At 46.0% G+C, this 144,179-nt stretch overlaps 1 protein-coding gene across 6 annotated transcripts; it reads left to right on the top strand.

Moving 5' to 3' along the window:
• The first annotated feature begins 65,828 nt into the window (after window positions 1-65,828).
• LOC122934026 (gastrula zinc finger protein XlCGF57.1-like) lies at window positions 65,829-124,028 on the top strand. 6 transcript variants are annotated; one of them, XM_044289161.1, is made up of 4 exons: window positions 65,829-65,876; window positions 68,369-68,496; window positions 69,542-69,644; window positions 122,463-124,028. In XM_044289161.1, exons 1-4 carry the CDS (start codon window positions 65,852-65,854, stop codon window positions 123,722-123,724), a joined length of 1,518 nt encoding a protein of 505 aa, XP_044145096.1. In that variant the 5' UTR covers window positions 65,829-65,851; the 3' UTR covers window positions 123,725-124,028. The 6 variants fall into 6 exon arrangements, with proteins under 6 accessions (XP_044145096.1, XP_044145099.1, XP_044145098.1 ...); XM_044289164.1 differs by lacking the exons at window positions 65,829-65,876; window positions 68,369-68,496 and adding exons at window positions 66,224-66,838; window positions 69,218-69,348; XM_044289162.1 differs by lacking the exon at window positions 65,829-65,876 and adding an exon at window positions 68,235-68,287.
• Window positions 124,029-144,179: the final 20,151 nt, after the last annotated feature.

Genomic DNA, 144,179 nt, shown 5'->3' with positions numbered 1-144,179 from the left:
ATGAAGTGAACGGATCTACATTGGGATCGTATTTTGGGATCTCTTTGCAAATCCGTAACAGGAAGTTTATCCTTTCCATACTGGAATGGTTAAGATAAACTCCTTCCTGTTTCTCCGGACGTGTTGGAGGATTGGAAGAGGAGTTTGGCCATCTACTTTCCTCTTCCCAACTGTTGTCCTGTTCATGGGCACGGCCGCTACTACTAGTCTCCCCGGGCGTCGAGGTGAATCGTAGCGACCGGTCCACCATTGCGGATGTGTTATCCGCTGAAGACTTTGGCGCTGTTGCCGCCGTCTCCCCCTGTGCCGTTCCCGAAACGCAAACCTGTTTCGTGGGTAACATGCTGTTAGTACCAGGCCTAGACCAATTGGAGATTGCCCTCTGCAAATGCTCAATACTTTGCGCCTTTGCAGCCAGGTCCTCCCTCATTTGAACAATTAGGGCATCCGTAGATGCCGCACTGTTCCTGTACTGATTATTCTCAGTGTACAGCCGGAGCAGCTCTCTGTCCATGTCAGAGTAGAGACCCTCCTCATCCGAGAGTCTGGACTCTAGCACGCAGATCTCTCTGCCCCGTTCGACTGTACACTGGGTTTCTTCTTGTAACCGAGCCTCTAGTGTGTATATTCTTCTAACGTTGTCAACACAACAATTGCAGTGGAAGTCTGCCTTATCAGCAACCTCCCCTGCCTTTCCTGTGCTGGCGAGTGTGTTTGTGTGTTCTGCCTTCCAAATGGTATCCTCAAAGGTGTGAACCAATTTGGCTAACATTTGGAAGCGTTTTTTTGTTTTATTGAAGATACTCCTATTGATACAAACCCGGTCATGAGCGTAAGCTTGGTCCAGTAAGGCGGACCATAGCAGCTCAGCGGATTTGTATGTAGTAGGTATAATGGGATTAAAAGTGCTGTGTTTACTTAAGTGTTGCAGTGTGGAGAAGTCCATACTCAATTTTTGATGAGCGTCCATCTTCTCCTTGGGGCTGTACCTCTTTGTCCTCAGTAGCTGTTTGGAAGAAGTCCCTTTTCTCTCGGAACGCTTCTTCCCGACCAGCTGGACTTGTACGCTGCTCCAACGAAGGTGGATCTTCTCCAGTGACGTATCCTCTTCTCTCTTGCAATCACTCGAGCGATGTAGTAATCGTGTAAAGCAAAATATCAAAATATTAATTCACAGAACAATTATAGATTCTCTGCTAAAGATTTTTGATCTGCGCCTGGAGCTGTGAGGAAGAGTCGCGTTATCTGTCCGAATTATCAGGTCCTAGACGCTCAGACCGCTGACTACGTCTCTCCTAGACGTTCAGACCGCTGACCGCGTCTCTCTTGCTTGACAATTCACAGAATAACCGACCTCTAGCCTCAAAACCAAACACAGATTCAAAAATCTAAGCAGTGGGCCTGACTCGCCAATGTAAAGGGGGAATATTAATCACCAATATTATGCGAATATCGATAATTAATATTCCTAAATAGGAGGAGCCGTCTAGTGATGACTCCGCCTATTTATGCCTTTATATAATAAATACACAATATCTTCGCTATGCCTTACACGGATCACTATACTAGCTGCATGCGCCTTACTTACTACCGCTAACAAGTACACACTACACAAAGGGTACAAGTAACAGTATTTATTAACATCTGACACTACGCACACAATACAGTAACAATACAGCACTAGTCATACAATACTTAACTACACTACACGTTCCCAAATTCCACCCACACCTAACTATACAGTACACACATACAGGTATAATAGCCCACCCACCTGACTAATATTCTATCCCTAGGGGGCACGACGAGGGTTAACGGTGGTCGTGCTGGGGTAAAGCAGACCACAAACCAATGCAGGGGTGATAACCAAGGGAATGAGGGTATGGCAAGGGTTACCAGGGGAACCAAGGGAATGAGGGAGGGTTACCAGGGGAACTAAGGGAATGAGGGTATGGCAAGGGTTACCAGGGGGACCAAGGGAATGAGGGAGGGTTACCAGGGGAACCAAGGGAATGAGGGTATGGCAAGGGTTACCAGGGGGACCAAGGGAATGAGGGTATGGACCAGGGGAACCAAGGGAATGAGGGTATGGACCAGGGGAATGACCAGGGAGGGAATGAGGGTATGGCAGGGGTTAATAATGGGGGGTATGGAAGGGGTTATGAATTGGGGTATTGCGTTAGTGGGATAGTGGGGGGTTTATAGCGTTGGTGGGATAGTGGGGGGATTAATGGATACTTAGGGTCCTGCTCGTTGTCCAGGGGGGGCTCGTCAGTCTAGGGGTGGTCGGCTCCTTCTCTCTTCTTCAGGGGCGGCACGGCTCTTAACTAACTTTTAGTGCTGGGACCGCCGGCTATTTAAGTCCGGCGGCCCGCACTGCCGCACCGCCCACAAGGTGGCGCGCGAGCGCCACCGTTGGAGACACGAGGGCCGGCGCAGTGAGATGACGTCACTTGCGCCGGCCCGAGCGTCTCCAGAACGAGCGCATCGGGGCCGCGCGCGCGCGCCAACAGGCGGGAGAAGCCTCAGATCTCCCACCTGTGGCGCTCTGCATTCCGGCCAGCGAGATGCTAATTTCGCTGCCGGAATGCGCATAATAGAAGGAGGGGAGGTTTCTCCACTTCTTCTATCATGTGTAATTATCTCCAGCCGTGCTGGGGATAATTACAACAAAGGGCCCAGATTCTATTGAACCTGAGTCCTTTGTAGTCATCAGAATGACCGGACATTTCGGTCATTCTGATGTAAATAACCAGATTGCATTTGTGTGAATGCTTGGGCACATTCACACCGATGCATCTGGTTTCTGGCGTGGAGAGGGGAGGGGAGACACATCTTAAGGGGGATTATGTGAACGTGGGGCCATACATGTACATAGATATATATATACACATACACACCCCATATTATATATATCTATATACATATTCACATCAAGGTATATACGTAACGCACTAAGGGGGCACATATTTCCCCCAGGGACCACAATGAGCCCCTGGGGGGGTCACCATGGGCAGATGTGAGCAGATGCTGGGCACATCTGCACACATCTTCCCCTGACGTGGTGATACAAGTATGCATGTATACCATACATGCCTGCACGTGTTTGCAGGCATGCATGGACATACATGCATACGTCTCAACCCTTCCTCAACAGACATCACCAGACGCTGGGTTTCATTCCTGGTGACGCTCTGCCAGGCCTCTACTGCAACTGTCTTCAGTTCCTGCTTGTTCTTGGGGCATTTTCCTTCAGTTTTGTCTTCAGCAAGTGAAATGCATGCTCAATCGGATTCAGGTCAGGTGATTGACTTGGCCATTGCATAACATTCCACTTCTTTCCCTTAAAGGGCTTCTGTCACCCCCAAACCCCTTTTTTGGGGGGGGGGCTTGTTAAAATAGTTATTTATCGACTATTCCCTATATAGGGATCTTACCTTTGTCAGTGTCTTCTTTTCATTAAAAAACTATCTTTTAAAATATTCTAATCGCTTCACTACCAGCAAGTAGGGCATCTACTTGCTGGTAGCCGCCGCAAAAAAACGCCCCCTCCTCTTGTTGACGTCACCGAAAGAGAAGATGTCATTGGCGCAGGCGCACTGAGGGTGTGCTGAGGAGGCGAGCTGGAGGAGGAGATCGCTGCTGGCCCTGTCAATCAACAAGAGGAGGGGGCGTTTTTTTTGCAGCAGCTACCAGCAAGTAGATGCCCTACTTAGTGACGCAATTAGCATATTTTAAAATATCGGTTTTTTAATGAAAAGAAGACACTGACAAAGATCCCTATATAGGGAATAGTCGATAAATAACGATTTTAACAAGCCCCCCCCCCCCCCCCCCCCAAAAAAAAGGGTTTTGGGGGTGACAGAAGCCCTTTAAAAAAATTCTTTGGTTGCTTTTGCAGTATGCTTTGGGTCATTGTCCATCTACACTGTGAAGCGCCGTCCAATGAGTTCTGAAGCATTTGGCAGAATATGAGCAGATAATATTGCCCGAAACACTTCAGAATTCATCCTGCTGCTTTTGTCAGCAAGTCAGGGACAGGAAGAGAAAAAAAGAGTGTTAGTCGCTGGACCTTCAGGTAGAGGGTCCCGGAATAACTTAGCAGGGCGCCAAAGAGAAGGCAATAAAGAACAATATGCGAAAAATATAAATAAGAAAAAATTATACATATAAATAAGAAAAAAATTGATTATACAAATATATTTCTTAGTAAAACATAGGTGGGCAGGCTGCCAATGGTCTCAACCTAGCCTTAGAGAACTCGGGGTAGGAGATAGAGAAGGAGGATAGTGGTGCGTGAAACACGCTAAAAAAGACCAAAAGAGGAGGCGCCAAATTCCCTAGGAGATAATCAGATAGAGGCTATGAGGTGGATCATAGAGACCCGTTTAATGTAATCTATATAGACTTGTTTCCTTGTATCTCAAAGGATAGAGATATAGAGGAGCAATACTTACACATATAGAAAATTACGTGTTATAATCAGAATAGATTCATATAAAATCAAATATTGGTATAAAATCAAAGCCCAAATAATAATGACTCACTTCACCCAGGAGGGTAATGTGGGAAGCTCAAGACACCCACACCACACCTCCTGCGCCTGGGTCGTCTGTAGAGATGTCAGAAAAGGACAGCAAATACTCAACAGTGTATCTTGAACTTTTTATTTTATTCCAAAGCCAGAGTAGGGGAGAAGAGGAAGCTCAACGCGTTTCGGGGCCTACTAGTGGGTCCCCTTCATCAGGAGCAGATATAAATACAATAACAAAATGTGGTATTTAAATAGACATGAAAAAAACACCAAAAAGGCTTCTAGCGACGTTGCCTCTGGTTTCCGCGTGCGTTCCACGTTGGAACGCACCGGAAATGACACGCCGCAAGTTGTCGGCCCTTATAGTTACAATCGAAATTAATATACAAAGTTTAAATTGAAATCAATATACAGACAACTAACACAGGGATAAGTTTAAAACGACACTGAGCCGCTGCTCTATAACATCGCAGCGATCTTCAGATATCCAGTATGGCGATGTGCCACTCCCGGTGTGCTCCACAGTGGAATGCACCCCGGAACCTCCGGTATGTTCTACTGTGGAAGGCATATCCGAACCGGAAGCCACACATCGCGCACACCAGACGAGTAAACCATATATATCTTGTCATAAAATTCAAATATGTGAGGCATTTAGGAGGTGGGGTCAGGTGGCAGCAGACCCTGATCAGTATGGTCACCAGTGGCTTAGACCAGGCCTTAAGTACATGTGACCTCACCAGAGAACAATGAAAGGAATGTAATGTTCGATGGCCAGGTCACATCATCAGGTGCCGAGTCGTGTGATTGGGTGCTTGCTTCACCAGTCGTCACTTGGCATGCACCGGTGGAATGCAGGGGCCCAGAGTACATAGCTTGCTAAATTTTCAAAGTGCTGATTTTTATAAGTGCATTGGAGATACTCAGGAGGTAATCTGGAGGTGGATACAATCTAAACAAGTAAGATTTGTTTGTTTAAAATCTTCCCCCTCTTTACAATGGCAGACCTGGTTCTGTGCAGGAATTGTTGTGCTTTTATTTCAGGTTCCACTCTTCAGAGGTTTGGATACTGTCTGATCTGTAGACAGCTCTCTATAATGCAGCAGGAAATTTCCTTTTTGAAATATGAGATTTGTAAATTAACTGTTAAATAGAGTTGAGCGAACACCTGGATGTTCGGGTTCGAGAAGTTCGGCCGAACATCCCGGAAATGTTCGGGTTCGGGATCCGAACCCGATCCGAACTTCGTCCCGAACCCGAACCCCATTGAAGTCAATGGGGACCCGAACTTTTCGGCACTAAAACGGCTGTAAAACAGCCCAGGAAAGGGCTAGAGGGCTGCAAAAGGCAGCAACATGTAGGTAAATCCCCTGCAAACAAATGTGGATAGGGAAATTAATTAAAATAAAAATTAAATAAATAAAAATTAACCAAAATCAATTGGAGAGAGGTTCCATAGCAGAGAATCTGGCTTCCCGTCACCCACCACTGGAACAGTCCATTCTCAGATATTTAGGCCCCGGCACCCAGGCAGAGGAGAGAGGTCCCGTAACAGACAATCTGGCTTCATGTCAGCAGAGAATCAGTCTTCATGTCATAGCAGAGAATCAGGCTTCACGTCACCCACCACTGTAAGAGTCCATTTTCATAAATTTAGGCCCAGCACCCAGGCAGAGGAGAGAGGTCCCGTAACAGACAATCTGGCTTCATGTCAGCAGAGAATCAGTCTTCATATCATAGCAGAGAATCTGGCTTCCCGTTACCCACCACTGGAACAGTCCATTCTCAGATATTTAGGCCCCGGCACCCAGGCAGAGGAGAGAGGTCCCGTAACAGACAATCTGGCTTCATGTCAGCAGAGAATCAGTCTTCATATCATAGCAGAGAATCAGGCTTCACGTCAGCCACCACTGCAACAGTCCATTGTCATAAATTCAGGCCCAGCACCCAGGCAGAGGAGAGAGGTCCCGTAACAGACAATCTGGCTTCATGTCAGCAGAGAATCAGTCTGCATGTCATAGCAGAGAATGAGGCTTCACGTCACCCACCACTGCAACAGTCCATTTTCATAAATTTAGGCCCAGCACCCAGGCAGAGGAGAGAGGTCCCGTAACAGAGGATCTGGCTTCATGTCACCAGAGAATCAGTCTGCATGTCATAGCAGAGAATCAGGCTTCACGTCACCCACCACTGCAACAGTCCATTTTCATAAATTTAGGCCCAGCACCCAGGCAGAGGAGAGAGGTCCCGTAACAGAGGATCTGGCTTCATGTCACCAGAGAATCAGTCTGCATGTCATAGCAGAGAATCAGGCTTCACGTCAGCCACCACTGCAACAATCCATTGGCATATATTTAGGCCTAGCACACAGGCAGAGGAGAGAGGTCCCGTAACAGACAATCTGGCTTCATGTCAGCAGAGAATCAGTCTTCATATCATAGCAGAGAATCAGGCTTCACGTCAGCCACCAATGCAACAGTCCATTGTCAGATATTTAGGCCCAGCACCCAGGCAGAGGAGAGAGGTCCCGTAACAGAGGATCTGGCTTCATGTCAGCAGAGAATCAGTCTTCATGTCATAGCAGAGAATCAGGCTTCACGTCACCCACCACTGTAAGAGTCCATTTTCATAAATTTAGGCCCAGCACCCAGGCAGAGGAGAGAGGTCCCGTAACAGACGATCTGGCTTCATGTCAGCAGAGAATCAGTCTGCATGTCATAGCAGAGAATGAGGCTTCACGTCACCCACCACTGCAACAGTCCATTTTCATAAATTTAGGCCCAGCACCCAGGCAGAGGAGAGAGGTCCCGTAACAGAGGATCTGGCTTCATGTCACCAGAGAATCAGTCTGCATGTCATAGCAGAGAATCAGGCTTCACGTCACCCACCACTGCAACAGTCCATTTTCATAAATTTAGGCCCAGCACCCAGGCAGAGGAGAGAGGTCCCGTAACAGAGGATCTGGCTTCATGTCACCAGAGAATCAGTCTGCATGTCATAGCAGAGAATCAGGCTTCACGTCAGCCACCACTGCAACAATCCATTGGCATATATTTAGGCCTAGCACACAGGCAGAGGAGAGAGGTCCCGTAACAGACAATCTGGCTTCATGTCAGCAGAGAATCAGTCTTCATATCATAGCAGAGAATCAGGCTTCACGTCAGCCACCAATGCAACAGTCCATTGTCAGATATTTAGGCCCAGCACCCAGGCAGAGGAGAGAGGTCCCGTAACAGAGGATCTGGCTTCATGTCAGCAGAGAATCAGTCTTCATGTCATAGCAGAGAATCAGGCTTCACGTCACCCACCACTGTAAGAGTCCATTTTCATAAATTTAGGCCCAGCACCCAGGCAGAGGAGAGAGGTCCCGTAACAGACAATCTGGCTTCATGTCAGCAGAGAATTAGTCTGCATGTCATAGCAGAGAATCAGGCTTCACGTCAGCCACCACTGCAACAGTCCATTGTCATAAATTCAGGCCCAGCACCCAGGCAGAGGAGAGAGGTCCCGTAACAGACAATCTGGCTTCATGTCAGCAGAGAATCAGTCTGCATGTCATAGCAGAGAATGAGGCTTCACGTCACCCACCACTGCAACAGTCCATTTTCATAAATTTAGGCCCAGCACCCAGGCAGAGGAGAGAGGTCCCGTAACAGAGGATCTGGCTTCATGTCAGCAGAGAATCAGTCTGCATGTCATAGCAGAGAATCAGGCTTCACGTCAGCCACCACTGCAACAGTCCATTGTCATAAATTTAGGCCCAGCACCCAGGCAGAGGAGAGAGGTCCCGTAACAGACAATCTGGCTTCATGTCAGCAGAGAATTAGTCTGCATGTCATAGCAGAGAATCAGGCTTCACGTCAGCCACCACTGCAACAATCCATTGGCATATATTTAGGCCTAGCACACAGGCAGAGGAGAGAGGTCCCGTAACAGACAATCTGGCTTCATGTCAGCAGAGAATCAGTCTTCATATCATAGCAGAGAATCAGGCTTCACGTCAGCCACCAATGCAACAGTCCATTGTCAGATATTTAGGCCCAGCACCCAGGCAGAGGAGAGAGGTCCCGTAACAGACAATCTGGCTTCATGTCAGCAGAGAATCAGTCTGCATGTCATAGCAGAGAATGAGGCTTCACGTCACCCACCACTGCAACAGTCCATTTTCATAAATTTAGGCCCAGCACCCAGGCAGAGGAGAGAGGTCCCGCAACAGAGGATCTGGCTTCATGTCAGCAGAGAATCAGTCTGCATGTCATAGCAGAGAATCAGGCTTCACGTCAGCCACCACTGCAACAGTCCATTGTCATAAATTCAGGCCCAGCACCCAGGCAGAGGAGAGAGGTCCCGTAACAGACAATCTGGCTTCATGTCACCAGAGAATCAGTCTGCATGTCATAGCAGAGAATGAGGCTTCACGTCAGCCACCACTGCAACAATCCATTGGCATATATTTAGGCCTAGCACACAGGCAGAGGAGAGGTTCATTCAACTTTGGGTAGCCTTGCAATATAATGGTAAAATGAAAATAAAAATAGGATTGAATGAGGAAGTGCCCTGGAGTCCAATAATATATGGTTATGGGGAGGTAGTTAATGTCTAATCTGGACAAGGGACGGACAGGTCCTGTGGGATCCATGCCTGGTTCATTTTTATGAACGTCAGCTTGTCCACATTGGCTGTAGACAGGCGGCTGCGTTTGTCTGTAATGACGCCCCCTGCCGTGCTGAATACACGTTCAGACAAAACGCTGGCTGCCGGGCAGGCCAGCACCTCCAAGGCATAAAAGGCTAGCTCTGGCCACGTGGACAATTTAGAGACCCAGAAGTTGAATGGGGCCGAACCATCAGTCAGTACGTGGAGGGGTGTGCACACGTACTGTTCCACCATGTTAGTGAAATGTTGCCTCCTGCTAACACGTTGCGTATCAGGTGGTGGTGCAGTTAGCTGTGGCGTGTTGACAAAAGTTTTCCACATCTCTGCCATGCTAACCCTGCCCTCAGAGGAGCTGGCCGTGACACAGCTGCCTTGGCGACCTCTTGCTCCTCCTCTGCCTTGGCCTTGGGCTTCCACTTGTTCCCCTGTGACATTTGGGAATGCTCTCAGTAGCGCGTCTACCAACGTGCGCTTGTACTCGCGCATCTTCCTATCACGCTCCAGTGCAGGAAGTAAGGTGGGCACATTGTCTTTGTAGCGTGGATCCAGCAGGGTGGCAACCCAGTAGTCCGCACAGGTTAAAATGTGGGCAACTCTGCTGTCGTTGCGCAGGCACTGCAGCATGTAGTCGCTCATGTGTGCCAGGCTGCCCAGGGGTAAGGACAAGCTGTCCTCTGTGGGAGGCGTATCGTCATCGTCCTGCCTTTCCCCCCAGCCACGCACCAGTGATGGACCCGAGCTGCGTTGGGTGCCACCCCGCTGTGACCATGCTTCATCCTCATCCTCCTCCACCTCCTCCTCATCCTCGTCCTCCTCGTCCTCCAGTAGTGGGCCCTGGCTGGCCACATTTGTACCTGGCCTCTGCTGTTGCCAAAAACCTCCCTCTGAGTCACTTCGAAGAGACTGGCCTGAAAGTGCTAAAAATGACCCCTCTTCCTCCTCCTCCTCCTCCTCCTCCTGGGCCACCTCCTCTTCCATCATCGCCCTAAGTGTTTTCTCAAGGAGACATAGAAGTGGTATTGTAACGCTGATAACGGTGTCATCGCCACTGGCCATGTTGGTGGAGTACTCGAAACAGCGCAACAGGGCACACAGGTCTCGCATGGAGGCCCAGTCATTGGTGGTGAAGTGGTGCTGTTCTGTAGTGCGACTGACCCGTGCGTGCTGCAGCTGAAACTCCACTATGGCCTGCTGCTGCTCGCACAGTCTGTCCAGCATGTGCAAGGTGGAGTTCCACCTGGTGGGCACGTCGCATATGAGGCGGTGAGCGGGAAGGCCGAAGTTACGCTGTAGCGCAGACAGGCGAGCAGCGGCAGGATGTGAACGCCGGAAGCGCGAACAGACGGCCCGCACTTTATGCAGCAGCTCTGACATGTCGGGGTAGTTGTGAATGAACTTCTGCACCACCAAATTCAGCACATGCGCCAAGCAAGGGATGTGCATCAAATTGGCTAGTCCCAGAGCTGCAACGAGATTTCGCCCATTATCACACACCACCAGGCCGGGCTTGAGGCTCACCGGCAGCAACCACTCGTCGGTCTGTTGTTCAATACCCCGCCACAACTCCTGTGCGGTGTGGGGCCTGTCCCCCAAACATATGAGTTTCAGAATGGCCTGCTGACGTTTACCCCGGGCTGTGCTGAAGTTGGTGGTGAAGGTGTGTGGCTGACTGGATGAGCAGGTGGAAGAAGAGGAGGAGGAAGCCGAGAAGGAGGAGGTGGCAACAGGAGGCAAAGAATGTTGCCCTGCGATCCTTGGCGGCGGAAGGACGTGCGCCAAACAGCTCTCCGCCTGGGGCCCAGCTGCCACTACATTTACCCAGTGTGCAGTTAGGGAGATATAGCGTCCCTGGCCGTGCTTACTGGTCCACGTATCTGTGGTTAGGTGGACCTTGCTACAGATGGCGTTGCGCAGTGCACACTTGATTTTATCGGATACTTGGTTGTGCAGGGAAGGCACGGCTCTCTTGGAGAAGTAGTGCCGGCTGGGAACAACATACTGTGGGACAGCAAGCGACATGAGCTGTTTGAAGCTGTCTGTGTCCACCAGCCTAAATGACAGCATTTCATAGGCCAGTAGTTTAGAAATGCTGGCATTCAGGGCCAGGGATCGAGGGTGGCTAGGTGGGAATTTACGCTTTCTATCAAATGTTTGTGAGATGGAGAGCTGAACGCTGGCGTGTGACATGGTTGAGACGCTTGGTGACGGAGGTGGTGGTGGTGGTGTTGGTGGTACATCCCCTGTTTGCTGGGCGGCAGGTGCCAACGTTCCTCCAGAGGCGGAGGAAGAGGCCGAGGCGGCAGCAGCAGAATAGGCCGAGGCGGCAGCAGCAGAAGAGGTAGCAGGGGGAGCCTGAGTGACTTCCTTGGTTTTAAGGTGTTTACTCCACTGCAGTTCATGCTTTGCATGCAGGTGCCTGGTCATGCAGGTTGTGCTCAGGTTCAGAACGTTAATGCCTCGCTTCAGGCTCTGATGGCACAGCGTGCAAACCACTCGGGTCTTGTCGTCAGCACATTGTTTGAAGAAGTGCCATGCCAGGGAACTCCTTGAAGCTGCCTTTGGGGTGCTCGGTCCCAGATGGCGGCGGTCAGTAGCAGGCGGAGTCTCTTGGCGGCGGGTGTTCTGCTTTTGCCCACTGCTCCCTCTTTTGCTACGCTGTTGGCTCGGTCTCACCACTGCCTCTTCCTCCGAACTGTGAAAGTCAGTGGCACGACCTTCATTCCATGTGGGGTCTAGGACCTCATCGTCCCCTGCATCGTCTTCCACCCAGTCTTGATCCCTGACCTCCTGTTCAGTCTGCACACTGCAGAAAGACGCAGCAGTTGGCACCTGTGTTTCGTCATCATCAGAGACGTGCTGAGGTGGTATTCCCATGTCCTCATCATCAGGAAACATAAGTGGTTGTGCGTCAGTGCATTCTATGTCTTTCACCGCTGGGGAAGGGCTAGGTGGATGCCCTTGGGAAACCCTGCCAGCGGAGTCTTCAAACAGCATAAGAGACTGCTGCATAACTTGAGGCTGAGACAGTTTCCCTGGTATGCATGGGGGTGATGTGACAGACTGATGGGGTTGGTTTTCAGGCGCCATCTGTGCGCTTTCTGCAGAAGACTGGGTGGGAGATAATGTGAACGTGCTGGATCCACTGTCGGCCACCCAATTGACTAATGCCTGTACCTGCTCAGGCCTTACCATCCTTAGAACGGCATTGGGCCCCACCATATATCGCTGTAAATTCTGGCGGCTACTGGGACCTGAGGTAGTTGGTACACTAGGACGTGTGGATGTGGCAGAACGGCCACGTCCTCTCCCAGCACCAGAGGGTCCACTAACACCACCACGACCATGTCCACGTCCGCGTCCCTTACTAGATGTTTTTCTCATTGTTATGGTTCACCACAACAACAAATATATTATTTGGCCCAATGTATTGTATTCAAATTCAGCGGGATATAAATTTGAGGCCTAGTATTTAGGCGCTGGGTGACCGGTATGGATTTAGTGACAGAATTAGACTTGGAAATGCACAGAAGCGTGTGTGTGAAGTTATTCTGAATGACCCTATGTGCACCTTGAATATTATATACCCTTTTTGGGATAGATTTCAAATAGCTCTGATATAGCAGGAACCACTAAATTATGAAATTGCTAAATTGGGAATTGTATTTCAACCCAGAACAAAAAATGTGCTTTGACGGACACTAAATATCTTGCCCAGCAACAACAGTACAGCGGTAACGAGAGATTTAGCAGGATATAAATTTGAGGCCTAGTATTTAGGCGCTGGGTGACAGGTATGGGTTTAGTGACAGAATTAGACTTGGAAATAAACAGTAGCGGGTGTGTGTGAAGTTATTCTGAATGACCCAATGTGCACCTTGAATATTATATACCCTTTTAGGGATAGATTTCAAATAGCTCTGATATAGCAGAAACCACTAAATTATGAAATTGCTAAATTGGGAATTGTATTTCAACCCAGAACAAAAAATGTGCTTTGACGGACACTAAATATCTTGCCCAGCAACAACAGTACAGCGGTAACGAGAGATTTAGCAGGATATAAATTTGAGGCCTAGTATTTAGGCGCTGGGTGACAGGTATGGGTTTAGTGACAGAATTAGACTTGGAAATACACAGTAGCGGGTGTGTGTGAAGTTATTCTGAATGACCCAATGTGCACCTTGAATATTATATACCCTTTTAGAAATAGATTTCAAATAGCTCTGATATAGCAGAAACCACTAAATTATGAAATTGCTAAATTGGGAATTGTATTTCAACCCAGAACAAAAAATGTGCTTTGACGGACACTAAATATGTTGCCCAGCAACAACAGTACAGCGGTAACGAGAGATTTAGCAGGATATAAATTTGAGGCCTAGTATTTAGGCGCTGGGTGACAGGTATGGGTTTAGTGACAGAATTAGACTTGAAAATACACAGTAGCGGGTGTGTGTGAAGTTATTCTGAATGACCCAATGTGCACCTTGAATATTATATACCCTTTTAGGGATAGATTTCAAATAGCTCTGATATAGCAGAAACCACTAAATTATGAAATTGCTAAATTGGGAATTGTACTTCAACCCAGAACAAAAAATGTGCTTTGACGGACACTAAATATCTTTCCAAGCAACAACAGTACAGCGGTAACGAGAGATTTAGCAGGATATAAATTTGAGGCCTAGTATTTAGGCGCTGGGTGACAGGTATGGGTTTAGTGACAGAATTAGACTTGGAAATACACAGTAGCGGGTGTGTGTGAAGTTATTCTGAATGACCCAATGTGCACCTTGAATATTATATACCCTTTTAGGGATAGATTTCAAATAGCTCTGATATAGCAGAAACCACTAAATTATGAAATTGCTAAATTGGGAATTGTATTTCAACCCAGAACAAAAAATGTGCTTTGACGGACACTAAATATGTTGCCCAGCAACAACAGTACAGCGGTAACGAGAGATTTAGCAGGATATAAATTTGAGGCCTAGTATTTAGGCGCTGGGTGACAGGTATGGGTTTAGTGACAGAATTAGACTTGAAAATACACAGTAGCGGGTGTGTGTGAAGTTATTCTGAATGACCCAATGTGCACCTTGAATATTATATACCCTTTTAGGGATAGATTTCAAATAGCTCTGATATAGCAGAAACCACTAAATTATGAAATTGCTAAATTGGGAATTGTACTTCAACCCAGAACAAAAAATGTGCTTTGACGGACACTAAATATCTTTCCAAGCAACAACAGTACAGCGGTAACGAGAGATTTAGCAGGATATAAATTTGAGGCCTAGTATTTAGGCGCTGGGTGACAGGTATGGGTTTAGTGACAGAATTAGACTTGGAAATACACAGTAGCGGGTGTGTGTGAAGTTATTCTGAATGACCCAATGTGCACCTTGAATATTATATACCCTTTTAGGGATAGATTTCAAATAGCTCTGATATAGCAGAAACCACTAAATTATGAAATTGCTAAATTGGGAATTGTACTTCAACCCAGAACAAAAAATGTGCTTTGACGGACACTAAATAACTTTCCCAGCTACAACAGGACAGCGGTAACGAGAGATTTAGCGGGATATAAATTTGAGGCCTAGTATTTAGGCGCTGGGTGACAGGTATGGGTTTAGTGACAGAATTAGACTTGGAAATACACAGTAGCGGGTGTGTGTGAAGTTATTCTGAATGACCCTATGTGCACCTTCAATATGATCTACCCTTTTAGGGATAGATTTCAAATAGCTCTGATATAGCAGAAACCACTAAATTATGAAATTGCTAAATTGGGAATTGTATTTCAACCCAGAAGAAAAAATGTGCTTTGACGGACACTAAATAACTTTCCCAGCTACAACAGGACAGCGGTAACGAGAGATTTAGCAGGATATAAATTTGAGGCCTAGTATTTAGGCGCTGGGTGACAGGTATGGGTTTAGTGACAGAATTAGACTTGAAAATACACAGTAGCGGGTGTGTGTGAAGTTATTCTGAATGACCCAATGTGCACCTTGAATATTATATACCCTTTTAGGGATAGATTTCAAATAGCTCTGATATAGCAGAAACCACTAAATTATGAAATTGCTAAATTGGGAATTGTACTTCAACCCAGAACAAAAAATGTGCTTTGACGGACACTAAATATCTTTCCAAGCAACAACAGTACAGCGGTAACGAGAGATTTAGCAGGATATAAATTTGAGGCCTAGTATTTAGGCGCTGGGTGACAGGTATGGGTTTAGTGACAGAATTAGACTTGGAAATACACAGTAGCGGGTGTGTGTGAAGTTATTCTGAATGACCCAATGTGCACCTTGAATATTATATACCCTTTTAGGGATAGATTTCAAATAGCTCTGATATAGCAGAAACCACTAAATTATGAAATTGCTAAATTGGGAATTGTACTTCAACCCAGAACAAAAAATGTGCTTTGACGGACACTAAATAACTTTCCCAGCTACAACAGGACAGCGGTAACGAGAGATTTAGCGGGATATAAATTTGAGGCCTAGTATTTAGGCGCTGGGTGACAGGTATGGGTTTAGTGACAGAATTAGACTTGAAAATACACAGTAGCGGGTGTGTGTGAAGTTATTCTGAATGACCCAATGTGCACCTTGAATATTATATACCCTTTTAGGGATAGATTTCAAATAGCTCTGATATAGCAGAAACCACTAAATTATGAAATTGCTAAATTGGGAATTGTACTTCAACCCAGAACAAAAAATGTGCTTTGACGGACACTAAATAACTTTCCCAGCTACAACAGGACAGCGGTAACGAGAGATTTAGCAGGATATAAATTTGAGGCCTAGTATTTAGGCGCTGGGTGACAGGTATGGGTTTAGTGACAGAATTAGACTTGAAAATACACAGTAGCGGGTGTGTGTGAAGTTATTCTGAATGACCCAATGTGCACCTTGAATATTATATACCCTTTTAGGGATAGATTTCAAATAGCTCTGATATAGCAGAAACCACTAAATTATGAAATTGCTAAATTGGGAATTGTACTTCAACCCAGAACAAAAAATGTGCTTTGACGGACACTAAATAACTTTCCCAGCTACAACAGGACAGCGGTAACGAGAGATTTAGCGGGATATAAATTTGAGGCCTAGTATTTAGGCGCTGGGTGACCGGTATGGATTTAGTGACAGAATTAGACTGGGATATGGCCAAAAAATAACCACACTATTGCTGGTTAAATGCACTTGGTGACGGGCGCAGCTTGCCCCTGATGTAGTATATGGCCAAAAAATGAACAGACTATTGCTGGTTAAATGCACTTGGTGTCACAGCTTGACCAACCACACTACTGAGGGTTAAATGCACTTGGTGACGGGCGCAGCTTGCCCCTGATGTAGTATATGGCCAAAAAATAAACAGACTATTGCTGGTTAAATGCACTTGGTGTGACAGCTTCACCCTGATGTAGGCTTTAGCCAGAAAACAACCACACCATTGAGGGTTAAATGCACTTGGTGACAGGCGCAGCTTGCCCCTGATTTTGTATATGGCCAAAAAATGAACAGACTATTGCTGGTTAAATGCACTTGGTGTGACAGCTTCACCCTGATGTAGGCTTTAGCCAGAAAACAACCACACCATTGAGGGTTAAATGCACTTGGTGACAGGCGCAGCTTGCCCCTGATTTTGTATATGGCCAAAAAATGAACAGACTATTGCTGGTTAAATGCACTTGGTGTGACAGCTTCACCCTGATGTAGGCTTTAGCCAAAAAACAACCACACCATTGAGGGTTAAATGCACTTGGTGACAGGCGCAGCTTGCCCCTGATTTTGTATATGGCCAAAAAATGAACAGACTATTGCTGGTTAAATGCACTTGGTGTGACAGCTTCACCCTGATGTAGGCTTTAGCCAAAAAACAACCACACCATTGAGGGTTAAATGCACTTGGTTGCAGCTTTTGCTGGCGCACCACAAGACACAAAATGGCCGCCGATCACCCCAGAAAAATGTGACTGACAAACGGTCTGGGCAGCCTAAAAACAGTGAGCAATTGAGGATCAGCAGCTCAATGATCCACAGCTGCAGATCGATCAGTTAATCAAGTCCTTTGGAGGAGTTAATCTGCCTAATCTCGCCCTACTGTCGCAGCCGCAACCTCTCCCTACGCTAATCAGAGCAGAGTGACGGGCGGCGCTATGTGACTCCAGCTTAAATAGAGGCTGGGTCACATGGTGCTCTGGCCAATCACAGCCATGCCAATAGTAGGCATGGCTGTGATGGCCTCTTGGGGCAAGTAGTATGACGCTTGTTGATTGGCTGCTTTGCAGCCTTTCAAAAAGCGCCAAGAAAGCGCCACAAAAGCGCCAAGAAAGCGACGAACACCGAACCCGAACCCGGACTTTTACGAAAATGTCCGGGTTCGGGTCCGTGTCACGGACACCCCAAAATTCGGTACGAACCCGAACTATACAGTTCGAGTTCGCTCATCCCTACTGTTAAACAAACTTAGGCTGAGAACGTTGCAATGCCACTGCTACAGAGGCCCCCTAGAAATGGAAGATGGTTCTGGAAGACAGAGTTGTGGATAGAAGACATGTCTCCATAATTCATTTGCAGCACTTTCAGAGTGCAAAAGCAACATGGAGGATGGCTCAAGCACAGTGGGTGAGGAACAATTATCTCCCATGCCTAAAGTATGCAAGACTGCAGCCAAAGACAAAAAGGAGAAGGTGAGATCTGATAGTAAGCAGCTGTTGGTGGGCGATTCCATCATAAGGAGTGAAGTTTGAGGAGAATGGTGTTGTGAGATGTCTCCCTGGTGCTACCACTAGCAGGGATAGACGATGGATCCTTAATATTGTTAGGCAAGCAAAGCAGGAAAGGGAGGTGGATATTTTTGTCCATCTTGGGACAATTGATCTGGCTTGCAATGAGGTTTCAAAGGTGAAAGAAGCTTTTCACACACTTGGAAAGGATATACTGGAGGTTGCATCAATTGTTTCATTCTCTGCAGTTTTGCCTGTGCATAACCTTCAGCATGACAGGAAGATGCGCATTAAGGAATTCAATGTATGGCTTGGTGAATGGTGTCTGAACCAAGGGTTTGGCTTTGTGTCTCATGTTAGCTCTTGTTGGAATGGAAAAGAACTGTACAAGAAAGATGGTTTGCATCTTTCTCTCAAGGGAACGAATGTCCTCGGTGAACAGTTCTAAGTATTTGCTAAGGAGCATTTAAACTAGGAAATGGGGGCAAAAGAGTGATAATCCAGCAGTCCAACTGCCCCCCGGAACAATGCCAGAAGATGCCAGTAGCACAAAGGTTAAGAAGTGACGAGCTCAGATTCTTGTCTACAAATGCTCGCAGTTTAGGGAATAAGATCAATGAACTTGAGGCTATAATGGCATCTGAGAATATAGATGTAGTGGTTGTTACTGAGACGTAGTTTAATGGGAGTATTGACTGGGCTATACCAATACCAGGGTTCTCTCTATACAGGAAAGACAGAGAAGGCAAGAAGGGGGAGGGGTGGCCCTGTATGTGAAAGATAGCATAAAATCTAATATGATACAAGTTAGCGAGAACAATTTAGAGTCAGTTTGGGTTACCTTGCAGCTTGATAATCATAAGGTAACTTGTGTAGGTGTGATATATAGACCACCTAGCCAAGTCAAAGAATTAGACGATCTACTAGTTGAGGAAATAGCTAAAATGACATTGAAGGGGGAAGTTATCATTATGGGAGACTTCAATCTTCCTGATGTAAACTGGAAAACCAAAATAGCTAGTTCTGCCAGGAGTACAGATATTCTAAATTCCCTACTAGGATTATCTCTACAGCAAGTAGTTGAGGAGCCAACCCGGAAGGAGGCCATTTTAGATTTAGTATTCACAAATGGGAATTTGGTATCTGATATTACTGTAGGGCAAAGCTTGGGATCTAGTGATCACCAGTCAGTGTGGTTTACTATAAGTACAGTAACTGAGTCACACCACACAAAAACTAAAGTTTTAAATTTTAGAAAAACAGACTTTTCTAAAATTAGATTAGTGGTATACGAGTCCCTGTCAGATTGGAACAGTTTCATTGGAGTCCAGGAGAAATGGGACTACTTAAAAGTGGCACTATTGAAGGCAGCAGAAAATTGCATTAGGCTTGTCAGTAAAAGCAAAAAAAGGAAGAGACCACTGTGGTACTCAGCAGAAGTGGCCAAAATCATTAAAAACAAAAAGATAGCATTTAGGAATAAAAAAACAAAACAAAACGAGGATGACAGGCAAATTTATAAGATTAGGCAGAGAGAGGCCATACAAGTTATAAGAGCTTCTAAAGCACAGGCAGAAGAGAAATTAGCTTCATCAGGGAAAAAAGGCAATAAGGCATTCTTCAGATACATAAATGAAAAAGGAAACTAAAACAAGGAATTACAAAATTAAAAACAAAAGAAGGAAGGTATATGGAAGAAGATAAAGAACTAGCTGACTGCCTCAATGAATACTTCTGTTCAGTTTTTACAAAGGAAAATTAAGGAAAAGGGCCTCAGTTAGGAAAGAAGACTAATGAATCTTTTGATGCATGTGTCTTTACAGGAAGAGGTTCTAAGTCAGCTGTCTAAAATTAATACAAATAAGTCACAGGGGCCTGATGGGATACACTCAAACCTAATAAAAGTGCTCACTGGTGAACTAGCAAAACCATTAACAGATTTATTTAACCAATCACTTGCAACAGGAGTTGTCCCAGAATATTGGAAATTAGCAAATGTTGTGCCCATTCACAAGAAAGGTAGTAGGGAGGAACCGGGCAACTATAGGCCAGTAAGCCTGACATCAATAGTGGGGAAATTCATGGAAACCATACTTAAGGAGAGGATTGTGGAACATCTAAAATCCCATGGATTGAAAGATGAAAAAAAGCATGGGTTTACTTCAGGGAGTTCATGTCAAACTAATCTTATTGATTTTGTTGATTGGGTGACTAAAATAATAGATGGCGGAGGTGCAGTAGACATCGCTTATCTAGACGTTAGTAAGGCTTTTGATACTGTCCCACATAGAAGGCTTATCAATAAAGTGCAGTCTTTGGGCTTGGACTCCCATATTGTTGAATGGATTAGGCAGTGGTAGAGGGACCAACAACAGAGCGTTGTAGTCCATGGAGTATATTCAGACCATGGTCTTGTTACCAGTAAGGTACCTCAGGGATCTGTTCTGGGACCCATATTGTTTAATATCTTTATCAGCGAAATTGCAGGAAAAATCCTGAATGATCGTGATCGGCGATCACTTGAACGTTTGAAATCAAATCGAAGAAAAACAACAGTAGAACTCAGGGCTATGTTTAATAGTGAAAGTAAGAGCATTTCCACACGCACAATACGAAGGGAACTCAAGGGATTGGGACTGAACAGCTGTGTAGCCGTAAGAAAACCACTAATCAGTGAGGCAAACCAGAAAAAAAGGCTTCAATTTTCTAGGGAGCATAAAGATTGGATTCTGGAGCAGTGGAAGAAGGTCATGTGGTCTGATGAGTCCAGATTTACCCTGTTCCAGAGTAATGGGCGCATCAGGGTAAGAAGAGAGGCAGATGAAGTGATGCACCCATCATGCCTAGTGCCTACTGTACAAGCCTGTGGGGGCAGTGCTATGATCTGGGGTTGCTGCAGTTGGTCAGGTCTAGGTTCAGCAACAGTATGTGCTCCAAGAATGAGGTCAGCGACCACCTGAACATACTGAATGACCAGGTTATTCTATCAATGGATTTTTTCTTCCCTGATGGCACGGGCATATTCCAAGATGACAATGCCATGATTCATCGGGCTCAACTTGTGAAAGAGTGGTTCAGGGAGCATGAGGGGACCTACTAAAAGGAATGACAGAATGGAATGCCCATAGACTTTAACAGGAAAGTGGAATGCCCATAGAGAATAATGGAAATGTAATATTTGAATTAGAGACAAAACTATTTGACATATCTAACAATTATTTAGCAGGCTTACTCTCCAAGTGGGATTATTTAATGTTCAGATTAAGTGAAATTATCACTGTTTTCTGCAGAATGACGAAGGTGAATGACACAATGGAATGCCCATAGACTATAATGGGAAGTAAACTATGAGCTCATTTGCAGGTAAATCTGTGTTAAGTAGGACATTAACCTTTACCGCAAGTGTTCCCTGGATAGAGTAGCATATTGTAAAATGAAAATTACCTTGGATTATAACCGTTTTCTATAGAATGCAAAGGTGAGTGACATAATGGAATGCCCATAGACTATAATGGGAAGTAAAATGTGACTTGTTGCCTGAACCATTCAACATATCAAATAAATCTGTAGCAGGTTTACTCTTCAAATTCAGTGGGATTATTTAAAATTGAGATTAAGTGGGATTATCATTGGTTTCTATGATATGAGAAGGGGAATGACACAATGGAATGCCCATAGACTATAATTTGATTCATTCTCGTCTTGACTACTGCAACACATTACTAATCGGTCCTCCTCTCACTAAACTCTCCTCCATTCAGTCTGTTCTAAATGCTGCAGCCAGGCTCATCTATCCACCCAACCACTACACTGATGCTACCAGCCTGTGCCAGTCACTTCACTGGTTGCCCATCCACTACAGAATACAGTTCAAACTTCTCATCCACAATGCTCTCCACAGTGCTGCACCTCCATACATCTCCATCTACTACCCTACTCGTGCTCTCCGTTCGGTTAGCGACCTAAGATTAATAACCTCCATAATTCATTCCTCTCACTCCCGTCTTCAAGACTTTTCTCGAGCTGCACCTACTGTCTGGAATACTCTGCCCCGGAATACTAGGTCAATCCACAACTTCTCCACCTTCAAACGTGCCTTAAAAACACATCTTTTCAGGCAGGCTTATCAAGCTACCTAAACTGACTATTCCCCGACTAAACCTCCCCCCAGGATTCCTCTGGCCTAAACCCTATCCTCTAGTAGTCCCAAACCCGAAGCAGATCGGCCGGCACCACTCCTGTCAGTTCAATAATGGCTCAAATCCAACTTATCGCAATCAACTACCTTATGTGTCACCCCCAATTCCTCATAGATTGTAAGCTCTTGCGAGCAGGGCCCTGACTCCTAGTGTTTCAGTTGCATATTATCCAGTTATTTTTGTTTTGTATATGAACCCTATGAACTTGTAAAGGGTTGCGGAATATTGTATAAATACCTTTTATTATTATTTATCATTATTATAAAAACGTGACTTGGTGTCTGAAACATTCAACATATGAAATAAATCTGTAGCAGGCTAAGGCTACTTTCACTCTTGCGTTCGGAGCGGATCCGTCTGGTGTCTGCACAGACGGATCCGCTCCTATAATGCAAACGCTTGCATCCGTTCAGAACGGATCCGTTTGCATAACTGTTTATTTCAGATCTGATTTTTCACTTCGGAAAACTCAGATCCGACAGTATATTCTAAACACAAAGGCGTTCCCATGGTGATGGGGACGCTTCAAGTTAGAATATACTGAGAACTGTGTACATGACTGCCCCCTGCTGCCTGGCAGATGCTGCCAGGCAGCAGGGGGCAGACCCCCCCCTTCCTGTATTTAACTTATTGGTGGCCAGTGCGGATTCCAAGTATTGTGACCAGTGCGGCCTCCCCTCTCCCCCCCTTAATTAACCCCTTAGGGACACAGCCTTTTTACACCTTAGGACCAGGCCATTTTTTGCAAATCTGACCAGTGTCACTTTAAGTGCTCATAACTTTAAAACGCTTTGACTTATCCAGGCCGTTCTGAGATTGTTTTTTCGTCACATATTGTACTTCATGACACTGGTGAAATGAAGTCAAAAAAATATTTTTTTTTGCACCAAAAAATACCTAATTTAACAAATTTTTGGAAAAATTAGCAAATTTCAAAGTTTCAGTTTCTCTACTTCTGTAATACATAGTAATACCCCCAAAAATTGTGATGACTTTACATTCCCCATATGTCTACTTTATGTTTGAATTGTTTTGGGAATGATATTTTATTTTTTGGGGATGTTATAAGGCTTAGAAGTTTAGAAGCAAATCTTGAAATTTTTCAGCAATTTACAAAAACGACATTTTTAGGGACCAGTTCAGGTCTGAAGTCACTTTGCGAGGCTTACATAATAGAAACCACCCAAAAATGACCCCATCTAAGAAACTACACCCCTCAAGGTATTCAAAACTTTTTTTTTTTTACATACGTTGTTAACCCTTTAGGTGTTGCACAAGAGTTATTGGCAAATGGGGATGAAATTTGAGAATTTCTTTTTTTTGTCAAATTTTTTATTTTAACCCATTTTTTCCACTAACAAAGCAAGGGTTAACAGCCAAACAAGACTGTATCTTTATTACCCTGACTCTGCCGTTTACAGAAACACCCAATATGTGGCCGTAAACTACTGTACGGCCACACAGCGGGGCATAGAGTGAAAGGTGCGCCGTTTGGTTTTTGGAGGGCTGATTTTTATGGACTGGTTTATTTACACCATGTCCCATTTGAAGACCCCTGATGCACCCCTAGAGTAGAAACTCCCTAAAAGTGACCCCATCTAAGAAACTACACCCCTCAAGGTATTCAAAACTGATTTTACATTCGTCGTTAACCCTTTAGGTGTTGCGCAAGAGTTATTGGCAAATGGGGGTGAAATTTGCAAATTTCATTTTTTTGTCTAATTTTCCATTTTAACCCATTTTTTCCACTAACAAATCAAGGGTTAACAGCCAAACAAGACTGTATCTTTATTACCCTGACTCTGCCGTTTACAGAAACACCCAATATGTGGCCGTAAACTACTGTACGGCCACACAGCGGGGCATAGAGTGAAAGGTGCGCCGTTTGGTTTTTGGAGGGCTGATTTTTATGGACTGGTTTATTTACACCATGTCCCATTTGAAGACCCCTGATGCACCCCTAGAGTAGAAACTCCCTAAAAGTGACCCCATCTAAGAAACTACACCCCTCAAGGTATTCAAAACTGATTTTACATTCGTCGTTAACCCTTTAGGTGTTGCGCAAGAGTTATTGGCAAATGGGGATGAAATTGGAAAATTTCATTTTTTTGCCTTATTTTCCATTTTAACCCATGTTTTCTACTAACAAAGCAAGGGTTAACAGCCAAACAAGACTGTATCTTTATTACCCTGACTCTGCCGTTTACAGAAATACCCAATATGTGGCCGTACACTACTGTACGGCCACACAGCGGGGCGTAGAGTGAAAGGTGCGCCGTTTGGTTTTTGGAGGGCTGATTTTTATGGACCGGTTTATTTACACCGTGTCCTGTTTCAACCCCCCTGATGCACCCCTGGAGTCGAAACTCCCTAAAAGTGACCCCATTTTGGAAACTACGGGATAAGGTGGCATTTTTTGGGGGAGTATTTTTAGGGTAAATATAATTTTTGGTTGCTCTATATTACATTTTTGTGAGGTAAGGTTACCAAAAATTGAAATTCTGATATTTCATCTCCATTTGCCATTAACTGTTGAGGAACACCTAAAGGGTTAATAAAGTTTGTATAATCATTTTTGAATACCTTGAGGGGTGTAGTTTCTTAGATGGGGTCAATTTTAGGGAGTTTTTACTCTAGGGGGGCATCAGGGGGGCTTCAAAAGGGATATGGTGTCAATAAAAAAGGCCATCAAAATCGGCCTTCCAGAAACCATGTCGGTCCTTTCCTTTTGCAGCCTCCCTTTTACGGATACAGCAGTTTACGACCACAAATGTGGCGTTTCTGTAAACTGCAGTATCAGGGTAATAAATTTTAACTTTTGTTTGGTTGTTAACCCTTGTTTTCTTACCGGAAAAAACGGACTGAAATGGAAAAGTGCCAAAAATAGCGGTTTTGGCACCGTTTTTTTGTTTTTTTTTTAACCGTCTTAATCTGGGTAGTTAGGTCATGGGATATTGTTATAGAGGAGATTCTTACGGACGCGGCAATATCTAATAAGTCTACTTTTTTTTACAATTATTTAGGTTTTTGACTATATTATCTTTTTTGATACAACTTTTTTTTTTGGGTATCTCTAAAGTCTAAGTGTAATTTTTTTAATTTTCTTTTAGCCAATTATCTTATGTGGGGGCTCATTTTTTGCGGGATGAGCGGACGGTTTTATTGGCACTATTTTGGGGGCTATATGACTTTTTGATCGCTTGCTATGAAACTTTTTGTTATGTAAGGTGACAAAAAAAAAATTTTTTGCACCTATTTTTTTTTTTTTTTTTTTACTGTGTTAATCTGGGGGGTTGGGTCATGGGGTATTTTTATAGAGGAGATTCTTACGGACGTGGCGATACCTAATAAGTCAACTTTTTTTTTACAATAATTTAGGTTTTAGACTATATTATCCTTTTTGATACCCTAAAAAAAAATTTGTATCTCTAAAGTCTAAGAGTCATTTTCAATTTTTTTTTTTATCTGATTATCTTATGTGGGGGCTCATTTTTTGCGGGATGAGATGACGGTTGTATTGGCACTAATTTGGGGGCTATATGACTTTTTGATCGCTTGCTATTAAACTTTTTATTATGTAAGGTGACAAAAAAAAACTTTTTTTGCACCTTTTTTTTTTTTCTGGACCGTGTTAATCTGGGGGGTTAGGTCATGGGGCATTTTTATAGAGGAGATTATTACAGACGCGGCAATACCTATGTCTACTTTTAATAAATTATTTTAGTTTTTTTGGGTGTCTCAAGTCTGAGAACCATTTTTTTTTTTATCCCATGTCAGTCCTAAATTGGGATATAAATTTAGTACTCCATGGAAGTGTGATACTCCCTGAAGCAACCGTCAATGCAGAGGCCCGGATGATCGGGGCATGTGTCGCACTGAGTAGTCGTGTCCTTCCGTATCCCCCTCCTGCGACACACTCTGCACTTTTTTTGGGTTCGTCCCTTCTTTCCAGTATGGGGGACCACACCTGGAAAGTGTTGGCCAGGGACGATCCGGGCGCCTACAGTTCCCGAGGTACTCCGGCCTGCTCTTTCCCGGTCCGAAAAGATCAGGGCCTTGAGGACTGCCTCATAGAACTGGAGGAATGTCCCTGTGCTGCCAGCGCTTCGGGATAGTACAAAAGAGTTGTACATGGCAACCTGCACCAAGTAGACCGCAACTTTTTTGTACCATGCCCGGGTTTTGCGCATGGCGTTATATGGCTTGAGGACTTGATCCGAGAGATCAACTCCTCCCATATACCGATTGTAGGCGACGATACAATCGGGCTTGAGGACCGTTGCCGCGGTACCTCGCACAGGGACAGGGGTGATGCCGTTACCATGAATTGTGGACAGCATAAGGACATCCCTCTTGTCCTTATACCTGACCAGCAACAGGTTTCCAGTGGTAAGGGCACAGGTCTCACCCCTGGGGATGGGTACCTGGAGGGGGTGGGCAGGGAGGCCGCGTTGATTTTTCCGCACGGTCCCACAAGCGGACGTGGATCTGGCGGCAAGGGACTGGAACAAGGGGATACTGGTATAAAAGTTATCCACGTACAAGTGGTAACCCTTATCCAGCAGTGGGTACATAAGGTCCCACACGAGTTTCCCGGTAACACCCAGAGTGGGGGGACATTCTGGTGGTTGAATCCGGGAATCTCGCCCCTCGTACACACGAAATTTGTAAGTGTACCCTGAGGTACTCTCACAAATTTTGTATAGCTTCACGCCATACCTCGCCCGCTTGGAAGGCACATACTGGCGGAAAATGAGTCTCCCCTTGAACGCAATGAGAGACTCATCAACCACGACCTCCCTTCCAGGTACATAGGCCTCCATGAATTTGGCCCCAAAGTGATCGATGACCGGCCGTATCTTGTACAGACGGTCATGGGCAGGATCACCTCGGGGTGGACATGCTGCATTATCGGAATAATGCAGACATTTCCTGATGGCCTCAAACCGGGAGCGTGTCATAACCGTACTGTAAAGTGGGGTCTGATATAGGACGTCCCCACTCCAGTACAGCCTGGCACTGGGTTTCTTGACCAGGCCCATATGCAGCACGAGGCCCCAAAATGTCCTCATTTCGGCTGCACTGACCGGCGTCCAGCCACCGGGCCTGGCCAAAAAGGAGCCCGGGTGTTGAGCGACGAACTGTTGGGCGTACAGATTCGTCTGCTCCACCATCAGATTTACCAGTGAGTCACTGAAAAAATGACAAAAAAAGTCATATTCAGTGTAGCCCACTGTGGAAATCTGGATTCCTGATTGGCCTACAAAATCAGGAATCACGGGCTCGTATCGCTCTGGGTGCTCCGGTGGATTTAACTGGTGGGCCGGGAAACCAGTACGAGCCCCAGAGCTGCTCGTACTAGTGTGGGCCACAGGGTCCCTAACATGGCGGTCCCCTTGCTCCGCCTGGCGGCGTCTCCGCCGCCTTGGGGGCTCATCATCATCGCTAGATGATGAGGAGGATGCGGATGACAACAGGAATGTGGGGTCATCCTCATCCTCACTGGGACTCTCGGACTCGGAGGCAAGCTGGGCGTATGCCTCCTCGGCCGAGAACGTCCGGCGGGCCATAGGGGAGTGTGTGTCTGCGTGTATATGTGCGTGTGTGTAACTCTTTATTTGGTGTGCGTGTGTGAGGGGGCACGGGTGTTCACGAACTCACCCTAAAACTAACAGAAAAAAATAAATAAAACTAACTAAAAAAAGGGCAAAAAAGTGAGGAAAAAAAATTCAAAACTGCTGATCAACCGTCCGAAGTTGATCAGCGGTGGGGTGTGCGATGCGCTTACAGTGGCCGGACGCTAAGTGCCGGTCACAGTCAGCGAACTCAAAAAAAAAAAAAAAAGCACCCCAAAAAAGGTGGGGGGGGGGGGGGGCAAGTGGCGGGGGGGGGGGGGCAAGTGGCAGCACCCCGGGGGGGTCTAGGGTCACACAGCTGTGCTGTGGACCCCAGACACCCTAACTAGGGTGATGCAATAAAAAGTAAAAAAAAACTAACTTTCCCTTTTTTTTCCCTGCCTATCCCAAACTTTCCCTAGCTGTCCCTATGTACCTGATGGGGTGCTGGGGCACAGATCGGGTCCTGGGGGCACAGATCAGGGGTGCTGGCAGCGATGGTGGACACAAGCAGGCAGCTCCTCTCTCCTCCGGCGCTGGAACACAAAAGGAGGAGGAGAGGGGCGCCTGCCTCTTTTGAATCTGCCGCCGCACCGCCCCCTGACCAATCAGAAAGCGATCCTGAGTGGTGATGTCACCATCACCACTCAGGATCGCTGGATGGTGATTGGTGGAGTGAAATCACACCACCATCACCATCCTGTTCCGGGTTATCGGGTCTTCAGAGACCCGAATAACCCGGAAACGCAGAAAACCGCAGGTCTGAATTGACCTGCGGTTTTTTGCGATCGCATACATGGGGGGGTCACCGGACCCCCCGACGCATTTGCCCCAAGTGCCTGCTCAATGATTTGAGCAGGCACGGGGTTCCGATCGCCGCCGGCCGCGCGGCGGTGATTGAAAATGCACAGGGCGTACATGTACGCCCTGTGTCCTTAAGTACCAGGGCACAAGGGCGTACCTGTACGCCCTGTGTCCTTAAGGGGTTAAACACCCCCCCCCCCCCCATCATTGGTAGCAGCGGAGAGTACCGATCGGAGTCCCAGTTTAAATTGCTGGGGCTCCGATCGGTTACCATGGCAGCCAAGACGCTATTGCAGTCTTGGCTGCCATGGTTACTTGGCAATAAATACAAGAATTATACTTACCTGAAGAGCTGCGATGTCTGTGTCCGGCCGGGAGCTCCTCCTACTGGTAAGTGACAGGTCTGTGCGGTGCATTGCCTATAGCACAGACCTGTCACTTACCAGTAGGAGGAGCTCCCGGCCGGTCACAGACATCGCAGGTAAGTGTAATGCTTGTATTTATTGCTTTTTCCATCACTACTGTGGCTAGAAGTAAAATTTGCCTGCCTATTGAAGTCAATGGCGGTTCGCCCGGATCGCCCATTCGCGAACATTTGCAGAAATTCGCAAACGGAAAATTTTATGTTCGCGACATCTCTAGACCTCACCAGCAGGAAAACTCTGTATATAATACATAGAAAAGGTCCGTCTGGGGTATGGGAAATAGACAGTTCACTGTGAGCAGGCTAAACTCCATGTCTGAAGAGGACCTCACCAGCAGGAGAACTGATGGGGATCATGCTGATCCTTCCTTTGACAATAATGACGGTGAAATCACAGGTTACCGCCAAAGTCCTGCAATCTGAATGTATACTTTGATGGGAACAATTCACGGATAACTCTTGATAAATAGAAAATTTGAGCCGATACTTTATCTTTCTCGTACACAGAAAGGCAGGAATTTCTCAGTGATTAGAGGCTCATCTGCAGCATCATCTGAGCTCAGACCCTGTTCTCACAGGACTCGCGGTGAAGTGCGTCCATGATACGGATTCATGTTTTATAGTGATATTAAACAGTTATAAGGATTAAAAATAAAATACAGAGAAAAACCTTATTTTCTACCACTCATCTGTTCCACTTTATTGGGCAAAATAATTGTAATTGATCCCATAACACAAAGGGTTAAGAAGGTCTTTACGGAGTAAATTCACTTTGAATCAGATAAATCCCATCATAGTTCCGGACCTGACCACTAGGGGGCTGAGCGGTCCTGACCGGGCAAGGGAAATAGAGAACTCCTCTTTAAGGACCAGGTCCGTACCGTGCATGGAGTTTAGCCAAATCAGTGTGAGCTGGCTAAACACTAGCTCTGTTCCGGACCTGTCCACTAGGGGGCTAAGAGGTCCGTACCGTGCATGGAGTTTAGACAGCTCCTATACAGCTGGCTATTGCCTATACTTAGGAAGAACTAAGAATCGCCAGCAAATCCTGAGACTCCGCCCCCTGGATGACGAGACTCCGCCTCTTCCGATGACATCACACGTGCTAGGAGCGACTGTATTCTAGTCACTTAGTCACTGCCTGAGAGGTAAGTGTCCTGTGTGCTGGGCTGCGGGGCGTCCTCTCCGTGTTCTGTGCGGTCTCCTGTGGGGTCAGGATTAGGGACAGGTTTACAGTCAGGGAGGTTTTGTGGAGAACATTAGTTTCTAGAACAACTTGGGGGCGGGGCTACATCCTCTCAGAAGCCCATACATTCTAGGTGGGTACATGTTGTGTCCAGCAGGGCAGGTAGGTGTGTAGTCACCGCCATTGTCTGCCAGGATTACTGGGGCAGGGGGGGCATTAACCCCTTCACCGCCAGCTCTCTCGGCCAGGCACAGTCAGCCTCCGCCAGCACTCAGCCCACTAGGCACTAGGCTGCCCAGGGACTGACTGAGCTACAGGAGCAGCACCGGGGTCTATCTGAGTGTAATCTATATGTACAGCGCAGGTATATACATAGTCATCCTCCTGTGTATTATAGTATAGACTATGCTGGTATAACCTGGGTATATCTGAGTGTAATCTATATGTACAGCGCAGGTATATACATAGTCATCCTCCTGTGTATTATAGTATATACTATGCTGGTATAACCTGGGTCTATCTGAGTGTAATCTATATGTACAGTGCAGGTATATACATAGTCATCCTCCTGTGTATTATAGTATATACTATGCTGGTATAACCTGGGTCTATCTGAGTGTAATCTATATGTACAGCGCAGGTATATACATAGTCATCCTCCTGTGTATTATAGTATAGACTATGCTGGTATAACCTGGGTCTATCTGAGTGTAATCTATATGTACAGCGCAGGTATATACATAGTCATCTTCCTGTGTATTATAGTATATACTATGCTGGTATAACCTGGGTATATCTGAGTGTAATCTATATGTACAGCGCAGGTATATACATAGTCATCCTCCTGTGTATTATAGTATATACTATGCTGGTATAACCTGGGTCTATCTGAGTGTAATCTATATGTACAGCGCAGGTATATACATAGTCATCCTCCTGTGTATTATAGTATATACTATGCTGGTATAACCTGGGTCTATCTGAGTGTAATCTATATGTACAGCGCAGGTATATACATAGTCATCCTCCTGTGTATTATAGTATATACTGTGCTGGTATAACCTGGGTATATCTGAGTGTAATCTATATGTACAGCGCAGGTATATACATAGTCATCTTCCTGTGTATTATAGTATATACTGTGCTGGTATAACCTGGGTATATCTGAGTGTAATCTATATGTACAGCGCAGGTATATACATAGTCATCCTCCTGTGTATTATAGTATATACTGTGCTGGTATAACCTGGGTCTATCTGAGTGTAATCTATATGTACAGCGCAGGTATATACATAGTCATCCTCCTGTGTATTATAGTATAGACTATGCTGGTATAACTAGGTGATTTTCCTAGTCTATGACGGAAAGTCATGGTTTTATTAAAGACACGGAGGCTCCTATTGCTATCTCCTTCTTTACTGTCCACCAATAGCAGCAAAGAAAAAATTTACATCACATAACGTAACCATAGTAACATCACCCTCCCCTCACAGTCCATATAATAGACGGCTCCTCCTATCAATCCTCCTCTTTCTTTACGAGACTGACACCATGACCGGAACCACCGAACACGAAACCGGAGCCTGGAATCGGGAAACGACCAGCACGGAACCACCGGAACATCCCAACGAACACCAGCAACTCGGACCACTGGAACCTTTCTTCAACAAAAGCCAACATGGCTATAACCGGAACAGAGCAACGGAAGCCCGGAGCAAATCAACTTCCCCCTGAAAGTAATAAACAGGTTAAGCAATGGGCAGAAGAAAACATCGCAAGTCAAACGCGATTCCGCCAGAATAAAACATCTCAAGTCGACACAGCAGACATAGCATGCAAATCAGACTGAAAACCACAGAAAATACATCGCAAGGGAGGGAACCCCAGGGCGGGCAATACTCGCCTCCGTGTCTTTAATAAAACCATGACTTTCCGTCATAGACTAGGAAAATCACCTAGTTTTACAGCAAGACACGGAGGCTCCTATTGCTAAGTTTAAAGTTGAGCAATAACAGCAGAAAACAAATGTGGAGGCGGTCTAAAATAATACTCCCTGAATGTTGATGCCGAAGACCAGTCCGCCAGCCGTAGGATATCCTCCAACCGAGCCCCCGAAACAGCCAAAGCGGTAGCCGATGCGCCTCTAGCGGAATGAGCAGTAAATATGGAAGTATCAATTCCTGCTAACGACATAACCCACTTCATCCAGCGCGCCAAAGTAGGGCTGGACACAGGACCAAACGGGTGCCGAATGGACAAGAAAAGCTGAGGAACCGAAGACGACCGGTAAGCACGCGTCCGGGACTCATACTCCCTCAAACAAGCCACCGGGCAAAGAGCCGGCGAAGAAGGGAAAGACGGATAAGACACCGACCTAATGTTGGTCTTCGTACGTCTGGATACATTGAAGGCGACCCCCTCCGGAGTAAACGACCTGGCATCGTGATCAAGCGCCCGAACATCTGAGACCCGCTTGCAGGAAATAAGGCGTAAAAGAACCAATAACTTGGCCGACAACTGCCGTAACGTGAGATCCGGGTTACCAGGCCAGTTGGACAAAAAAGACAAGACTAAAGACACATCCCAAGTCGTGGTAAAGCGAGGCCGGGGAGGACGAGACATGCGGGAACCGCGAAGCCAACGACATACGGAAGGGTGCTGTCCCGCAGGGACACCATCAAAACCCTGATGCGAAGATGAAATAGCGGACCTGAACAAATTAATCGTCCGATAAGCCTTACCCGCTTCGAAAAGGGAGGTAGGAAAATCGAAAAGCTGAGTCACAGGGGCCGAAACAGGATCCAAGTCCCGTTCCACGCACCAACCAGACCAAGATCGCCAGGCTGCCCGATAAGATTTTCTGGTGCCGGGAGCCCATGCGTTGTCCAAAAGGCGTCTAGTTGCCTCCAAAATATCGCCGACTTCTCCAGGTGTCCTGAGATCCGGCACGCGACCAGTCGTAGAGATCTGTCTGACAGGAGCGGGTGGTGTAATCCTCGAGGGTCCTGGAGGAGATCCATCCGAATCGGGAGAAGAAAAGGCACATCTATCAGGAGACCCAGCAGCGACGGAAACCACGCCTGAGTCCCCCAGAAAGGGACCACCACCACCAATTCGGCCAGCTGACGACGAACATGTAACATCATCCTCGGGATCATAGCAAATGGCGGGAATGCATACATCAGCGGACCGGACCATGGTTGAAGGAAAGCGTCCACCGCCTCTGCTGCCGGATCCGGACGCCAGCTGAAAAATCGCGGAAGTTGGGTGTTGAGACGTGAGGCAAATAGGTCTATAGCAAAAGGACCCCAATTCCTGGATAACTCGGAAAAAATCTCCGGAGCCAGCATCCAATCGCTGCTGTCCGTAAGGTAGCGAGAGCCCCAATCCGCCCGACTGTTGTGGAGTCCCGGGAGATATTCCGCTTGAACCATGACCTCCCTGGAGAGACAAAAAGACCAGAAATCTTTTGCCAACCGAGCCAAGGTAGCCGAGCGCGTACCTCCCAACCGGTTGATGTATCGCACTGCAGACACATTGTCCATCCGTAGACGAATGCACACCCGAGCCATCCCGTTGGTGAAACTCCGAATGGCAAAGGAACCGGCAAGAAGTTCCAACGCGTTGATATGAAGTCACGCCTCCTCCGTGGACCACCGGCCGCCCGTGGAGATCCCGTTGCAGTGGGCACCCCAGCCGTGAAGACTGGCGTCCGACTCGACAGTGAAGTCGGGTTGTAAACCGAATATTGCCCTGCCGTTCCAGGCCTCCAGGTTGTCGATCCACCAAGTGATCTCTTCCCGAGATTCCGGGTCCAGGGTCAGAGTGTCTGCGAACGCAGCGCCAGAGCGGAGATGTGCTATTTTCAAGCGCTGAAGGGCCCTGTAGTGCAAAGGGGCTGGAAACACCGCTTGGATCAAAGAGGCGAGGAGTCCGATGATTCTGGCCAGATGGCGTAAGGACAACAGAGGCAGAGACAGGGCATGTCTGAGTTCCTTGCGTATGGAACGCAGCTTCGACATGGGTAAAGAGAGGGATTCCAACATCGAATCCACAGTGAAACCCCAAAACTCCATCCTCTGCGATGGTACTAAGCACGACTTCTCGTGGTTTACGAGAAAACCGAGACGGGCTAGAAGGTCCGTCGTCCAGCGGAGATGTATTAACAGAGTCTGGGCCGACTGATGCATGATAAGAATGTCGTCCAGGTATATGATGAGGCGGACCCCACGACTGCGGAGCCAGGCCACAACCGGACACATCAGCTTGCGTGAAACACCATGGCGCTGAGGAAAGGCCGAAAGGGAGGCACGAGAACCGCCAGATCTCTCCCTTCCACAGGAAACGCAGCAGGTCCCTGGAAGGGGCGGACACCGGGACTGTCAAGTAAGCGTCCTTGAGGTCCAGTTTCACAAACCAATCGCCCAGCATAAGGAGATCTCGGAGTAGATGGATGCCCTCCATCTTGAAGTGGCGATAGCGGACAATCGCATTCAGAGCCCGCAAATTGATAACCGGGCGCATCTGACCCCCTTTTTTCTGGACCAGAAAGATAGAGCTGATGACCCCTGTCGTGTGTGGTGGTGCCCTCTCGATCGCCCGCTTGTGGTAGAGGGAGGTGAGTTCTAGGTCTACCAGCGCGGCGTCGGGGCAAGACAGCAGGGAGGTGGGAGGGGATGGAATCTGGTCCGGCGAACCCACGAGTTCCATGTGGAAGCCTTCTATAGTGGACAAAACCCAAGGGTCGGATGTTATCGTCGCCCAAGCAGGGGAAAAACGACGGAGTCTGCCCCCTATGCAATGATCCAAAGAAACCCCCATCGGGGGAGGACTTACCGAAAGGACGTCGTGAAGACTGATTCCCTCTGTAAGATCTGCCACGCCATTGTCCACCTCTGGCAGGGAAGAAAGGGGATGGAAATCTCTGTTCCTGGAAGGCGGGGCGTTGATGAAAGGAGCCTCTGCCCGCGTTGCGGGGTTGAAAATTGGAACGGCCGGACAGACGGCTCCTAGCACTGCCGGCCCTGGTGGAGACCCGTCCCTGGAATACTCTCTTAATGGAAGATTGGGCCTTATCTAGGGCAGTGAATGCTCCCACGAACAGACTCAAATCCTTAATAAAGGAGTCGCCAAAAAGATGACCCTGAGCATCTGCGCCTGATTCAGTCAGGGCCAGGTTGGCCAGTTTCGGGTCTATTTTAAATAGAATCGCCTTTCTTCTCTCAATTGCTAGAGAGGAATTGGCGTTGCCAGCGATGCAGATCGCTCGTTGGATCCAGCCTCGCATTTCCTCAGGGTCAATAGGGGACCCATCTGACCTGGCATTCTCAGCCATCTCAAACAATTTGGCCAGAGGACCAAACACATCCAGGAGCTTGTCCTGACAGCTACGCAGAGCTGAGTCTAACCCCTTATGGGGATTCCAGCCGGACTTGGCGAGAAATTGTGTGACCTTAGGATCCACCACAGGGGTGTCACATACCTTATTAGGTACAATGGGCCTAGGGCATTCAGCCTTCATCTTATTGCGCGCCTCCTTGCTAAGGGGGCGGCGGACCCAGTGCTCCAGGTATTTGCCAACATGGTCTGTCGGCAGCCATTCCGCCGATCTGGGATGGTGGAGGGCGTTAGGGTCAAACATGGGCTCTCCCAAAGAGTCAAACAGGGAAGAAGCCGGAGCAACTGCAGCAGAGGAATCCTTCACTTGAGAAGTTGAAGGAGTGGGGCAGTGTGGGGCACCGGGACCCGACTGCGTTTCGTGCTCCGAATCAGCACTAGCCTCAGCAAAAGCCTCCTCATCTGACCCGATCTCAGCGTCAGAATCGCTTACTTGTTGCGCTCTAGCGCATTTCCAAGGCCGCGCCCGTTCTGCCTGGTGCGGAAAGGCTCTCTTACGCGATCTATGCGCGTGTTCAAGGGTGGCCGGAGGCGCACCAGTCAATTGTTCCTGTGGTACAGGAATATTCACAGTTGGAGGTAGCCGGGCAGTGGGGGCCGCAGGCTGCGCAGACCCTGAAACCGGGTGGCTAGCCAGTGCTTGTGCAATAGTCTGCGACAGCACAGAGGTCATAGAGTCCATTGCAGCAGTGATTGCGGCCGAGACAGAGCGCTGCAGCGCTACTGCCTGGGTGTCAACTTCATTAAGGGCATCCCTCCCATGGGATAAAGGTGCAGAGGCCTCAGTGGCTGGATCCGATAGAGGCATGATGGGCAAGATAAAGCTAGCCCTATATAAGTAACTGAAGGGGAGACAGGCTAAACTGAGCCAAAGTAGGGATAAAGGACTAGTCTGACAGACCGGGGAGAAGCTAAATCGCAGGGCAAGCAGCGCAGGGAAGAAAACAGGGTTAGTCACCCAATGTAGCGGAGCGCCGGAGCAAGCGACTGGATCGCAGGACGGATGCGGAGAAACAGGAAGTGCCGCTGAGGTCACGCGAGACCCGGCAGGAATACAGCAGAAGAAAACTAAAATGGCCGCCGAAATCCCGCGAGAACAAGCGGGAGACGGCCAAAGGAGTACCAAGATGGCCGCCGGGATCTCGCGAGATCACGCGGCCATAGGAAGAGACAGAGGAGAGCGCGGGAAGCGCCGCGCCGATGTGGGTAAGACGGAACCTGCAATAGAATACTATAATGGCGCACAATGAAACCGCATAAAAGCGGAACCTATGGGGAGGGAAAACGGACCCAAAATGTTAGGAAAGTAAAAACAGCAACCGCAATGGGAGCAGGGAACTAGTCCCAAGCCATGAGCAGCATGATAAATGCTGACAGAAGCCAGTAATATAAGCAAGTGACAAATAAAAGGCAATATAAAGCAATCTAAAGCAATATAAATACAATGCAAACTTCAGACACAGGAGCTGCCAAAATGAGTACTTATCTTGGTGGCAGCAGCAAAGAAAGAGGAGGATTGATAGGAGGAGCCGTCTGTTATATGGACTGTGAGGGGAGGGTGATGTTACTATGGTTACGTTATGTACATTTTTTCTTTGCTGCTATTGGTGGACAGTAAAGAAGGAGATAGCAATAGGAGCCTCCGTGTCTTGCTGTAAAACCTGGGTCTATCTGAGTGTAATCTATACAGGGTACTATATAGTCATCTCCTGTGTATTATAGTATAGACATGCTGGGTATAACCTGGGCTATTGGTGTAATCTATATGTACAGTGCAGGTATATACATAGTCATCCTCCTGTGTATTATAGTATATACTGTGCTGGTATAACCTGGGTCTATCTGAGTGTAATCTATATGTACAGCGCAGGTATATACACTACGTGCAGAATTATTAGGCAAATGAGTATTTTGACCACATCATCCTCTTTATGCATGTTGTCTTACTCCAAGCTGTATAGGCTCGAAAGCCTACTACCAATTAAGCATATTAGGTGATGTGCATCTCTGTAATGAGAAGGGGTGTGGTCTAATGACATCAACACCCTATATCAGGTGTGCATAATTATTAGGCAACTTCCTTTCCTTTGGCAAAATGGGTCAAAAGAAGGACTTGACAGGCTCAGAAAAGTCAAAAATAGTGAGATATCTTGCAGAGGGATGCAGCACTCTTAAAATTGCAAAGCTTCTGAAGCGTGATCATTGAACAATCAAGCGTTTCATTCAAAATAGTCAACAGGGTCGCAAGAAGCGTGTGGAAAAACCAAGGCGCAAAATAACTGCCCATGAACTGAGAAAAGTCAAGCGTGCAGCTGCCAAGGTGCCACTTGCCACCAGTTTGGCCATATTTCAGAGCTGCAACATCACTGGCGTGCCCAAAAGCACAAGGTGTGCAATACTCAGAGACATGGCCAAGGTAAGAAAGGCTGAAAGACGACCACCACTGAACAAGACACACAAGCTGAAACGTCAAGACTGGGCCAAGAAATATCTCAAGACTGATTTTTCTAAGGTTTTATGGACTGATAAAATGAGAGTGAGTCTTGATGGGCCAGATGGCTGGATTGGTAAAGGGCAGAGAGCTCCAGTCCGACTCAGATGCCAGCAAGGTGGAGGTGGAGTACTGGTTTGGGCTGGTATCATCAAAGATGAGCTTGTGGGGCCTTTTTGGGTCGAGGATGGAGTCAAGCTCAACTCCCAGTCCTACTGCCAGTTTCTGGAAGACACCTTCTTCAAGCAGTGGTACAGGAAGAAGTCTGCAAGGTAAGAAAAACATGATTTTCATGCAGGACAATGCTCCATCACACGCGTCCAAGTACTCCACAACGTGGCTGGCAAGAAAGGGTATAAAAGAAGAAAATCTAATGACATGGCCTCCTTGTTCACCTGATCTGAACCCCATTGAGAACCTGTGGTCCATCATCAAATGTGAGATTTAAAAGGAGGGAAAACAGTACACCTCTCTGAACAGTGTCTGGGAGGCTGTGGTTTCTGCTGCACGCAATGTTGATGGTGAACAGATCAAAACACTGACAGAATCCATGGATGGCAGGCTTTTGAGTGTCCTTGCAAAGAAAGGTGGCTATATTGGTCACTGATTTGTTTTTGTTTTGTTTTTGAATGTCAGAAATGTATATTTGTGAATGTTGAGATGTTATATTGGTTTCACTGGTAAAAATAAATAATTGAAATGGGTATATATTTGTTTTTTGTTAAGTTGCCTAATAATTATGTACAGTAATAGTCACCTGCACACACAGATATCCCCCTAAAATAGCTAAAACTAAAAACTACTTCCAAAAATATTCAGCTTTGATATTAATGAGTTTTTTGGGTTCATTGAGAACATGGTTGTTGTTCAATAATAAAATTAATCCTCAAAAATACAACTTGCCTAATAATTCTGCACTCCCTGTACATAGTCATCCTCTTGTGTATTATAGTATAGACTATGCTGGTATAACCTGGGTCTATCTGAGTGTAATCTATATGTACAGCGCAGGTATATACATAGTCATCCTCCTGTGTATTATAGTATATACTATGCTGGTATAACCTGGGTCTATCTGAGTGTAATCAGGTGATTTTCCTATTTCATGACGTAAAGTCATGATTTTATTAAAGACCCGGAGGCTCATATTGCTATTCTCCTTCTTTACTCTGACCAATAGCAGCAAAGAACAAATAAAAATATTGAAACATGTCATCAGCCCCTCCCCATAGTCCCTCTATAACAGGCCACATCGCCTGCAAAACCTCCTCTTTCTTTGTAAATCCAAACCGAACAGTCCAACTGAACCGCCAACCAGGAACCGGAACAGCCTGGGAACAAAAGCGCCATCCATCCGGAAGCCAACAGGAACAACCTTGAAGAAACCTCCTGAAGCTGTCCACGTCACATGACCGGCTGGAACCAAACTGCCGACCCTCCGAACCAGGACGTAGACCAAAGGACACCACGGAACTGACCGATCTCAACCTGAAAAAAGGCGAAAACAGAACCATGATAGAAGCAAATTGGTGCATCGTATTCACAAACAATTGGTTGCGACAAACCTATTCAGGAAACAACTCGGAGAGTTAAAGCAATATGCAATGACACACAATCAAAATCATTCCAATTTTAAACCCACATAGGGAGGGAAAACATAGGGTGGGCAATACTCGCCTCCGTGTCTTTAATAAAATAATGACTTTACGTCATGAAATAGGAAAATCACCTGATTTTATTACAAGACCCGGAGGCTCATATTGCAAGTTCAAAGTTAAGATAAATTCTCAATAATTGACGAAAAAACGTGAGGACCTGGACGGAAGGAAAATTCCCTGAACGTGGAGACTCTGGACCAGTCCGCCAGTTTCAAAATGTCCTCCAGTCTGGCGCCAGAAACCGCCAAAGAGGTAGCAGACGCCCCCCCTAGCAGAATGCGCCGAAAAAACAGAAGTATCTACGCCCGCAAGTTCCATGATCCACTTCATCCACCTAGCCAACGTGGGAGTGGTCACTGGGGCAAAAGGACGAATGGTCGAAAGGAAAAGATGCGGGAACTCACGCGACTGATGCGGAGAAGTGCGAGCCTCATACTCCCTGAGGCAGGCCACTGGGCAAAGTGAAGGTGAAGCCGGGAAAGCAGGATAAGCAACCGAACGGATGTGGGTCTTAGTCCTCCTCGAGATGTCAAAAGAGACCCCCTCCGGGGTGTACGAGCGTGCATCATAGTCCAAAGCCCGAACGTCTGAAACCCACTTGCAGGAAATCAGACAAAAGAGAGTGACGAGCTTCGCCGACAGTTGCCGAAGGGAAAGGTCCGTATTCTGAGGCCAAGAAGATAAAAAGGAAAGGATACAAGACACATCCCAAGTGGCAGAAAATCTAGGCCTAGGGGGACGAGACATCCGAGAACCGCGCAGGAGACGACATACTAAAGGATGTTGTCCCGCAGGGGTACCATCAAACCCTTGGTGAGAGGCCGAAATAGCCGATCTGAACAGCCTGATTGTGCGGTAAGCCTTGCCCTGGTCAAATAAAGAAGAAAGGAAATGCAAGATCTCCGTCACAGGTGCCGATACGGGATCCAAGTCCCTAGCCACGCACCAGCAAGCCCAAGATCCCCAGGCTGATCTGTAAGATCTTCTGGTGCCAGGGGCCCACGCATTTTCCAAAAGGACTCTAGCTGTTCCCGAAACTCCTGGGACCTCCCAGGGTCCCCTGAAATCCGACATGCCAGCAGGCGCAGGGATCCGTCTAGGAGAAAAGGATGTAGTTGGTGATTCGGTCCTCGGAGGAGAGTCTGAGACGTCGGGAGCAGGTACGGAATCTCTATCATCATCTCCAGAATGTGGGGAAACCATGACTGGGAGTTCCAAAATGGGACCAGCAGCACCAGATCCGCTGAATAACGTCGCACCTGAATCAGGGTCCTGGGGATCAGCTGAAATGGAGGAAACGCGTAAAGCAGATCTCTGGAACAATCCTGCAGAAATGCGTCCACCGCTTCGGCTTCCGGGTCCGGGCGCCAACTGTAAAAACGTTGTAGTTGCGAGTTGAGACGGGAAGCAAAAAGGTTGATGCAGCAAGGACCCCAAATTGACATTAAAGAACGGAACACCGTGCGGATCTAACTGCCAGTCGCTGGAATCGGAAAGATACCGAGAGCTCCAATCCGCATGAATGTTCTGGACGCCAGGGAGATATTCCGCCAAAACAATCAACTCCTTGTCTAGACAGTAGTCCCAGAAATCCTTCGCCAAACGAGACAAGATGGTGGAGCGGGTTCCGCCCATGCCGTTGATGTACCTCACCGCTGACACGTTGTCCATGCGAAGTTGGATGCAGGATCTGGCCGTGTCTCTCGTGAAGCTCTTGATCGCAAACGATCCAGCCAACAGTTCCAGCGCATTGATATGGAATCCTGCCTCGGCCTCTGACCAACCGCCTCCGGTCGTGATCCCCTCGCAGTGAGCTCCCCAGCCCGACAGGCTGGGATCCGAATCCACCACGAAATCCGGACGATGGCCGAAGATCGCCTTGCCGTTCCAAGCTCGCAGATTGTGGATCCACCAGGATAGTTCCTCCTTGGTCTCCTCGTCCAGCGAGATCCAATCCGCATAGGAAGCTCCTGCCCGAAGGTGGGAGATCTTCAGGCGCTGTAGAGCCCGGTAGTGAAGCGGGGCTGGGAAAACCGCCTGGATAGATGAGGCCAGCAGACCTATGATCCTGGCTAGATGGCGTAGAGGGATCTGGGAAGACGACCTGGCTTTGCACAACTCCTTCTGTATGGACCGAACCTTGGCCGGAGGTAGGCTGAGCGTCCCTGCCGTGGCATCCACCAGAAACCCCAAGAACTCCATCACGTGAGACGGGGTGAGGCAAGATTTCTCCTGATTGAGGAGGAAACCCAGATCCGACAGAAGATCCATGGTCCAGCGAAGATGATCCAGTAATACTGACCGATTCTGGGCCATGATCAGAATGTCGATGAGACGAACTCCACGACTGCGTAGCCACGCCATAGCCGGACGCATCAGCTTGGTGAAACACCAGGGAGCTGAAGATAGGCCGAATGGGAGGCACGTGAACCGCCAAATCCTGTCCTGCCAAGAGAAACAGAGAAGGTTCCTGGACGCGTCCTCTACTGGGACAGTAAGATAAGAGTCCTTCAAGTCCAGCTTGACCATCCAATCGCCCATCTGTAGGAGGTCCCGAAGGAGATGGATGCCCTCCATTTTGGAATGGCGGTATCTGACAAACGCGTTGAGGGCGCGTAAATTGATAACAGGCCGAAGTTGGCCCCCCTTTTTTGCCACTAGAAAAATATTGCTGATTATCAGGCCGGGGGACATCGGAGCCGGTTCTATGGCTCCTTTGCAGACAAGATCCGATAGTTCGGAGTTGACCAGTATGCGGTTTTCCGCTGAGAGTATTGCCGGGTGCGGAGGTGGGATGGATAGTGGGGAGGACGTCAGCTCGATATGGAAACCCCTGACCGTGGACAGGACCCATTGGTCTGAGGTGATGCGGGACCAAGCTGGAGAAAAAAGACATAGCCTGCCCCCTACACAAGCCTTTAAAGAATGGAAATGAGTTGGTATACTCACCGTATGGACGTCTAGAAGACGGTATTCCTCGATATCCTCTTGGACGCCAGGAGTTTCCTCGTGAAGGGAAGAACGACGACTGTTCACGTCTGTGCTCCTGGAAGAAAGACCTCTGGGAGAAGGAGCCTCGGCCCGAACCACAGGACTGAAACTGGGCACGGCCGGACAGGCGGCCCCTGAAACTGCCGGGCCCTGGTAGAGACCCTACCGTGAAAAACTCTCTTCATAGAGGTTTGGGCCTTGTCTAGGGCCGTGAAAGCCCCCACAAACCTCCCTAGGTCCTTAATGAAATGTTCTCCAAATAAGAGGCCCTGGGCCTCCTTGCCAGCCTCCGTAAGGGCTAGATTTGACAATTTCGGCTCAATTTTGAAAAGGATGGCCTTTCGCCTCTCTATAGCCAAGGACGTATTCACGTTCCCTGCTACGCAAATAGCCCTCTGAACCCATTCGCGTAATTCTAGCGGATCAACCTGCTTGTTCTCAGCTTTAGCTACCTCCGCCAGGTCAAATAGCTTAGCTAGCGGGCCAAATATGTCCAGGAGTTTATCCTGGCAGGACCTTAGCGCCGACTCCAGACCCCTACGCGGGTTCCAACCGGATTTGGCGAGGAACTGCGTCATTTTGGGGTCGACCGCCGGAGTCTCGCATACCCTGTTAGGCATGACGGGTCTGGGGCATTCCGCCCTAAGCTTATTGCGAGCCTCTTTGGAAAGAGGACATCACACTCTAGCCTCCAAATATTTGGAGACGTGCTCCAACGGTAACCACTCGGCCGAGCGGGGGTGGTGGAGCGAATCTGGGTCGAACAATGGTTCCCCAGAGGGGTCCGTCAAAGATGCAGGCATACCTTCTGCAGCAGATCTAAGGGAGCTACACCCGGGTAGGGGGTTATCATCCATGACCCCCGATGGGTCCTCCTCTGCCTCCTCAAAGGCGTCATCAATAGCCTCCTCCTCGGATCCGATTTCAGAGTCGGAATCCAATTCCTGCAGTGCTCTAGCACTTTTCCAGTTGCGCGTGCGTTCTGCCCGACGCGTACAGGCTCTCTTGCGCGAACCAGGCGCTCCAACATTGGTGGAAACATCATCACCTTTATTTCTCTTTCTGGAGGCAGATGGCCCTGGCCCGGTGGGTGAGGACACCATGACGGGCTGCGGGGTTTGGGAGGTAGCGGGATGGGCAGCAAGGGCCTGGGCAATCGTTTGGGAAATGACCAAAGTCATAGAGCCCATGGCAGCAGCAATGGCGCTAGACAGTGACGCCTGCAAATCAAAAGCTTGATCACAAGGTGTCAGAGCATGACCATCCTCCCCCGAAGGGGTTAATTCAACTAGAGGAACAGCCTCCTCTGCAGGACCCTGGCCACTATGTGCAGTGTTAGGCATGTTTAATTTTCGATTAATATATATAATCCTATAACTGCGACTTATATAATATTAAATCCTGGGTGCAGCAACTATGCTGGGGCTACTGTACTGGTGATGGGGATTTGCCCCAGGCCAGTAGGAAGAAAAACGCTGAAGAACCTGTAAAGAAAAAAGCCCCAGAGACGGACCGAGGCTGCCGGAGATCCGATCTGCACAGATCACACTGCGGAAGCGCCCGAGATCTCGAGCGCTCCTGCAAGAATGAGCGGAAAGCGGAAGCAAGCCGCTCTGAGGTGAGTAGCGCGGGAAACGAGGCGCTGAAAAAGGAGGGGGAGGGAAGAGAACCCCACAGAGGAACAGGCGCAGCAGGGGACAGAAACGTCCCACAGGCAAAAGAGGGGAAGCGCCGAATTAACCCCCCAATGACCTCCACAAACAAGGGAGAGAAAAAACTTCCCTAAAAATCGGGGTGACACAAAAAATGTATATATATAAATCAAAGAGCCCCCCCAAGGAAGGGGGGGATAACACAGATAAAACTAAAAACGAACAAATAAAATAATATATATATATATATATTAGGGCTGCAACGATTAATCGATGTAATCGATTATATTCGATAACTGGATTCGTTGTCGACGAATCCAGTTATCGAATAATCGCCGATTCGTTGCTATTCGGGCGGTCGCTGCATCTTTATTTTACCTTTTTACAATGATGCTCCCGCTCCTGTAACAGCCAGGCAGAGCGGACGGCGGCGTAACGTCACTCACTCACGTGACACGCCTGCTCCGCCTCCTTCATTCATGAAGTGGGCGGAGCAGGCGCGTCACGTGATTGAGTGACGTTACGCCGCCGTCCGCTCTGCCTGGCTGTTACAGGAGCGGGAGCGTCATTGTAAAAAGGTAAAATAAAGATGCAAGCATCGGGGCCGGGGCTGTTAGGGGGAAGGGGGAGGGGGGATCTGTCTATGGCACTGCTATGGGAAGGGGGGGTCTGTGTATAGCACTGCTATGGGGAGGATCTGTCTATGGCACTGCTATGGGGAGGGGGGTCTGTGCACTGTTATGAGGAAAGGGATCTGTGCACTGTTATGCCCATAACAGTGCACATATCCCCCTCTCCATAACTACGCCGTCCACAGATCCCCCTCTCCATAACTACGCCGTCCACAGACCCCCCTCTCCATAACTACGCCGTCCACAGATCCCCCATAATAGTGTCGTCCACAGATCCCCCATAATAGTGTCGTCCACAGATCCCCCATAATAGTGTCGTCCACAGATCCCCCATAATAGTGTCGTCCACAGATCCCCCATAATAGTGTCGTCCACAGATCCCCCATAATAGTGTCGTCCACAGATCCCCCATAATAGTGTCGTCCACAGATCCCCCATAATAGTGTCGTCCACAGATCCCCCATAATAGTGTCGTCCACAGATCCCCCATAATAGTGTCGTCCACAGATCCCCCATAATAGTGTCGTCCACAGATCCCCCATAATAGTGTCGTCCACAGATCCCCCATAAGTGTCGTCCACAGATCCCCCATAAGTGTCGTCCACAGATCCCCCATAAGTGTCGTCCACAGATCCCCCATAAGTGTCGTCCACAGATCCCCCATAAGTGTCGTCCACAGATCCCCCATAAGTGTCGTCCACAGATCCCCCATAAGTTGTCGTCCACAGATCCCCCATAAGTGTCGTCCACAGATCCCCCATAAGGTGTCCACAGATCCCCATAAGTGTCGTCCACAGATCCCCCATAAGTGTCGTCACCAGATCCCCCATAAGTGTCGTCCACAGATCCCCCATAAGTGTCGTCCACAGATCCCCCATAAGTGTCGTCCACAGAATCCCCCATAAGTGTCGTCCACAGATCCCCCATAAGTGTCGTCCACAGATCCCCCATAAGTGTCGTCCACAGATCCCCCATAAGTGTCGTCCACAGATCCCCCATAAGTGTCGTCCACAGATCCCCCATAAGTGTCGTCCACAGATCCCCCATAAGTGTCGTCCACAGATCCCCCATAAGTGTCGTCCACAGATCCCCCATAAGTGTCGTCCACAGATCCCCCATAAGTGTCGTCCACAGATCCCCCATAAGTGTCGTCCACAGATCCCCCATAAGTGTCGTCCACAGATCCCCCATAAGTGTCGTCCACAGATCCCCCATAAGTGTCGTCCACAGATCCCCCATAAGTGTCGTCCACAGATCCCCCATAAGTGTCGTCCACAGATCCCCCATAAGTGTCGTCCACAGATCCCCCATAAGTGTCGTCCACAGATCCCCCATAAGTGTCGTCCACAGATCCCCCATAAGTGTCGTCCACAGATCCCCCATAAGTGTCGTCCACAGATCCCCCATAAGTGTCGTCCACAGATCCCCCATAAGTGTCGTCCACAGATCCCCCATAAGTGTCGTCCACAGATCCCCCATAAGTGTCGTCCACAGATCCCCCATAAGTGTCGTCCACAGATCCCCCATAAGTGTCGTCCACAGATCCCCCATAAGTGTCGTCCACAGATCCCCCATAAGTGTCGTCCACAGATCCCCCATAAGTGTCGTCCACAGATCCCCCATAAGTGTCGTCCACAGATCCCCCATAAGTGTCGTCCACAGATCCCCCATAAGTGTCGTCCACAGATCCCCCATAAGTGTCGTCCACAGATCCCCCATAAGTGTCGTCCACAGATCCCCCATAAGTGTCGTCCACAGATCCCCCATAAGTGTCGTCCACAGATCCCCCATAAGTGTCGTCCACAGATCCCCCATAAGTGTCGTCCACAGATCCCCCATAAGTGTCGTCCACAGATCCCCCATAAGTGTCGTCCACAGATCCCCCATAAGTGTCGTCCACAGATCCCCCATAAGTGTCGTCCACAGATCCCCCATAAGTGTCGTCCACAGATCCCCCATAAGTGTCGTCCACAGATCCCCCATAAGTGTCGTCCACAGATCCCCCATAAGTGTCGTCCACAGATCCCCCATAAGTGTCGTCCACAGATCCCCCATAAGTGTCGTCCACAGATCCCCCATAAGTGTCGTCCACAGATCCCCCATAAGTGTCGTCCACAGATCCCCCATAAGTGTCGTCCACAGATCCCCCATAAGTGTCGTCCACAGATCCCCCATAAGTGTCGTCCACAGATCCCCCATAAGTGTCGTCCACAGATCCCCCATAAGTGTCGTCCACAGATCCCCCATAAGTGTCGTCCACAGATCCCCCATAAGTGTCGTCCACAGATCCCCCATAAGTGTCGTCCACAGATCCCCCATAAGTGTCGTCCACAGATCCCCCATAAGTGTCGTCCACAGATCCCCCATAAGTGTCGTCCACAGATCCCCCATAAGTGTCGTCCACAGATCCCCCATAAGTGTCGTCCACAGATCCCCCATAAGTGTCGTCCACAGATCCCCCATAAGTGTCGTCCACAGATCCCCCATAAGTGTCGTCCACAGATCCCCCATAAGTGTCGTCCACAGATCCCCCATAAGTGTCGTCCACAGATCCCCCATAAGTGTCGTCCACAGATCCCCCATAAGTGTCGTCCACAGATCCCCCATAAGTGTCGTCCACAGATCCCCCATAAGTGTCGTCCACAGATCCCCCATAAGTGTCGTCCACAGATCCCCCATAAGTGTCGTCCACAGATCCCCCATAAGTGTCGTCCACAGATCCCCCATAAGTGTCGTCCACAGATCCCCCATAAGTGTCGTCCACAGATCCCCCATAAGTGTCGTCCACAGATCCCCATAAGTGCTCGTCCACAGATCCCCCATAAGTGTCGTCCACAGATCCCCCATAAGTGTCGTCCACAGATCCCCCATAAGTGTCGTCCACAGATCCCCCATAAGTGTCGTCCACAGATCCCCCATAAGTGTCGTCCACAGATCCCCCATAAGTGTCGTCCACAGATCCCCCATAAGTGTCGTCCACAGATCCCCCATAAGTGTCGTCCACAGATCCCCCATAAGTGTCGTCCACAGATCCCCCATAAGTGTCGTCCACAGATCCCCCATAAGTGTCGTCCACAGATCCCCATAAGTGTCGTCCACAGATCCCCCATAAGTGTCGTCCACAGATCCCCCATAAGTGTCGTCCACAGATCCCCCATAAGTGTCGTCCACAGATCCCCCATAAGTGTCGTCCACAGATCCCCCATAAGTGTCGTCCACAGATCCCCCATAAGTGTCGTCCACAGATCCCCCATAAGTGTCGTCCACAGATCCCCCATAAGTGTCGTCCACAGATCCCCCATAAGTGTCGTCCACAGATCCCCCATAAGTGTCGTCCACAGATCCCCCATAAGTGTCGTCCACAGATCCCCCATAAGTGTCGTCCACAGATCCCCCATAAGTGTCGTCCACAGATCCCCCATAAGTGTCGTCCACAGATCCCCCATAAGTGTCGTCCACAGATCCCCCATAAGTGTCGTCCACAGATCCCCCATAAGTGTCGTCCACAGATCCCCCATAAGTGTCGTCCACAGATCCCCCATAAGTGTCGTCCACAGATCCCCCATAAGTGTCGTCCACAGATCCCCCATAAGTGTCGTCCACAGATCCCCCATAAGTGTCGTCCACAGATCCCCCATAAGTGTCGTCCACAGATCCCCCATAAGTGTCGTCCACAGATCCCCCATAAGTGTCGTCCACAGATCCCCCATAAGTGTCGTCCACAGATCCCCCATAAGTGTCGTCCACAGATCCCCCATAAGTGTCGTCCACAGATCCCCCATAAGTGTCGTCCACAGATCCCCCATAAGTGTCGTCCACAGATCCCCCATAAGTGTCGTCCACAGATCCCCCATAAGTGTCGTCCACAGATCCCCCATAAGTGTCGTCCACAGATCCCCCATAATAGTGTCGTCCACAATTTGTTTTAATATGGCCTTTGAACATAATTTTTCAAGTAAGATCATATAAACCTCTCTGTTTTGTAATTTTGTCGTTTTTTCCGATTAATCGATTAATCGTAGTAATTAATCGGCAACTAATCGATTATTCAAATAATCATTAGCTGCAGCCCTAATATATATATATACACACAAATATATCCAATATGTGCAAAAAGACAGAGCAATAAATTTGAATACTTATCTCTGCGGTCAGCAGCAAAGAAAGAGGAGGTTTTGCAGGCGACGTGGCCTGTTATAGAGGGACTATGGGGAGGGGCTGATGACATGTTTCAATATTTTTATTTGTTCTTTGCTGCTATTGGTCAGAGTAAAGAAGGAGAATAGCAATATGAGCCTCCGGGTCTTGTAATAAAATCTATATGTACAGCGCAGGTATATACATAGTCATCCTCCTGTGTATTATAGTATATACTATGCTGGTATAACCTGGGTCTATCTGAGGGTAATCTATATGTACAGTGCAGGTATATACATAGTCATCCTCCTGTGTATTATAGTATATACTGTGCTGGTATAACCTGGGTCTATCTGAGTGTAATCTATATGTACAGCGCAGGTATATACATAGTCATCCTCCTGTGTATTATAGTATATACTATGCTGGTATAACCTGGGTCTATCTGAGTGTAATCTATATGTACAGTGCAGGTATATACATAGTCATCCTCCTGTGTATTATACTATATACTATGCTGGTATAACCTGGGTCTATCTGAGTGTAATCTATATGTACAGCGCAGGTATATACATAGTCATCCTCCTGTGTATTATAGTATAGACTATGCTGGTATAACCTGGGTCTATCTGAGTGTAATCTATATGTACAATGCAGGTATATACATAGTCATCCTCCTGTGTATTATAGTATAGACTATGCTGGTATAACCTGGGTCTATCTGAGTGTAATCTATATGTACAGCGCAAGTATATACATAGTCATCTCCTGTGTATTATAGCATAGACTATGCTGGTATAACCTGGGTCTATCTGAGTGTAATCTATATGTACAGCGCAGGTATATACATAGTCATCCTCCTGTGTATTATAGTATATACTATGCTGGTATAACCTGGGTATCCCCGGTATATAATTATATTTGTGGTCAAGGCTCCGGGGGGAGTGTGGGAACGAAGGAGGAGACACCGGACGTGGTGGGACCTAACTGGCTGGTGGTGTGCCTTTAGCCATGTGACTCGGGTAGCCAAAAAAGGGGGCTAACCCGGGGAGTCTGAGTTGAGGGTGAGACTGGAGATGAGGGAGGGTCGGGTGGGGCACTGCACGAGCCGCGATGCCGACACCTGGGAGGAGAGCGTGGGGCCGGCTAAATACCCTACGCCCCTCCCACAAATGCAGGCTGGGAATCCAGCCTGCCATACTTGTGGTCAAGGCTCCGGGGGGAGTGTGGGAACGAAGGAGGAGACACCGGACGTGGTGGGACCTAACTGGCTGGTGGTGTGCCTTTAGCCATGTGACGCGGGTAGCCAAAAAAGGGGGCAAAACATGGATTTAGGCTGTTTATTGAAATGAGAATTTATAAGACCAAACTGGAGAAAGCTTTGGCGATCTCGACCCGTGGATGTGGGATGTAACGGGAGAAACATGTGGATTGCCATCGTCCCATCTTTCGTATGACGTGAGCGGGAACGCCATGTTTGGAAGCTGCGGATGCGGCCCCTATCCGGAAAGAGTGGCCGGAGATGGAGGCACCATGGAACCCCAGACCTGAAACTATGGAGCGAATGTGCTTGATGAATTGCGCGGATGTCATTGGAAGCACGGGAAAAGGCAGTAGGGGGCTGTCGGGAGTTCTCTCGTGGAGAATGGAGAGTAGCTGATTGAATACCGACACTGGGCACCAAGGATTGGACGAATTGAAATACTCGATCTGGACCGGTGGACCGACTTGGGAGGTTTTGGAGGAAAGTAGAGAGAGGGTGAAGTGGTCTGAACTACGGCTTAGCTGGCTGATTGCTGGCCCTGGGTTCTGGGCTGAGGTGCAGCAGAATTCCCCAGGCCTGAGGAACCCATAGAAGCTGAGATAGAGGGCAGCTTTGAGGATCAGACTTCGGAAAGGGCCAAAAGGACTGCCATCTAGGGCGCCAGAAATTTTTTGGAATAAGTCCCCTGTGACTGGTTGTCTGGAGGGAGTGGGAGGAGAAGAGAGCTTCTGGATGCCTCTCAAGGCCGCCTTGACCGCCTGGGAGGAAAAGAAAGAGGTATGACTGGGGTGACTAATCATGTGGTGGTGCTGGATGCCTGCTAGGTAAAGTCTGATGGTGTTGTGGGACAATCGGAGCTCTTTGTGGCAGTATGCCAGGAAGGCCAGGATGAAAGAGACTCTGTCCCTGTCCCCCCTGGGATGAAGGTGTGCGAACCGCCTGAAGGTGTTCCACCCCGTGAGATAGTTGCGGGCTGAATTGACCGAGAGGGACCTGCGGATGAGACCGTGGGCCGCGGAAATGTATTCCTCTAATCCATGATCAGGGCTTCGAACCCTGGTGGGTTGATCCCGACTCTCTGTGCTCCCGGCATGACCTGAAAAAACAAATTGAAATTTAAACGGGACAGAGCATCGGCTGCAGTATTTTTCTTTCCCTCTATGTGTCTGCAGGTGACATGAAAATTGTACTGGAGAGACAGCCAGGTGAGCTTACGGACCAGACGCATGACCTTCGGTGAACTGGACCTACCCCTGGCGAGGATGTCGACGACTGCCTGGTTGTCGGTCATGAAACGCACCGGCCTATTGCTCCATGACTGCCCCCAGATGAGAGCGGCTGCGACTATGGGGTAGACCTCGAGTAGGGGCGAGGACCTGGCAGCCTCCTGGTCCGAAGAGACCTGCGTGGGCCAAGGGCCCGCAAACCATTGGTCCCCGCAGATGGCCCCGAAACCGAGAGAAGCCGCAGCATCAGAGAAAACCAAGGGGGAGGCATCGTCCCACTGAGGAACGAAGAGGGAGATGCCATTCCAGCTGGACAAGAATAGGGACCACATGGCCAGATCTGCCAACGCATCGCGTCCGAGGTAAATGAGGGCATGCTGATCAGAGGCTGTTGGGAGGAGTCTGAGCAGGCCGGCGGTGAATGATCTGCCCTGTGGCATGATCCTGGCGGCAAAGTTGAAGGACCCCAACAGAGACTGGAGTTCCAACTTTGACACCGTGCGGGTACCCACAAGCCTGGCCACCGAGTCCTTTAGCCTGCTTAGTTTGTCCAGGGGAAGGCTGGCCTCCATTTTGACTGTGTCCAGGGTGATACCCAGGAAGGTGATTACCCTGGAGGGGCCTTCCACCTTCGCTGGGGCCACCGGAACTTTCAGGCGATCGAACAGGCTGAGGAGGCTGACCAGCCTGTCCGGGGCATGCTCAGGCTGCTCAATGAGCAAGAAGTCGTCCAGATAGTGGATGACCCTCGGGCAGTGGACGTGATTGACCAGGACCCAGTGGAGAGCTTGGGCGAACTGGTCAAAGAGCCAAGGACTGCTCTTTGACCCGAACGTCAAGCGGGTGGCAAAATAATACTTCGCCCTCCATTTGATGCCGTAGAACTTCCACAGGTGGGGCAGGATAGGCAGTAACTTGAAGGCATCGGAGATGTCCGCTTTTGACAACCAAGCTCCTGCCCCGACCTGTAAGATGAGCTCCACGGCCTCGTCCAGTGAAGAGTACTGCATGGAGAATTCGTCCGACGGGACCAGGGAATTTAGGCTGGGGATGCTGGACGCATGAGGAGCGGACAGGTCGTAGATCAATCTCTTTTTATTAGATGATTTTTTGGTCACCAAACCTATGGGGCTGACTCGGTACACCGGGAAAGGGGACTCAGCGAATGGACCGATCATGAAGCCCTTCTGTAACTCCGCCTCCAGCAGTTCATCCACCGCTCCGGGATCCGCAAGAGAAGAGAGAAGGTTGGGGCACTCATGAGTGGACTGTGGAAGGGTGACTAGCCCTGTGTGGAACCCCTCCGTGAAACCCTGTTTGAGGAACAGGACAAAACTGGGGTCATGATGTTGCTGGAGGAGGGAGAGTAACAGGTCGGTGTTGACCCCGCCTAGTCACGGGCGTTTGGCCGTGCGTTGGGAACAAGAGGACTGAGGGTGGGCCCTAAAACAAATGGAGCAGATGTGCAAGGCTTTGCACTTATCGAAACTGCAGAAACCCAGGTTGAAATTGTTACAGATTTGATTCTTCCCTAGGAAGGTGATGGGACGACCTAGTTTGTCCGTGGCGGGGTTGGGTTTCTGCGCTCCGGAGCTGAACAAAGGCCTGGCCGGGGATGGGTTAGGGACATGGGGGCACCAGTCAGACGAATGGAGAACTGACTGGCAACCGGCACAAGCAGGGGATTTCAGCCCGGCGAAATGCCTGCAAAAGATCTCCATGTCCAAGACCGCCCAGTTGGTGACATGCTGGTGCTGGAGGAACGCTGCTGCCGCTTTGGCGGAGAAGGACCGGTGGTATTCATAAAAAGCGGAACCGCCATATTTGTATCCCAACTCAGTGACCTTGTACATGTATATGTCCAGTTCCTCCCTGCGGTGGGGATGAATGGAACACACGATGTCCCGGTACAGGCTGAAGGTCAGCATAAACTCAGGGATGGTTAGCTTCTTGTTTAGGCGGACGTCCTTGGACCTCAGTACCACTGACACATCACCGCAGGCGATTGTCCGGTTTTCGACCGTGTCATGTGTGGAGATCAGGATGGCGGCCAAATTGATGTCCTTCCCTGCCAGGATATCCCGCCTGATGTTTTCTGGAATGAAGAAAGCGGGGGCGATGTCGGGCGAAGCAAGGCTCGTACCTGGGGTGTTGGCGTAGGAGGTTGACGGAACAGCTTCGGGCTCAGCGGGAGGAGGAGGTGTGGCAATCGTGTTCTCGACGGCCTGGAGCCTTGAGTCGATGTGCGATATGGAAGATGCCAGGTTGTTGATGGTTGCATGGAGTTGGGTTAAGGAGAGCTGAATCGTTGACATGGAGACCAGGTCTTCAGTGGCTCCGGGTGGTTCGGAAGCCCTGGGTGACTGGGGAAAGAGCAGGCGATACAATTCCGCCTTTCGCGCTGATGCCGAGTGGCGGATCCCTTTCCTTTTGAGCTCGGCGACCAGCCTGGGGACGGTCCAGTGTCTGTAGGACGCGCGGCTGGCTGCCTCGGAGACCGCTGATTCAGGAATGGACATTGAGTCCTCAATGTCCGAAACGTGGGACATGGTCTCGGGGAGAGGGCACGCCGTTTGGGTCGGACCCTTGGGCCCAGCGGAATTTGGGGTGGAAAAGGGGAACCTGGGAATGAGCAAGAAAGAACCCGGGAAGGTCCGCAGGGAGGGTGAGACTTGCACCTCGTAACCTGGGATTGGTGAGCGAGGAGGAAATTTAACAGGTACCTGCGTGGAGAGGTATACCAACAAAATTTCTGAAAATGGAACTTACGCGGATGACGATCAGGAAAAGAACGAGACCTGAATGGGGGAAGAAAGAAATGACAACCTGAGCGGGTCAGGAATTACACGAGAGTGATGGAACGTGCCGGCTGATCGGACTGAAGACCCCATGGTGTGCCAGGAGATGGGTTGCTGGAGAAGAAGAAGACGGTGCCATGGCCGAGTGGCCCTTGTGAAGCCGTGATGGCAAGATAAAAACGAGAATGAAGGTAAGTGAAAGATGAAACATGAAAAACAAAAAGGCCTTCGTGCGTGAGGAAAAGAAGAAGCAAGAGCTGGCTGACAGGTGACTGGAAGGAGTTGGGTCCTGTGAAACAAACCGAAGGCCGAGATGCCCCTGGTGATGAGGCCTCAAACGTACGCCAAAGTGGACTCCTACCAGAGCGACGGCCAGTGAGGCGACATGACCCGCGCATGGCAGCAACGGAGAGCCACACGGGACCCGCGTGTGAGAGGTGAAGAGCCTGATCGTGCTATGTATACCTGAGGCAGGAAAGGCGGCGTGGCAGGATGGTGAGAGACAAGTTGAAACGTGGGTGTGACAAAGACAGGTGAAGGCCCTAACGGGGATGGCCATGGAAGTGAGTGAGTGTGGGAGTGTCAGGCAACCGGCCCTGAAAATCCGTGCGTGATGGGAAGGAGACAAGAACGGGGCCTGACAGGGCAGGTGGACATGAAAACCTGAACGTGCCAGGTGAACAGGACATGAAGAGTGACGGAAAACGACAAGAACCTGAACGTATCAGGTGACAGGACATGAAGTGAAACCGAACGTGACAGGAGACAGGACATGAAGCGAACCTGAACGTATCAGGTGGCCGGACATGAAGGGTGACCTGGACAGGAAGGGAGCCTGGATTCAAGGTGACTGGACAAGAGGAAAACCTGAACAAGTCAGGTGACAGCACACAAAATGAACCTGAACGTATCAGGTGACGGGACATGAAGACGAGCCTGAACGTATCAGGTGACGAAATGAGGAGAACCTGACATGATGGGTGACCAGACACGAAAAGAACCTGAACGTATCAGGTGACTAAAACACGAAACGAACGTATCAGGTGACTAAAACACGAAACGAACCTGAACGTATCAGGTGACCAGACACGAAACGAACCTGAACGTATCAGGTGACCAGACACGAAACGAACCTGAACGTATCAGGTGACAAGACAGGAACGAACCTGAACGTATCAGGTGACAAGACAGGAACGAACCTGAACGTATCAGGTGATAAGACAAGAAAACGGACCTGAACGTATCAGGTGACAGGACGTGAAGAGTGAAAAGGACATGACGAGAACTTACTCAGGTGACAGGACACGAAAGAGAAACATATCAGGGGACGGACACGGATATTTTACACGCCCCGGCGCGGAGCCCGGCTGCAACCCCCACAAGGCCGGAGGGCGTCACTTAGTGGAATGCATCCGGGCTCCCAGTGGGGTGCTCCCGGGCGTCGGAACGCGCAGTCAGCCCCCCGAGAGGAAAGGCGCGGCAGGGGTTAAAATATGGCAGAGACGGTGCGCCTCCTGACGAACGGCTCAGGGGCGCCCAGTGGTCCGAATGTCTGTGCCGGACAGAGTTCATATCTGCTGACATTCCCCGGCGCTGCAGGGTCTGCCAATCTGGGAAGTTTATTCCTGATGCACACATACACAGGGCAATTATGTGCCACAGACCCACAATGGACACCCAGACTGCCCTGCCACGTGTTCCCAAGACCGGACCCCCACGCCCGGGCGGGGGGAGTGATGACAGGGACCGGTCCCGAGAAGCGGCGCAGGAGCGGGCGGGAGATGGGCGGAGAAGGAGGCGTGTCGTTCCGGCCGGTTTGGAATGTGAGGCAGCGGGTGGTCATGCGCGATGCGGGCGGCAGTAAGCGGCGGATCCCTCAGGCCCGGAGGAATGCGTGGAGGCGCGCGGCAGACTGCGGCCGCGCAAACACCCGACCTGTAAAGGAACCGAGGCACGGAGCCTACTTACCAACGCCGCAGAGGAGATGGACGAAGCCGGGAGACGCGGTCGCCGCTACACGCAGGAGCTGGGAGCCGGAACCGGAAGTCGCACAGGTAAGACGTCACACTGCACGAGCCGCGATGCCGACACCTGGGAGGAGAGCGTGGGGCCGGCTAAATACCCTACGCCCCTCCCACAAATGCAGGCTGGGAATCCAGCCTGCCATACATGTACAGTTGGTTGTACATCTTCTGTATATACATGGAGGACATAATCAAAGCTTTTGTGGAAACCCAAACTGTCCTGTATTTCGCTCGCGCTCTGGTTTTCCGTGTGTAATCCACAGCTGATTCCATATGGTTTTCCATGTGGAGGAACCCAGCCTGAGTGTAATACAGACATGTCCTATTCCTGTCCGTTTTAGGCATTGTTACAATTAATCCCCAAAAATAAACGTATGGCACCTAACTGGGTCTGGGTACCGCATTCAGTTTTTTTATCACGCCCGTGCAAAACACATTGCACCCCCGCGATGAAAACAAAACAACAGAACGCAATCGCAGTCAAAACTGACTGCAATTGCATACCTACTCGTGCGGGTTTGCCGCAATGCACCCAGGACGCATCCGGAGCCAAAACGTGACGCCCGTGTGAAAGAGGCCTTAGAGTACTTTTTGCCGGATCCGTTTTGCCAAAACACTTGGGGCCCGGATCCCACATTCCGGCAAGTGTTCAGGATTTTTGGCCGGAGAGAAAACTGCAGCATGCTGCGGTATTTTCTCCGGCCAAAAAAGGTAAGAGGGACTGAACTGATGCATCCTGGACGGATTGGTCTCCATTCAGAACGCATTAGGATAAAACTTATCAGTTTTTTCCGCTATTGAGCCCCTAGAACGGAACTCACAACGGGAAAAGAAAATCGCTAGTGTGAAAGTACCCTAAGCATGTCAGCTTTTGGTGTGGGTTTTTCCCGTTCCCCAGAGGCAGTTATAGGTGTTGTCGGCCGTTTATATTGATAACCGGTTGTCAGGATCGGTCATCAGTATCTGATCGGCGGGATCTGATACCCGGCAGCCCCGACTATCAGCTGTTGGAAGAGGAGATGATGCTCCAGTGTGAGCGCCGCTTCCTCGTCAGTACACCGCACGTTGTCTCCTGTGGAGCGGCGGCATAGTGTAATTACTGCTACAAGTATGTATTGTAGTATCGGGCATGCTGTAGTATTGAAGTATTATGTGCCACTGTCCCTGGTACAATGTCCTCCTTTATGGGGTTGTGGAAGTGACCGCCCGACGTGTGACGGAGAATTACTAAAAGCTCATTCCCTTTGCTGGTTCTGTACAACGCTGCAGATTTACCGCACAGAAATCCGCAAAGTAAATCTGCAGCTGACCAGTCACGTGTGAACCCCGCCTTACACTGCACTGCAGCCGTTCTCTATGTGCTATATGGCGGAATTATTTCTGTACTGTGCGATGGACGCAGCTGAAGGTTTCTTATTCATTAGTTTCTTATCATAATTTGTATTTTTTTGTGTTTTAATGAATTATGAGAACTTTTCCCAGTGATAAAATAAATGGCACTGAGCGGAAATCAGCTGAACGCGGTATGACCACAGAAATGACTGGCACACAGATGGGCATCGAAGTGGGCATGAGTGTGAAGGGTTAAATGATTTTGGGCCACTGACCAGCATACATGTTCGTATATATTGCTGCATTGCTAATAAAAATGATATTTTAACCCCTTCTCGATCAGCGGCGTACATGTACTTCGCAGCGTGACATAACGTGCCATACAGCTACGTCCCGGTGATCAGTGGCACGAACCCAGCTGACAGCTGAGACGCTGCTGTATACTCCAGTATCTGTGAGTACTCCGATGCTGGTGTATTAACCCCCTCTATGCCTCGGTCAACGCTGACAGCGTCCTGTTTCGGGTTTGCGGATTTCTCGCTGCGGTGACGGGGACCCGATGGCTGTAAAGGCAGCCTGATGTCTTACACAGGCCTCAGAGCCTGCCGGCACAGAAGACTATGAGACCCAGCCTAGGGGATCAGACCCCCAAAAGTTAAAGTCCCACAGTGGGACAAAAATAAAAAGTAAAAAATAATTGTTTTCAGGATAAAAAAAAATTATTGTTTCGAGTAAAAAAAAAAAAAAAGCCAAAAAGCAGAAAATCCCCTTCCTCATGAGAAAGACAGACATATAAAATTGTAAAAATTTGATTTATTTTTTTAGAAAAACAGACATATTAGGTATCACCTTGTCTGTAACAACCGGCTCTATAAAAAAAAAAAATCACATTATCCACCCCGTCAGGTGAACGCCTTAAAAATAAAATAAATAAAAACTGTGCCAAAACAACAATTTTTTTGGTCATCTTGCCACAAAAAGTGTAATACTGAATTATCAAAAAATCATATATACCTAAAAATGGTATCAATGAAAACTTAAACTCTTCCTGCAAAAAATGAGACCCTGCACAAGACGATTGCCAGAAAAATACGAAAATATGGCTTTTAGAAATTGAAGACACTGAAACGTGATTTTTTTCCAAAATGATTTATTATGTAAAACTGAAAATAAAACAAAAGTAGACTATTTGGTATCGTCATTTCCCTACAATGTTTTATTTAGAAAGTATGACATGATCTTTTCTGTCAGGTGAACATCGTAAAAAAAAGTTAAAACTGTGCCAGAACATCCATTTTTTTGGTTTCCTTGCCTCACACACAAAAAGTATAATCTAGAGCTATCAGAAGTCATATTACCCCAAAATAATACCAATAAAGCTTTCACCTTATTTAGTAGTTTCACAGGGAATATGTAGAGCCATTTGCTGTCAGCTAGCAGAGGAAGGCGGCTCCACAGGGGGTCCTGCTTCAAAACAGACCACGTGTTTACAGTTCACATCCTAAAGGTCCATTCACACGTCCGCTAAATGGGTCCGCATCCGTTCCGCAATTTCAATAGGGCCGGAATGTGCTGTCCGCATCCGCACTTCCGTTCCACAAAAAAATAGAACATGTCCTATTCTTGTCCGCAATTGCGAGTGCCGGCGATGTGCGGTCCACAAAATGCAGAACGCACATTGCTGGTGTCCATGTTTTGCGGATGCGCAAAACACAGACGGACGTATGAATGGACCATTACTCATCCTACAGGAAACCCCCCTGTGGGGGGCTGAGCTAATAACATAGATCACTCAAATCCATCAATCATCATGGAATTGGGAGTTCATCATTATGAATTGACCGTCCATCACAGAAATAAACCGGTTACATATCTGGGACCGAGACAAACATTCTCCTGGCCGTAGTTCTCTTGTGGGATTCAAGGAAGGGGAGATACGGAGAACTCCTAGTAGGAACCAAATAACGCTGTCATGTTTGGTCTCAAATTGTACTCAGAACTGTCGGGTATTTATTTCATATAAGATATGAAATCATAAAAATATGATTTCATATTTTTATGAACAATAAAAAAATAAAAAATGAAAAATTTAATTGGCGGACATATAAACGCCAGTTCTTTTATTGATGAGATCTAAAGTTAATTTGTGCAGCTAATGAAACAGGGTGCAATTAATTATACAAAATATAATTTATTATAAATACAAGCAGTACAAATGGCATACAAATTAATACAAAGATAATATCAAAATTGACCATAAGATGGTGCTCCACCGTTTACAGGCTGACTTAAGTACAATACAATACTACTTTTTCCTTTTATCAAATTATTACCGATTAATATACTGGTAATCAAAATATTATAATGTAACAACAACAAAAAACTATAGAAATGAATCTGTGGAAAATCCCTTATGCTCAATCAGAGAATATGGCAGTAAGAGACACCTTATAAATACGCCCGTTGACCTAACTACGGATAATAAAATCCGATCAGAGATTCCACTCTGATAGCAACATTACAGAAATTCTAATGATGTGCATGTTCATTAAAATTTCCCATAAAATTATTGTTTTAACACTATTGACCCACTAATAATGGGGTCTCAACTATATGCCAATTGGAGCGATTTATAATTACTGCAAGTAAAATAGATTATACATTATTTATCCCTTGCTTTGGGATAAAGAGCTTTTAGAAGGGACCCAGCTTTCCAAGATTCAGATCTATCCCGTCCTGTGGTATGTTCCTGACGTGTGAAGTGATGCTGATGAATGAATTCCCAAGTGTTCTCCCTGAAGAAGTTCCAAGTGATGTTTGGCTCAAGTGATTTTTTTTAAGTGATCTTTTTTTTTTAATTTTTTTTTTTTCTCTCCCAAAAACTGGATCAGATATCCTTATCTATGCCCATCCCCTCTTGGATTAGGGATTTCCAATTAGATAAGGTGGGCGTGACGTATGGTAATCATGGGTATGATGTCATTTTATTGCCATTCTTGCGAAACTTCCGCCCATCTACCACTTGATGGCACTGTTGTATCATATAGCAATTTTAAGAATTAACATATATATCTGGCTTTATTACACCTCTTAACCTTTGGTCTCTCCCAACTTAAATGAATTAGGAGGTATTCTTTCTGACACTTTAGGATCACTTTCCCAGACATCATGGATCCATTTTGACAGTTAACAGACCTGTCTTATTTATGGTCAGATAAGAGAACCATAAACTTCTAGCTTTTGCCCTGGTTTGTATACACCTAATTGTCACAGCTATTTGAGTAATGATGTTTGAAATACCATCAGCTCCTCTGAATAGACCATTCTTTTAAGAACATACAACTTAGTTCTCTATATTCTCTCAGTGAGATACAATACAAAAAGATACATTATTAATTGGTTATAATACATTAATATTGCATAGTATATATGAATCATTAACAAGTTCAAACGCTAAATAAATGCACACAGGAATAAATATATATATATATATATATAATAGATATCTATTCCACACCAGATGTGTTTTATGGACGTCTCTTATCAGATCATGCAACACCCATTGTTCCTCAGACTGATATGTTTAGAGAAACCAGTGTTTTTAAGCAATAACCTCTCATGACCCCGGTAGTTAAGACAGTTCATGTGAGACCCATTACAATCTCTAAGATACCACATCTGTTGGCAATAACTTTTAAAACAATATACATTGTATGCCAGTGACCATTCCTTCTCTGGCTTATTCCAACAGAGAGTTTGGCCTCTTAAAGGTAATGTGAATCTCCATTTTGGTTCTAATATTGTTAGACCTTAATGTGCAGATATAAATATGCCTGACAGAACCCAGGCGGATCCGATGGTATCAGAACCATCTCCCTGTGACCTTCCGGTATGGAGCTATGAGCCATAATGGGTTTTGTGGATCTTTGGCTACTAGGACCAGGGAGGGAGGGGGATCCTCCCGGGGGAGTGAGGGGCGCGACCCACTAAGGATTAAACTGCCTGTGCAGGGCAGCGGCCATGGAATTTCTCTGAATGGGGTCACATCGTGTAATGTGTCTGGAGGGACCGTGGACAACCTGCTGATGTCACTGCTCCCGTGTGGCTATAGCATTCATCATCATAAGGGCTCATGCACACGACCGTATGTCTTTTGCGATCTGCAAAAAACGGATCCGCAAAAATAATCTGGGAAATAAACATTGAAGTTTGTTTTGCTGTTAACCCTTGCTGTGTTGGAGAAAAAAAATGGATTAACATAAATTATTTTCATTTTCTTTTAAACTGCTGTGGAACACCTCAAGGGTTAGCAAAGTTTGTAACATCAGTTTTGAATAATTTGAGGGGTTTAGTTTCTAAAATGGGGTCATTTATGGGTTTCTAAAATTTAAACCTCCTAACAAAAAATAAAATGACATGTACAAAATGATGCCAACATAAATTAGACATATGGGGAATGTTCACTGATAACTATTGTACGAATTTTGCAAATCTGACATATGTCACTTTATGTGGTAATAACTTTGGAACGCCTTTACTTATCCAAGTCATTCAGAGATTTTTTTTCTCGTGACACATTGTACTTCACGATAGTCATAAATTTGAGTCAATATATTTCACCTATATTTATGAAAAAATCCCAAATTTACTAAAAATTTTGAAAAATTCGCAATTTTCTAAATTTCTATTTCTCAGCTTTTAAATCAGAGAGTGATACCTCATAAAATATTTATTACTTAACATTCCCCATATGTCTACTTTATGTTGGCATCATTTAGGAAATGTCATTTTATTTTTTTAGGATGTTAGAAGGCTTAGAAATTTAGAAGCAATTCTTCAAATTTTTAAGAAAATTGCCTACATAGTGGATACCCCCATAAATGACTCCATTGTAGAAACTACACCCCCTCAAGTCACTTAAAACCGATTTTACAAACTTTGTTAACCCTTTAGGCGTTCCACAAGAATTAAAGGAAAATGGAGATCAAATTTTTAAATTTCACTTTTTTGGCAGATTTTCCATTTTAATCCAATTTTTTCTTTAACACATCGATGGTTAACAGCCAAACAAAACTCAATATTTATTACCCAGATTCTGCGGTTTACAGAAACCCTCCCTACGTGTGGTCATAAACTGCTGTATGGGCACATGGCAGGGCGCAGAAGAAAAGGAACTCCACATGGTTTTTAGATGCCATGTCCCATTTGAAGCCGCCCTGATGCACCCTTACAGTAGAAACTCCCAAGAAGTGACCCCATTTTGGAAACTAGGGGATAAGGTGCCAGTTGTATTGGTACTATTTTTGGGTACACATTATTTTTTTGATCATTTATTATAACACTTTATGGGGCAAGGTGACCAAAAAATTGGTTGTTTTAGCACAGTTTTTATTTATTTATTTTTACAGCGTTCACCTGAGGGGTTCAGTCAAGTGACATTTTTATAGATCAGATTGTTACGGACGTGGCAATACCTAATATGTATACTTTTACTTATTTATTTAAGTTTTACACAATAATAGCATTTGTGAAACAAAAAAATTGTTTTAATGTGTCTATGTTCTGAGAGCTATAGTTTTATTTTTTGAGAGATTTTCTTATGTAGGGGCTCATTTTTTGCGGAATGAGGTGACGGTTGTATGGGTACCATTTTGTGGGACATGCACCTTTTTGATCAATTGGTGTTGCACTTTTTGTGATGTAAGGTGACAAAAATGGCTTTTTTTTTTAATATTTATTTATTTTTATTTGTATGGTGTTTATCGGACTGGGTCTATCATGTGATATATTTATAGAGCCGACCGTCACGGACGCGGCGATACCTAATATGTCTATTTTATTAAATTTTTTCTATTTTTAACTTTTTTTTTTTTTTTTTTCACTGTTGATTTCTCCTGTAATAGGGGCTAACATAGTGCAGGGCTGATCGAGGTCTCTGAAAGACCTCACACAGCTCCTGCACTCTCCGGTGCCGGTGATCACATGACCGTCGGGCCGGAACAGGAAGCGCATAGCTATAATGAAGTACGAAAACAAGGTTATTACCACATAAAGTGAGATATGTCCGATTTGCAAAAGTAGGCCTGGGCAGGAAGGTGAAAACTGGCCTGGGGTAGAAAGGGTTAATATATGCAAATAAGCCTAGCAACAGGGGTGTTGCCCTTACACCTAGAGGCTCCTCCTTTCTGCACCTGCCACGCCCATTTCACTTTCATTGTCAGGGTCAGGTGTGATTACGTCTTCACTGCCTGGTCCTGTCGATCAAAGTGAAAAGGGCGTGGCAGGTGCAGAAAGGAGGAGCCTCTAGGTAAAAAGGCAACACCCCCGTTACTCCTGGAGGTTCATTTGCATATAATAAAACATAATTTTCTCAGCAATGCGGGCACATATCAACATGGGACTAACACAGATGCCTTCAGCTGCCAAGCGCACATGTACCAGGTCAGCCGGTGTCACAGGTACCAATCTGCTGACAGATGCCCTTTATTCTTGTGATTCCATCTGGTCGGACGAGGGCAGTCTGAGCTCTAGATCTATGAAGTGATCTACCACATTACAGTTTTAGGGACGATTTATGCGTTCGCATGTTGTGTCCGGATCCGTTCTGCAATTTTGCGGAAAGGGTGCAGAGCTATTCATTTTCAATGGAGCCGGAACGGATGCAGACAGCACACTATGTGCTGTCCGCATCTGCATTTCTAGATCCGCACTTCCAGCCCCGAAAAAAAAAATAGAACATGTCCTATTCTTGTCCGCAATTGTGGACAAGAAAATGCATTTTCTGTGACAGTGTTCTATGACAACGCTGCGGACCGCAACGTTGTGCGGTCCGCGAATTCACGGAACGCACATTACCAGTGTCCGTGTTTTGCGGATCCGCAATTTGTGGACCGCAAAACACATGCGGACGTGTGAATGGACCCTTATACTGGTATTACCACTGTGACCTGTAACTTACTATAGTGGTAATTGAAGGGTTAAATAAAGCAAGCCATATGCTATGTAGTGAGGAGTTTTATAAAGAAATGCTATTTGATCTGAACCAAGGACATCAGTCAAGTATGTTTGCAGTAGCCTATATAGGGAATTGTTTGTACTCAGCAACCGCGTATATGTAAACCACACCTGTTAATGATTGTTAGAATGAATGTCTATAAGACTGAGAGAACACAGATAAATTAGATTTATTTGTAGTGACACTAGAAGCGTGTATCTGTTGTGTCTCCTTGAAATATACTCTCCGGACGTCCGAAGGGAAAGCAGGGTGCAGAAGAAAGACCCTTTCAGTAATATGAAGGTGTGACAGGCTTTTGACCTGAAACATGGATGAACTGCCTTGATGCACTTTATTATCTCCTCCAGTGTTTCCTCTTCTTATCTCCAGTATTTGTATTTTACATGGGATTTTCTATGATTTTACATCGGTTCATCTTCTTTCCATTCAGGTTCCTACAATATAGGATTCGCTCAGCGTATATCTCCTATATAAGATCATTCTCCTGATTGACCCATCAAGGATGGATAGGGATGGGGACAAGATGGCAGAGAGTATAATAAATCTCACCCTAGAGATCCTCCTCCGGCATACTGGAGAGGTGAGAGATTCTGATGATGTCACATTACATCATCTTCTCTATGTTACTAACAGATGGACATGACTGGAGAGGTGAGGGAGTCTGGAGATGTATGGAGTGATATTTATTACTGCGTCTCTCCATAACCAGGAATACACAGCAGTGAAGAAGACCTCTAGTGAGCATTGTCAGGCCCCGGTATCTGAAGGACGGGGAGGAATCCTGAGCCCAATATCCAGGCCGACACCTCACATCCCGATACATGAGAAAGTCAACAGAGAGAAGATCCTAGAGCTCACCAACAAGATCCTTGAGCTGCTGACTGGAGAGGTGACATCGATGGGAATGCCGGGACATTATACAGTAACGCTATGAAGGGATTTGGGTGATGACGGTATCATTGTGTTGTCAGATTCCTATAAGGTGTCAGGATGTCGCCATCTATTTCTCCATGGAGGAGTCTGAGTATTTAGAAGGACACAAAGATCTGTACAAGAACATCATGATGGAGGATCACCAGCCACCAAGTAAAAGACATGACTAAATACACACATCCTCTCACTAGTTATATGTAAGAAATTAATTGTCACCGTATGTTTTTCCTGCAGTTAAAGAAGAGAGAACAACTCCCAGTCCTCTTCTTTTACAGGATGACAGATGTCCTAGTCCTCTTCTTCTACAAGATGGTTCAGAAGAACATCAAAGCATTCTATATGATGATCAGATAGATGGAAATAAGGTCTCATGAAAGGTTCCCTATGATCTGTAGAAGTGCTGTGAAGATCTTTTGTTCAGTCTTGTTTTGTAAACCAGTATTATATGTTTTATCCTTGTATAATGAGAAAGGTAGAGATGGCAGGATTACAGCTAACTATAGACCTTACATGTCGTCTGGATCTTCTCAGTTTTCTGGTCAGTAGAGACTGCTGGTTGGAATAAGAAAACAACTAGATGCATATATACAGGAGACCTGCATATATTTTTGGGTCAGACAATGAAACCTAGCAGATGTGGATCCACTGTGTCTCTTGAACAGATTTGACATGATTCTGCTCCAAAGTGTGTTATATAAGTGAGCCCCCCCCCCCTCCCTCCACTTTATCCTCTTTACAGGGACGTGGACTTTGTTGCAGGGGAACCACTAGGTTGCTGCACTTGAAGTAGTTTCTGTACAAGTGACTGGTGACCCACGGGGTCAGGAAAGGCAGAACACATGCAGTCCGATAAATGGTCCGTTGTCAGGGCAAGCAGCTCAGGATCAGAACGGAGGTCAGGCAAGGGTCAGGTCATATCAGACAGCAAAGGGTCCAATCTAGAAGTCGGGCAGAAGTCTGTACACAGAACAGGCAAGCAAGCTTTGCAGGAAACTAGCATACTAGAACCTACTGATCAGGCTCCTTTCCATGGCTTGTAGAGATCAGAGTGCGTGCATGCCGGCCCTATAAGAGCCAGAGATAGTGTGTGCACACATGACCTATGGGCAGAGAAGGTCATTATCGGCAGGAAGCAGGCCTCAGCTTGTGTGGGAGGACAGCGTTATTCCAGCAGCCGGGACCACTGGGAAGGGAGAGAGGGATGTCTGTGGGACTGGACCACTGGAGCCCTAAAGCTATGGAGCAGGTAAACCAGGCAGCAGACGTGCCCACCAGCAGGAAGGAGAGGAGCTATAGGCATGGACCACTGCCATAGCAGATAACTCTGCTGTCATTTCATCACTTATTGTCATTGTAATTAATGATCTTTTCTGGTCACATCAAACATTCCACACGACTTCTCCATCAGTCTGCTGACTTTTACAATTTCTGTTTCACAGCTTTTAAATCTGGGTAAAGATCTGACCAATATTAAGGCTGAAGATACATATGTGAGGGATGATGAGCAGATCATAGAGGACATTCCCAAAGATAACCACCCAGGTGAGTAGTAACCACTACATAAAGCAGAGAAGACTCACTGATTCTGCTCCTTCACTGGCTACTGATGACTCATTGTATAGTCAGGTAGTGGTGGCAGTTTGGGGGCCACATATTGTACTTTCCGACAGGTTTTCCTTTATTAGCACACCATTGTTACCGATACCAGGTGTCCCACAGTATTGATCAGAAGGTTGGGGGTTATCACCCATTCTTCTAACTTCTATGAACCCTCTTTCCGTAGTACTTAGAGGCTCTGCTGATACACGTTATTATCTCCTCCAGTGTTTCCTTTTCTTATCTCCAGTAATTGTATTTTACATGGGATTTTCTATGATTTTACATCAGTTCATCTTCTTTCCATTCAGGTTCATACAATATAGGATCCGCTCAGAGTATATATCTCCTATATAAGATCATTCTCCTGACTGACCCTTCAAGGATGGATAGGGATGTGAACAAGATGGCAGAGAGTATAATAAATCTCACCCTAGAGATCCTCCTCCGGCTTACTGGAGAGGTGAGAGATTCTGATGATGTCACGTTATATCATCTTCTCTATGTTTCTAACAGATGGACATGACTGGAGAGGTGAGGAACTCTGGAGATGTATGAGTGATATTTATTACTGCGTCTCTCCATAATCAGGAATACACAGTAGTGAAGAAGACCTCTAGTCAGCGCTGTCAGGCCCCAGTATCTGAAGGACGGGGAGGAATTCTGAGCCCAATATCCAGGCCGACACCTCACTTCCCGATACATGAGAAAGTCAACAGAGACAAGATCCTAGAACTTGCCAACAAGATTAATAAGCTGCTGACTGGAGAGGTGACATCGATGGGAATGCCGGGACATTATACAGTAATGCTATGAAGGGATCTGGGTGATGACTGTATTATTCTGTTGTCAGGTTCCTGTAAGGTGTCAGGATGTCGCCGTCTATTTCTCCATGGAGGAGTCTGAATATTTAGAAGGACACAAACATCTGTACAAGAACATCATGATGGAGGATCACCAGCCACCAAGTAAAAGACATGACTAAATACACACATCCTCTTACTAGTTATATGTAAGAAATTAATTGTCACCGTCTGTTTTTCCTGAAGTTAAAGAAGAAAGAACAACTCCCAGTCCTCTTCTTCTACAGGATGAGAGATGTCCTATTCCTCTTCTTCTACAGGATGGTTCAGAAGAACATCAAAGCATTTCATATGAGGATATAGATGGAAATAAGGTCTCATGAAAGGTTCCCTATGATCTGTAGAAGTGCTGTGAAGATCTTGTGTTCAGTCTTGTTTTATAAACCAGTATTATATGTTTTATCCTTGTATAATGAGAAAGGTAGAGATGGCAGGATTACAGCTAACTATCGACCTTGCATGTCGTCTGGATCTTCTCACAGTTTTCTGGTCAGTAGAGACCTCTGGTTGGAAAAAGGAACCAACTAGATGCATATATATAGAAGACCTGCAGATATTTTTGGTCAGACAATGAAACATGGCACATGTAGATCCACTGTGTCTCTTGAACAGATTTGACATGGTTCGGCTCAAAGTGTGTTATATAAGTGAGCCCCCCTATCCCTGCACTTTATCCCCTGTACAGGGACGTGGACTTTGTTGCAGGGGAACCACTAGGCTGCTGCACTTGAAGTAGTTTCTGTACAAGTGACTGGTGACCCACGGGGTCAGGAAAGGCAGAATACATGCAGTCCGATAAATGGTCTGTTGTCAGGACAAGCAGCTCAGGATCAGAACGGAGGTCAGGCAAGGGTCAGGTCAGACAGCAAAGGGTCCAATCTAGAAGTCAGGCAGAAGTCTGTACACAGAACAAGCTTTGCATGAAACTAGCAAACTAGAACCTATTGATCAGGCTCCTTTCCATGTCTTGTAGAGATTAGAGTGCGTGCATGCCGGCCCTATAAGAGCCAGAGATAGTGTGTGCACACAGAGAAGGTCATTATCGGCAGGAAGCAGGCCTCAGCTTGTGTGGGAGGACAGCGTTATTCCAGCAGCCGGGACCACTGGGAAGGGAGAGAGGGATGTCTGTGGGACTGGACCACCGGAGCCCTAAAGCTATGGAGCAGGTAAACCAGGCAGCAGGCGTGCCCACCAGCAGGAAGGAGAGGAGCTATAGGCATGGACCGCTGCCATAGCAGATAACTCCGCTGTCATTTCATCACTTTTTGTCATTGTAATTAATGATCTTTTCTGGTCACATCAAACATTCCACACGACTTCTCCATCAGTCTGCTGACTTTTGCAATTTCTGTTTCACAGCTTTTAAATCTGGATAAAGATCTGAACAATATTACATCTGAAGATACATATGTGAGGGGTGATGAGCAGATCATAGAGGACATTCCCAAAGATAACCACCCAGGTGAGTAGTAACCACTACATAAAGCAGAGAAGACTCACAGATTCTGCTACTGATGACTCATTGTATAGTCAGGTAGTGGTGGCAGTTTGGGGGTCACACATTGTACTTTCCGACAGGTTTTCCTTTATTAGCACACAATTGTTACCGATACCAGGTGTCCCACAGTATTGACCGGAAGGTTGGGGTTATCACCCATTCTTCTAACTTCTATGAACCCTCTTTCCGTAGTACTTAGAGGCTTTACTGACACTTCAGAATTTTTGGAAATAGGAAAAGCCTTATGGTAGAGCTGAAATAAAAAGAGCCACCAATGAACAGTAGCCGCTGCCTGTCTGACCATAAAGATCTCACAATGTTCTGCCCTAAAGAAGTAATCATAGGAGGAAAAATCCCCAGTGGTCAGTGACAGCTTGCCGGCCATTCTGCTCACCCCTTCCTGCTAAAGTCTTCAGTGCTATACCCCACTCTCCCCAGGGCTCTGACCAATCCCAGTATATGGGGCCCCAAAATATCTCATGGCAGCTGTTAAATGGTCCCTTGTTGACACCTCAGAGAACACAGTCACAGTCCTGGTCTGACAACATATAGGATTATTGTATGTGCAGAGAGGTTTTATAGGGGAGCAGTTCTCTATTTGCCTTACACCGTGTGTTATCGGGTTCTAGACACAAATTGTAAACCCGGTGGTGTCCTAGTATCACACCCAAACGGGGGGGGGGGGGTAATTGTGTAATCAATATTGGAGCCACCTATAGACTGTATCTAGTAGTTCAAAAAGTAATGCATTCTTTGAATGTTGGTTTCCATGAAAACTTCATTTTCACTGGAATAATACAATTTTCTTTTTATAACTGTTTCGATGCAAATACAGAGCGACCATTATTCAAAATCCATTAAAGGGAACCTGTCATCAGAAGTGGCCTATTTATTTATTGTATTTATGTTCTGCATTTATATAGCGCTACTATATTCAGCAGGGCTCTACAGACATTAGGATCACACTGTCCCCAATGGGACTTGCCATCTAAGTTCCCTATCAGTATGTCTTTTGGAGTGTGTTATTGACCTATTTACATGTCCCCACTGTACAAGCTGCCAGCTTTCAGAAACTGGTTTTGTTAAATTTTGACAATCAGGTTGTTTGTAGGAAAATAGCTCCGGTAGTCACTGGGGCGTACCGCTGGATAAGGCGAGACACAGCGTCATCTCTATCCTGCCCAACTTAGTCTCACAGAGCTCTGCTGGCTTCTTGATGTCAGCTCCTGGCAATGGGAAATATGGCACAGCAGAAGACATTATCAGGGATCTTGACATCCGCTGACTGTGGTCCCGGCATCTCCTAGGCAAACACAGTTAGTGCTTGAAGCCGGGGTGTATACATATCTGCATGCTTCACATGTCAGGATCCCTGTGCCGGAACGAGGTCTTCTGTGTCTGTGTGAGATTTCTCACTGCCAGGAGCTGACATCAGGAAGCCAGCGGAGGTCTGCAAGAGCAAACTGGGCAGGATAGAGGAGATGACTCCGTTACTCGCCTTATCCAGCGGTACGCCCCAGTAACTCCTGTTTGGTGACATCAGGTACATTTTAAAAGTGGCTTTTTCCTGCAAACAACCTGATTGGTTTTGTTGAATTTGGCAGCTGGTACAGTGGGGACATGTAAATAGCTCCATAGGCCACTTCTGGTAACAGGTTCCCTTTAATGGATTTTTAATAATGGCCGTCCCTTTATTTGCATAGAAACAGTTATAAACAATTTTCACTGGAATAATAAAAGTTAAGTTTTCATGCAAACCAACATTCAGAGGAGAATTGCTACTGGATGCAGTCTATAGGTGGCTGCAATATTCATTACACAATTTCCCTCTCCCTGATTGGGTGTGAATCCCAGGACTCCATCGGTGTAGGATTTATGTCTAGAACCCCGATAACACACGGTGTAAGGAAGAATGTGAATTACACAAATTACTTGAATGTGGACATGACAGCTTCACCAATCTCTGGACTCCAGGATTATGCAATTTAGTGATTTTTGTTCATTTTTTGGCCCCCTGTTTGGGTTTAATTTTTCTTTGTCTAGTGGAAGACCGCATCAGAGGACTGCATCTGGTATTCTAAGTTGATAATATGATGGTGATAACGGAGGTGGACATCGTTCTTGCTCCTCCCTCTGCTCTCCCTTTTCATGGGCATGGTGGGGGAGTGATAATCTGTCCTTTCTCTGCTGTCCCCTTTCCCCTATTGGGGTCACCATTTTATGTAGATAGCAGTGGACTGATGATGTCCTGAGATTTGGGGTGAGGATCCATGACACGCATTCTGTGCCCCGGATTCCTCTTCCCCTCACTGGGAGTGAGGGTCACTCTGACTCATCTCGGGGGTACCTCCTCTCCCAGGGGATATTCATCTGCCTTTATATCCCTTATAGATCACAATGGTTAGCGGCTCTTGTACCTTTGCTCCTCCTCACGCTCGCGTGTGTGTGGGGGGGGGGGGGGGAGGACACTTGACAGTGCCCCAAGTACTTTTTCCCCTCACCCATGACAGCACCCATGCGACTAGGTCCTTCCACCCAGGACAGGGAACCTGAAGAGAGAAAATGGTTCACACCCCCACCACACCTTAGTTCAGGTTTCCTGTCCTGAGGGATGTACCTAGGGACCTTTTGCTCTTAGCTTGGGTTCACACCCTAGGGCTGGGGAAGGTCCGGGTGTACGCACTGTGAAGGGGCCTATCCCATGTAGCGTTAGCCTCCTCAGGGAGCAGTTCATCAAGTCTGCCTGCCTCCTCACAGCCTCTAGTAGAGCTGTTGTGGCCATGTTCAAGGTACCAAACTGAGCAGAATGGAGGCTGAACGGAGGCAAACTGATGCATTCTAAACGGATCCTTATCCATTCAGAATGCATTGGGGCTAAACTGATCCGTTTTGGGCCACATGTGAGAGCCCTGAAACTGATCTATTGATCTTGATTCACTGAATAAACATGCATGCAAGTTTTCTCTAAGGATTTGCAAGGTCTGCACGTCGGTATATATCCTACACACCACTGATTACACTCAGGCTCATGGTAGTTCACAGGTCATCATAGGTTATCAAGTTAGTACATAGGTTAGTACACGGATATGTTACCAACATTCGTTGGTTTGTACGTTACCCTCCCCTGTGTTGGTACTGATGCCTGCTTGGTTGGTATATACGGACGTGCAGACCTTGCAAAACCTTAGAGAAAACTTGCATGCATGTTTATTCAGTAGATCAAGATCAATAGAACTTGTATAAGTTTTGATATAAAGGAGCGCTTGAAGAAACAACGTACAAGTGGGGACTTATCACTATAGGTACCACAGTGACCCCTAGAGGTGGAGACTCACTAGTAGTTTTATTTTTATTCTGATTATAGTTTTTAGTGATCTTACAAAATATATGTACAGTACAGACCAAAAGTTTGGGGCTTCAAGAGGTAGTCACCTGAAATGGTCTTCCAACAGTCTTGAAGGAGTTCCCAGAGATGCTTAGCACTTGTTGGCCCTTTTGCCTTTACTCTGCGGTCCAGCTCACCCCAAACCATCTCGATTGGGTTCAGGTCCGGTGACTGTGGAGGCCAGGTCATCTGGCGCAGCACCCCATCCCTCTCCTTCATGGTCAAATAGCCCTTACACAGCCTGGAGGTGTGTTTGGGGTCATTGTCCTGTTGAAAAAAACGGAATTAGACTTACCGGTAATTCAGTTTCCATGAAATCACCATGACGGCCACAAGGAGAGATTGACCCATGACCTCTGTGGGGGCAGCAAACAGAGAAGAGGTTAAATTGCCCCCTCCCACCACCGCACCTCAGTGTTCCAAAGATATCAAGTGCCAGAAGTGTCCTAGTATTTCCCAGTATTACACCATACCAGAAAAATACAGGTGAAAAAATTTCAACAAAAGAAGGGGAGGGAATGTATCATGGTGATTTCATGGAAACTGAATTACCGGTAAGTCTAATTCCGGTTTTCCCATATCATCACCATGACCTTTGCTGAAAGAGCAGGGGCCTCCCTGGATGATATATGCAGGGCCGCCTCCTGGTCTAGTATTCACACATTTGTGAAACATTACCGTTTGGACTTTTCTGGAACCTCTGGCCTCTCCTTTGGTCAGAAGGTTCTCCAAGCGGTTGCCCCCACCCATAAAAAATAATTTTATAACTCTCCTTGTGGCCGTCATGGTATGGTAGAGTGAGCTCTAATATTGGAAGGAGGATCCAGATTCTGATTCTTATAACATAAGGTAATAGTGTCCTTAATCCATCTTGCAATGGAGGATTTTGAGGCCCTGGATCCCTTATTCCTTCCAGCAAATTGGACAAGCAGATTGTCAGACTTCCTGAAGTCCCTAGTGGCTTCCAAGTATCTAATGACTGTACGCCTAACATCAAGGAAATGAAATTTCTCTTCCTCCTGATCCTTGGGATTGTTGAAGAAGGATGGAAGTAGGATCTCCGGGCCTCTGTTGCGGTCTGAGGCCACCTTTGGCAGGAAACCTGGGTCTAGTTTAAGCACAATCTTATCCTCAGTGATGGTAAGGTATGGTTCCCTAATGGAGAGAGCCTGAATCTCTCCCAGTCTCTTGGCAGAGGTAATTGCTATAAGAAAGGCAGTTTTGAATGAAAGCAACTTAATTGAACAATCCTCCAATGGCGCAAATGGGGAACACATAAGATTGTTGAGAACTAAATTTAAGTCCCAGGTTGGGCTGTGGGACCTAAGCGTGGGTCTCAGTCTACGGGCAGCTCTAATGAATCGTTTGATCCATCTATGGTCTGCCAGGTCGGAGTCAAAGAAGGCGCTCAATGCCGAAATTTGAACCTTTAAGGTGGATGGAGAGAGGCCCATGTCCAGGCCCCTTTGTAGAAATTCCAGAATTTTCTGGATATTGGGCCCCACAGAATTTGGATTCTCCTCGCCCGACCATGAGCAGAATCTCTTCCAGACCTTCAGGTATATCGCGGAAGTTACTTTTTTCCTAGAACATCTCAGGGTGGCTATAACCTGGTCTGACAGGCCCTGCGACTTTAAGAGGGAGACCTCAGGATCCAAGCTGTGAGCTTCAGGAACTCCGGATGAGGATGTAGCAAAGGACCCTGGTATAGGATGTCCCCCCTGAGTGGGAGTCTCACTGGTTCGAATATTGCTAGCTTTAATAGAGGAGCGAACCAACTTCTCTTTGGCAAGAACGGAGCGATCAATATTACCGTGGTTCTCCCCTCCTGAATCTTCTGAATGACCCTCGGGATGAGCTGCAATGGAGGGAATGCGTACCCTAGATCCCAGCACCATTTTAGGGAGAAGGCGTCTACTCTCCAGGGATGGTCCCCGGCATTTAGGGAGCAGAATGTTTGCACTTTCGTGTTTCTCCTTGATGCGAACAGGTCTATTGTAGGAAACCCCCATCTTTGGGTTAGCATATTGAAGACCTCTGGGTTCAGTGCCCACTCTGTATGATCTACCACCTGTCTGCTCAAAAAGTCCGCTTCTAGATTCTGGGATCCCTTCAGGTGCATTGCTGAGATGGACTTTAGTTCCTTTTCTGCAAAGGAGAAGATTTCCTCTGAGATACTCTGGAGTCTCCTTGATCGAGTACCCCCCGGGTGTTTCAAGTAGGAGACCACGGTCACGTTGTCCGATAGGACTTTCACGTGCTGATTTCTTATCAATTGCTTGGCGGCGAGAAGGGCTTCTCTTACCGCATACAGCTCCCTGAAATTTGAAGACTGGGCAGATATCAGACGCTTCCACGTTCCTTGGAAATAGGCTCTGTCGATTTTTGCTCCCCAACCGGATTGGCTGGCGTCCGTGAAGATGGTAATTGACGGTGATCTGATCCATGGGACTCCCTGGGACAGATTCTTCTCCTTCGTCCACCATTAGAGGGACCTCTTTACTAATCCTGGGATTGGGAGCTTGGAGTCCAGAGAACCCTTCTTCTTGTTCCAGTGGGACAATAGCCAGGTCTGAATCACACGGCAGTGAGCCTGTGCCCACTCGACAGAGGGTATACAGGAGGTTAGGAGGCCGAGTAGGCTCATTGCTTCCCTCACTGAGCATTTTTTCCGGCGTTGGAAGTGCCTCACCTTGTTTATCAGGGACTGGATTTTGCTCTGTGGAAGAAAAGTTGACTGAGTTACGGAGTCTAGAGTAACTCCCAGGAATCTCACCTTCTGAGACTTGGGTTCGTTCACTATCCAGCCTAGTTGAGATAGGCGGGACAGAAATACTTCCAGGTCCGACAGCAGGAGATCTTTTGAGTCCGCTATGACTAGGAGATCGTCCAGATATGGCACTATATTTAATCCCTCCTGTCTGAGTGGGGCTATCATCTCTATCACAAGTTTGGTGAAGAGCCTTGGAGCGGCTGAAATCCCGAAGGGTAGTGCTATAAACTGGAAATGACGAATCCGATTGGAAGGGTCTAGGATAGCAAATCTTAGAAACCTCTGGTGATCTGGGTGAATGGGGACGTGCAGCGTCTTTCAGGTCGACCGAGCACATAAATGCCCCTAGCTTTATCAACGGTACTAAGGATTTGAGAGACTCCATCTTGAACTTCCTGTAAAGAATAAACTTGTTCAGTTGTTTCAAGTTTATGATGGTCCGGAAGTCTCCTTCCTTTTTCCTTACTAAAAATAGGGTTGAATAGTACCCTTGACCCCTCTGAGATGCGGGGACCGGGATTACAGCACCCTTCTTCACCAAGTCCTGGACTCCTTGAAAGATATTTAGGTTGGAGAATCTGGTAGGCATTTTTGTGACGACGAATCTTGTAGGGGGAGAGAGGTGAACTCGATCCTAACTATAGGTACATAGACCTGGTTACAGACGTTGCCGCAATGTTGGTCTTGATGTTAAACATGGAGGCCTCCCAAGCTTTCCTTAAAAGGGCATCTGCCTTCCGCTCCATAGCATCCTACAATTGGGCAGCATCCTCAAACGGCAGGGCAGTTTATTTGTTAACCTTCGCCACCTGCACGTCAACTTTAGGGGTCCCGTCAAACAGCTTAGACTGAGAGGGGTCGAATAATAATCTTTTTTTTTTTTTTTTTTTTTTTTTTTTTTATTCTTTGGAAATCCCCAATCGTTTTTCTGGTTCTGACAATTCCTCCAGAAATGTGTCTAATGTGTTCGTTTATGGGGAAGACCTTGGATTTTTTTCACCTTGAGTCCCCCAAACATTTCGTCCTGAATGGAAACGGACCTAGGGGTCTCTTCAATCCCCATTGTTGCTCTGACTGCCTTTAGCAAGTCACTCATCTCCTCCGAGGAAAAATAAAACTTCCTATTATTTTCGTATATCTCCCCCTCAGAGAGAGATGGATCATCCTCCCACTGCGTGGAAGTAGAAGCTTTATCGCCTGCATCCTCGGATCCGGAGGAAATAATCCTGGAACGCGGACGCTTGCGAGAAGGCTCGTCCTGGGGATCAGACGGAGCAACTCTAGCGGCCCGGATTTCTTCCTGAACCACTGATCTGATATTTTCCATAAGGGACGATTGTTCCTGCTGGATCACATCAGAAATACATGCTTTACAAAGCTTCTTTCCATATTCGTCAGGCAGTTTCCTTGCGCAAGAGATGCAGCGAGGAGATTTTTTAAACTTTTTTTGCGCCTCTTTAGCCTGAAACAGATATGGAAATAGCGGTATCAGAAATAAGACTTGGCAAAAATACAGTGCCATAAGACAAGCGGACCCCCAGAGGGATACTTACAGGAGGCAGAGGGGGGGCATCAAGCTCCATAACAGTTTGTACCTCAGGACCTGACATTTTTGTGAAGTAAAATGCAGCTGCAGTACTCACAGACCTCAGATCAGCGTCCTATGGCTGCTCCCGCCTTTTATTCAAACTGCTCTGCTCCTGCGCTTACTTCCGGGTTGCGTCCGAACCCGGAAGTGACGTCACCGATGTCGGCGTGCGCACACGCCGGCCGCCACCAGCCCGACCCACAGGAGAGGAGGAGGAGGAAGATTGCGGCCCGGGAGCAGGCTCCAGACCAGCCGGGGCGAGTCCTCCCGATACGATACCCCCCAGCCCAGCATGAGCACGCGGCCGCCGGCGGACTGGGGGAGCTCCGACGAGCCTCAGGTAACCAGGAGGCCCCTGGAGACGAAGAAAAATAATAAAAACGAAATCCTATCTTCATCTCCCTGCCGGGCCGCAGGGAGACTCTTCTCTGACCCTGGCCACAGTGGGGACAGGAACACTGAGGTGCGGTGGTGGGAGGGGGCAATTTAACCTCTTCTCTGTTTCCTGCCCCCACAGAGGTCATGGGTCAATCTCTCCTTGTGGCCGTCATGGTGATGATATGGGAAATAAATGATGGTCCAACTAAACGCAAACCGGATGGAATAGCATGCCGCTGCAAGATGCTGTGGTAGCCATGCTGGTTCAGTATGCCTTCAGTTTTGAATAAATCCCCAACAGTGTCACCAGCAAAGCACCCCCACACCTCCTCCTCCATGCTTCACGGTGGGAACCAGGCATGTAGAGTCCATCCGTTCACCTTTTCTGTGTCGCACAAAGACACAGTGGTTGGAACCAAAGATCTCAAATTTGGACTCATCAGACCAAAAGCACAGATTTCCACTGGTCTAATGTCTATTCCTTGTGTTCTTTAGCCCAAACAAGTCTCTTCTGCTTGTTGCCTGTCCTTAGCAGTGGTTTCCTAGCAGATATTCTACCATGAAGGCCTGATTCACACAGTCTCCTCTTAACAGTTGTTCTAGAGATGTGTCTGCTGTTAGAACTCTGTATGGCATTGACCTGGTCTCTAATCTGAGCTGCTGTTAACCTGCGATTTCTGAGTCTGGTGACTCGGATGAACTTATCCTCCGCAGCAGACGTGACTCTTGGTCTTCCTTTCCTGCGGCGGTCCGCATGTGAGCCAGTTTCTTTGTAGCGCTTAATGGTTTTTGTGACTGCACTTGGGGACACTTTCAAAGTTTTCCCAATTTTTCGGACTGACTGACCTTCATTTCTTAAAGTAATGATGGCCACTCGTTTTTCTTTACTTAGCTGCTTTTTTCTTGCCATAATACAAATTCTAACAGTCTATTCCGTAGGACTATCAGCTGTGTATCCACCTGACCTCTCCACAACGCAACTGATGGTCCCAACCCCATTTATAAGGCAAGAAATCCCACTTATTTTTTTTTTGTAAATTCTTTATTTATGTTTTCATTTTCATTTTCATTTCCAAGTACCAAGGATCAGTGCAGTCATAAAACAGAGAATGAACTGATATCACAGAGTAAAATGAAATTGTAACAAATGACAACTGTTAAGCGAAGAGGCCGAGTACCCAATGGGTTACTACACCGGCATATGTGGAACAATATGAGCAATCTAGGTCACAGACAGACAAATGATGGAAATGAGAAAAAAGAAAAGAAAAAGAACAAAGGGGGGAAAAGATGAAGTAATTAAAGAAAGGGAAAAAAGGGGGGGGGAGGGGAAGAGGGAGCGGAAAGGCAGCAACAGACCTCACTCTCACGGCTGTGCTAGAAGCGTCCTGCATTCTGCTGAATCATAGAACTCCATCCAATGGCTCCAAGTTTTAGTAAACCTCTTCTCAGTGCGCCTTAATGTAGAGGTGAGATCTTCCATTCTCATGGTCTCCTGGATTTTGTTGATCCACATGGAAACAGAGGGAACAGTTGGTTGCCTCCAGAGAGACGGAATACAAGCTCTTGCAGCGTTCACCAGATGTCTAACCACAGACCTTTTGTAGGAGGAGAGAGGAATCTCGCACTGATGGAGTAGGAAGAACCCCGGTGTTTTAGGGAGAGTATATGTGGTGAATTTAGATGTAATTGACCAGACCGAGTCCCAAAAACCGGAGAGACAAGGACAGCTCCAGAATGTGTGTAGGATAGTGCCTCTCTCCGAGCCACAACGCCAACATAAAGGCGAGGTATGCGGAAAAATGGAGTGAAGTCTAGTAGGGACCCTATACCAACGGGACATCAGTTTGAAACCAGCCTCCTGAACATTGCTGGCAATAGATGTTTTGTGAACGCATGTGTACAGCCTTAGTCTCTGTTCCGATGAAAGTGTGGAATCTATATCCGCTTCCCATTGGGAGATAAAGTTAGGAGGGGGTTGATTGGCCGGATTGAGTAGTAGGTAGTACATTCGAGAAAGGGTGCGGCGCGACACACCTGATTGGTCACATAGAAACTCAAAGTCAGTTTTTTCACGGACATAGGACTCTGCCGGAAGGAGAGTAGCCATGAAGTGTTTAAGTTGACGAGACTACCAGGGGTTAATGGTAGGGATACCCGACATCTCCGAGACTTGTTGGGGGGAAAGCCACACATTCGAGGCGATCAAATGATGGGCCCTGAATTTGTTGCAGTTTACCAAAGTTCGAAAGGGACCTTGTTCCAACCCCGGGGGGAATTGTGGATTACCCAAAAGAGGGAACATAGGAGAGGGGGAAGGAGAGATATTGGGGTGATTCTGAATGGAGGAGAAGACCTTCAGTGAGGGACCTATGGTTGGGTGTAAACGAGCATCAAGCGGTATGTAGGTGTCTAACCATGGAGTAGCAGGCAAAGGAGTGGACAGAAAAGATTGTTCGACCGAGATCCATTGTTTATAGGCTTTGTGTCGACACCAGTCTACAATTCTGAGGAGGTGAGATGCTCTGTGGTATGAAATAAAGTCAGGTAGACCTAGTCCACCTTCCAGTTTAGGCCGAAAAAGTATCGACCTAGCAATCCTGGACGGTTTGCCAGCCCAAATAAATTGAGACAATATCTTCAAGAGATTGTGAAAAAAGAGTCTAGGAATATGGACCGGAAGGGCTTGAAAGAAGTAGAGGATTTTTGGTAATATGTTCATTTTAAAGATAGAAATCCTACCAAACCATGAAAACGTGCCTTTATGCCACCTATCTAGGTCAGACTTTATGGCCTGGAGAAGAGGCGGGTAGTTAACCTGGTAAAGGTCAGAGAGTGTGGGGGTCAAGAATATTCCAAGGTACTTTAGAGACGAGCGTGCCCATCTAAAGGGGAAGTTCTCGGCAATCGACGTGACCGTGGCAGACGGGAGATTAATGTTTAAGGCTTCAGATTTCTGATAATTAATCTTAAAGTTCGAAAGGTGGGCGTATATTTTGAGCTCCCTCATCAGGTTTGGGATGGTAACCCTCGGGTTGGTGAGGAAAAATAGAAGATCATCAGCGTAGGCTGCGACTTTATGTGAGGTCCCAAGTATCTGTAAACCAGCAATATCGGGGTTCCCCCTAATGTGACATAGAAGCGGTTCTAGGCATAGAACAAATATTAGAGGGGAAAGGGGGCAACCCTGTCTCGTTCCATTGCGGATGGACAGGGGCGAGGAAAATTGGCCATTCACTTTGACAACTGCCGTGGGGTTGGAGTAAAGATTAATAATTCTGGACATCATCTTCTCACCTAGTCCAATATGACGAAGGGTTGCAAACATGAATTTCCAATTAACCCTGTCAAAAGCCTTTTCGGCATCAGTTGACAGGAGTAATGACGGGGTCTTAGAAGTAACAGCCTGGTAAATCATGTTTATTGCTCTCGTCGTATTGTCCCGGGCCTCCCTCAAGGGTAAAAACCCAGTTTGGTCTAGATGGATTAATTTTTGGAGATGAGGCAGGAGGCGTGAAGCAAGTATTTTCGAGAACAGTTTGAGGTCCACATTAATGAGAGAGATGGGACGGTAGCTGTGGCATTGTGTCGGATCCTTCCCTTCCTTGGGGACGACTGTAATGTGTGCTCTAAGGGTATCATTAGGGAGAGAACGGGTCGTATCAAATGAGTTAAAGGCAGCTAAAAAATGAGTGGATAAAACGTCCCCAAATTGTTTATAGTAGGGTAGCGTGAGTCCATCTGGACCAGGAGCCTTCCCCGCTTGGGAATCTTTAATAGCAGCCTGTAACTCAGTCAATGATATGGGGGACTCTAGTGTCGAAATGGCCTCCGGGGGGAGAGAAGCAAGGCCCGCGGACTCTAGGTAAGTCCTCAATGAGGGCATTGTTTCATGGACGGTAGACTGATGGGAGTCCTCCAAGTTATACAATGTGTGATAGTAAGATCTAAATGCTTCAGTTATTTCCCGCGGAAGGGAGACCTTAGAGCCAGATGAAGTAGACACATGTGGAACGTAAGAGCAAAGCCTTGTTTTCCGCAGAGCCCGGGCCAGGGTTCTACCCGGTTTATTCCCATGTTCGTAATAGTGTCTACGGCATTTGACCAAGGTCGCTTTTGCTCTTGTGAGGCAAAGAGAACGAACCTGGTCTCGGAGTTGTGTGAGCTCGGCACCCAACTGCAAGTCCAGGGTCTGCTTGTGCTGCTGCTCTAATACGTGGATACGTGAAAGGAGGGAAGTTATTTTTGCTGCTCTTTCCTTTTTTAACTGGGAACCTAGTTTTATAAAGGAGCCTCGGATAAAGCATTTGTGGGCCTCCCAAATAGTAAGGGGATCACTCTCTGGAACCACGTTAGTCTCGAAATACTCAGCCAGGTCCTTCCTTATTTCAGAAGAGACCTGTAAGTCTTGTAGAAGCGAGTCATTTAATTGCCAATGCCAGGCCCTAGCTTGGTGGGATGAAAAAGAGAGCGATATGGAGATCAGAGCATGATCCGAAAAGGTTATTGGGTCGATCTCCGCCCTAGTGAGGAGGTCTAGCCTAGCGTGGTTCAGAAGGAAATAATCCAACCTGGAGTAGGAATTGTGAGGGTGAGAAAAAAAAGTATAGTCTCGAGATGTCGGGTACAAAATGCGCCATGGGTCTGTAAGTTGCTGTGAGAAGAGGAGCTCTTTAAGCTTGGAAGTGGTGGAGTGGGGATCAGAAACTTGACCCTTGGAGGAGTCCAGGCGAGGATCCAATACGATGTTAAGGTCACCTCCGAGAATCAAGAGGCCCTCGGTGAAATCCTCCAAGGCTCTAAGGGTCTTGGTCAGGAAACTAACCTGGCCTGTGTTAGGGGCATAAACGGACTCCAATGTAACTAAAGTACCAGCTAACTTTCCCTTTACAAACAGGTACCTACCAGCTCCATCAGTGCGAGAATCAATCAGGTCCCAGGAGATTGCGTTGGAGACAAGGATTGAGACTCCTTTCGTCTTAGAGTCAGGGTCCGAACTGTGGTAAACATGAGGGAAGCGTCTATCGAAGAGTCTTGGAGTAGAAGAGGAGCGGAAATGAGTTTCCTGGATAAACGCCACATGAGCTCTTTTTCTCCAAAGGAGACGCAGGAGAGAAGATCTCTTTTCCGGCAGGTTCAAACCCTGTACATTAAGGGAGACTAATAAAATATCAGACATATTGAATAACAAGTCCTACAGAGCACAATGAACACAATACTTTCGTGAGAGAGAAGTGAGCTGTCAAGGGAAAGGGAGGGAAAAGGGACTGGGGAAGGAAAAGATAAAAAGGAAAGAGAAGTGGAGAAAAAATGGACGGGTTCTTGCTATAAGCAGTAGCACCTGCTATACCAATAGTAACTGTGAGAGGCCTATCCAAACAGTACTAAGGAAAGGACCCACAGTGCCCTAGTTGGGGAAGTAGAACGGATGGCGCTTGGGGAAAAGATGAAACCTAATCATAAGGAGAACACCTAGTGACCAAAACATGAGGCGGAACATGTTGCACCTGGGAGACCCCTTCCTAAAATGTAGAGTGGCATGGACAGGGAAAAGGGGAGAGGACAGATGCAAAATATTACTCCTAAAAGACAGGTAAGAGGAAGGGAGCACAGGGGGGTAACATAGAGGCAAAACAAAAACCCAAGTCGCAAAACTGTAAACAACATCTGGAGATGAAGGGACGCGGAGTGGAAGTCGTCATAGTCCCTGACAGGAATCCAGGTGGGAAAGATTGGTGGAACGGCTCAGGAACAGAGACATGAAGAACTGCCTAGCGAAGACCCGCTCAACAATGCAGACAGAAAGTCTCAGTAGTAGGGATCAAAATGGAGGATCAGCGGGGAGACGGTGGAAGGCGCCGTGGAGGCTGGTAGCGGGGCCTGGAAAGGTGACCGCGGAATGAGCCGGAACGGCCAGGAGATATGCGCCTCGAGAGAGGAGATGCTGATCGTCTTGGGAAATCCGGACCTTGAGGCAAATCCTGTAAAAAGGAGGGTAATGTCCAATCTGGAACCGTGAATGGACGGATGTCAAGGAATCTGAATAAATCCTGAAGGTCAGCCGGAGAGCGGACTTGCATAGATTGACCGTCGGGATATCGGACAATGATGTGAAACGGGTGACCCCAACGGTATGATGCTCCTGCTTCTTTGATTGCTTCTAGCAGAGGTCTCACCATTCTCCGCATAGATAGGGTTAGGCGAGAAACATCAGGCAATACAGTAATCGGAATGTCTTTATAGAAAAGGTCCTTCTTTTCCCAGGCTTTGCGCAGGATACGCTCCTTTACAACGTAAAAGTGTACCCGGCAGATGACATCACGTGGCCTATCCACATCACGATTTCTGGGTCCGGCGGTTCTGTGAACCCTGTCAAGCTCGATTTGAGTTTGAGGAGGATCGTCCAGGATTGAATTGAAAATGTCGACCACGACAGAGTGTAGCTGATCGTTGGGGACCGATTCCGGGATGTTGCGGATCTTAAGGTTGTTTCGACGGCCCCTATTCTCCACGTCGTCAAGGTGTAACGAAAAGTCCTGCAATTGAGAGGTATGTGCAGACATGGCCGCAGAGTGAGAATGAACCACCGCGGCTGTAGCTGCATGTTCGTGTTCTAGCGAGGACAGACGGTCGTCCAATTGTTGAACCTCCGTGCGGACTGCCTGCAGGGCCTGGGCTTGCTTGGCCTCAATGCGAGACACTTGAACCTCCAGATCGGATTTCGTGGGTAATGCCCGCACCATCTCCCAAAGTTCTGCCAGCGTGCGGTCAATGGAGGAAGGGGGTGGGGGGAACCCCTGAGACTCCTCTGGATGCTGCGTCAGCGAGGAGAAGATAGCAGGTATTTCCTGACTGGGAGATTGAGTAGCAGGGGCAGGTAACATGTGGCCCTGAGTGAGGTTAGGATTCCTCAGAGATGGCGGCAACCCCCCAGTGGGATCCCTGGAGGGGCTAGCGATAGGAGTGCTGGCGTGTGCACTGTACCGCTCCTGGGCTTGTGTAGACCCATTTGTTGCATTGTCCGCCTGGTGAGGGGAAGGGGCACGGGCATGCAGGCTCCCGTCGGTAGCAGGCCCTGATCTAGCCTGAGTGGCGGTACCTGGAGGATCCGGCTGATGCAGAGCTGCGTGGCACAGAGAAGGATCCGGTCGGGTGTCACGCTGGGAGGCCGGAGCTGAGTGAGTATGGATCTGTTCACTCAAGCGGTGTTCTCGTGGGGGAGGGAGCTCCGATGCTTGTGCTGGTGAAAACGGCTGTGCCGCTGGCCGCAGCGAGGAAGAAGCGGCCGCCATTACAGGAGACTCCCAGCCTCCTTGCTGGTTAGATCTGAGGAAACGGCCGATGGATTGTTCAGGGGGGACCGCAGGTTGACTCCTCGATCTTCTCCCCTTAGTCATGGCCAGAAAAGACAGCTAGGAAGGTGTTCCGTGCTAGTTCTCCTGAGGCAGGTCACGGAGCTCTCCCTACATGCGTCCTCACGCCGCCATGCCGAAGCCACGCCCCCAGAAATCCCACTTATTAAACCTGACAGGGCACACCTGTGAAGTGAAAACCATTTCGGGTGACTACCTCTTGAAGCTCATCAAGAGAATGCCAAGAGTGTGCAAAACAGTAATCAAAGCAAAAGGTGGCTACTTGGAAGAACCTACAATATGACATATTTTCAGTTGTTTCACTCTTTTTTGTTATGTATATAATTCCACATTTGTTAATTCATAGTTTTGGTGCCTTCAGTGTGAATCTACAAGTTTCATAGTCATGAAAATAAAGAAAACTCTTTGAATGAGAAGTTGTGTCCAAACTTTTGGTCTGTACTGTATGTTTATGCTCAATAAATGCAGAATATTTTACAAAACCGAACAGTCCATGTAAATCCGTCTATTAGATTGCCAGCAGAAGCTTTTACATTATTGTAATATTTTTCACAAGACAATAGGATGTGTCTGCTGGAGAAAGCACCTTTACCGTGTTGCAGCTGAGGTTGAGCCACTGGCACAACGATTTTTCAGAGACACTAATATATGAGACTCATTACATGCAAAGCGAGATATTTCAAGCCTTTATTTGTTATAATTTGGATGATTGTGGCTTACAGCTTATGAAACCCCAAAGTCCCAATTTTACAAAATGAGAATATTGTGAAAAGGTTCAATATTCTAGGCTCAAAGTGTCCCACTCTTGTCCCATTCTAGCCTTTAAATTGTCTCAGTATTTCAGTTGCATTACTGAAATAAATTAAATTTAGCACAATATTCAAATTTTTCGAGTTTCACCTGTATGTATTACCACTAATCATGTCATTTACCCATATATTGAGATGACAAGATCAAGATATCAATTTCACTGAATTATGGACAATGATATATGTCTGTATAGTTTGTACACTGGTTGAATCATGATGACGTTTGTTACTGTACTATTCTTATAACACTTTAATAACCCCTTAAAGACCGGCCCTACTTTTATTTTTGCATTTTCCTTCCCACGTTCCAATAGCCATAACTTTTTTATTATTTCAATCACATAACCTATTTTTTTCGGGATAAGATAAAAAATGTTATGCTACCTATGTGTTGTATTGGCAAATGGGAAAAAATTATTTGTGGGGTGAAATTGAAAAGAAAAACAACAATAATCCACCAAGGTTTTGGGGTTTTGACATCACGGCGTTCCATGTGCACTAAAAATGACCTGACGTCCTTATTTTGCAACTCAATACGATTGCGGTAATACTAAACCTGTATACTTCTTATTTTAATTACTTGAAAAAAAAAAAAAAGTTATTTTTTTTTTTTGTATTTTTTTGCATTGCCATATTCTGCCAGCCATAACTTTTTTTTTATATTTAGGACTGCAGAACTGTATGAGGACTTGTAGTTTTTATTGGTACCATTTTTGTGGTATGATCACTGTTATTCAAATTTTTTATTTTTTTGGGTGGGGGGGGACAACATGACTAAAAAATGGCGCATCACGTGTTGTTCAGTTTTCTTAAAATTTTATTAGTTCAGATATTTTCGGATGCAGCGATACCTAATATTTTTTTTTTTATTCTTAGTATATTTTTATATGTAAAATTGGGAAGGGGAGTGATTGCCATGACAGGCCTGGAAAACTTCAGCAGCGTCCAGGCTGGCATGGGAACTGATCGGAGCCCCATGATTTCACTGCAGGGGCTTCGATCGGAAGGTAGAGGGAACCGCATTTGTCTGCCTTAAAGGACCAGGCTAATTTTCACCTTAAGGACCAGGCCATTTTTTGCAAATCTGACCAGTGTCACTTTATGCGTGAATAACTTTAACCACTTCAACCCCGCTAGCTGAAACCCCCTTCATGACCAGAGCACTTTTTACACTTCGGCACTACACTACTTTCACCGTTTATCGCTCGGTCATGCAACTTACCACCCAAATGAATTTTACCTCCTTTTCATCTCGCTAATAGAGCTTTCATTTGGTGGTATTTTATTGCTGCTGACATTTTTACTTTTTTTGTTATTAATCAAAATGTAACGATTTTTTTGCAAAAAAATGACATTTTTCACTTTCAGCTGTAAAATTTTGCAAAAAAAACGACATCCATATATAAATTTTTCGCTAAATTTATTGTTCTACATGTCTTTGATTAAAAAAAATCTTTGGGCAAAAAAAAAATGGTTTGGGTAAAAGTTATAGCGTTTACAAACTATGGTACAAAAATGTGAATTTCCGCTTTTTGAAGCAGCTCTGACTTTCTGAGCACCTGTCATGTTTCCTGAGGTTCTACAATGCCCAAACAGTAGAAAAACCCCACAAATGACCCCATTTCGGAAAGTAGACACCCTAAGGTATTCGCTGATGGGCATAGTGAGTTCATAGAACTTTTTATTTTTTGTCACAAGATAGCGGAAAATGATGATGATTTTTTATTTTTATTTTTTTCTTACAAAGTCTCATATTCCGCTAACTTGTGACAAAAAATAAAAAATTCTAGGAACTCGCCGTGCCCCTCACGGAATACCTTGGGGTGTCTTCTTTCCAAAATGGGGTCACTTGTGGCGTAGTTATACTGCCCTGGCAATTTAGGGGCCCAAATGTGTGAGACGTACTTTGCAATCAAAATCTGTAAAAAATGGCCTGTGAAATCCGAAAGGTGCACTTTGGAATATGTGCCCCTTTGCCCACCTTGGCTGCAAAAAAGTGTCACACATCTGGTATCGCCGTACTCAGGAGAAGTTGGGGAATGTGTTTTGGGGTGTCATTTTACATATAACCATGCTGGGTGAGAGAAATATCTTGGCAAAAGATAACTTTTCCCATTTTTTTTATACAAAGTTGGCATTTGACCAAGATATTTTTCTCACCCAGCATGGGTATATGTAAAATGACACCCCAAAACACATTGCTCAACTTCTCCTGAGTACGGCGATACCACATGTGTGACACTTTTTTGCAGCCTAGATGCGCAAAGGGGCCCAAATTCCTTTTAGGAGGGCATTTTTAGACATTTGGATCCCAGACTTCTTCTCACACTTTCGGGCCCCTAAAAAGCCAGGGCAGTATAAATACCCCACATGTGACCCCACTTTGGAAAGAAGACACCCCAAGGTATTCAATGAGGGGCCTGGCGAGTTCCTAGAAATTATTATTTTTTTGCATAAGTTAGTGGATATTGATTTTTTTTGTTTTTTTCTCACAAAGTCTCACTTTCCGCTAACTTAGGACAAAAATTTCAATCTTTCATGGACTCAATATGCCCCTCAGCGAATACCTTGGGGTGTCTTCTTTCCGAAATGGGGTCACATGTGGGGTATTTATACTGCCCTGGCTTTTTAGGGGCCCTAAAGCGTGAGAAGAAGTCTGGAATATAAATGTCTAAAAATGTTTACGCATTTGGATTCCGTGAGGGGTATGGTGAGTTCATGTGAGATTTTATTTTTTGACACAAGTTAGTGGAATATGAGACTTAGTAAGAAAAAACAAAAACAAACAAAAAATTTCCGCTAACTTGTGCCAAAAAAAATGTCTGAATGGAGCCTTACCAGGGGGGTGATCAATGACAGGGGGGTGATCAATGACAGGGGGGTGATCAATGACAGGGGGGTGATCACCCATATAGACTCCCTGATCACCCCCCTGTCATTGATCACCCCCCTGGTAAGGCTCCATTCAGACGTCCGTATAATTTTTACGGATCCATGGATCGGATCCGCAAAACACATGCGGACGTCTGAATGGAGCCTTACAGGGGGGTGATCAATGACAGGGGGGTGATCAATGACAGGGGGGTGATCACCCATATAGACTCCCTGATCACCCCCCTGTCACTGATCACCCCCCCTGTAAGGCTCCATTCAGACGTCCGCATGATTTTTACGGATCCATGGATACATGGATCGGATCCACAAAACACATGCGGACGTCTGAATGGAGCCTTACAGGGGGGTTATCAATGACAGGGGGTGATCAGGGTGATCACCCCCCTGTCACTGATCACCCCCCCTGTAAGGCTCCATTCAGACGTCCGCATGATTTTTATGGATCCATGCGCACATCTGCGTTAGGCGGTCCGGAGGTGGTTAAAACGCTTTTAGTTATCCAGATCATTTTGAGTTAGTTTTTTCGTCACATATTGTACTTCATGACACTGGTAAAAGGGAGTCCAAAAAATTATTTTTTATTTATAAAAAAAAATTAAAAAAAATTGCGTTCTTTTCTTCCGGCATAGAGTTCCGTCGTCGGGGCTCTGCTGGAAGAATCCTGATCAGTTTTATCCTAATGCATTCTGAATGGAGTGAAATCCGTTCAGGATGCATCAGGATGTCTTCAGTTCAGGACCGGAACGTTTTTTGACCGGAGAAAATACCGCAGCATGCTGTGCTTTTTGCTCCGGCCAAAAATCCTGAACACTTGCCGCAAGGCCGGATCCGGAATGAATGCCCATTGAAAGGCATTGATCCGGATCCGGCCTTAAGCTAAACGTCGTTTCGGCGCATTGCCGGATCCGACATTTAGCTTTTACTGAATGGTTACCATGGCTGCCGGGACGCTAAAGTCCTGGCAGCCATGGTAAAGTGTAGTGGGGAGCGGGGGAGCAGTATACTTACCGTCCGTGCGGCTCCCGGGGCGCTCCAGAGTGACGTCAGGGCGCCCCACGCGCATGGATGACGTGATCGAATGGCACGTCATCCATGCGCATGGGGCGCTCTGACGTCATTCTGGAGCGCCCTGGGAGCCGCACGGACTGTAAGTATACTGCTCCCTTGCTCCCCACTACTACTATGGCAACCAGGACTTTAATAGCGTCCTGGCTGCCATAGTAACACTGAACGCATTTTGAAGATGGATCCGTCTTCAAATGCTTTCAGTTCACTTGCGTTTTTCCGGATCCGGCGTGTAATTCCGGCAAGTGGAGTACACGCCGGATCCGGACAACGCAAGTGTTAAAGAGGCCTTACCAAACATTTGGAAAAATTAGCAAATTTCCAAGTTTCAATTTCTCTACTTCTATAATACATAGTAATACCTCCAAAAATAGTTATTAATTTACATTCCCCATATGTCTACTTTATGTTTGGATCATTTTAGGAATGCCATTTTATTTTTTGGGGACGTTACAAGGCTTAGAAGTTTAGAAGCAAATCTTGAAATTTTCCTGTAAATTTCTAAAACCCACTTTTTCAGAACCAGTTCAGGTCTGAAGTCACTTTGTGTTCAGAAACCACCCAAAAATGACCCCGTTTTACAAACCACAGCCCTCAAAGTATTCAAAACTGATTTTACAAACTTTGTTAACCCTTTAGGTGTTCCACAAGAATTAATGGAAAATAGAGAGAAAATTTCACTTTTTTGGCAGATTTTCCATTTGAATCAATTTTTTTCAGTTACAAAACAAGGGTTAACAGCCAAACAAAACTCATTATTTATGGCCCTGATTCTGTAGTTTACAGAAACACCCCATATGTGGTCGTAAACTGCTGCACGGGCACACGGCAGAGCGCTGAAGGAAAGGAATGCCATACAGTTCTTGGAAGGCAGATTTTGCTGGACTGGTTTTTTGACACTATGTTCCATTTGAAACCCCCCCTGATGCACCCCTAGAATAGAAACCCCAAAAAGTTACCCCATTTTGGAAACTACGGGATAGGGTGGCAGTTTCGTTGGTAATATTTTAGGGTACATATGATTTTTGGTTGCTCTATATTACACTTTTTGTGAGGCAAGGTAACAAGAAATAGCTGTTTTGGCACTCATCTGACAGGTTAGATCATGTGGTATTTTTATAGAGCAGGTTATTACGGACGTGGCGATACCTAATATGTCAACTTTTTTTTATTTATGTAAGTTTTACACAATTATTTCATTTTTGAACCAAAAAAAAAACATGTTTTAGTGTCTCCATAGTTTTTTCAGTTTTTGGGTGATTATCTTGGGTAGGGTAAGATTTTTGCGGGATGAGATGACTGTTTTGGGGTCTGTATGACTTTTTGATCGCTTGCCATTACGCTTTTTGTGATGTAAGCTTTTATTTTTTTACGGTATTCACCCGAGGGGTTAGGTCATGTGATATTTTTATAGAGCCGGTTATTGCGGACGTCTTTAGCAGAAGTCTGATCAGCACCATGGACAGCAGGAAGCCTGTGAAGGCGTCCGGTTGCCATGGTAACCATCACTCGCTGCCACAACAGAGCAGCGAGTGATGGGGGGGGGAGGGGGGCCCACGTTCAGACCCTAAAAGTGGAAATAAACGTGTTCCCGTGCCTTGGCTGAAGATTTCCTAAAATCCCTAAGATGGTGAAAGGGGGAAGAGACAGCCTGCTTCCTCAGGACCTGGAGGGGGCAGGCGTCTCTCTAACAGCCTAGACAGAAAACCACAAGAAAAACAAAACCAACTTATCTGGTTACTGAGCAGAAACAGCAAATCCTTCCTTCCTTCCTCTGAGCAAGATAGAAGCTATAACCCGCACAGAACACTGGGAAAGGGCGTAATATAAACTCATACAAACGACAGCTCAATTCCAAAACCAAAACAAAAAACTACACGTGCTGCTAACCTGGCAGACCTCCGCACATAACCTGAGCAGGGCATGACAGTACCCCCCCCCCCCCTTCTACGGGTGACCTCCGGACACCCCGGCCCAACTTTATCCGGGTAGGACCTGTGGCAAGCCCTCACCAGTCGGCTGGCACTAACATCCACAGCCGGAACCCACATCCTCTCCTCAGGGCCATATCCCCTCCAGTGTACCAGGAACTGAAGGGAACCCCGAAGAATACGTGAGTCGAGAACCCTAGAGATCTCAAACTCTAAATTTCCATCAACCAGAACAGGGGGAGGAGGCAATGGCGATGGTTCCACCGGTTTCACATATTTCTTCAGTAAAGACCTGTGGAACACATCATGGATCCTGCAAGTCTGCGGAAGATCCAGATGAAACGCTACTGGATTGACCACTGCAGATATTCTGTAAGGTCCAATAAATCTTGGACCCAGTTTCGAAGATGGTACTCTCAGTTTAATATTTTTAGTAGATAAGCACACCAGATCACCCACACACAGGTTCGGACCAGTCATACCTCTCTTGTCAGCCATTCGCTTATACCTCTCGCCCATCCTCTCCAAATTTACTTGAATCTTCCGCCAGATAGAAGACAAGGCAGAAGAAAATCTCTCCTCCTCTGGCATCCCAGAGGAACTAGTCCCAGAAAAGGTACCAAACTGAGGATGAAAACCGTATGGCGACTTACCCGTGGACTTCTGCCTACGGTTATTCAAAGCAAATTCTGCTAGTGATAAGAATGAGGACCAGTCCTCCTGGTTTTAAGCCACAATGCACTTCAAGTAGGTCTCCAGGTTTTGATTAGTACGCTCTGTCTGTCCATTCGACTGCAGATGAAAAGCCGAAGAGAACGAAAGTTGGATACCAAGACGAGAGCAGAACGCCCTCCAAAACCTGGAAACAAACTGCATGCCCCTATCAGAAACCACATTCGAGGGAATGCCATGTAATTTCACGATGTTATCCACAAAATCCTGAGCAAGAGTCTTGGCATTGGGCAGTTTAGCTAACGATACAAAGTGAGCCATTTTACTGAAACGGTCAACAACCACCAAAATCACTGTTTTCCCGGAGGAACTCGGCAGATCAGTAATTAAGTCCATAGACAAATGCGTCCAAGGACGAGATGGAATAGACAAAGGAAGAAGTGAACCAGAAGGTCGAGTGTGAGCAACATTTGACCGTGCACAGGTTTCACAGGCTGCTACACAATCCTCAACACTCTTACGTAACCCGGGCCACCAGAACCTCCGGGAAATCAGATCAAAGGTGGACTTGTCCCCAGGATGTCCCGCAAGGACAGTATCGTGATGTTCCTTGAATACCTTGTATCGCAATCCAGCAGGAACAAGCAACCTACCTGGGGGACAAGAATCCGGAGCCTCCTCCTGGGCTCCCAACACCTCCATCTCCAACTCTGGGTACAGAGCGGAGACAACCACCCCATCAGCCAAAATCAGAGCAGGATCCTCTGAATCACTTCCCCCAGGAAAACTATGAGACAATGCATCTGCCTTGACGTTTTTAACCCCCGGGCGAAAAGTAACCACAAAGTTGAACCTAGTAAAGAACAGTGACCATCTAGCCTGTCTAGGATTCAGACACTTGGCAGATTGCAGGTAAACAAAGTTCTTATGATCAGTATATACCGTAACGGGATGAGACGCCCCCTCCAACCAGTGATGCCATTTCTCGAAGGCCAATTTGATGGCCAGCAATTCCCTATCTCCTACATCATAATTCCACTCGGCGACTGAGAGCTTCTTGGGGGAAAAAAAAGCACACGGACGCCACTTGCCAGGAGAACAACCCTGCAACAACACTGCTCCAACCCCCACCTCTGATGCATCCACCTCCACCACGAATGTCTGAGGCGCATCGGGCTGCATCAGAATGGGAGCAGACGCAAAACATTCCTTAATAGCCGAAAAGGCCTGCAATGCCTCATCCGACCAGACAGAGAAGTCGACTCTTTTCATAGTCATATCGGTCAGGGGTTTTACAATGGTAGAGTAGTTCAAGATAAATTTTCTATAATAATTGGTAAACCCCAAAAACCGCACCAAAGCTTTCTGATTCTCCGGTCGGTCCCATTCCAGAGCCGCCCGGACCTTTTCGGGGTCAATACGAAAACCAGAGTCATGAAGCAGATAACCCAGAAACGGAAGCTCCTGAACAGAAAACACACATTTCTCCAATTTAACATATAATTTATTCTCCCGAAGGATCGACAAAACTTGTCTCACGTGATCCTGATGAGTCTTCAGATCAGGAGAGTAAATTAGAATGTCATCCAAGTAAATTACAAAGAACCTTCCCACAAAATGATGGAAAATGTAATTGACAAATCGATGAAACACCGCTGGCGCGTTAGTTAACCCAAAAGGCATAACCAGATTCTCGAAATGACCCTTGTGTGTGTTGAAGGCTGTTTTTCTACTCATCCCCCTCCTTGATTCTGATTAGATTGTAGGCCCCCCTTAAATCTAACTTGGAGAACACCTTGGCTCCAACAATTTGATCAAAATGGTCAGAGATCAAAGGAAGGGGATACGGATCACTGACAGTAATGCGGTTCAATTCCCGGAAATCCAAACGGGGTCTAAGCGATCCATCCTTTTTCTTAACAAAGAAAAAACAAACTGCGACCGGAGATTTAGATGGCCTAATATGACCCTTTGCCAAACTCTCGGCAATATACTTCCGCATGACCTCTCTTTCGGGTTGAGAAAGATTGTATAGCCGAGACTTTGGCAACTTAGCCCCTGGGATGAGATTAACTGGACAATCATATTCACGATGAGGAGGCAATTCCTGAGCCCCACCCTCCGAAAATACATCCGCAAAATCTGAGAGATACTGAGGTAAAACCGTAGTAGACACCCCAGAAATAGATGCACCAAGACAATTTTCTGAACAACATTCACTCCAACCAATGATCTGCCTTGCCTGCCAATCTATTGTTGGGTTATGTTTTGTCAACCACGATAAACCTAAGACCATAGGAGCAAGCAAGTCCTTCATGACAAAACAAGAAATGATCTCAACATGTGAATCACCCACCCTTAACTGAATACCATGAGAAATATAAGTGAGACTCCTTTGAGAAAAATAGGGGAAGAATCAATTGCGAACACCGGAATCTCTCTTTTTAAGGTGCAAGTACTTAGGCCCAGATTTTGAAGAAAAAGATAATCGATGAGGTTTACCCCAGCACCACAATCAATGAATACTTCAAAATTAAATTTTCTTGTGTCTAGCGCCACCATAGCTTATGCAACCTCCTAAAGTTCCTTTTACCAGAACGGAACGACACCTGACCCAGCTGCATGGGTTCCTCCCCTACCCCAGAATTACATGTCCTAATACTCTGGGGAACTGGTGAGATGAAACCACTCACAGAAGGGATCCCTTGCGCGGAGAGGACCTTACGCCTCTCTCTAATGCGTATCTAATCGTACTGCCAGAGACATAGCATTCTCCAATGTATCCGGATACTCATGAAAAGCGAGGGCATCTTTCAATCTCTCAGACAACCCCTGACAAAACTGACTACGAAGCGCGGGGTCATTCCACCCAGACTCCGTAGCCCATCTCCTAAACTCAAACACAATACGCCTCTACAGTATGTTCTCCTTGTAATAAAGTATGCAACTTAGATTCCGCCATTGAGACCCAATCTGGGTCATCATAAATTAATCCCAAGGCTTTAAAAAATTCATCCACCGACCGGAGGGCCACAGAACCGGTTGGCAGAGAAAAGGCCCAGGACTACGCGTCCCCTTTATGCAGGGAAATGATTATCCCTACTCTCTGACTCTCATCACCAGATGAAGACGGCCGCAGCTGAAAATACATTTTGCATGACTCCCTAAAGCGGATAAATTCTGACAAAGTGCAACCTCCCAAGTTAATTCCTGCATGTGATCAACCAACGAATCAATTGACTCCATCTCAAGGCTGCTGAGAAATGGCAGTCTAGGTTTTTGCGGGTTATAATGTCACGCTGGACAGGATACAAGATACACAGAAGACCACAAAACAAGTGTCTAGGCAAGAAGCCGGTGATAAAGGTCACCTCCTGACAAATCCCTACCAGCTCTCCCTAGACTTCTGTGCCCACGTTCAGACCCTAAAGGTGGAAATAAACATGTCCCTGTGCCTAGGCTGAAGATTCCCTAAAATCCCTAAGATTGTGAAAGGGGGAAAGAGACAGCCTGCTTCCTCAGGACCTGGAGGGGGCAGGCGTCTCTCTAACAGCCTAGACAGAAAACCACAAGAAAAACAAAACCAACTTATCTTGTTACTGAGCAGAAACGGCAAATCCTTCCTTCCTTTCTTCCTCTGAGCAAGATAGAAGCTATAACCCGCACAGGACACTGGGAAAGGGTGTAATATAAGCTCATACAAACGACCCCACCCAGTGCATTTGAAAGGAGGCGGATACAGCTCAATTCCAAAACAAAAAACTACACACGTGCTGCTAACCTGGTAGACCTCCACACATAACCTGAGCAGGGCATGACAGCACAGCAGCCCCCGATGGGAGAGGGAGCTCCCTCCCTCCCTGTTAACTCCTTCCATACAGCGGTCCCTACAGACCGCGGCATGGAAGTTGTTAAACGGCTGACATCACAACTCAGATATCAGCCGTTTCAAGCAGAGTGTCAGCAATGTGCTGACACTCTGCTTGATAACCTCTTGGCCATCCTAGAAATGAAAAACCTATATATAGCCCTAACAAAATTGCGGGCTTACCCCTAATTAGAATATATATAACTGATTGAAGGAGTAAGGTAAGTAAAATATAGTTTGATTTAAAGAAAATATACTACAATAGTACAAAAATACTCAATTTTATTAAGAAAATCACAGAAGACACATGATCAGCACTGGTCACAAATAAGACAATACATACAGGTTACAATACATGTTAAAAACCAAGTGAACCGATGGTGGGCTGCCAATACATATATCTAAGGTAAAGTGCAAGTGCATAATTATACCCAAAAGGTCATAAGTGGTGGACATATAGTATCCAAAAGCTGTAGCTATTAGACACCACAAATATCCACATGTATATATGTGTCAAAATTTGCCACAAGCCGGTGTGAATATATACACCAAAGTTATCAAAATTAGGGCAATACCAATAATCACAATTGTATTTGACACTGATGGAAACTATTATATATACTGACCAATTGATTCAATTGTATCGTGCAGCAATACCACCGGTCCACTCCCCTAGAAAGGGGGAGGGGGCGGGCGGTCGGGATGTTCCCACATCCCCACCTCCTCTCTGTACTTCATGTCTCCTTTTGATCTCCATTCCTACAGAGATTCAGCTGAAAATCTTATCATCAGGATGATAATACCTGAAAAGTAGAAGAGGAGGATGAGACAGCTCTTTAGCTCAGTGTTGTGAAGTAACTTGTGCTACTATGTGATTAGGACAGGTTTTGTGTGTACTAATAGGACGGCAGCCATTTTAGTTTTCCTGGTGATTGCTCCATATAACAAAAGTCTATAACAACTAATGAAAGATATTTGGGAATATATTCATAATAAAGTACCGTATTTTTCACCCTTTAAGACGCACCTGCCCATAAGACGCACCTAGGTTTTAGAGGGTGAAAATAGGAAAAAAATATTTTGAACCAAAAGGTGTGCTTTTGGTGGGTTTTGAACTAATGGTGGTCTGTGGATGTCACACTGTTTATGGGGGATCTGTGGATGTCACACTATTTATGGGGGATCTGTGGATGTCACACTATTTATGGGGGATCTGTGGATGTCACACTATTTATGGGGGATCTGTGGATGTCACACTATTTATGGGGGATCTGTGGATGTCACACTATTTATGGGGGATCTGTGGATGTCACACTGTTATGGGGGATCTGTGGATGTCACACTGTTATGGGGGATCTGTGGATGTCACACTGTTATGGGGGATCTGTGGATGACACACTGTTATGGGGGATCTGTGGATGACACATATATAGCATCATCCACAGATTCCCCCCATAACAGTGTCCCTGTATCAATACTGACACCCACCCCCAGTACAGGGGGTGGAGGCCGGCAAGTGATGTTGGAATCGCGGCGGGGCCCGGTGCAGTCACTGTTCTCTATTACATCGGGCCCCGCTCACCGCAGTCTTTATATGTAAAGTGTAGAGATGGGAGGTTTGTTAAAGTATGGCAATCCTCTACAGTAGTAGCGCAATCCTCTGTAGTGCTCACTTTGAAATTCCAGTAGCAGGCAGGCCTGGAGCGTAACTTCACTCACTATGTCACGCACCTGCTCCGTCTGCTTCATTCATTAAGTGGGAGGAGCAGGTGCGTGACGTAGTGAGTGACGTTACGCTTCGGCCTGCCTGCTATTGGATTTTTTATAGTGAGTACTACAGGGGTTTGCGCTACTACTGTAGAGGATTGCCATACTTTAACAAACCTCCCATGTCTACACTTTACATATAAAGACTGCGGTGAGTGGGGCCCGATGTAATAGAGTACAGTGACTGCATCGGGCCCCGCCGCGATTCCAACATCACTTGCCGGCCTCCGGCCCCTCCTCCCTCCCTGCTGATACATCGCAGGCCGCCCTGTGCAGCATAGCGGTCGGCGATGTATCAGCGACACTAGTGTAAACATGGCAGCATTCACCTTATAAGACGCACTGACATTTCCCCCCAAAAAATGGGGCAAAAAATACGGTAGTGTTTATGAATTTTCATTTTCTTATTTCCCCGAGAACCCCTTTAACTCATAGGTGCCACAATCCGCGTTGATCGCGGCATCTGAGGGGTTTAGTGACAAACATGACCGCTGCTCCCTGTCTTTGCAAATAACGAGGCAGCACTTCCAGCTTTAGTTGACAGGTTGTAGACCCCAAAACTTTAATCCCAGCAACGTTTCGGCCTACTCAATAAGGCCTTCATCAACATATATATATAAAAGGTCTGGCAGCACTCCCTTGGAAATTGAGAAAAAGGTTGCCCGCGGTAATCCCTCGATTCAGAATGATGAATAAACAATAAAAGTCCGCAGCACTCCTTGAAAGATGAAAAAAATGTGCTATTTATTCACACATGTCAAGTGACAACATTTCGGTTCTCTCACAGAACCTTTTTCAAGTCTTGAAAAAGGTTCTTTGAGAGAACCGAAACGTTGTCACTTGATATGTGTGAATAAATAGCACATTTTTCATCACTTTTTGTCTGAGAGTGATAGATTTTTTATTTTTTGACCGATTCTCTCAGGTAGGGTCTAATTTTTTGCGGGATGAGGTGACGGTTTGATTAGTACTATTTTGGGGGGCATACTCCTTTTTAATCATGTGCTGTTGCAATTTTTGTGATGTAATGTGACAAAAATGTATATTTATTTTTTTACTTTTTTTTTTTTATGGTGTTCACCTGAGGGGTTAGGTCATGTGATATTTTTATAGAGCTGGTTGATACGAACTTGGCGATACCTAATATGTATTTTACTTTAGCCCAATAAAAGCAGTTTTGAAACCAAAAAATGATGTTTTAGTATCTCCATGTTATGAAAGCTATAGTTTATTTATTTTTTGGGCGATTGTCTTAGGTAGGGGCTAATTTTTTGCAGTGACTGTTTAATTGATACCATTTCCTGGGACATACGCCTTTTTGATCGCTTGGTGTTGCACTTTTTGTGAAGTAAGGTGACAAAATTGCTTATTTTGTACACCTTTTTCTACTTTATTTTTTTTTAATGGTGTTTATTGGACAGGGTGGATCATGTGATATATTTATAGAGCCGATCATTACGGACGCAGCGATACCTAATATGTGTGGGGGGGTTTCTGCTTTTTATTATAAACACATTTTTTTACTTTTTCTTTCCTTTACTTTATTTCTAAAGTTCACTTTTGGGGGTCTGATCCCCTCTGCAATGCATTACAATACATCTGTATTGTAATGCATTGCCTGATTATGTACTACAGTGAGTAGTACACGAACAGGTTGCCTAGAAGACCCAGTCTGAGGCTGGATCTCCTCGGCACCCGTAGAAGGCAGGTCCCAATGCCGTGCAAGGGCATTGGGCAGCCTCTGCACGGCATCGGGCTGCCTTCTGACACATCAAGTCCCCGCCACAGCAGCGCGGGGACTCAATGCTCTCCCTCACCCGACACAAATCCCTTCTATGTCGCGGTCAGCGCGGACCGCGGCATAGAAGGGGTTAATCCACCGGCATCCGCTTTTACAGCGATGCCGGCGCATACAGCAGAGGCCCGGCTACCCCTGCAGTGATCGCACGCACCGCTCCGGCACCCGCCCGATCACCATGACGTTATATTACATCAAATTGCGGGAACGCAGTGGCTTCCATGACGTAATAGTACGTCATGTGTCGGGAAGGGGTTAAGTTCCAAACACTGTGCTTTATTGCGGCACATCCGCGTAAACATAAACAATTATACAAAATAATAAACACTCGTCCGCCTGGGCTCTAACTAAACATAACATAGCCTAGTCCCTGACTTAACTACAGGTTACAGTTCATACCTTGCATCAGATCCGGCTTTCCCAGCCTAACAGTTCCCCAGCCTCCCGACTGTAAAATTACGAGTCCCTTTGGGGGATTAGGATCCAGCATACGCTAGTACCACAGGCGTCACTGCGTCCCCCAAAGTCCAGGCAATCACCTAGCCTTGTGGCCCCTCAGCCAGCCCGGCTGAGACCACTCTTACAGAGCCTCCAGTAGGACTCTGTTGCACAAAGAATCTCCTTCATGACTGACAGTCTGGGCTCTTATCCCAGACTGATTGTGGCACCTGGTGCTGCCTCAGACCTCATGACTGACGGGGAAGACACAGAAACTCCTGCCATGAATCTCCCTTAGCAGCTATGAGGCCTGTCACTGCCTCACATACCACCCCCCCCCCCCTTTGTACAAGCCCGTAGGGGTGAACACTAGCATCACATCCAGATGCTCGTTAACGGGCATCGACCTGGCCTACAGTCTTTCCCTTATTCTGCCAGACTCAGGACAACAGTGCTTGGTTTGTCACAAACATGAATTTATTCTGGAGCAGATAAGACCTATGGGATTGTCTTGCCCATCTCATGAGCAGGTACTCTCTTTCACGAGCGACGATGAGATACTTCACACCCGTGGTCTCTTTTCTTTTTTCTGTTCCTCTCCACATTTGGCATTCGGTCTCTGGAACTTCTCTCAGAAGATGTTTTTATATGGCCGGCAGGCTCTCTTTTTAGATTTTCTGGCTCCTGCACATGCTCCTCATGTCCTTTCTTGGGCTGCTGCAACTCTTGACCAAACTGTTCCCAGTCATGGTCGTGTCCCAACCCTTTCTCCTTTGTCTTGCAGGGCTCCTTCAGCAGAGCAGGCTTATCACCACTCACTTATTTTAAGTGCCTCCGATTCACTTCTTCATTCCAGCAGTAGTTTCCCAGTTTCAGAGACCTCTGCTTCTTTAGTGTTTTTTTTCCACTTTGGTAGCCGCTACTTCGGTCACTGCAGCATCTGGGGACTTCACGTCCTCCAACCAGCCTTAACTTCTTCAGCCATGGTTTTCTTGGGCCGGCGTCATATACTTGCCCTCTTAAGTCCTTTTCCTCTTTCTCCACCATCTCCAGATCCCTTCTTAACAGGCTCTGACTTAGCAGTGCTCCAGACTAAAGAAAAATACCTAGTAGCCATTGGCTCCTGAACTGAAAAATTTAGGAGCCAAATCAAATTTTTAGTCGCCAAATCGAAACCAAATCAAAATGTTGGTATCGTGACAACGCTACGCCGATCAGTTCGGCATAGGGTTGTTTTGATACCAAAATTTTGATTCGCTTTCGTCACCATAAAAAAAGTATTGCAATACTCAATACCGCGCAAAAAAAAAAAAAAAGCTGCGTGCATTTCGCATTTTATGAAACATTCGGCCCATAATAGAACAGTCCTATCCTATTTTTTGGGGTGACAAGGTGACTAAAAAATGGCGAATGCTCACCGCATAGGTGATATTTTTTAATAATTTAATAGTTTGGACAGCGCTATGTAATATGTTTTATTTATTTATTGTTTATATATTTTATATGTAAAATTGGAAAAGGGGGGATTTAAACTTAATATTTTAGGGTACTTTCACACTAGCGTTTTTCTTTTCCGGCACAGAGTTCCGTCCTAGGGGCTCTATACCAGAAAAGAACTGATCAGGCATATCCCCATGCATTCTGAATGGAGAGAAATCCGTTCAGGATGTCTTCAGTTCAGTCATTTTGACTGATCAGGCAAAAGATAAAACCGCAGCATGCTACGGTTTTATCTCCGGCGAAAAAAACTGAAGATTTGCCTGAATGCCGGATCCAGCATTTTTTCCCATAGGAATGTATTAGTGCCGGATCTGGCATTCAAAATACCGGAATACACCCGCACTAAATCCGGACCCATTCACTTCTATGGGGCTGTGCACATTAGCGGTGATTTTCACACATCACTTGTGCGTTGCGTGAAAATCGCAGCATGCTCTATGTTGTGCGTTTTTCACGGCCCCATAGAAGCTTATGGGGCTGCGTGAAAATCGCAAGCATCCGCAAGCAAGTGTGGATGCAGTGCGATTTTCACTCATGGTTGCTAGGATGAAAGTCTATTTGCTGTATTATTTTCCCTTATAACATGGTTATAAGGGAAAATAATAGCATTCTTTAATACAGAATGCATAGTAGAATGTCAATATAATAAACATTGGTGGTGCAGTGCGCCCCCCCAACACCCCAGTATGATAAACATTGGTGGCGCAGTGTGCCCCCCCCCAATATAAGAAACATTGGTGGCATAGTGCACCGCCCCAACACCCCAGTATGAAACATTGGTGGTGCAGTGTGCACCCCCCCCCCCCAACACCCCAGTATAATAAACATTGGTGGCGCAGTGTTTCTTATACTGGGGTGTTGGGGGGGGCACACTGTGCCACCAATGTTTCTTATACTGGGGTGTTGGGGGGGCGCACACTGTGCCACCAATGTTTCTTATACTGGGGTGTTTGGGGGGGGGGGCACACTGTGCCACCAATGTTTCTTATACTGGGGTGTTGGGGGGGGGGGGGGGGCGCACTGTGCCACCAATGTTTCTTATACTGGGGTGTTGGGGGGGGGCACACTGTACAGGGAGTCTAAGAAAGAATCGAATGAGTCACTCATCTTTAGATTCTTTTCACCTGTGACTCATTCGATTCTTTCTTAGACTCCCTGTACAGTGTGTGACTCAGACTCGCAGCTGCTAGTGCTTGCCTGTCTCAGCTCTGATTGGTTGGCGGGGAGGGGAGGGGCTGGCAGAAGCCTACTTCCACTCTAGGATTAGATTACACTCCTCCCCAGTCCCTCCCCTCCCTGCTGCCAGCGGCTCTGCTATTGTGTGCTGTGACCAAGCTGACTCAGACTGAAAAGAACATCGGCAGCGGGGCAGAGAACTAACATCTCCTGTGCCCGTCGCTGTTCAACGGCAGAGCTGCCGCGGAGGGTCTAGTTGCAAATGGCGACAAGACTAAAAAGTCTTGTCGCCATTTGTAAATTCTAAGTCGGCGACCATTTTGGTCGCCATCTGGAGCCCTGCTTAGACTTCTCAAACTCATAGACGTTCTTCACGACGTCATCCTTTGAGCTCACAAGATCCTCCATCTCTGCTCTGAGTTGCTTGTTCAGCCTTTCAAACTCATCTCGCTCCTTAGGCACTTCTTCAAGGGCTCTAGCCAAGGAGAGGGCCTTGGTCTCTTTTTCCAGAGCACCCGCCTTCGCTTGGTCATGTTCTTCGGCATATCAGGCCAAGATGTATTTCTCTTCAGCCCGGGGCCGGTCAAACTTTTTCAGTTTTTTCTTACTTTTTTACACCAGTTTGTTGGAAGCGCCCCGCTCTTGGGCCTTCCGGTCCAACTGCTCCTCGCTGGGTTCTGCAGCAGCAGATATAGGAGTATCACCATTCTTTTTTGAAGACCCTGTGGGGGTTCCACCCAGAGTCCCTTCAAGCACTTTATCGGTGTCTACCGCAGTTTTCTGTATTTCTTTGGCGCCTTTGCTCTTCACCTGGATATCAGGCCGTAGACCCTTCATCTCACTTATTTCTTTCGGGGTCTCCTTTCCTTGACCCCTCTGCAGCCTTCTTCGGTGATTCTGTGAAGACAGCTAGTCTTTTCTTTATCATATCTAGGGACTGTATAGAGAGGAAGGAATCATCTTCCTGCTTGCAGCTGTACCGACATTTCAGGTCATTTACCACGGCCTGGCTATGGGTCTCAGACATTAGACTGAAGTCTCCCCACTTAACTCTCGTCATGTCAGATACAACTTTCATCTGGTCGCTACTAGTAACCACCTCAACTTCGCAAGACTTCGACCTGGTAGCTTCCCTCTCGGAGTTGCTAATGGTCACAGCGCATATACGTCGCCTATGCCGCTCGTGTAATTGTTAATGCTGACTTCTAGGGGCACTGACAAGTTAATCGCTACCTGGGATCCATATCATTCCAAAGGGTTCACATACTTTTTCTTGCAACTGTATATGTTAGAGCCCATAAATGTCATATGAACAGAGCATTATATGTACAGTACATGCCAACATTATTTATATGTATGTGGTATATGAGCAGTAATATATTTTCTACATCTGTGAGATAGATAGAAGGTGGGCTTTTAGCTTCAATTTCTGGTGTGTTTTGTGCTTAAGTGCATTTAGCGGTCAGTGTGTGAGACGGACACCAGCTTATAGCACTGACTCACAGATCCCTTGTGACCCTCTACACAACAGTTCGGTCCTCTTCTTCCAAAACCCGCTTCTCCACCATTACAGAAGAAAAACTCTCCACTCTATTCTCCAGATCACATCTCGCCACCTGTGCACTTGACCCAATCCCATCCCACCTCATCCCTAACCTCACCACAGTGTTTATCCCAGCCCTAACTCATCTCTTCAACCTATCACTAACCTCTGGTGTCTTCCCCTTTGCCTTTAAACATGCTACCATTACACCCATCCTCAAAAAGCCTTCACTTGACCCATCTTCTTTGTCCAGTTATCGCCCCATATCACTTCTTCCGTATGCCTTAAAGCTAATTGAACAACATGTCCATTCTGAATTGTCCTCTCACCTCTCCTCCTACTCCCTCTTTGACCGCCTACAATCCGGCTTCCGACCCCACCACTCGACTGAGACTGCCCTTACCAAAGTCACCAATGACCTACTGACAGCCAAAATTAAGAAACAATACTCTGTCCTCCTTCTCCTTGACCTGTCCTCTGCCTTCGACACTGTTGACCACTCCCTTCTGTTGCAAACTCTCTCATCTCTTGGCATCACTGACCTGGCTCTCTCCTGGATCACATCATACCTCACAGACCGGACGTTTAGCGTCTCCCACTCCCGCACCACCTCCTTGTCTCATTCCCTCTCTGATGGTGCCCCACAAGGTTCTGTCCTAGGACCCCTGCTCTTCTCTATCTACACTTTTGGCCTGGGACAGCTCATAGAGTCCCATGGCTTTCAGTATCACTCCTACGCTGACGACACACAAATCTACCTCTCTGGTCCAGACATCACCACCTTACTATCAAGAATCCCACAATGTCTATCTTCTATATCATTCTTCTTCGCCTTTCGCTTTCTAAAACTTAACATGGATAAAACAGAACTCATTATCTTTCCCTCATCTTGCTCAACCACCCCCCCCCCCCCCCTAACAGACCTATCTATCACGATCAATGGCTGCACACTCTCCCCGGTCAACCAAGTCTGCTGCCTTGGCCTGACCTTGGATTCTGTCCTCCCCTTCAGACCACACATCCAAGCCCTTTCCACCATCTGCCGCCTCCAACTCAAAAACATCTTCCGCGTCCATGCTTTCCTTAACTTTGAATCTGCAAAAATGCTTGTACATGCCTTCATCATCTCCCGCCTAGACTACTGCAACACTCTCCTCTGTGGCCTTCCATCTAGCACTTTCGCACCCCTCCAATCTATCCTCAACTCTGCTGCCCGACTAATGCACCTCTCACCCTATTACTTCTCTGCCAATCCCTTCACTGGCTCCCCATTGCCCAGTGAATTCACTTCAAAGTACTAACAAATACATACAAGGCCGTCCATAACCTGTCCCCTCTCTACATCTCTGAGCTACTTTCCCGATACACGCACTCTCCGATCCTCACAAGACCTCCTTCTCTCCTCTCCTCTTATCACCTCTTCCCACAATCGACTCCAGGATTTCTCCTGTGCATCCCCCATACTCTGGAAACCCACCTCTTCAGACAAGCCTACAACCAGTGACCCTGCTGCCTCTATACCGCCATGACCAACTTCACCCGCATCTATTATGTCCTTCTCCCATACCATGTAGATTGTAAGCCCTCACGGGCAGGGCCCTCTCTCCTTCTGTACCAGTTTGTAACCAGAAAATCACAGAAAAAACTAAGATAAAAACATCCTGCACGATATGATACAAATTTGCGGATGTCCCTGGCCATATTATTGAAGAAAACCACAGAAATAAGATAATAATGCACTTATTAGAGTAGATGCAAGCACTATATATGGACTAAGTCCTCACTCTGATATGATAATGTCTGAGACACTTACTTACAATTTTTTGCGGGATGAGGTGACGGTTTGATTAGTACTATTTTGGGGGGCATACTCCTTTTTAATCATGTGCTGTTGCAATTTTTGTGATGTAATGTGACAAAAATGTATATTTATTTTTTTACTTTTTTTTTTTATGGTGTTCACCTGAGGGGTTAGGTCATGTGATATTTTTATAGAGCTGGTTGATACGAACGTGGCGATACCTAATATGTATTTTACTTTAGCCCAATAAAAGCAGTTTTGAAACCAAAAAATGATGTTTTAGTATCTCCATGTTATGAAAGCTATAGTTTATTTATTTTTTGGGCGATTGTCTTAGGTAGGGGCTAATTTTTTGCAGTGACTGTTTAATTGATACCATTTCCTGGGACATACGCCTTTTTGATCGCTTGGTGTTGCACTTTTTGTGAAGTAAGGTGACAAAATTGCTTATTTTGTACATCTTTTTCTACTTTATTTTTTTTTAATGGTGTTTATTGGACAGGGTGGATCATGTGATATATTTATAGAGCCGATCATTACGGACGCAGCGATACCTAATATGTGTGGGGGGGTTTCTGCTTTTTATTATAAACACATTTTTTTACTTTTTCTTTCCTTTACTTTATTTCTAAAGTTCACTTTTGGGGGTCTGATCCCCTCTGCAATGCATTACAATACATCTGTATTGTAATGCATTGCCTGATTATGTACTACAGTGAGTAGTACACGAACAGGTTGCCTAGGAGACCCAGTCTGAGGCTGGATCTCCTCGGCACCCGTAGAAGGCAGGTCCCAATGCCGTGCAAGGGCATTGGGCAGCCTCTGCACGGCATCGGGCTGCCTTCTGACACATCAAGTCCCCGCCACAGCAGCGCGGGGACTCGATGCTCTCCCTCACCCGACACAAATCCCTTCTATGTCGCGGTCAGCACGGACCGCGGCATAGAAGGGGTTAATCCACCGGCATCCGCTTTTACAGCGATACCGGCGCATACAGCAGGGGCTCGGCTACCCCTGCAGTGATCGCACCCACCGCTCCGGCACCCGCCCGATCACCATGACGTTATATTACATCAAATTGCGGGAACGCAGTGGCTTCCATGACGTAATAGTACGTCATGTGTCGGGAAGGGGTTAAGTTCCAAACACTGTGCTTTATTGCGGCACATCCGCGTAAACATAAACAATTATACAAAATAATAAACACTCGCCCGGCTGGGCTCTAACTAAACATAACATAGCCTAGTCCCTGACTTAACTACAGGTTACAGTTCATACCTTGCATCAGATCCGGCTTTCCCAGCCTAACAGTTCCCCAGCCTCCCGACTGTAAAATTACGAGTCCCTTTGGGGGATTAGGATCCAGCATACGCTAGTACCACAGGCGTCACTGCGTCCCCCAAAGTCCAGGCAATCACCTAGCCTTGTGGCCCCTCAGCCAGCCCGGCTGAGACCACTCTTACAGAGCCTCCAGTAGGACTCTGTTGCACAAAGAATCTCCTTCATGACTGACAGTCTGGGCTCTTATCCCAGACTGATTGTGGCACCTGGTGCTGCCTCAGACCTCATGACTGACGGGGAAGACACAGAAACTCCTGCCATGAATCTCCCTTAGCAGCTATGAGGCCTGTCACTGCCTCACATACCCCCCCCCCCCTTTGTACAAGCCCGTAGGGGTGAACACTAGCATCACATCCAGATGCTCGTTAACGGGCATCGACCTGGCCTACAGTCTTTCCCTTATTCTGCCAGACTCAGGACAACAGTGCTTGGTTTGTCACAAACATGAATTTATTCTGGAGCAGATAAGACCTATGGGATTGTCTTGCCCATCTCATGAGCAGGTACTCTCTTTCACGAGCGACGATGAGATACTTCACACCCGTGGTCTCTTTTTCTTTTTTCTGTTCCTCTCCACATTTGGCATTCGGTCTCTGGAACTTCTCTCAGAAGATGTTTTTATATGGCCGGCAGGCTCTCTTTTTAGATTTTCTGGCTCCTGCACATGCTCCTCATGTCCTTTCTTGGGCTGCTGCAACTCTTGACCAAACTGTTCCCAGTCATGGTCGTGTCCCAACCCTTTCTCCTTTGTCTTGCAGGGCTCCTTCAGCAGAGCAGGCTTATCACCACTCACTTATTTTAAGTGCCTCCGATTCACTTCTTCATTCCAGCAGTAGTTTCCCAGTTTCAGAGACCTCTGCTTCTTTAGTGTTTTTTTTCCACTTTGGTAGCCGCTACTTCGGTCACTGCAGCATCTGGGGACTTCACGTCCTCCAACCAGCCTTAACTTCTTCAGCCATGGTTTTCTTGGGCCGGCGTCATATACTTGCCCTCTTAAGTCCTTTTCCTCTTTCTCCACCATCTCCAGATCCCTTCTTAACAGGCTCTGACTTAGCAGTGCTCCAGACTAAAGAAAAATACCTAGTAGCCATTGGCTCCTGAACTGAAAAATTTAGGAGCCAAATCAAATTTTTAGTCGCCAAATCGAAACCGAATCAAAATGTTGGTATCGTGACAACGCTACGCCGATCAGTTCGGCATAGGGTTGTTTTGATACCAAAATTTTGATTCGCTTTCGTCACCATAAAAAAAGTATTGCAATACTCAATACCGCGCAAAAAAAAAAAAAAAGCTGCGTGCATTTCGCATTTTATGAAACATTCGGCCCATAATAGAACAGTCCTATCCTATTTTTTGGGGTGACAAGGTGACTAAAAAATGGCGAATGCTCACCGCATAGGTGATATTTTTTAATAATTTAATAGTTTGGACAGCGCTATGTAATATGTTTTATTTATTTATTGTTTATATATTTTATATGTAAAATTGGAAAAGGGGGGATTTAAACTTAATATTTTAGGGTACTTTCACACTAGCGTTTTTCTTTTCCGGCACAGAGTTCCGTCCTAGGGGCTCTATACCAGAAAAGAACTGAGCAGGCCTATCCCCATGCATTCTGAATGGAGAGAAATCCGTTCAGGATGTCTTCAGTTCAGTCATTTTGACTGATCAGGCAAAAGATAAAACCGCAGCATGCTACGGTTTTATCTCCGGCGAAAAAAACTGAAGATTTGCCTGAATGCCAGATCCAGCATTTTTTCCCATAGGAATGTATTAGTGCCGGATCTGGCATTCAAAATACCGGAATACACCCGCACTAAATCCGGACCCATTCACTTCTATGGGGCTGTGCACATTAGCGGTGATTTTCACACATCACTTGTGCGTTGCGTGAAAATCGCAGCATGCTCTATGTTGTGCGTTTTTCACGGCCCCATAGAAGCTTATGGGGCTGCGTGAAAATCGCAAGCATCCGCAAGCAAGTGTGGATGCAGTGCGATTTTCACTCATGGTTGCTAGGATGAAAGTCTATTTGCTGTATTATTTTCCCTTATAACATGGTTATAAGGGAAAATAATAGCATTCTTTAATACAGAATGCATAGTAGAATGTCAATATAATAAACATTGGTGGCGCAGTGCGTCCCCCCAACACCCCAGTATGAAACATTGGTGGTGCAGTGTGCACCCCCCCCCCCCCCCCAACACCCCAGTATAATAAACATTGGTGGCGCAGTGTTTCTTATACTGGGGTGTTGGGGGGGCACACTGTGCCACCAATGTTTCTTATACTGGGGTATTTGGGGGGGGGGGGCACACTGTGCCACCAATGTTTCTTATACTGGGGTGTTAGGGGGGGGGGGCGCACTGTGCCACCAATGTTTCTTATACTGGGGTGTTGGGGGGGGCACACTGTACAGGGAGTCTAAGAAAGAATCGAATGAGTCACTCGGATCTTTAGATTCTTTTCACCTGTGACTCATTCGATTCTTTCTTAGACTCCCTGTACAGTGTGTGACTCAGACTCACAGCTGCTAGTGCTTGCCTGTCTCAGCTCTGATTGGTTGGTGGACGGGGAGGGGAGGGGCTGGCACAAGCAGCTTCCACTCTAGGATTAGATTACACTCCTCCCCAGTCCCTCCCCTCCCTGCTGCCAGCGGCTCTGCTATTGTGTGCTGTGACCAAGCTGACTCAGACTGAAAAGAACATCGGCGGCGGGGCAGAGAACTAACATCTCCTGTGCCCGTCGCTGTTCAACGGCAGAGCTGCCGCGGAGGGTCTAGTTGCAAATGGCGACAAGACTAAAAAGTCTTGTCGCCATTTGTAAATTCTAAGTCGGCGACCATTTTGGTCGCCATCTGGAGCCCTGCTTAGACTTCTCAAACTCATAGACGTTCTTCACGACGTCATCCTTTGAGCTCACAAGATCCTCCATCTCTGCTCTGAGTTGCTTGTTCAGCCTTTCAAACTCATCTCGCTCCTTAGGCACTTCTTCAAGGGCTCTAGCCAAGGAGAGGGCCTTGGTCTCTTTTTCCAGAGCACCCGCCTTCGCTTGGTCATGTTCTTCGGCATATCAGGCCAAGATGTATTTCTCTTCAGCCCGGGGCCGGTCAAACTTTTTCAGTTTTTTCTTACTTTTTTACACCAGTTTGTTGGAAGCGCCCCGCTCTTGGGCCTTCCGGTCCAACTGCTCCTCGCTGGGTTCTGCAGCAGCAGATATAGGAGTATCACCATTCTTTTTTGAAGACCCTGTGGGGGTTCCACCCAGAGTCCCTTCAAGCACTTTATCGGTGTCTACCGCAGTTTTCTGTATTTCTTTGGCGCCTTTGCTCTTCACCTGGATATCAGGCCGTAGACCCTTCATCTCACTTATTTCTTTCGGGGTCTCCTTTCCTTGACCCCTCTGCAGCCTTCTTCGGTGATTCTGTGAAGACAGCTAGTCTTTTCTTTATCATATCATTGTATAGAGAGGAAGGAATCATCTTCCTGCTTGCAGCTGTACCGACATGTCAGGTCATTTACTACGGCCTGGCTATGGGTCTCAGACATTAGACTGAAGTCTCCCCACTTAACTCTCGTCATGTCAGATACAACTGTCATCTGGTCGCTACTAGTAACCACCTCAACTTCACAAGACTTCGACCTGGTAGCTTCCCTCTCGGAGTTGTATATCACCTATAAATGCTTAAAAAGCTAACACATAAGACGTTATCATAAACAATAATTTCTTTATTAGATATCCATCAGCAGTATATCATAAAACATATACATGAAAGCAGTAATCATGGAGAGACGATTGTGTTGACAAACATTTATATAAAAACAGAGAAAAAACTCCAGACCAAAAGGGACTAGTACCCCTCCAAACACACCCGCAGTTACAGCAGTTACTATGGGGTGGGGTTGTTAGTACGGTACACACAGGACAATAATCAGCAAGGCATAATAGCCAAGAAGGCTATGTGAACCTGAGTGTCAACCCACACCATATGAACTGCAGGGGGAGAGAAAAGACAATTAAACATGCATAAATCCAGCAAAATGTATTTCTTACTGACCCTGGTCTGGAATAGCCGCCCGACGATCGTTTCGCTCACGCTTCCTCTTGGGGTTAGGGTTACCCTAACCCTAACCCCCTGTGGGGGTTCCACCCAGAGTCCCTTCAAGCACTTTATCGGTGTCTACCGCAGTTTTCTGTATTTCTTTGGCGCCTTTGCTCTTCACCTGGATATCAGGCCGTAGACCCTTCATCTCACTTATTTCTTTCGGGGTCTCCTTCCTTGACCCCTCTGCAGCCTTCTTTGGTGATTCTGTGAAGACAGCTAGTCTTTTCTTTATCATATCTAGGGACTGTATAGAGAGGAAGGAATCATCTTCCTGCTTGCAGCTGTACCGACATTTCAGGTCATTTACCACGGCCTGGCTATGGGTCTCAGACATTAGACTGAAGTCTCCCCACTTAACTCTCGTCATGTCAGATACAACTTTCATCTGGTCGCTACTAGTAACCACCTCAACTTCGCAAGACTTCGACCTGGTAGCTTCCCTCTCGGAGTTGCTAATGGTCACAGCGCATATACGTCGCCTATGCCGCTCGTGTAATTGTTAATGCTGACTTCTAGGGGCACTGACAAGTTAATCGCTACCTGGGATCCATATCATTCCAAAGGGTTCACATACTTTTTCTTGCAACTGTATATGTTAGAGCCCATAAATGTCATATGAACAGAGCATTATATGTACAGTACATGCCAACATTATTTATATGTATGTGGTATATGAGCAGTAATATATTTTCTACATCTGTCAGATAGATAGAAGGTGGGCTTTTAGCTTCAATTTCTGGTGTGTTTTGTGCTTAAGTGCATTTAGCGGTCAGTGTGTGAGACGGACACCAGCTAATAGCACTGACTCACAGATCCCTTGTGACCCTCTACACAACTGTTCGGTCCTCTTCTTCCAAAACCCGCTTCTCCACCATTACAGAAGAAAAACTCTCCACTCTATTCTCCAGATCACATCTCGCCACCTGTGCACTTGACCCAATCCCATCCCACCTCATCCCTAACCTCACCACAGTGTTTATCCCAGCCCTAACTCATCTCTTCAACCTATCACTAACCTCTGGTGTCTTCCCCTTTGCCTTTAAACATGCTACCATTACACCCATCCTCAAAAAGCCTTCACTTGACCCATCTTCTTTGTCCAGTTATCGCCCCATATCACTTCTTCCGTATGCCTCAAAGCTACTTGAACAACATGTCCATTCTGAATTGTCCTCTCACCTCTCCTCCTACTCCCTCTTTGACCGCCTACAATCCGGCTTCCGACCCCACCACTCGACTGAGACTGCCCTTACCAAAGTCACCAATGACCTACTGACAGCCAAAATTAAGAAACAATACTCTGTCCTCCTTCTCCTTGACCTGTCCTCTGCCTTCGACACTGTTGACCACTCCCTTCTGTTGCAAACTCTCTCATCTCTTGGCATCACTGACCTGGCTCTCTCCTGGATCACATCATACCTCACAGACCGGACGTTTAGCGTCTCCCACTCCCGCACCACCTCCTTGTCTCATTCCCTCTCTGATGGTGCCCCACAAGGTTCTGTCCTAGGACCCCTGCTCTTCTCTATCTACACTTTTGGCCTGGGACAGCTCATAGAGTCCCATGGCTTTCAATATCACTCCTACGCTGACGACACACAAATCTACCTCTCTGGTCCAGACATCACCACCTTACTATCAAGAATCCCACAATGTCTATCTTCTATATCATTCTTCTTCGCCTTTTGCTTTCTAAAACTTAACATGGATAAAACAGAACTCATTATCTTTCCCTCACCTTGCTCAACCCCCCCCCCCCCCCCCCCTAACAGACCTATCTATCACGATCAATGGCTGCACACTCTCCCCGGTCAACCAAGTCTGCTGCCTTGGCCTGACCTTGGATTCTGCCCTCCCCTTCAGACCACACATCCAAGCCCTTTCCACCATCTGCCGCCTCCAACTCAAAAACATCTCCCGCGTCCATGCTTTCCTTAACTTTGAATCTGCGAAAATGCTTGTACATGCCTTCATCATCTCCCGCCTAGACTACTGCAACACTCTCCTCTGTGGCCTTCCATCTAGCACTTTCGCACCCCTCCAATCTATCCTCAACTCTGCTGCCCGACTAATGCACCTCTCACCCTATTACTTCTCTGCCAATCCCTTCACTGGCTCCCCATTGCCCAGTGAATTCACTTCAAAGTACTAACAAATACATACAAGGCCGTCCATAACCTGTCCCCTCTCTACATCTCTGAGCTACTTTCCCGATACACGCACTCTCCGATCCTCACAAGACCTCCTTCTCTCCTCTCCTCTTATCACCTCTTCCCACAATCGACTCCAGGATTTCTCCTGTGCATCCCCCATACTCTGGAAACCCACCTCTTCAGACAAGCCTACAACCAGTGACCCTGCTGCCTCTATACCGCCATGACCAACTTCACCCGCATCTATTATGTCCTTCTCCCATACCATGTAGATTGTAAGCACTCACGGGCAGGGCCCTCTCTCCTTCTGTACCAGTTTGTAACCAGAAAATCACAGAAAAAACTAAGATAAAAACATCCTGCACGATATGATACAAATTTGCGGATGTCCCTGGCCATATTATTGAAGAAAACCACAGAAATAAGATAATAATGCACTTATTAGAGTAGATGCAAGCACTATATATGGACTAAGTCCTCACTCTGATATGATAATGTCTGAGACACTTAGTCAATATATTTTGATCAAAACACATCTAAGCCCGCCTACCGAACGTCAAGGTGGTCTCAGGTCAGGCGGGTCCTACGCTAAACCTACCTAAGCCGTTGGGCTTCTATGTTCAGGAGTGCAGACGCCGCACATATGGTGTGCTGCTCCTAGTAACCTCCATGTGCATCAAGCAACCAATGCACTTTTGCCCCCCTCCCCTATCCAATAGAGCGCCTTAATTAGGCGGTACATATGGTTGTGCTTGCTTCTCCTCCCATTGGTTGCTTGATGCACATGGAGGTTACTAGGAGCAGCACACCATATGTGCGGCGTCTGCGCTCCTGAACATAGAAGCCCAACGGCTTAGGTAGGTTTAGCGTAGGACCCGCCTGACCTGAGACAACCTTGACGTTCGGTAGGCGGGCTTAGATGTGTTTTGATCAAAATATATTGACTAAGTGTCTCAGACATTATCATATCAGAGTGAGGACTTAGTCCATATATAGTGCTTGCATCTACTCTAATAAGTGCATTATTATCTTATTTCTGTGGTTTTCTCCAGTTTGTAACCAGTCTTGTTTATGATTAGTGCAATTGTCTGTTATGTATGTATACCTCTTCTCATATGTACACCGCTATGGAATGAACGGCGCTTTAATAATAAATAATAATAATAATAACCACCTATGAAGATGCTGGCTTCCACAAGAGTGGAAAATACAAATGAACAGCCTGGTGACCTAACATCATCATCTACTGGTCAACTGTCAGATTGTGATCGGTTTTCCCATAGTTAGTTTATAATTGAGGATCACATTAAAGCACACAGCAGCTCTCACCTTCCCCTTCACCAGCCGAGCACGGATGACGCACCTGGATGCGTAGCAGTAGATTCAAGAAAAGTAGGGAAATCCAGCTCAAAGGAGGTGGAAAAAATTGTAGCTTTATTGCGGCATAAAATCTTCGAAAAACAGGAACAGTTCGGTTACGCATTTCAGACCATAAACAAATGGCAGTCCTTCCTCATGACACATCGAATTACTAATGAGACTGCATCTTATGAGCTGCTCACACAGCTAGCCATGCAATCAATCACATGATCGTGAGGAGCAACACACATGGTGCAATCACATATGTCTAATCAACTTGAATATGTAAAAAGTAAAATCACAGATGCTGACAGACAAACCTATACAGGTGTACAGTCAATACAAATATAAAAACAATGGCAAAACTATAGGTGCACTATATAAAGGTAAATGAAAAAACACCTAAGCACAAGAGAGACTCCCCTAATAGTGTAGAATTAAATCATGCCTTTTGTTGAGACCTTGAGGCTGTCTTGTAACCAGCTGAAAGATCTAGTATGCCTCTCGATTTAGTAATTTCCTCCTATGATCACCCCCTCTAGTGGGAAGGAAAACTCGCTTGATTCCTTGAACCACTAGATTGGAAGTATCGCCTCCATGTAAAATCGCAAAGTGTGTACTGACAGCAGACACGTTGCGATTTTTGTAATCTGAATCATCCGAAATGTGCTACACCCTACATATTGCAACTGGCAAAGTTCGCACGTTATCAAGTAAACTGCGAACTTTGTGTTGCAATTAAGATAAGACTGTATAGTGGATTCCTTATTGTTAGCAGCAGATCTGAAGTTCTTAGTCGGTCTGGTATGATCACAATAAATACATTTGGCATGGCCACATTTGTAGCTGCCCTGGTTATTAAGCCAAGTTGATCTTTGCACAAATTTTTCAAAGAACAGACTAGGGCTCAGAAAATTGCCCAGAGTTGGAGCCCTTCTTGCTACACATTTTACTCCCTCCGCGACAATATCCATCCACTGATTATCGCATGATTACAGTGGAAGGTATTTCTTGATGATTTTGCATATGCGATCATATTCCAAGCAGTGGAATAAGATAAAATAAGGCTGGCACTCAAATATGTGGTTCATATGAAAAGTGGCAATTTATTAAAACACTTATATTAAAATCAGCATATAATCCAAGATAAAAGGAGATGCACTAAAATACAATCACTTACAATAAAAAGATAAAATAAAATAAATGAAGAAAAAAAGAGAAAAAAAACCGCAGGATAAACGCACACTGGTGGTGCCGTCTCTTGCAATCAGAGATGCACTAGAGATGTCCCTTAATTGTATAAGGGTAGATTATATATCTCTCTGTTATATCATCCACAGGGAGATTATTTAGAACAGTCACTTTATTTATCGTATGTGGCCGTGTCCTCCTTAAAGTGTTCCCTTCATTCAGGGCAATCAATCGTCCGGATATCGGCACTGTGGCCGTATAACAATACCATCTCAAAGAGAAGATATATTGTTCCAGCTGATGTTAGTACAAGGATGTTAGTACAAGGCTACAGGTGGAGAGTGAGGCATAAACGTATATCTTACCCGTATAGATCGGGGCCGATGGTTGGAGAATCCCTCTCTCAAGCCACTACTCGCCACACTGCGCCGCCGTCTTCTTTCGCTGTTTGGCGTCCTCGTTCGAGACTTCCGTACCACGTGGTGGTTGTCTCGCGGGAATAGCCTGTTTGATCCGTTCAATCCTGTTTCTCCTTGGGGTATTTTCAAATCGAAAGTCAATGGAGCGCTCCAGTGTTTAGAAGGTTTGCAAACTTTCGTAGTTAGTCCGGATCTTTCTTTTATGGGGGTGAACTACGCCAGACACCGTCCTACTTGAGGGATACAACACAGATTATTGATATACTAGAAGGACTAACCGTGGAATCAGACTGGATTATGGCAACGCTAGACATCCAGTCAATTTATACAGTAATAAACCACGAACAAGGGGTAGATGCGATTAGGATACAACTACAGAAAGATAGCAGAATGAAGTTGGAACAAACAGAATATATATTAGAAGGAATCGGGCATATTTTACAGCATAATTACTTTTACTTTGAGGAGAATTTTTATTTGCAGATTAGAGGGACTGCCATGGGCACCAGGTTCGCCCCCAGTTATGCAAACCTGTTCCTAGCCCAATGGGAACAGGCGGCGATTGATCCATATTGGGGGGGTGACCTGGTGCTCTGGCAGCGATATATAGACTATGTGATTTTAATCTGGAAAGGAAAGGTAGAGGTTTTACGCTCGTTTATATCCACATTGAATAATAATGATTTTAATTTAGTTTTTACTGCTAATATTGGTTCAGAGGGGACTGAGTTCCTGGATTTGTCAATAACTAAGAGGGACAATAAATATATATGTAAAACATATCAGAAACCGTCAGCAAGGAACGCCTTTATTCTACATTCTAGCTGCCATTTGTCCAGTTGGTTACTCAATGTTCCGTTCGGACAGTTCCGGAGATTAAAACGGAACTGTACTGAACACTCCCAATTTGAAATAGAGGCTTTGGCTATGAAGAAGAATTTCATGGCTAAGCAGTACCCAGGCTCGACATTAGAAGATGCACTGGAAAGTGTGAGGGAAATATCCAGGAGCTCCCTACTAATAGATAAACCCCCTCAGACAACTCAACAAGAACCACAATTCCGAGTAGTGCTTCCATATACTGCACAATATAGGGGAATTAAAGAGATAGTTAAAAGACATTGGCACCACCTATTGTAAGATAAGACTTTGGGCACGCTTATTCCAGTGAGACCCCAGATTACCTTTACACGGGCACCGAATCTGGGAATAAAAGTAGCACCGTCGGTCAAAAATAAATTGAAAAAATCCCCAGGAATCGGTAATTGGATGAGTCTGAAGAGCTTTTACAGATGCGGCCAATGTGTCGGCTGTAAGGTAACAAAAGCCCCTAAAAATATCAAAAAGGTAGATTCGACCCAAAACAGCTTCTCATGGGAGATTAAACATTTCCTGACCTGCAATTCAACTAGCTTGATATATCTTGTCCAATGTCCCTGCTCTAGGCAGTATATTGGAAGAACTAAGAGGACTTTGAAAGTGAGGATATCTGGTTGAAAGTGAGAATATCTGAACATGTGTACAACATTAGAAAAGGATACTTGAAACACTCACTTTCAAAGCACTTTAAAGAAGTTCACAACCAAGACCCTAGGGGATTGACATTTATGGCTTTGGAGAGAATAGAGACACATTGGAGAGGGGGGGAAACATGTGGAGAGAATGTCCCGGGCGGAATCGCGACGCACATATGATTTTGGAAGTTTGATCCCAGCGGGCTTAAACGCGGAAGTTGAAATCTTTGGTTTCCTCTAGATCCCTGGTTGTATGCCTCTCATCTAATGGGGGATCACATGTCTGGCCGTCTATCGGCGCTATGACCCCCCCCTTGGAGAGAGGCTTACATTCCCATTACTACATTAATAATCAACAAAACAAAAATCGAAAAAAAATAAAAATAGATTACAGAACAACCGAATATTATATTTGTTGAACAATCTAGGAATTGTGTCGCCCTCTTATATGGGGTTTTATCCTCATTGATAACCAATTGCAGAAGAAATAACTATTGTTTTAGACATCTTAGTCATCCTTCTTAGTTATTCTTTTATATATTTTTCGATATATTATATTTGTGTATTTGATCGCAGGATTGTTCATTGAAAAGTGGATTTAGTATGTGCCAACCCTACAAAGTTGCACACATATGTTTAAATGATTATATATATATATATATATATTTTTAGAGTTTTACATTATAGTTTTGTATACATGTACATGTTTTTATGCTTTTTCTTGAAAAAAGCAATGTCGCAGTGGTATTTCCTTCACTATATAGCTTAACCGCAATAAGAAGGAGACAATATAGAAAAAATGCACATGTACCGGAAAAACCGCATCAAAAACGCAATGATGCTGCAAGTAGCCAAAATTTGATTCTGGTCCGGGATTTCGATCACACTGAGTGGACTATAAAAGGAAGTAATGCTACAATGGGGGTAGAGCCACTGAGGAAGGGGAGAGATGTCCCCGAAACGCGTCTGGCGTAGTTAACCCCCATAAGGAAAGATCCGGACTAACTACGAAAGTTTGCAAACCTTCTAAACACTGGAGCGCTCCATTGACTTTTGATTTGAAAATACCCCAAGGAGAAACAGGATTGAATGGATCAAACAGGCTATTCCCGTGAGACAACCACCACGTGGTACGGAAGTCTCGAACGAGGACACCAAACGGCAAAAGAAGACGGCGGCGCAGTGTGGTGAGTAGTGGCTTGAGAGAGGGATTCTCCAACCATTGGCCCCGATCTATACGGGTAAGATATACGTTTATGCCTCACTCGCCACCTGTAGCCTTGTACTAACATCCTTGTACTAACATCAGCTGGAACAATATATCTTCTCTTTGGGATTGTATTGTTATACGGCCACAGTGCCGATATCCAGACGATTGATTGCCCTGAATGAAGGGAACACTTTAAGGAGGACACGGCCACATACGATAAAGTGACTGTTCTAAATAATCTCCCTGTGGATGATATAACAGAGAGATATATATCTACCCTGATACAATTAAGGGACATCTCTAGTGCATCTCTGATTGCAAGAGACGGCACCACCAGTGTGCGTTTATCCTGCGGGTTCTCTTTTTTTTTCTTCATTTATTTTTTCTATTTATCTTTTTATTGTAAGTGATTGTATTTTAGTGCATCTCCTTTTATCTTGGATTATATGCTGATTTTAATATAAGTGTTTTAATAAATTGCCACTTTTCATATGAACCACATATTTGAGTGCCAGCCTTATTATCTTATTCCATTACTCACTTTACTGATTGGGTGATCAGTTTTTAGGCTAGAGCACCAGTTCCTGTCTGGAGAGGTGGTGAGCTATCCACTACAGTGTTACCATATTCCAAGCTGTATTGTGTCACAAAGGAGGTAAAACCGCATCTGCATTTAGATGTGGCATCCACCTGGGGCAATAATTTTTATTCTGGAAAAACCAGGGAAACCCTGTCCATGGCTAAAACTTCAGTGACAAAAGAGGCAACAGATTTATAAGAATAGCTCCTGCCAGTCAGCCTGTCTGTAATATTTTTCGCTTCTCGTGCGAACAAATAAGTGTTCGAACAGTTGCGGCGGGCTCAAATTAATTCACCCTTAGGGATGTTGAGTATTGTGTGAGGTGGGTGACACGGAGAGGCTTGCAAGATCGTGTTACCTGCTAGTTCCTTTCTATATGTGGTGGTGATAACTTGGGAAGTGGCGCAGTCCCCCTCCAAACACAAATCTAAAAAGCATATATGTATGCTATGATGTTGGAGGCTAAATGAGATGAGACTCCACACATGAATTAATGTAGTCAAGGAACAGTGGTATGGCCGCCACATCACCAGACCATACAATCAGCGGGTCATCGATGTAGCGACCATAATACTGCACTAGACCACCAAAAGGGTGGGTGTCGATGAGGAGAAAACACTTTCTATCTACAGATTTCGACACCCCTGAAATCTGTAGATAGAAAACAGAATCGAACATAAAAAAATTGTGCAGGAGGAGGAACTCCACCACTATAACCATATATTCTTGGAGCCCATCTGAATAATCACTGTATCTATTAAGGAACCAGCGAAGGGATACCAGGGCAAAATTATGCGGAATGCTGGTATATAAAGCAGTGACATCTGCTGTGATCCAGGCAAATCCAGGCCTCCATTTGAAGTCCGAGAATGCCTGCAACACAGACCCAGTATCCCTGAGAAAGCCTGGAATTTGCAAAATAAGCGGTTGTAGCAGAGAATCGATCCACTCCGAAAGTCTCTCGGAGAAAGAACCGATTCCTGCCACTATAGGACGTAAGGGAGGAGGAAAGACTCCCTTATGCACTTTCGGAAGTGAGTGAAAACTCGACACAATGGAATGTTGTACATAGATGTAGTCATACTCCTTTTTAGTGAGAAAGCCCTTTTCTAATCCCAAAGTCAGAATGCTGACCATTTTGGACTGAAAAGGGAGGAGAGAGTTGCCAGATAGACATTTATAGGTGTCAGGGTCATTTAACATGGATAATACCTGGGATTTATAGATGCCAATATCGAAGATGACAACCGCTCCTCCCTTGTCAGCCTCTTTAATGATTATATTATGCATCTCTTTTAGACTTTTAAGACCCCCCCTTTCACTGTGACATAAATTCTCATGTTTGTGATGAGAAGTACCAGGTGCCACATATTTGGTAGAATCATATAGTGAGCAGAGGTCTCTTTCTACCAATTCCTGATATCGATCTAAGGCAAAAGACCTCGACTGTACAGGATAAAAGTCTTTGTTGGAGACCTTAAAGAGGACCTTTCACTAGTTTAAAAAGTAAAAACTAACTTATCAGTGGGCAGAGCGGCGCCCAGGGGTCCCCCTGCACTTACTAGTATGTCTGGGCGCCGCTCCGGTTTCTGCAGCTCCTTCTTTTGTACTGGGCGGAGTTTTTGTATTAGGGTTTTCCCTTGCTGCAGCGCTGGCCAATCGTAGCGTACAGCTCATAGCCTGGGACTCCCAGGCTAGGAGCTGTGCGCTGCGATTGGCCAGCGCTGCAGCAAGGGACACGCCTAATACAAAAAATCCCTCCAGTACAACACCAATACAACACCCTCTGCCCACTGATATAGTTAGTTTTTACTTTTTAAACTAGTGAAAGGTCCTCTTTAAGTGAGGATATTTTGGTACTATTGGGGTCATCTTGCCTAGTTCGAGATTCCTGTAGGAAATTCACATGAATCAGTTCCTGAAAACTAATACTTGATTGCAACTGAACATGGCCCTGGGAATTAGCATTAGTACAAGAAGCATAACCATCAGTTTCGACTAGTAGGATCGGACACAAGTTTATAATTGAATTTTGCGCCATGACTTGTAATTTGAATGGGTTTTTGTTTTATAGAAATGTTATAAATTAGCAATATAATTTTAAGGTTCTATTATTAAAAAATTATAAAACTTAGATTTATTCTTGACAGATGACTGTACCAGGAGCTCAGACAAACATTTGATGTCAGATTTTAGAACAGATGAGTGTGGTGTCACAGAAGATACACATGAAGAGCATGCCATTATCTCGGATGTATTCTCAGGCTTTCACAGCAAAGATCTATTATCTGATCTTTTGGATGGATTTCAATCTTCTGATTTATCACAGACTGTTAAGCAAAATAAAAACAACAGAAGAAGTGTTAAACATCAAAGAAGTCACACAGGGGAGAATGCGCTTTCATGCTCAGAATGTGGGAAATGTTGTAAATTTAAAACAGATCTTATTAGACATCGGAGAACTCACACAGGGGAGAAGCCATTTTCATGTTCAGAATGTGAAAAACATTTCTACCGTAAATCACATCTTGTTAGACATCAGAGAACTCACACAGGGGAGAAGCCATTTTCATGTTCAGAATGTGGGAAATGTTTTCCTGATAAATCAACTCTTGTTGCACATGAGAGAATTCACACAGGAGCAAAGCCTTTTTCTTGTTTAGAATGTGGGAAATGTTTTACTGAAAAATCAACTCTTGTTGCACATGAGAGAATTCACACAGGGGAGAAGCCATTTTCTTGTTTAGAATGTGGGGAATGTTTTACTGATAAATCAACTCTTGTTAGACATCAGAGAACTCACACAGGGGAGAAGCCTTTTTCATGTTCAGAATGTGAAAAACATTTCTACCGTAAATCACATCTTGTTAGACATCAGAGAACTCACACAGGGGAGAAGCCATTTTCATGTTCAGAATGTGGGAAATGTTTTAGGGATAAATGGTATCTTATTAACCATCAGGTAATTCACACAGGGGCAAAGCCATTTTCTTGTTTAGAATGTGGGAAATGTTTTACTGATAAATCAAATCTTGTTGCACATGAGAGAATTCACACAGGGGAGAAGCCATTTTCTTGTTTAGAATGTGAAAAACATTTCAACTGTAAATCACATCTTGTTGCACATGAGAGAACTCACACAGAGGAGAAGCCATTTTCATGTTCAGAATGTGGGAAATGTTTTACTAATAAATCAACTCTTGTTGCACATGAGAGAATTCATACAGGGAAGAAGCCATTTTCATGTTCAGAATGTGAAAAACATTTCAACTTTAAATCATATCTTGTTGCACATGAGAGAACTCACACAGGGGAGAAGCCATTTTCATGTTCAGAATGTGGGAAATGTTTTACTAATAAATCACATCTTGTTAGACATCAGAGAATTCACACTGGAAAAAAGCGATTTTAACGTTCAGAATGTGATACAGTAACTAGAGATGAGTGAACTTTAGAAAAATTCTATTCTACAGCTTGGTCAAAGTTCAACAAGAAATTTGATTCATTCCAAATTAATTTGTCATTAATCACTATGTTAAAACCCTATTCAGCCTATCAATCAATGAGACCATTTTTAATGACACCTTAGACCAAAGTACACCCATCTAACAGCCAATAAAAACAGTAATACACTAGTGCAATATGGCCTTTTGGATTAAAAAGTAAAATAAAAATCACTCACCTCATCCATTTGCTCACACAGGGGCTTTTCCGCTCCTCTCTTGATTTGAAAAATACCTGCTGAAGGACCTGGGTTTAGCGTGATGACTTCACCATGTGATCATGCTGGGAGAGCACAGTGACATCATCACATTGAGCGCAGGTCCTTCAACAGGTCTATTTTAGTCAAGAGAGGAGCGGAGTGCCTCTGCGCAAGCTAGTGGATGAGGTGAGTACATTTCTGTTTTCTCTAATACAATTCCAGTCGCCATTTTAGGAAAAATGATTCATTATCATAAAGCCCAAGGAAATTCGGCTTTGTTTAAAATCAGATTTTTCCTAAAATTCTGACTGAATTCCACTTCGGATGGTTCGCTTCACTGAACACTAGTGGTAATCATAAAGAAGATCTTGTTAGACATCCGAGAATCCGCTATAAAATTTGCAGCATTTATTTTTTGGCACAAATGATATGATAACTTTATTCATTATTTGATTATAGTGATACCAAATACATAGATTTTTAAAAAGCTTTACTACTGTTGCACAATAAAAACCATAATTTTTTTTAAAAGTAGAAAATGTTTTTGCATCACCAAATCCCAAGATACACAAATGTAATGCATGCGCTCAGGTCCTGAGTAATGTTAAGTGAAGTACTGTGTGAAACAAAGTACCGTATTTATCGCTTTATAAGTCGCACCTAGGTTTTTTAGGAGGAAATTAAGAAAATAAAATATTTTTAACCAGATGGTGTTGTTTTGGTTGGTTTTGAACTAATGGGGAATCTGTGGATGATACTGTAATTTGATTATAACCCCCATCATCCTAAAGAATACACTGATGTACTGTGCATTGGTGTATTCTTAAGGATGAGGGGAGTTATAGTCACATTAAATATGAACACTGTCCAGGGACTGTACCAGTATTAGCTTTCGGGAACTGATATGACTACCGTATAACCCCCCCCCCCCCCCCCTCATCCATAGGAATCCACCTATATAGTGCAGTATATGGGTGGATTCCTATGGATGAGGGGGGTCATAGTCATATTTAAAATGAACACTCTCCAGGGACTGTTCTATCGTTGACATGTGTCTATTTTAAATATGACTATAACCCCCCTCATCCATAGGAATCCACTCATATACTGCAGTACATGGGTGGATTCCTATGGATATTAGGGTACCGTACATTGCCCCTGAGCTGTCGTCACCAAAGGACTTGGGCAGCAATCTACTTACCAGGACAAGGGAGAACTCAAAATGCGGGAGAAATGTAGGCAGTTGATTGGTGGAGGGGAGGCGGGGGAGCAGGACGCGCTCATCAGCAATCAGCTGGATGGCCAGGCAGCACAGAGGAGAAGGGTATCCTGCTGCTTTGAGTAAAGGACGTGCGATCTGGTGGCAGTACAGCACATACAGAGAAGCCAGCCAGTCCGCCCAATGATAGTGAATGTAATGACTGGAAGCATGGCTGCCGGCATCATTTAGCATTTAGTGAAGCCGCCAGCCCGCCCAACTGTCAGGTGCTGCTTAGTGCAGCGATGTATGCGCAGGCTGGAGGCTTCACTAAAAGCGAACTTGTGCTGCCAGCCTACGCTAAGTCCCACCTGCCCTCCCTCCCTCCAAGTCCCGTCCGCCCACCCTCCCTCCCTCTAAGTCCCGTCCGTCCTCCCACATTTTCATGGGAGCTCAGGAGCCATTAGTGAGAGCTGAGCTGCTGCAGCCTGCACATTTGGGGTCACCTTTCGTTTATAAGACGCACTGACTTTTTCCCTCCACTTTTGAGGGAAAAAAGTGCATCTTAAAAAGCGAAAAATACGGTAAATTACCCTGCGCTGTAATCAGGGCATCCGTCACATGATTCCCCAGAACCTTCCGAGTTAAGGAAGAGTTGGTGGTCACTGTGTGTGCAAATGGTGAGGGGAGACTTGTGGAATTTTTTAGGACACTTTGAGGGTCATTTATCAAAGAAACTTTTTACTCTGGTCTTTGATAGCCGCTACACTGCCGAAGGATGTGCCTAATTTATCACAAAACATGTAATACATCATAACTTAGGCGTATACTCTGGCAGTGTGCGTCTGAAGTGAAATTCTATTCCACTCTCTGAGTGGAGTAAATTTTAGATAACTTTTACACCTGAAATTAGTGTAAATGTTTGCGAATGTGCCAGGGCCAACTTGCCAGCCAGGCCATGCCCTAGTGGCGAGGAGAGTGAAAAAATGTCTGAGTGATAAAGTATTGTCTTGACTTTCTTTACTCCAAAATCTGGCATATCGCTGTAAGTAAATTACACCATTTTTGTTTTTGAAAATGATCCTTTAATATTAACAATATTACACCACCGAGCCAAGCGAGGGAGTCTCCTTCCATCCATCTCATCGCTATATTTAGCTTTGCTAAGAAAAATGTTTTACAATTCACAGTTTGATTCCCATGCGAACACGTGCGAGCTGCCATCTTAACTGACAAGTCCGGCGAGGCACAGGTAAGTCCTTACTTGTGCCTGTGCACGAGCCGATCTGAAATGAAATGTGGTCTCCGGGAAACAGGCAGTTCTAAGAACAGCCTCCGGGGGCCTTCATCGGACTGTTCTCGGAACTGCCTGCACCCGGAGACCGCATTTCATTTCAGACCTGCTCGCGCACAGACAGGTAAGGACTTACCTGTGCCTCGCCGGACTTGTCAGTTAAGATGGCAGTTTGCACATGTTTGTGGGCGAACTGGCCATCACTGGTTACACACAAATAAATTTTTATACTACTCTGAAAGGGCCACATGGTGGGCATAAGTACAATAAAGGGGCCACAAGGTGGGCATTAGTACTGTGTGGTATCTGTGAGGGGTTAGCTCTTCTCCGGGGGGTCAGTCACACAAGTATCTTTACCAGACACCAAGTTTAAGGTCCAAACATCGCTTTTATTTGGCACCTTAGCAAAACAAACATAAATCATACACAATAAACACCTGCCCGGCTGGGCTCTAACTAAACAAATTATATCCCTGACTCGCCTAAAGCATCGTTCACGGGGGACATGGCCTAGCAGCGCATGAAGCAGGACGTATAAGCGCTGAGCTCCGCCACCAAGCCACTACTTCAGCCGCCCTGAGCCTGCTACATTGCCTTCCTTATGGGTAAAAAACTACCCAAGAAGCCCTCACAAAGGGGCGCACCACCGCTTCTCCTGACAGGCCTGATGGCCCTTACCGCCGCGCTCCCACAGTGCTGCAGGACCCCAGGGGACCGCGATCCTCCTACAGACCGGACAACAGCGCTGGATGTGGGTCCCGGATCGGCTTCCCAGCCTAGGGCCTCTTCAACGCCACCTGCGACCTAGGCCCAGCAGGGATTTTCAGCATCCAAGATGACGCCCGCACATGATAAGCCGGAGGAGTCCAGGGAGCCCCTCCCCCAGGTCTGTGCAAAATTGCATTCCCCAGACCCCCCGCAAACACCCTCACCCCGGCTCTTTTTCCCAACAGAAGGGGACCCCTGGAGGCACATATCACCTCGGCAGAGCCTTCTGTCACCCTTTGCTCCCTGCAAAACTGGAGGACGACATAGGAGCTACCCCCTCTATGCAGCGGTATGCTGCACCTACCCCGGCTCTTTCTCCGCATTCTGGCCGCGAATCCCCCAGCAGCCCCTCCCATGTGGACTGGGCTCCCATACTCTCCCAACTGCCCACTAAAGGGGACTTCCAAGCCCTGGTCAATGAGGTCACCACCAAATGCCGCTCCGAAATTTCAGCGGTCAGACGCGATCTGCACTCTATTGCCGCCCGGGTGGAATCCCTTGAGAAGGAACACGAATCTACACGGTCCTATGTGTCCCAACTCCATACCTCGGTGTCCTCACAGAATGCAGGTCTCCGCGAGTTACAGCGTCACGTAGAAGACCTGGATAACCGTGGATGGAGGAATAACATCAGGATCCGTGGCCTCCCAGAATCCGTAGGGGGGGAGGAGGATATACAGGGAATCCTGGACGAGCACTTCAACAAAATTATGGGGACCCCCCGTCCTGCACTACTAAGTTGGACAGAGCCCTCAGACCCAAAGGGTCCACCCCCCATCCCAGGGACATTATATGCTGTGTTCATGATTTCACCTGGAAAGAGGCAATAATGGCGAAAGTCAGAAACTCTCAAATCTTGGACTTTCATGGGGCCCGGGTTCAGCTTTTTCAAGACCTGTCATAGATCACGCTGCAAAAGCGTCGACACCTTCGCCCTTTACTGGACGCCCTGAGAGACAGCCAAATCCCATACCGTTGCGGGTTTCCTTTCGCCTTACATGCCCGGATGAATGGCCGCACAGTGATCTTGCGCACTCATGCTGACCTTGATCCATTTTGTGCTGCGCTGGACATACCAGTACCTAACCTAACTGACTGGGAGCTCATTACCTCCCTCCGGTCTACTCCTCTGGTTTGGCAGGATACAAGTGGACCCAAGCAATGCAGACTACCTTCACCCGTTGTGGGGTCTGCTGATCCTAGAAGAACACCTCCTGCATCCAGACTGGCATCCCTAGAAATCAGGGGAGCCACTCCTCATCGCTGAGGGACCCTCCTCTGTACCTGATCATTCACTGTTTGTTTCACCTTTACTTTAGGGCTCTTAATATACTCATATTTTGCTCAGGGCCCGGAATTACGTAATGGTGGCGTTACAGCCGTGTGTTGCTCACGTTCTGTTCAGGTCCTCCCCCCCCACCCTCCTGGGACGTGAATTGTTCGGTCCCCAGACAGTGGCGCTCAGTAAGTCCACCCTGCGGACTTTAGGTCCGGCTGGGTTGGTCCCTCCACGGACCAGTCTTATTGATTAGTCTGTTACTTATACAAATACAGTCTCTTGACTGTTTTCCTTGTTTTTCTTTTGTGCAGTATTGTGGTGTCTGCATCTCCCCACTCCCTATTGTTTCCTAGAACCCCCCATCCTCTTTTACTTTACCCCACAGGGTACGGATTAGAGAAAGCTCCTTCACACCGCGAATATCTCCAGGTGCACAGCCTCTACCTACGAGGAGGGTAAGACACATTGTTACCCTTCATCACTACAATGGTCAGGTGTGTCACCTTGAACGTTAAGGGGCTGGGCTCCAATACCAAGAGACGCTTAGTTCTCCGAGAACTCCGCAATCTGAGGGCGGACGTGGCCTTCCTCCAGGAGACCCACTTCGACCAGACGGGTTGCTTTGCTTTTGCCAAACACCACTATCCACATACCTACATAGCCAGCCATAGTCGCAGAAAAGCAGGTGTAGCCATACTATTATCAGCCACCTGCCCCATTTCCATAACCTCCTCCCACTTAGACCCAGCAGGCTGCTATGTCATTTTAGAAGGATCATATCAGGGTCACCCTATCATTCTTTGTACTGTATACGCCCCTAATACCTCCCAACTTCAGTCTGTGCGTCGGGTCCTCAGTAAACTTCAAGGACTATCACCGGCCGCGTGGATTTTGGGCGGGGACTTTAATATGCTTTTTTACGAAATTACAGACCGGCAGTCCCTCCTCTCTGCCCCCCCCCACCTTTGACCCAGGTACGCCTGGCCCGGGATTTTTGTGCTGTGATCAGGAGATACGCCCTCTATGACCTATGGAGGGTAGCCAACCCCACAAGTAGAACATTCACTTTCTACTCTCCCCCTCATAAATTGCACACCCGGATAGACTATTTTTTGGGCAATGCTATGACCCTCAAGATTATGAGCGATGTCTCCATCGGGCCTATCTCCTGGTCGGATCACGCTTCGGTCACCCTCACCCTTTCCTCCCAACTTAAGCCACAACGCTCCTGTCACTGGCGCTTAAACGATTCTCTATTGAAATCGCTGCTCACTCGAGAGGACATTGCAGGGTACATCCGCACGTTCTTTGGAGAAAAGGCTGGTTCGGCCTCATCCCAAGCTATGCCGGTTTGTTAATTTAATTGACATAGCAACGCGCACCCTGACCCTTAGCTCCTCTACCCCATTCAACATCTCCAACGGCACTCGTCAGGGCTGCCCGCCTTCGCCTCTTATATTCGCCCTATGCATCGAACCTCTCGCGGCCCACATCCGATTGAATCCTGAGGTCCAGGGACTTAAAGTGCGAGATAAGGAATTCAAGATTTCTCCGGACGCAGATGACGTTCTCCTCACCTTAACCAACCCCCACGTCTCGTTACCTAATCTGCATAAGGCCCTAACCCACTATGGTGACCTCTCAGGTTATAAGATTAACGCTTCCAAGACATAGGCCCTACCGGTCCTTATTCCCGCCCAGGTTCTAACTCTACTCCAAAGCAATTTCTCATATCGATGGTCTGACACCAAACTGAAATACTTAGGGGTCCATATCACCCCCACATACACTTCACTGTACTCAAACAACTTCCCTCCCCTCTACCGAGAACTTAAGTCCCTTCTTGTAAAATGGAAGCCCTTATATATGTCGATACTACGCCGCGTAGCAGCAGTGAAAATGTCCCTCCTCCCAAAACTATTGTATTACTTTGAGACCCTCCCAGTTAGAATCTCTTGTCAGAACTACGTACCCTTCAACAGGCGATTTATTATTTTATATGGCAAGGTAAACGCCATCGCATTCCCCGCAAGGTCATGCTCACAGCCGCAAATAAAGGTGGCCTATCGATCCCTAATATCACCCATTACTATTGGGCTTCCCATCTACGTGTGTTCCCTTTTTGGGCGTCCCAACAGGCTTACACCAAATAGGTGGAGATTGAAAAACTCTGGATGGCTTCGGCCCATCCGAACGCCCTGTTGTGGCAGCAGGCTCCCATCACCCCTTACACTACCCTTTTGGGGCCTATGGCCTTTACTAAACACATATGGGACACCTGTCACGCGCAATTCGCTTTAGCTTCTCAACATTCTTCTATGACCTCTTTCCTTCTCAACCCAGCAATTCCCTCCAGCCTGAGTGCTCCTATGGTCCATGTCTGGTCGATGTTGGGTCTCTTCCACCTAGCGGATATTGTCGACTATAGCGTTCTTATGTTAAAATCATTTGCACAACTCCAAGACCAATCAAACTTAACGACGACTGAGAGATTTTATTATCTCCCGATCCGTCGTTTTGTGAGCTCCATGTTCGGGTCGCTTAAGGTGTCACTTGCCATCCCATTTGAGCGTTTGTGTCGACAGGGCACAGGGACAAGGGGCCTGATCTCTCTCATTTATCGACTTTTGGCCGTATCCGCAGAGGGAGAAACCCCCCATCACACATACAGTTGTGTTCGAAATAGCAAACATCACTAACCTGATTAATCACTGTTTTTGGTAAAAATGATATTTCTACATGGCAAATAATTTACTAGCAGGTGTAGTAGAGTAATAGAAACCCAACAGACCCAACAGTCATGCCATGCATGCTGCTGATTTTGTGTAATTGAATCACTAATTGAAAGGGGCATGTTCAAAATAATAGCAGTGTGGAGTTCAATTAGTGAGGTCGTTCATTCTTTGAAAAACAGGTGGCAATTATTGCCCTTATTTAACCGCCTCCGGACCGCCTAACGCAGAAGCGTGTGAAAAAACCAAGGAGCAAAATAACTGCCCATGGACTGAGAAAAGTCAAGCGTGCAGCTGCCAAGATGCCACTTGCCACCAGTTTGGCCATATTTTAGAGCTGCAACATCACTGGAGTGCCCAAAAGCACAAGGTGTGCAATACTCAGAGACATGGCCAAGGTAAGAAAGACTGAAAGACGACCACCACTGAACAAGACACACAAGCTGAAACGTCAAGACTGGGCCAAGAAATATCTCAAGACTGATTTTTCTAAGGTTTTATGGACTGATGAAATGAGAGTGAGTCTTGATGGGCCAGATGGATGGGCCCGTGGCTGGATTGGTAAAGGGCAGAGAGCTCCAGTCCGACTCAGACGCCAGCAAGGTGGAGGTGGAGTACTGGTTTGGGCTGGTATCATCAAAGATGAGCTTGTGGGGCCTTTTCGGGTTGAGGATGGAGTCAAGCTCAACTCCCAGTCCTACTGCCAGTTTCTGGAAGACACCTTCTTCAAGCAGTGGTACAGGAAGAAGTCTGCATCCTTCAAGAAAAACATGATTTTCATGCAGGACAATGCTCCATCACACGCGTCCAAGTACTCCACAGCGTGATTGGCAAGAAAGGGTATAAAAGAAGAAAATCTAATGACATGGCCTCCTTGTTCACCTGATCTGAACCCCGTTGAGAACCTGTGGTCCATCATCAAATGTGAGAGTTACAAGGAGGGAAAACAGTACACCTCTCTGAACAGTGTCTGGGAGGCTGTGGTTGCTGCTGCACGCAATGTTGATGGTGAACAGATCAAAACACTGACAGAATCCATTGATGGCAGGCTTTTGAGTGTCCTTGCAAAGAAAGGTGGCTATATTGGTCACTGATTTGTTTTTGTTTTGTTTTTGAATGTCAGAAATGTATATTTGTGAATGTTGAGATATTATATCGGTTTCACTGTGTCATGGTCTTACCTTCTTGCTGTTCTCCTTCGTTTGACATGTGCTGGTGGCCATCTTGGTTTCTGGGTTTCTTGTAGCCTCCCACCCTGCGGCTTCTCCTTCCCACTGGGAGGAGCTGGATGCCTAGCTCATATATATAGGAGGTCTGTGGCTTCAGTTCCTTGCTTGGTCCTCCTGTGTTCACACGCTTCTAAGACTGCTGCTGCTTCTGGTTCCTGATCCTGGCTTCGTCTGACTACCCTGCTGGTTCCTGATCCAGGCTTCGTCTGACCAGGAAGGGCAGTAATCCCCAGGTCTGGCCGCTCGAGGCCATCCGAGCTTTTGAGGCTCTAAAGTCCGCCTTTGTGTCGGCTCCGATTCTGTCGCATCCCAACCCTGGGTTGCCTTTTGTCCTCGAGGTGGACGCGTCTGAGACGGGAGTAGGCGCCCTTCTGTCTCAGCGTAGAACACCAGAGGGTCCTCTGCTTCCTTGTGGGTTTTACTCCCGGAAACTGTCTTCCGCGGAGTGCAACTATCTGATTGGTGACAGGGAGTTATTGGCCATCGTGCAGGCCCTTAAAGAATGGAGGCACTTGCTCGAGGGCTCGGTGGTTCCGGTTCTCATCCTGACGGACCACAAGAATCTGACCTACCTCTCTGAGGCCAAGAGATTGACACCACGTCAGGCCAGATGGGCTCTGTTCTTGTCACGTTTTAATTACGTGGTCTCCTACCTACCCGGTTCCAAGAACATCAGAGCGGATGCCTTATCACGGCAGTACTCCGAGCTGTCCGGGGAGGAGTCGATTCCGACTTCGGTCATACCTCCGAATCAGATCCTGGCCGCTATTCGCACCAGCCTGACCTCTCCCCTGGGTGAGCAGATTTTGGCGGCTCAATCTGGTGCTCCCTCTGGGAGACCCAACGGCAGATGTTTTGTGCCTGAGGAGTTGCGCACTCGGTTGTTGCGAACCTACCATAATTCCAAGGCCGCGGGGCATCCTGGAAAGAATCGGCTGTCCTGGGCTGTTTCACGTCTGTTCTGGTGGCCTTCTCTACGTTCCGACATCGCCTCATATGTAGCGGCATGCTCCGTTTGTGCCCAGAGTAAGTCCCCTCGGCACCTTCCGTTGGGCCTTTTGCAACCCATAGCCACCGGGGAGCGTCCATGGTCACACCTGGGGATGGATTTCATTTTGGACCTCCCTGCATCCCGAGGCCATACGGTCATTCTCATGATTGTGGATCGGTTTTCCAAAATGTGCCACTGTGTTCCTCTCAAGAGGTTACCCTCTGCACAGGAGTTGGCCTCGATTTTTGCCAGGGAGGTCTTCCGGTTGCACGGTTTGCCCAAGGAGATTGTGTCGGATCGGGGGAGTCAGTTTGTGTCCAGGTTCTGGCGCGCCTTTTGCTCCCAGTTGGGGATTCATCTCTCTTTCTCCTCGGCCTACCACCCTCAGTCCAATGGGGCCGCAGAACGATCCAATCAGGCCTTGGAGCAATTCCTTCGTTGCTATGTCTCCGATCACCAAGACAATTGGGTTGACCTCCTGCCTTGGGCTGAGTTTGCCAGGAACACGGCGGTGAACTCTTCCTCTGGGACGTCTCCCTTCATGGCCAATTATGGGTTCCAACCTGCCGTGTTACCGGAGGTATTCTCTCCCCAGGATATTCCGGCTGTGGAGGATCACCTTTCCGTCCTACGTGCTTCTTGGGTACAGATCCAGAGGTCCCTTGAGGTCTCTGCGCAGCGCCAGAGACTCCAGGCTGATCGCAGACGAGCGCCCGCTCCTTCCTACCAGGTCGGAGACCGCGTATGGTTGTTCACCCGCAACCTCAACCTTCGAGTGCCCACTCCCAAGCTGGCGCCTCGCTTTGTTGGTCCCTTCCGAGTGCTTCGCAGGGTAAACCCGGTAGCCTATGCCCTTGCGCTTCCTCCTGGCATGCGGATCTCCAACGTGTTTCATGTCTCTCTGTTGAAGCCACTGGTGTGTAATCGTTTCACTTCCTCGGTTCCTCGGCCTCGTCCGGTCCAAGTGGGCAATCGTGAGGAGTATGAGGTGAGCAATATCCTGGACTCACGCCTGGTCCGCGGTCGGGTGCAGTTTTTGGTCCATTGGCGTGGTTATGGTCCAGAGGAGCGTTCCTGGGTTCCCTCCGCAGATGTCCATGCTCCTGCCTTGCTCCGAGCCTTCCACGCACGCTTCCCTCAGAAACCGTTCTTTACTCCGCGGAGGAGGGGCCCTTGAGGGGGAGGCACTGTCATGGTCTTACCTTCTTGCTGTTCTCCTTCGTTTGACATGTGCTGGCGGCCATCTTGGTTTCTGGGTTTCTTGTAGCCTCCCACCCTGCGGCTTCTCCTTCCCACTGGGAGGAGCTGGATGCCTAGCTCATATATATAGGAGGTCTGTGGCTTCAGTTCCTTGCTTGGTCCTCCTGTGTTCACACGCTTCTAAGACTGCTGCTGCTTCTGGTTCCTGATCCTGGCTTCGTCTGACTACCCTGCTGGTTCCTAATCCAGGCTTCGTCTGACTACTCTTCTGGTTCCTGACCTCTGGCTTCGCAAGACCCTGCTTCGGTTTAGCCATCCGTTTGGACTTCTGCCTTACAGCTTGATTTTCAATAAAGCCTTCTTATTTCCACTTATCTCTTGTTGTACGTCTGGTTCATGGTTCCATGACACACTGGTAAAAATAAATAATTGAAATGGTTATATATTTGTTTTTTGTTAAGTTGCCTACTAATTATGCACAGTAATAGTCACCTGCACACACAGATATCCCCCTAAAATAGCTAAAACTAAAAGCAAACTAAAAACTACTTCCAAAAATATTCAGCTTTGATATTAATGAGTTTTTTTGGTTCATTGAGAACATGGTTGTTGTTCAATAATAAAATTAATCCTCAAAAATACAATTTGCCTAATTATTCTGCACTCCCTGTATAGATCACGACTGTATGAGAATATTGCATGTGAATGGAATCGGGACTTTGTGTGGAATAACTTCTCTGAGGATCTTTCTGAATAGCACCTCCGATAATCCTTGAGAAAAAATACAAATATAGATGCATGCAGAAAACTCTTACGAAAAATTGAGTTTATAATAATTTTGGAATATATGGACTGCAGTAACTATAGGCACATAGAGATAGGAATATAGTGCCTGTATAGAAAACCATTGTATGCGTTTATACATGTGGAGTCTTCTAGCGTTTTTCGTACATGAATATAATCGGTGCTTGATGCGAAAAATCTTCCTTAAAGGATCCGTCTTTTGAGAGATCGGTAACTCCCGAAATTTAAACAGGTTTTTCGGACACTCATAACCTGTATATGTATGGACTGCAGTGACATAGAGTGTGATATATTCGCATGATAACAACCTGTTGCTAGGATCTGCAATTGAACATATACAGATTCCATTGCAGACCCATCTACTATTAAAAATACCCAGGGCAATTTATTTTGCAACAAGTTGATCTGAATATCACAAAAACTACAACTATTGTTTAATTTTATGTATTTTATTGTATTTTAATATATTTTATCAAACGTAGTCACAATAAATTGTTATAACTCCGTGGGGCTCCGCATGTTTTGAGTGTGCCAATCCCACATTGACAGTTACACAATTTGAAGGGTGAATTCATCAGATTGTGCACCTCTTATGACTGGGGGGCCAGTGAGCTATTTCCAAGATATTTACTAAGTCTTATTCTTTTTTTCACCCAAGTGGAAATTTAGCTCCTTTCCCCCACGGCCATGGACATATGGAGCCACATGGAGAACAAAAGGCAAAAAGCAGAGGCCTTCATATTTGATGTCATTGATGAGGACATCATGGGATCGGTTGGCGAGGCGTCTGTCTCTGACACATTCAGGAATTTGGAAAATTTTATGCAGAAACAGCTGAGACAGTTCTGGGAAATACGCTCCTTGAAACAGTATTTAGCATTTAATAAGATCCCAAAGGGTCTACAATTAACCAAATTACCAGCACAGGATTTATTAGGAGAGGCATTTAATAAAGAGTGGGAAGAACTTCTATCCACACAGTCGCGTATATTAGTCGAATTGATTATCAAACGTAGATCTGAGATCTTGGACAACTTGTCGGAACAGATTATAAAATTGAAAAATAAAATAGACCAGTTTCCAAGAGATCAGATCTTTGAAATTTGGCAGGAAAGACTGTGTAAAAGTTTAGACAAAATAGAGCAAGAAATAATTACCAAAAAATGAAAAAATACAAACATATATTAAAAGCGAAACCAAATGAAATAAGATCAGCAAATGAATAGCAATGTACAGATGTCAAGAGAACATGAGGACCACAATAGATATGGCGTACCAACCCAAAATAGATTTGAGATCTTGGCGCAGAATTCTTTTTTAGACCAAACCCCGCCTCACCATCCACCCAGAATCAGACACAGACGATCACAATCACCAGACCGCGAGAAACCAACACCAATACCGTACAGACCACCATACAATTTGAGGCACAGAACTCCACCATTGGAACAGAGGAAACTGACATACCAGAGGACACATTTAGAGAAACAGGACTCACACCTACACAATGTTCAAGACAATCATTTAACAGACAGTCAGAGACACCACCACAGGGAATATCCCATAAAAGAAGAAAACACGACGAGGTAAGAAGAAAACCAGAACACAAGAGACATTATTAAATATGGATCAGAGCAATATAGTTAATCTGAGTCAAATAACTCTCACACCTGCACAATTCACCCTACTAAATAAGGGATTAAAATTTGCCCCCACAAAAAACTAAACAAATTTGATACCTATATAGGTATTCAAAAATGTATTCGAAAGTTGTGTTTAAAGAAATATTATTTGAAGAACCCAGTTAGCACAGACACAGAGAATGTAGATTCCTTCACACATACTCACTTAAAGAATAAGTCAAAAAAGTTTCCGAGCGCAGAGATCAGTCCAGAGATATCTGCCTTCCAAAAAAATATTAGGTCTGAACAAGATTCAACCAAAAAGATCTGATAGAAACAACCTAACCAGCGCCGAGATTAAGGCCATAAGAGAATTGCAGGAAGAACAGAATATCGTAATTCGCCCGGCCGATAAGGGGGGCGCCATTGTGATTTGGGGTAAAGACAAATATAATGAGGAATGCCTGTCTCAGTTGTCTGATCAATCCACTTATAAAAAAATAAAGAAGGACCCAACAAATGAATTTAAGTTGGTTTTAGTCAACTATTGTGATAAAGGTTTTCAGCAAAACATTCTGACCGCACAGGAATATAATTACATTACGGGAACATTAGGCAGACTACCAATCTTCTATTGCCTGCCGAAGATCCACAAGGATATTGAAAACCCCCCGGGATGCCCAATTATATTGGGGATAGGGTCCTTAACAGCCAATCTATCGCAATATATTGACATCCTGCTGCAGCCATTGGTAAAAACTACCAAATCCTATATTAAGGATACAACCCAAATTATTGGGGTATTGGAGGGACTGGATGTCCAACCGGAATGGATTATTAACACACTGGACATACAGTCCCTCTATACGATAATAGATCATACACAGGGAACTTTGGCCCTAAGGGAACAACTGAATTCCAATGGGACTATGCAGCAGGAACAGATAGATTTCATAATAGAGGGTGTGGATCATATCCTTCACCATAATTATTTTTTCTTCAATGATGAGTATTATCTGCAGTTGAGGGGCACCGCCATGGGTACCAGGTTCGCCCCCAGCTATGCTAATTTATTTTTGGCCCAGTGGGAACATGAATTCATGGACCCCAAGCGGCGCTACATCGACGATGTTGTTTTAATTTGGTGAAATGGTGAGGATGGACTACAACAGTTTATGCAAGATTTGAATAAGAACGTATACAACTTACGTTTTACGGCAGGCACTAATAAAGAAAAGGTAGACTTCTTAGACATACAAATAACAAAAAAAGACAACAAATACCTGTGTAACACTTATCACAAACCGACATCTAAAAATGGGTTTATTCTTTTCTCTAGCTGCCATTTGCCGGGGTGGCTAACAAACGTCCCGCTCGGGCAGTTCTGCCGCATTAGACGCAACTGCACTGAAAATAAAGTGTTTGAGGAGGAAGCCATAAAAATGAATTTGGAAAAATTTGTGGATAGCTCACCACCCTCCTCAGTCGGGTAAGGGTGCTCTAGACGAAAGACTGCTCACTCAATCAGTCTAGAAATTGAAAAGTTAAATGGAAAACACGGCTGGCACTCACTATGTGGTTCACATCAAACAACTATTTTATTAATCCTAGTTCACAATGGAACAAAAGCAGCAATGCATGTATTATTATACACAATACAAATTAAAAAACGTTCAGAAAACCCCTAAAAAATTGAATAAAATATGATAAAACTGTATAAAACACTATTATAAAACTGTAATAATATTGCACAGTGAGAAAATTGTGAAGTTCTGTGAATCGCAGTACTCTTTTGCCTGATAGCAATTAATATCCAAGTCTCTTATATTTGGGAGCTTGTATCTTTAAATGTGGAACGCTATAGCATCGGTTCAATGTCCGCTGTAGGTTTAAAATACTCAATCCAGAAGCTGCAGTAGCTTAGTATATCAAATGCTGGGAGGGTGACGTTGCCTTTTTAAACAATTCGATATAACAGTCCTTATATTGTGGCTTTTGATGTTTTTGCCTATAAAGGAATATCGCTTACCCTTCTCAGGGGAGTCTTCAGCAGTCAGATTCGGCCGCTTGTTGTACCGCTCGCTGTCGGCGTCCTCGCTCTCTGGTGTTGGTCACGTGATATCTCAGAGGTATCGCGGGACTTGGAAACTATGTTTCAATGTTCTTACGAGCGGTGTTGTTTTGAATATATCAGATGGAGCGCTCCACTTCTGAAAAGATGATTCAAATCTTGTCGGTCATGTCCCAAATGGTGCTGTATTCAGGGGTATAACGCTAAACGCGTTTCGAGGACTTCATTCAAAACAATATCGCTTACCCTTCTCAGGGGAGTCTTCGGCCGAATCTGACTGCTGAAGACTCCCCTGAGAAGGGTAAGCGATATTCCTTTATAGGCAAAAACATCAAAAGCCACAATATAAGGACTGTTATATCGAATTGTTTAAAAAGGCAACGTCACCCTCCCAGCATTTGATATACTAAGCTACTGCAGCTTCTGGATTGAGTATTTTAAACCTACAGCGGACATTGAACCGACGCTATAGCGTTCCACATTTAAAGATACAAGCTCCCAAATATAAGAGACTTGGATATTAATTGCTATCAGGCAAAAGAGTACTGCGATTCACAGAACTTCACAATTTTCTCACTGTGCAATATTATTACAGTTTTATAATAGTGTTTTATACAGTTTTATCATATTTTATTCAATTTTTTAGGGGTTTTCTGAACGTTTTTTAATTTGTATTGTGTATATTAATACATGCATTGCTGCTTTTGTTCCATTGTGAACTAGGATTAATAAAATAGTTGTTTGATGTGAACCACATAGTGAGTGCCAGCCGTGTTTTCCATAAAAATGAATTTGCAGTTTAGAGAAAAGAATTACCCGTGAAAATACTTGAAGAAGCATTGGGAAAAGTGAGGCAGCTGAACAGAGTCCTTTTTTGAGACTAAATCCCCACAGAACTTTGATAAAAGTTCTGAGTTCAGAATAATCCTGCCTTACAATGCCCAATCGAAACAAATCTCACAACTGATTAAACAACATTGGCACCATGTGCTATATGATAAAATAATTGGCCCTATCTTACCAGCTCAACCACTCATTACTTACACTAAAACTCCCAACTTGGGCATACAAATAGCCCCCTCAATAAAGGACAAAAAGAAGATATCAAACACATCATGGCTGGCTGAACACCAAAGTTTTTTTTAGATGTGGAACATGCATAGGATGTAGGAAAACTAAATTTCCCAAAAAAAGACAGAAATTTCCTCAACCCAAAACGCTTTCTCGATGACAGTAAAACAACCTCTGACATGCAATTCCTCCAGTGTGGTCTATCTAATCCAGTGTCCTTGTCCAAAACAGTATATTGGCCGTACTAAAAGACAGCTGAAAGTGAGAATATCGGAACATCTTAACAATATCATAAAAGGATGTGAAAATAATCCATTATCTAAACACTTTAAAGAGACACATAACAAAAGCTGTACAGGCCTGACATTTATGGCGCTGGAGAAGATTGCCCCCCCTCCAGTGTGTGTCTATCATATAGAGAAAATGTCGAGAGCGGTATCGAGGCGTATATACGATTTTGGGAGCATGATGCCAAAGGGATTGAACTCAGAACTTGAAATATTTGGCTTTTTATAGGATGGAGGGTCGTCCGCCCGTGTGTCCACAGAGAGTCGCATGTTAGGCTGTTTATCAGCACTGTGACTCCCTCTGGACCACGGGTGTGCGCCCCCTAACTCTTCCATGAATGTGTCGGATGCATCGCCATCCAGCCCAATTTGAGGTCATTGTTTTGAAGCTGCTAAAATTGCCTTATAATTTTAAGCTGAATGTTATTTTAATAAAATATGGGGTATATTATATTCAGAAGTAAAAAATGCAACAAATATAAAAAAAAACGCATCAATGGTGAAAAAAACGCATCATTGAAAAAAAACGCATCTTTAAAAAACACACAACAATCGCAACCAAAAACCGCATGTATAAAAATCAACAAAATTATATGATTTATGGACTCTGAACTATCTATGAATGTTATTTTGAGAAAATATGGCACACAGTAGACTTAGAAGTAAAGAATGCAACAAATATCAAAAAAACTCATCAATGAAAAAAACGCATAAAAAACGCAATTAAAAAACGCATGCATAAAAATACCTGAAAATTAACAAAACTATATTACCTATGAATTCCTGAATGACCATGGACTATTATGATTTGAAAAAGAAGTATGGTAGGGAAAGACTCATATTGGGAGAATCCGCACTCCTTATTTTCCAGATTACTGTTTTCCCATGATCCCTTCTTTTTTTCCCATGATACTTTTCTACACAAAACCATGGAGGGATATAAAAACCCACCATTCACTTATAGGGGGTGATGCCACTGAGGAAGGGGAAAGTATCCCCAAAACGCGTCTGGCGAGAGTTTCACCCCTGAAGGATTTGAACCCTGAAAGAACAGTGCACTGTTAAGAAACCAAAGGATATCGAGGATTCAAACAAGACGCTCTATATCAACCTGCCTTCAACCAGCTGAAAGTTATCACTGGGGAACACTAAGCCGCTGATACAGCAAAGACCGGGACGCCGGCCTAAAGTCGGAAGTGACAACCACCCAGAAGAACTAGCTGAATAATAAGGACAGGTAAGCCCACAAGTGTAGGTTATCGGTACAAACTTACCTCTTACAACGAAATAACAACATAGTGTCTATATAGAGCACGACTGTATGAGAATATTGCATGTGAAAGGAATCGGGACTTTGTGTGGAATAACTTCTCTGAGGATCTTTCTGAATAGCACCTCCGATAATCCTTGAGAAAAAATGCAAATATAGATGCATGCAGAAAACTCTTACGAAAAATTGAGTTTCTAACAATTTTGGAATATATGGACTGCAGTAACTATAGGCACATAGAGATAGGAATATAGTGCCTGTATAGAAAACCATTGTATGTGTTTATACATGTGGAGTCTTCTAGCGTTTTTCGTACGTGAATATAATCGGTGCTTGATGCAAAAAATCTTCCTTAAAGGATCCGTCTTTTGAGAGATCGGTAACTCCCGAAATTTAAACAGGTTTTTCGGACACTCATAACCTGTATATGTATGGACTGCAGTGACATAGAGTGTGATATATTCGCATGATAACAACCTGTTGCTAGGATCTGCAATTGAACATATACAGATTCCATTATGTGCCATTGCAGACCCATCTACTATCGAAAATACCCAGGGCAATTTATTTTGCAACAAGTTGATCTGAATATCACAAAAACTACAACCATTGTTTAATTTAATTTTATGTATTTTATTGTATTTTATTATATTTTATCAAACGTAGTCACAATAAATTGTTATAACTCTGTGGGGCTCCGCATGTTTTGAGTGTGCCAATCCCACATTGACGGAAGCTGTATGAGTTAGACACACAGTATTACTCATACAGCCAATGCATTCCAATACAGAAGTATTGGAATGCATTGTAAAGGATTAGACCCCCAAAAGTTCAAGTCCCAAAGTGGGACAAAAGATTAAGTGAAAAAAAAGGTGAAAAAATAAAGTTTTCCCCCCAAAAAAGTAAAACAACAAAAAACATCATTTTCCCCAAATAAAGTAAAAAAAAATTGGCATTCCATTCCTTTCCTTCTGCGCCCTACCGTGTGCTCGTACATTAGTTTATGACCACATATGGGGTGTTTCTGTAAACTACAGAATCAGGGACATAAATATAGAGTTTTCTTTGGCTGTTAACCCTTGCTTTGTAAAAGTTAAAAAAAATATAAAAATTAAAAATCTGCCAAAAAAGTGAAATTTGGAAATTGTATCTCTATTTTCCATTAATTCTTGTGGAACACCTAAAGGGTTAACAAAGTTTGTAAAAAAAGTTTTGAATACCTTGAGGGGTGTAGTTTCTAGAATGGGGTCATTTTTGGGTGGTTTCTATTATGTAAGCCTCGCAAAGTGACTTCAGACCTGAACTGGTCCCTAAAAATTGGGTTTTTGAAAATTTCTGAAAAATTTCAAGATTTGCTTCTAAGCTTCTAAGCCTTGTAACATCCCCAAAAAATAAAATATCATTCCTAAAGAGATCCAAACATGAAGTAGACATATGGGGAATGTAAAGTAATAACTATGTTTGCAGGTATTACTATGTATTATAGAAGTAGAGAAATTGCAATTTTTTACAAATTTTTGCTAAATTTGGTATTTTTTTATAAATAAAAATGTTGTATATTTTTTTTTTACTTCATTCTAACAATGTCATGAAGTACAATATGTTACTAAAAAACAATCTCAGAATGGCCTGGATAAGTCAAAGCGTTTTAAAGTTATCAGCACTTAAAGTGACACTTGTGAGATTTGCAAAAAATGGCCAAGTCCTTAAGGTGAAATAAGGCTGTGTCCTTAAGGAGTTAATGTTCAGAATGTGATAATTAGAGATGAGCGAACTTTTGAAAAATTCAATTCTGCAGCTTGGTCAAAGTTCAAAAAGAAATCTGATTTGTTCCGAATTAATTTGTCATGAATCACTATGTAAAAGCCTCATTCAGCTCATCGATCAATAAGACCATTTTAACGGCCCCTTAGACCGAAGTGCACCCATCTAACAGCCAATAAAAACGATAATGCGCTGGTGCAATATGGCCTTTTGGGTTAAAAAAAAAATGTAAATAAATCACCTCACCCATTTGCACGCACAAGGGCTATCCGCTCCTCTCTTGATTGAAAAAAACGTGCTGAAGGACCTGCGTTTAGCGTGATGACTTCACCACGTGATCATGCTGGGAGAGCACGATGACTTCATCACATTGAGCGCAGGTCCTTCGACAGGTCTTTTTTAGTCGAGAGAAGCGGACTGACATTGGAAAAAACACACAGGGAGGAATTATTTTCATGTTCTGAATGTGGAAAATGAAATAGGATTAAGTCAAGTCTGATCACACATCAGTAAATTCAGACCGGGCCAAAGCATAATTGCATAGCAGAGAGCTTACAGAGGAAAAATGTTTTTCTACCAAGGGA

This window comes from Bufo gargarizans, chromosome 4 (assembly GCF_014858855.1).
Source record: "Bufo gargarizans isolate SCDJY-AF-19 chromosome 4, ASM1485885v1, whole genome shotgun sequence".
Lineage (NCBI taxonomy): Eukaryota > Metazoa > Chordata > Amphibia > Anura > Bufonidae > Bufo > Bufo gargarizans.
Note: the sequence above shows the minus strand (reverse complement) of the source record. Positions and strands in the feature narration are given on the sequence as shown.

Excerpts from the sequence above, each read along its gene's own strand:
- LOC122934026 (XM_044289161.1), top strand. The coding sequence starts at position 65,852 with ATGATGGAGGATCACCAGCCACCAA. Across the intron at positions 68,497-69,541 it reads AGGATATAGATGGAAATAAG|CTTTTAAATCTGGATAAAGA; the intron begins GTCTCATGAAAG and ends TCTGTTTCACAG. Across the intron at positions 69,645-122,462 it reads TCCCAAAGATAACCACCCAG|ATGACTGTACCAGGAGCTCA; the intron begins GTGAGTAGTAAC and ends TATTCTTGACAG.